A 144,179-nucleotide genomic window follows, 5' to 3' on the forward strand; every position below is an offset into this window, starting at 1 on the left:
CTTAGACTTCAAAGTCGTGGCAACCCTATATTCTGGCACGTTTCCAAACGCCTATTGTTCTTGTTACTATGTACAGGGATTACATAACATGCAGATATTTTTGGCAGCCCTACTGCTGTTGGTAAATTGATTTTTTTGGAATGTTTCTAATGTCTAGATGAGAAAATTTTATTTGGACAAGGTGGTGTGGTTTTCATTTTAAGTTTTTTTAGGGTTCGCAAATTACGCAGGCTTTGCTGTCTGACCGTCTCTTCATGCATCTTTCAACAGTCAGTATCTCATGAACATTTTCACAGATAACGTATTACCATTGCCGCTATTAAAGCAATTGTTGATACGGTCATAAATTTGATTAATTAACAATATTTTTTATTATACACTTAGGTGCATTATATCATTTTGTTGTGAACAAAACTAGCTTTTGCATGCAGGTCACGAGAAATCAAAAATGATTCATTATCATGAGGATGATGTCCATTCAGATATGCACCAATAATCCTTAAAAAAGGGGAGGCGCCTCTCTCTTCCTCTTTTTTTTTAAATTAATGTGATACATCCTGGCAATAGGTAGACATTGAGAAGAACAGCAAAGTCTTAGATATGGGGCCTCTATTTTTAATGAAAGGGATGAAACTGCAAAAAAAAATACCATAATCAATCTTAAAGTTACGACTTTATTCTCCTTTGACACTTTACAATAACAATAACAACATTAAAACCCTTTATATCGTTTTTTGTCATCTTAACAAATTGGTCCCATCTCCAAATATGAGTAACAATATAAGTTGAGGAAATAACGATCATTTACTTTGTAAGTACGAAGTATATTCCGTAGCAAGAACTGCTTTGTAAGCCGCTTCGCCTTATTGGTGTTAAACAAGAGAAGTAATTGTGTCATCGACCCAATTGTCACTCGTTCATATTTAAACAAACTTTGAGTATGAATTCGACAAAGATTTTTGGGGAAAAAATATATAGTGACACAGCCGTGCAATTACTTTTAATTTCTTCGCATTCAATTGTGAAATCTTTTATTTATTTTTTAGGAATGAAAATTTATGTTTTCCAAACGGGTTATTAAAAACTCCCTTCCCTTTCATATCGCTTTTCACACAATCCATCTATCCTTTCTTTAGCCTCCCTCTCCATCCATCTACATGTAAACTCATAACTCTTTCAGCAACCTAGACAAATGAAGATGGCGTTTTTAGGCTATCATAAATAATATAGTTACAGAGTTAATACGTAGCGCTAAGGCACTTTAAATATGCGTGTAAAAAGGTGTGTTTCTAAACGTGGCAAAAAAAGAGCATAGTCGACCCTTCAAAGTACGAATTACATTTTTCTCGGTCTGCGCTAACTCTCAACCAGTTTTCAGGTTCGTTTTTTTCTATACCTTGTCTAATTAATACTCTAGGCCGACTATCACATTGTTTTTCCTACAAAGGCACAAAGAACTTTGTCAAGTCAAAGGCGCGCAAACAGTCGTGTAATGACAGTTACGTAAGGGTGAGTGTACAACGGAGGTAGTTTGGCATGACGCCATTGTTGTATTGCTGTACGAGTTTAGGTGGTTTAGATTATGATATGTTGTGTAACATGATATTAGGTATAGTCAGTTAAAACAAGCTTAATTACAAAGACTAGCATTACTGGGAATTGGTGATTAGTAGGTATATACTGACAGGACTAGGTGTTAAGACTATTTTGTTATCTAATAGCATAGAGATCGATTATGTGCAGTTGTTTTTAAAATCGAATAAAATTGTATTATGAGACCTCTATTGCTAACCATACTGTGGGTGTACAAACGCATGTTAAATTAATCTATACTAATCTATACTAATATATAAAGCTGAAGAGTTTGTTTGTTTGTTTGAACGCACTAATCTCAGGAACTACTGGTCCAATTTGAAAAATTCTTTTTGTGTTGAATAGACCATTAATCGAGGAAGGCTTTAGGGTATAAACCATTACGCTGCGACTAATAGGAGCGAAGATAGAATGGAAAATGTGAAAAAAACAGGGCAGGTATAAATCATAACATATATCTTCTACCCACGGGGACGAAGTCGCGGGCAACAGCTAGTATTACTATGTTTGTGGAAGCGTCACAGCGCAATACAGAGCGTAGAGGTGCATCTCTCTTAAACACCCTCAATAATATTGTATACTGGTATCTTATGTGGAGAAAAAACATTTTTTATAATAACTATCGTGAGACTGATTCATTATTAAATGATGTAACGGTTAACTCACGCGTATTAGCGCAGACGCGGTGGGACTCGCTATCCCGCCGCGTCTGCTCATGATTAAGGACTCCGGTTGGGTCCGAAACTAGTCGGGCTACCCCGATAAATACGCGTGAGTAAACCGTTACATCATTTAATAAAAAACAATTTGATTAAAGAAATCAATTAGCTTCGACTTAAACATGTAACATTTAAAACTGATCCAAATCTTCTTAGTGAGATAAAAAATAAAGAAGAATAGATCAAGCATCTAGAAGATACAATACTCAACATTTTTCCCGAAATTGCCTTATCGTTCTTAAGCAAAAGCAGTAATTAAAACACACAATGAGTCCAACGCCTTACAAAAAGATGTTTCTTAATTAGGGCCGTCATAAAAGGCTCCGTAAATCGAGGGGTAATAAAGGTCCCGTAGGTCGTAATTGGCAAAGCCCTATCACTTTTTGGAAGGAACTTGCAACATATTGTGTACTTTTAATTAAATCGAAGTTTTCCTGTGTTGGTGTATTTTTAGACCGCAAGCGTCTTCCTCAGTCATGGTTCTTTGAGATTTAATGAGGAATATAAATTGCTTGTTTTCTCTCTGCTTGATATTTTCCGGTGGATTTAAAGCTTAACGTCAGTATAAGACCTTTTTTCCGAAATAAATTAAGTATTTTTTCTGAGTATAGAATGTTAGGAGAAATTCCATTTTTTATGGCGATAATAATTTATTTAAAAAAAAAAACTTGTTGTTCTTATTGCAATTAAAACAGTTGAAGAAAAAAATATATCTTTAACATCTTTCCAACCATCTTTATTGGTTTTCAGCCTTAAATGTTGCATTCTCAAACGACGTACAAAATATTGACTTTCAAAACGAGTTTCGAAATACAGGTCAGTTTTTATAACGCCACATGCAAATACTGTAGAGGCATCAAAATGGACTAGAAGCTGTCAGGGTGGGCTCAGCCTGCCAAAAGTCCATTAGAGCAACAAAACTACAGCGCCACTGGTATTACCAGATGTTTCAGACATTGCAAAATATTCCGTATTTTTCATCCTTAGCCATTATCTGATTTAAAAGTGTTTGCTTATTCTCTTTTTGAATATCATTGTATCTGTTGTTTTTCTGTTCTATTTTTGCATGCTCAGTTTAATTTAAGATAACCCTTTTTTAAGAAGTTTGCTTGCTTTCTTTCTTTAGGATCAAGATATTTGCTAATACGAATCAAACGAGCTTAATATCGGAGGAGGGTTAGTGTCGTTTAAGTGTCGCTCTATGTCATTATAATATGGCATTTTAAAATACATTAGAAACTCTTTTCTTAAACTAAGCCGCGGGGTACAAATTGAATATAATAGAAACATAAAATCGGGATAAAAAAATCACAAATTATCTGTGAACCTTTCGTTCAAAACGTTTCAGTGGTTTTTGGGTGAAAGAGTAACAAACATCCATACAAACTTTCGCATTTATAATATTAGTAGAATGCTCACTATTTTCGCTACATTTACCGTCCTGACTTGTGGAGACCCGCTTGCTGCCCGCGTCGACCAGAAATTCAAGCCAAAACGTTGTGCCAAAAACATCGGAAATATTTCGCTGGTGTTCTAAAACTATTACTTGTATGAATAATTTGAAGGCGAACAGATAAATTCGGTTTGGCTTGAAAATATAGAAAGTGCTTCGTATTTCGGAATGTGAATCGCTAGTAGGAGTTTCAGTTTTGCGATATTTCAGAGTTTGTACTAACATTTTGTTTAAAATTTGACTGGAAAATATGACTGTGCAGTTAGATTTTGTTCGGTTAGAAATAACACTATATTGGCTTGAAAAGCTACCTCCCCGTATGGAAAAAACTGAAGAGATAACGATGTCTTTGTAAAATTTTGAGCGGCAATTTGTTGCACTAAACAGAATACCTAAACGCAGAACAAGTCTATCTAGATTAGGTAGGAGAAACGTTCTAGCAATACAATTTTTGATGACGAGAGTGACCATTGACGGCACATTCATGCATTTGTTTGATTTTTGGGTTTGGCCTAAATTAATAAATAAACTCAAGGCCAAACCGAAGAGCAGCTCTGCAAGACATCAAGACACAGTAAGCTCATACTGCGTAGGTCGGACCACAAATAGTTAATTAAAATATGAAGGTAGAACGAGCAACATATACTGTTAAGACGAACGCCATCTCAATCTGCCCGTGACCATGATACCTTCAAAGGTTTCGAAACGTCGGGAACTAAAATCTAAAATTAAACCGCGATAAAATCCGTAAAAGTAGTTTCATTTCAATCACTTTCCCTCAAAACAAAATCGCCTGTAAATACACAAATTCTGCTCTACTTCGAAGGTCCGTCAATCCGTGTTTATTGGATCAGGGGAACAATGGGGGCCAACGACACTTGACGCCCACACGTATCATTGTTAAGGCCTATCTAACCGGTAATAATCTTCGACTGACGTGAATGTTTAATCAGGGATCGCGTGGAATGGACGCGAGAGAACGGTATTGGTACGGACTGGTGTAAATAAGGGATGATTAAAGGAGGAATTTGGATATTGCAAGGCCTTTTGATGAGCCTTCGGGGGTCGATGCGTTTGGTTTATTGCCTTTATTTATTATGTTCAAGTATGGTGGAACGTTATTGTCAAACCTATCCTTTGAAGTAGTGGAAAATAATGTATGTGTGAGTTGGATTGTTTAGCCAAAGTTCGGTCTTTGAATACCAGCACGCATTGTTTCCGAATTCACGTGCGTGTAAAAAAGTAATTATAACATGCTAAAAGCAGGATAAGAAAACATTGATAGGATACCGTTCACACATTTTTTTCAATTTCTTGCAAAGCTGCATCAGAGGCAGAGTAACAAGCCCTAAGTAGAGAGGGACGGTAAAAGTTAAAAGCAAAAATAACTCGAGGATCAGTGTTATCCACCAGACTAAGTATAGAACATAGAAGTTGATATCATTATTCAATACCCTACGTCATAACTAAATCAGTTACTCGATCAAACTAAACTCAGTCTAGAATACGAACCAGTTCCCGATTTATCGATCCCCCTTGTATTAAAACTAAGGACTACCACTAACGGCTCACACATACATATACATTAGGAAGTTTGCCCCTCAAACTGTCTGAGTGAATCGGAAACTGTCGAACTTGCAATCATGTCGAACCAAGTTCCATGATATCGGGTTCTATTAAGATACTTGGGATTCTGATTGTGATGGTGGTTTGTTGGTTTCTTTTAAGAGGTTTTTTGGTCAGATAAGTTTCTGTGTCAAGAAAAATGGTTGTTGATCAAATTTCTTTAATAAAATTTGAAGGAGAGATAGAAATTAAAACAAGTTTAGACGTCACGAGAAACGAGGTGAAGATAATTATTTTTTTTTGAAATTAAACCTTCTTGAAACAACCACTTGTACTTCGTCTTCAAGAAAAAATGTTAAACCTTACTTTGTGTTCATTTTTTGCTGGCTAATACATTAACAATAGTTTATCTAGAAGAAGTCTATTATTATTCAAATTTGTAAATGGAGAGCAAAAGAAAGAAAATCTAGACAACATGTCAAGAAGTGATGTGACAAGGGTTGTAAGTACATGATACGAAATGTCTAATATTTTAACAAGAATATTGTCATAGTACTAACTCCAAACAGATTAAAAGCAATTTAAAAGAACAAAAAACTTAAGGGCTATGCGTGTAATTTCCGCTTAAAAACTACCAGAGCTTTTTCGAAAACTCCTTTCAAGTAAAAAACAACGTAATAACGTTAAGAATAAGTTTTAAATTCGCATGACATCTGTAAAAGATTTCCGTTCGATGTGACAATACAAATTGTGACTAGTGAAATGATTTCACAAAAACACTGTAACGGGTAGTCGAGAACAAGGCAATTTAGACTCTACGCTAACGGTGTAAGGTTTATTATTGTTTGGATGGTGAGGTAATAAAGTTATATCATTTTTCCTTAGAGCAGTGAATTGCATCACTTGATGTAGAAATATGAGAAAATGTTCCAGAACGCTCTAGTTTGTTCAGTAGAGGACTTTGCGCTGGTATTGTCGGACTTATTTGAAATTAACTGTAAATACCATTTGATGAAAGTACAAGCTATTGTTTTGTACTGTTTGTGGGCGAAAGTTATTAAAAGCAAAACGAAACACTTATCTTAAGAGATTTGTCCCAAATACTACATGATTTTAGAATATTTGATTAAATCCCTGAACTGTAACATCATCGGCCTAGCCTTTTCCCAACTATGTTGGGGTCGGCTACCAGTTCAACCGGTTTCAGCTAAGTACCAGTGTTTTCCAAGGAGCGACTGCCTATCTGACCTCCTCAACCCAGTTACCTGGGCAACACAATACCCCTTGGTTAGACTGGCTGTCAGACTTTTTTCAGCTTCTGACTATCTGTCACGACTGTCAAAGATGTAGGAATAACAGCCGGGACCCACAATTTAACGTGCCTTCCGAAACACGGAGGAACTCGTTATGACAAAGATGGTCACCATCCACGGACCAACCGCGTCAAGCATAGCTTAACCGGTGATCGAATCACTTATGCGGTTATAGCTTAGCCACGAGCTCCATCGCTCCTCCTCAGTTAAATGCCTGAACTGTAACATCAGTGCAAAATTATACATACAACGAAAAGTGTAAAAAATCTTCAAGGGGTTTCGAATTCTGTTTAATTCTAATAGAGATCGAGTTTGTATTTTGGACTCCAAAAAGAAACCAGGATTGCTACTCGATCTTGGTTCGTTTCAAAAATACCACTTCATCCATAAAATAAAAACCTAATTTTTATCAATTTTTGTTAGTATTTACCAGTAAATACGTTCAAATATATTTCATTCAAACTAAAAATTACGTGTTTGACGAACGTTTTTATCGTTTCGTAGGCCTTTTAGAAATTTATTTTGTAACATCTTAATTTCTTTAGCGTTGACAATAGTAATCTCCTTAGCTTGAGAGCAGTACTTAGTGCGTTAAAGAAAAGAGTGTTAAGCTTAGTGCACTAAAAGATAGTAGTACAGTCACCAACTAAAGTCATTTATCATAAATAGATTTTCAAAACCACTGTACACAATCATTTTCAATGAGACACTTATTTGCTATTAAATACTATTATTTTGTTAATTTAATGTACTTTTGTGTACAATAAAGTACAAATAAATTAAAAATGGACACCTAGTATAGTTAAAACATACGAAATACAAATTCCGACGGGTCACTAAAAAAAGGCTAGCATTCTAATCGAATTGTGTTAACAGACTTTCGTTGCTGATTGTACAAAGCTGAAATAAAATTAAGTTTCTATAAGCAATTACTCGCAAACTGGTTTTAGAATGACATTTTTGAGTAATTTTATGTTTTAGTTTTATAGAAAACTAGCTGTTGCCCGCGACTTCGTCCCCGTGGGTAGAAGATATAAGTTATGATTTAGGTATACCTGCCCGGTTTTTTTTTCACATTTTCCATTATATCTTAGCTCCTATTAGTCGCAGCGTGATGGTTCATAGCCTAAAGCCTTCCTCTATGAATGGTCTATTCAACACAAAAATAATTTTTCAATTTGGACCAGTAGTTCCTGAGATTAGCGCGTTTAAACAAACAAACAAACTCTTCAGCTTTATATATTAGTATAGATTTATTTTTGGAAATCACATCTTACGCATATATCCAACTATTACAGCTAGATAACTTGTCAAATAGCATAATAAACTATTTAGACAAAGGCCTTAGCAAAAAGCTAGACATTCAGTCTATACAATATCACCAAAATTGAAACTAGGGATGTAATGAATATGCAAATTTCGGATTCCATTTCGGATACGGGCTTGGATATGTAAATATTATTATACCTGTTTCGGTTACGGTAACAGAAGTAAAAGTATTTTGGATTTTCCCTTCCCTTCGGATAATTTTGAAATTTGTATTTTTTTTAATTAAAGAAATTTAATATGCAGTTTAAGGGATGCCTGTAATCTGGCACCTGTCATATCATATTCTAAATTATTCAAAACTTTTGAAGTCGAAAACCTACTTTGTCGTTTCATAGCCAGAGGCATAGAGTTAGAGACACATTTACAACTACGACAGGATTATAACGCATCAGACGACACAACAGCCTGCGTCATTATACCTATTACAGTTTAAAAATTCGGATATTTGGTATTTTCGGTAACATTGAAACATCCCTATTATTTGGAAACCTTACTAACGCATATTAGACACGCTTGAGTAAAATTCAGTGTTTGTGTTTCAGACAGTACAAGAAAGACTAGATCAGTTTGCTATAATATATTATGTTAGGAACCCTCTTTACAAAGGATAATGGGACTATATATAATATTCAGAATGGAGTACTTAGTATTGTTTATGCTAGTACGTGGAGTGTACTAAGTTGAGAATGGTCATGAATGGTCAACGTCAAAGGTTATCGTCGTGGTGGTCTTGCGTTATAAAATGGGTTTGAGTGCAAGAGGTGCAGGTTCGAATACAACGTTTCGATGTTTATCAATAACATTGTACGATACAAAATCTGACTAGTCTTGAATATCTTCACTGGTAGAGAATTCTTCTGGCATTAAGTCCGCATTCTTCTTATTTGTTTACGAACTATTTGATAAATAAATAAAGATCTCTACTTTATATGGTTACATCACGGTTTACAGTCAATTTCACGGCTAAGCGATAAAAAAATCAATAAAAAATCCTCCTTCTCCTTATGTATACTTAAAACCAGCATTTAATGTACCTATGTATAACAAATAAATATTTTTAATTCTTGATTCTTGATTCTCTTTCATATTTCTCCCACCACCATTAATGACGCAACGCGATATGTTTTCCTTAAAAAATAAGTTCAAAACTCACTGCCTTCGGAGACAAGCTCCAGTTTCGCTGACACAGCAAATTGGCCGGCAGTGATTGATTGAAGGCACGCCCTAGCATTGGTAAAAACTGGTGGAAACTGGTAAAGTTGCCGACAATTGAATGAGGTTTTCGATTTATTTGAAGATGTGTTCCAACTTTAGACATTTTAGCAATGATTTGTATGTTTTTAACTATGTTAATGTGTTAAAATGGCGTATTTTTGTGGCTCATGATTTTCAAAGCCAAGGGGAAGCAAAATACATAATATGATAAAACTTGTTTCCTTTCTTGCATTGTTGTCACACTATATTAACACAAAGCGGTTAAAATAAGAAATCATAACACATAGGCAAGTAGGCAGACTGAGTTATTTTCACTGCTGATATTTCAATTTTAGTATCCTAATCGTTTTACAAGAGGATATAAGCCTTCAAGTAAAAAAAGATCTAAACACAAAAAAAGATAAACTTAATACAAAAATCTATATTCTTGCCAAAAAACACAGACACTCTTTTATCTAACCACCCAAACAGTTTCAATATAAACTCAATACTTAACAAAGGACTTAAAACTCTCAGGAAACGAAAACAAAATACGATCGTTTGTATCGCACGATACGTCACACCCCCGCTCAGGTTTACTGCCTACTCAATAGGTATTACATTACCTATACGTACTCCCAACATAGCAAATGACAAACATGCGCTATAAAAGTAAATAGATTCTTAGGAAGAGCTCTCATTTGAGACAAAACACGTTCGTCCCAATAATTGACCTAAATAATTATAATCAAATGTTTGCATATCAAAAACATACGATCGACTTCAAATAAAAATGTATAGAGCCAATCTTGGTTACGTTTATGGGACCAAATCAAAAATAATTTATGTTAAATGAAAGAAGAATTAACAAAATCGGTTCATCCAGACCGAAATTCTGAGGTTTCAACTAACATAAAAGAAAACATTACACACAGATGAATTGAAAACATTCTCCTTTGTGAAGTCGTCATCTACTCTTGTTACATGATTGCATGCATTTAAACCAAGGAGATCTTGGTATACCATAATAATACAACCTCTATGGCATGTACCTACACCGTTATATATTATACGTGCTATGCAGTACAGAACTGGCTTGCAATATCCCAGTTTGTCTCCTCGAATTTCCGCCATTTATCGAGAATATCCCTCAATATTGACCATCACATACAAGGGTTAATAAAAATAAATTATACGAGACAAACGCCTCGTTCAGTGTGACTTTGACGTGGGGTGCAGTTAAATGGAGTAATCATTCAGGAGTTTCTTGCCGGTTCTTCTCCATAGGAACGTCGACGAATATTTTGGAACCATGCTGATGACTGAAAACTGTGCTTATGAAAGGGCCTCACCGCAATAAAAAAAATAGATTTTGATTGCTAATGTTACATGGACAATTTAATGTATAGATGGACTGTTAACTACTGGCCTGGGTTACTAGGCCACTAGTGCAAAGACTATTTATTGATAAGAGTATGAGTGACTTATTAAGATCACAGCAGAGTCTTTGTAATAAACCTCCATTTTTACCCTTTTGTTTACGGAACCCCGGATTTGAGTTTGAACCCCATAGGAATGACATTTTGAATTGCGGGCATAGTCATTACTGACGCGTCCAAGTGACTGGACAACGGTCTTATTGAAATTAAAAAAATGGTTTTGGTTTTGAAAATTACAGTGGTGTATATATTATAGACTGTGACTGTTCCTTCATGTTGGGTTACTAAGCAACTAGTACAAACACTATCTATTGATAACGATGTGAGTGACTTCTTAAGATTGATGAGATAAAGCCTTATGATGACTGACATACAGACAGCGGAGCCTTTGTAATAAACTTCCATTTTTATCGCTTTTTTTACGGAACCATGTATTTAGATTTTGAACCCCAAAAAGCTTATTTTTAAGTCATCGTTAAAACGAAAGAATACTTATGCCGCATTCAAAACAATATTAATTCTGCCACAGTAGTAGTTTTATAAAATCTGTGATTCTGCTAAACATCTCCATACGGTATGCGTTTCCAGATCAATGGCCATGCTTAAATTCTACCGTTTATCTAACAAATTGATCCATTTCCTTTATAAGTAGAGCGTAAAGTTAATATGGAATTCGATATCGAATATGTAATTATGAAGCGAAATTAATCGATGAGATAAGATAGCATAACTGTGTCAAACAAGCAAATGTAGGATGTATTAAAAAAAACATCCTATATTTATAGTGCAATAGAACTTGTATTAGTTACCTCCATACCAAATTTAATCGAAATCGGTTTAACCGTTTGGGCGTGAAGAGGTAACAAACATACACACAAGCACACTTACATAATAACCATTTACTTTTAGTATGAAAGATGCTACGAGTTTATAGACAAGTTCGGTTTTCAGGCTTTTTTACCCTACATATTCACAAATAAATGAATGCGGACAACATCACATACATTGTTCTGAACCCAAAGTAAGTTGCTGAAGCACTTGTGTTATGGAATTCAGATACAACGAAGGTACCACAAACACCCAGACCCGAGACAATGTAGAAATGTGAATTTTTACATTGACCCGACCGGGGATCGAACCCGGGACCTCAGAGCTAGCGACACCTTGAAACCGGTGCGTATGCCACTCGACCACGGAGGTCGTCGACAAAGAAGGTCATGTTTAACAACTAATATTCAACCGCGAAAAAATACAAAAAATAGGTTAAAAAGCGCATAATAATATGTAAAAACCTTATAAATAATACAGATAACATTCTAATTACACACGAAATCCCTAATTCTTGCTAATAATTTAATGAAACTCCTTGATATAATATCTATAGAAGCTCGAAAGCCCTTAACAGAAATATACTCTTGAGCATATTACACATAAATATTATTTTAGGTCGAGTTTTCACTACCCTATTGTTAATATACCTTCCACCGTCCTATTCCCGAAGGAATTAATTTATTTAATTTACCACGCTAGAATTGACAGTTATAGAAGCGTGAACAACTCGCGTTAAGGGGTTATCTGTAAATGTGGAGTTAGGTTTAATTTTTTGGGGAATTTGTTCGTATTATGATGTCTAATGTAATAGGAATTTGGTAGGTGTTGGATTATTATAATATTAGTCTAATAGATGTCGCTTAAGTCCGCCATAGGTCGTGTCACAATGCTATGAACGAAATCAAATTCTTGATTGAAGACCTCAGTGGCTTAGTTGGTAAAATTTAAGCGATTGGAGCGTACGAGTCGCAGGTTTGAGTCTTATTTGAAGTTTTCATTGTTTCACTATATTCTTTGCTAATTGCAGTCATTATAACGAATTCGGAGCGCTTTCTGTGTATTAAATAATAGAAAAAAAAATAGCCATTTTGTATCTATTGCTATGCTTTTAATTGCAATTATACACATATAAGTTTCAAGGACAACAGCTGTTGTAATAATGCCAATAAAACAGTCCTCTGTTCCTCGCTATAAAACAGACGAGAGGCCAATGAAACCATAAAAAAACAGGAGTACTTAATTAAGTATATTACTATTAGCACCATTCGTTTATAATTAGAAGTCCACAGCACTCAGCGAAGGTAAATATTATGGAAAATAACACGAACGACCGACGCATAATTTGATTAATAAATGCGTGTCAAGAGTACAATCGGCGACAAAATTGTTTTGAAATGTTTTCCGGTGACGTGACATGGGATGCAAGAAATACGGAGACGAAAGATAAAATTCTAAATTTTCGAAATTTGTTTTTTTTTGAGATTGAAAAAGTTTTTTTTAAGATAACAATTTACTTCTTTTTCTTGTGAATTCAGGTATATACTTATATGTATAAAATTAAGATTATTTTGGTAGGATTAATCGAATTTATCCCAGTACAGAATATAGTATGCATAATAAGAGAGCCTAAAATGTATGTCATCTGTCGAATTTTGGAACATTTTAAGGAAATACACAAATAATAAAGAAATAAGCTCATATATCGACACTCAAATTTTATTATCGCTTCAAGATTTTTAACATGCTCTAAATATTGTTTAGCGTTTCAAGATTTCTTATTCAATCATGTCAAGTCATCTTATTGGATTATAACTAAATTTGGTACTTGAACGTTGAACGATAATAAACTGCTTACGTGTAAATTTTAAACATCAAAATTGATAATAAGTTTAAGGAAACGAGGTTACGACGTACATAAATCTGGATTATGTGAAGTTTCTTTCTTGTTCTAGGATAATTGACACTGACAAGTTGAAATAAATTTTATTTCGTAATTCGATTACTATACTTTCTTTTGTAGAAATGCCCAAAATAGTAGCATACCTCTATGTCCATGTAGCAAGTAAATTAAAAGTCTTATGTTTTAAAGTTATCTGATTGTTCAATTTAGTGTGAAATATTTTATTAAAAACATAAAAATAATGTTTAAATTTGATCCAAAAACATAAAAGAGATTAATTGGTTTGAATGTACCTACGAGTAACGTAGTCCTTTATATCATCAAGCCAGACCCACTGTCTGCTACGTGCTGTTAGTTCGATCCCCGCGCAAGGCAAGTGTTCCAAAGATGCTTGTTTTGGGCCTAATTATCTTTGTGTTACTTCATTTTTGCGAACAAAACCACGAGGATTCAATGTTCAAGAACAATCCTTAGTACAGGAGTAAAGAAATTCTAAACTTTAAATTAAATTAATTCTGCAGTTAAAATTTCTGTGGGCGCCAGTACCAAACCATTACTAAATTAACCGGAGACTTTTACAAATATTATTCTTATGTCGCACTGCGTGGTGTGATGTCATACCGTATTAGTCAATATCATAGTTATTAGGGTATTAGATCACTTGTAACTGAGCTGTTTAATTAAGTGGGTTAATTAGCTGGAGTTTTGTTTTTGTGTAGAAAAATGACTGACTTAGAATGGTTTCATTTTTCTTCTGGGTTTGATAAAAACCGGTTAAGTCCAATTTCGAAATTTGTTGTTAGTTACAATAGGAAAACATTTTCTGTGCAAATTGCAACGGTCTAGCTTTTACGGTTCTGACAGACGAACTGACAGCGGATCCTTAGTAATAGGTTTCCGTATATACCTTGGGTATACGGAATCCTAATTAAGCATTTGATGTCGTGGTCTTGTTAGTTTCTGAACTTAAAATAAAAAAGGTACGTGAGGTTTTTTAAAGTCAGTGACGTACAGAAGCTGTGGAACCTTTTTTTATATTTACTAGATATTTACCAGAAATTGATTAAGATTCTCATATCAGATAATTTACAACAAGGGTAAATTATTTGAAAACTGAAGATTTTTTCCACATCTGATGAATATTTTCTTTGCATCCAAAATTAAACCATAAATTCTGCATTTTCTTGTCTCCTTCCCCACAAATAGCTTCGATTCCGCAGATGTGTAGCCGAAACGAAGACGGGGAAAGTTTCAGGCGATTGCTTTGCCTTGAAACTGCATTCGTACAAAGCTGAACACCTGGGTACCGTGTTTGCAGATTTTCGGATAAAAGGAATGAAAATATACGAAAAAGAAAATAAAAAAGCATCTTTGTAGCATGGAGGTTTAAGTTTTGACATAAAATTTTTGCAAAAGCAATTTGGTGCCTTTGAATATTGTTCCCGTATTAATTTTTAACGTTTTGTTACATACATGCTTTTCAACCTACTACAAAGAGTAGTTTCTCAATTTGTCTGTACTTCTTTCATTTGTTATCACAGAACGATTTTGTCAATATTTTTTTCTTGTAATTTGGAATAGATCCCGTAAATTTTCATCAAGTCTGGCTGTATGTTTTTCTTCTTAAAAAAATATAGTATATTATATTTATGGCTACCTAAACAATTATTTTCCTTGCACATATACGCCATGACATAATCTTTTAAAATTGCCTTATGATTAATTTATTTTAAATTTCATTTCATACTTTTTCCACATTTCCACATCGTCATATATTATGACATCAATTTTTTTTTTAGTTTCCTTGCCTTCTGAAATTATAATGTCACTAGTCACAACATACATTGTGAACGGTTCTTGCTACCTGTGATTTTAGACCGAGAATCAGTATTGGCTAACTAATTTCAGGTTATTTATCGGTCAACTTGGACGACTCGTTCAAGTTCCTTTATTATACTTCGACGTTTATTCACAAACTTGTGACTTTCCTTGTTGTGTTCTATGACGTCATTTGTCTTCATTCGTGTCATTGGGCTGGCTTTGTTACTATCGTGTAATTCAAGGAGGGTAAAGCTTCGATTTCCTTTTTAGAGTTTCGTACTCAAAAGGGTAGAAACGAAACGGCACAGCTATCTGTCCGTTTGATATTAAGCTGTATCTCATAAACCGCAGCAACATTGTTGGAAATTGAACATAACCATCGAGGCCTAGCAACATTTGCTACGGTCATAAATTGAAAGCGTGACCAATTTTTGTAAGTTCAGTTTTTCTTTAGCTCGTACTTTGTACAGAACCATCAGTGTCAACAGTTAAATTTGAAAAGTTTTTTTCTTCATTAAGATATAAAATACTATCAACCCAAAATAAAATACAAAAGTTATAAATCCACACGTCTCAACCTCGGAGATTGTATAGAAAATAAAAAAGGATATATTTATTATAATACCTCGTTTCTTAACTAAACATTTTTGGGGGAATATGTTATCGGCAACGTAAACTACATTTCCCCGGCAACTATTATCTTCTATCCGAATAGATTTTCTAACAAACATAATATTGCTTATACATAATCCCTTTCTTTAACCTTCAAAGAAAATAAATATGAAATGTCTAGTCGAGGTCCTCATTATTATGTACCTTTTTGAGGTATGAAAAAACTTAAACGAAATGATGCCTCAGAAACTGTAGAAAATATTCTTGCTTAATTTATCTTACCTCTTTTCTTTAAAAAAAATCGACTCCTGCACTAAGGAATTCAATCCATGTATCGCGGGGGGTTTACAAATACACAACTCACATGCACAAAGTCACCCAGACTCAGAACGAGCATTCGTGGATCACACAAATGCTTGTCCTTGTGGGTTTTGGCGTGGTGACCTCAACCTCTCGGCTATCCGTGCAGTCTTTGTAATCGTACTGTTTTTTTTTTCCAATATTAAGACTAGGCGTAAACATACTGACTGTGTAAAATAGCGGTTTTCGAAGATGCCCTGTACATCTCATACATATACAGGGTGTTTATCGACCTATACTGTGCAAAACACGCTATAACTTCGAATAAAATATATCGAAATTTAAAACACCGATAAAACGAAACTTTACTCAAAGGAAACTGGCACATAATAGTCAAAAGAAAAAAAACATAATATTGAGTCTAAAACTTCGTAGCTTCCCATTTTTACACTCAAAGCATTTCTCCTACAAACGCATTACAGTTTAAAATAACTGGAGAGTTACCGCAAGAGTTTCCTTGAAGCTAGTACCTTAACTGAAGCGTTTTATTTTAGTTTGTACTTAAAGTTGAGTACTGAAAGTTTCAAGCATGCCAATACTGTAAACCTTGTTTTTAAACCGGAAAACCGGGCCAAGTGCGATTCGCGTATATGAGGATTTCATCGTATAAATTTTATATAGCAAAAATAATATAGTATATCTTCTACTATTTATTTTTATAGGGAGATAAGATACCTACATTAGATATGTCTATGAAAAATTTCAATCTAAAGCTATTTAAAATCAACACCTAATTGTCAGACAAAGAATAAAATTGATTCTAGTGATTGACACTGGCTAAATAATAAAGCGAACTAAAAAACATTATGATAAAGTGGTAAAATTTAATTAAAATATAAATTTACCTTGAGTACTGAGGATAGTTCTTAATTATTGTAAGTAAAGTACAGTAAAAGTAGAGTCGAGTTAGTCAAGAGACAAGTGATAATAGTGACAGTTTGGTATTTTTTGAAGAAGTGTGTCTTAAGTGTATATTATGTAGTTACTTCTGATAGTAAACAAGCCTGATATCAGAGACTAGCTGTTGCCTGCGACTTCGTTCGCGTGGTTAAAGATATAAGTTAGGAATTTTTGAATGAACACCTCGAAAATGAATACTTTTCCCCGTTTTTGCCACATTTTGCCATTGTATCTCCGTTCTTATTCGTTGCAGCGTGATGAAATATAGCCTGATACCTTCCTCGATGAATGGTCTATTGAACACAAAAGAATTTTTCAATTTGAACCAGTAGTTCCTGAAATTAGCGCGTTCAAAAAAACAAACTCTTCACCTTCATATATTAAAAGCATAGAAATAAAAAACAATATTTTAAATGTTGCTTGTGGGGTAGGTAATAAATATCATTTTCATAGAAAATATATTTACACAATTTTTATAGGGTTCTGTATCCCAAGGGCAAAACCGGAAACCTGTTACCAAGGTTCCATTGTATGTTTATCTGTTTCTAATGTATTTCTTAAATCGTAAAAACAATCAAGTGTGAACTTAGGTAGTTGAAATTTTAGCTGATAATGTATTTCTATTACCGCTATAACAGTTGCAGTTGTAATAGCTAGCTATTACAGGTCATTAGATATAGCCTGATGACAGACAAGCAAACAGACCTGTTGGAAACCCAAAAACCTACTAATCAACCAGTTGCAATAAGGATTTTGGTACAATACTCGCCATCACCCACAACAGTAGGTCAATTTGCTTAACAACAGCACTTTATCCATATAATCTTTTCAAATGAGAAAGGAATTCTCTAATAGCATAGTCCTTCAAACTACAATAAATGTCATGTTTCTTTCCTTGTTTCATTTGTCTGTAAGGTCCGAAATATCAACGAGGAAAACCTTAGCAAATATCTGAGGAGGTGCTAATAATAGAACCTAGATTACTAAATACTTATGAGTCACAATGGGTCTAGTTTCCACGAGTTTGTATAATTAGCGATATTGTATTAAAAGGTAGCTGTTCTTTGTTTAAACCCTATTGTTGTGATAAAAAATCGGTCCTTTTGTTTTTGTTCTAGGTGTAATACGATTAAAGCAGCAAGTATTTAAAAGTAATACTAGGTATTGCCCAGGTGGATATGATATGACGAAGATAAAGAAGGAATTTTTTAAATCAATCACAACCAAAACCAAGCCTTACAAAAAATATGAAAATGATTCCTCAGGAACATAAAATCAAGATAAAAAGTATTCTATGTATTAATCTTGGCTATAAACTATATGTGTACCAAGTTTCGTCTAGATCCGTTCAGTGGCTTTTGCGTTAGAGAGGAACAAACATCCATACATACAAACTTTCGCGTTAATAATATTAAGTAGGATAGAGTATACATTATTGAAGTAGTGAAAGAGAGACAAAGCTCTATTTCGTGTAATTTGCTGTCTTGCTTCTACAAATGCAATAACATTGCTTTAAGACGTGTCAGGATTCCTAGGTCCTGATATGGACTTGCCTGATACCATACTGATAAAATCTCTTCGATTACCTTATTCAGTTGTTGACGCCTTTATTTGATACGCCAAAGTCTGGCCTTGATGTACCAAAGCGGCGTACAATGACGGTTACAGATAGGTTATCATATTACGCGTCGGTTATACAAATACGGAAATTGCATTCGCATAGAATCTTTAGTTGCAATGACATTATTTGGCCAGTTCGTTTAGTGGTTAATGGCTCTGGCTGCTAATCTGACTGGAATACCGGAGGTCGTGGGTTCGATTCCCTCCCACGACATATTTTGTGTGATCGAGGTACACGATCATTTGTTTTGTGTCCGGGTTTAATTTATTTATATTATGTTTGTCTGCGACTGTATTATGAGTCGGTCTCGTACTAATAATACAAGCTTTGCTTAGTTTGAGACTAGATGGCGTTGTGTAAAAAGTTGTGAAATATTATAATGAATAACAAAAAGCAAACGTTGAAAAAAAAACTGTTCATCAATTTTCAATCTCAGTTATTTGTAACTGAATATTTTCACTGTCACTGTCAAAGGTTTATTTATAACAGACGGGACCCAAAATTTAACGTCCCTTCCGAAACACGAAAGAACTCGTTACTTCCACGAGTTCTTTCCATCCACGTTCCATCCACGGACCAACCGCGTCAAGCTTTGCTTAACCTGTGATCGAACAACTTGTGCAGTCATAGCTTAGCCACGAGCGCTTCAAAGGATCGTGGGCGTATAATCAAGTCACCTTGTGGACCCCAGATCACGTCGGCGTGAAAGATCGCCGGTATAATTTCCTCGATATATTGGCAACCCCTTATTACGTGCTTTCGATTGCTCTGAAAGGGTTAAGCTTAATACATATTCAGTTAAATTCTCGACCAGTGCTTATTGAAGTTCTGTTAATAATGGGATGTAATGAAACGATAAAGGTTTTATTGTTTATATACCTTTTTGTTTATGGTTACTTGAAATTTTTTCTTTTATCTGTAAGAGTTTCCAAACCGTGAACCACGTATTTTTTTCTTGGTCTAAGATAGAATAAGGACAATCAATATAGCTTGGTAAATGCTGGACTAAATAAAGAATAAAATGATGGTTACACGCGAATTTGTTGCCTACCTTTAATCTGTATTTAAAGCAGCAACAAATATTTCTATCCTGTCTATATAACGGTTCATGAGATACAACCTGCTGACGGATAAAAAGACAGCGGTGTCTCAGTAATTTCAAATAATTCAAAATTAAAAATTTTACCCTTTGTGTACGATACCCGAAACCGAAACATAATTGAATAAACCACAAAAAATAAATTTATATCAAAAAATCAAATTAAACAAACATCCATTGGACTAAGTACCATCTGTTACCAACCAATTATCAAGTCAGTTGCAGCTGTGTAAGACAGAGTACGCATTATACATCGGTGTCTACACAATATCGGTGTCTCGCTTGTTTATTATATTAAGCCTTTATTAACCAAGATACAAGACAGTTATTTCTTTGAGTTTCCGCGTTAAGCAAAGTGAACGCTTAATTACTTTCATCGCTCCCTAATTCAAACTCGTGTGTTCCGCAAATGCGTTTTCCACCATTTTGGAGAATTTACGACGACCGTAAATCATTTACGGTTTTTAGAGTTTATGTTATGTAAATTAGATATATGATGTATGTTTGGATCCCACGCATTTAGTATCATTCGTCTTCAGTGTCGTGGTAAATGTTTATAAATATATCTGTTATTGCGCGCGGGTTTGTCCACGTTGTTGAAGAAAATGTTGTTTTTTAGATTTCGTCTTTAAAGGGCAAAATCATTACTAACGTTCTGCGGTTTGTCTGTCTGTTACTAGGTTATGTACCGTAAACCGTTACAGTTAGACGGATCGCAGATGATTTGTTTCTGTTGCCTCTAAAATAAGAAATATTTTTTTTTTTAATCGAGGTTAAGCAACCATACGTACTGTCATTAGTTTGACGGATGAGATTTCTTTAGCTTTTTTAGAACCTGTTGTTGAATACTACAATTCTACTGATATAAGTACGGAAAAAAAGTACCAATATTGATAAATTAACATCAAATGAAGGGAAAGTTACCGAAAAAAGCAGCTATTACCGAGTTATTTATCAAAGACTATGTCTTTGTGTATATAAGATCATTATCATAGTTATATATAGTCAATAATTTTGTCTAGAATCTTGATAAAACCAGTAACCATTTGTTGAGAACGAATTCAAGATTAAGTTGTTTTATGTACACGCAAGGAAACAATCTCGGGTGGGGTGCGACTTTAAGTCGACGGTTTAGTTTTGTAGATACGATTGGGGTGTAGACATTGTTAGGTAAAGGTCAAAGACAAGAACTAAACTGGAACTAGAATGAATTTGATTATTCTGAATGTTGGTCAGGAAACCAATTGAATGATTGTGTATTTATTAGGAACTATTGTAGGAGAACGATTTGATGCTATATTGTGTGTTACTAATAAACGAGTTTCGATAATATAATAATATTATTGTTTTAACAAAAAAAAAACAGACGCCGAAATAGAATAAAAAAACTACTTAGACAAACTTGGCGAAATTTTATTGTAAATGAAAAAATATTCAACAAAACCGGTTTATCAAGTAAGAAGCTCTATGAAAACAAGAATATTAAAAAAAAACAAAACACAAACGAATTGAAAACCGCCTCCTCTTTTCAGTTGGTTCAGATCATTGTTAACATGTGAAACAGATTTTAACTTACTTTTCGATATTATCTATACTAATATATAAAGCTGAAGAGTTTGTTTGATTGCTTATTTGTTTGTTTGTTTGAACGCGCTAATCTCAGGAACTACTGACCCAAATTCAAAAATTATTCTGTGTTGAATAGACCATTCATCGAGGAAGGCTTTAGGCTATAAACTATCACGCTGCGACTAATAGGAGCGAAGATACAATGGAAAATGTGAAAAAAAACAGGGCAGGTATAAATCATAACTTATATCTTCTACCCACGGGGTTGAAGTCGCAAGCAACAGCTAGTATCCTAATATGAATATTCATTATAATATTTTATAGTTCATAGCCAAAACTGTTTTGAATAGCTAATTCATAAATTTTAATATACTAAATAACATTCATTACTATCATTAACATTTTCAGCCTCAACCTTAGTTACACGTGCTTATCATGAAACACAAATACAAACTTCCGCATACATACATATGATTATAAATATACATAACATATAAATAGAGTTCGCCCACAACTCTGCTAACAGTGACTCTAACTCAGAGTGGATTAGTTAAGGAAAGATGCTGCATTCACTTAATAAACTGCGACTTACGACATTTTATTAAAAACGCAGTATATGTCAAATATGCGGGCCGACGTGCCCAGAAATCGCAAATGATAGAGAGGTTTGGAAGAAAAAGGGAAAGCCTTTGCCCAGCAGTGGGATATAAAAAAGGCTTTATTAAAAAGTATAGAACTGTTAAATAACAATTGCAATATGAGAAATTTTGCGATACGGCTTGGGCGTTTTGAGATGGGCGTATTGAAATTTGAAACTGAATATTTTTTTTACATCGAAATAGCTTGAATGCGGATTAAGACTATATAAAATAATACATTTAAATTAACTTCGTAATCACAAACTGCAACGAAACTATTTAAAACCACCAATAACTAAAGCGAACGTAATTAAAAAAAGTTCTAATGTACGTATTTACTGGTTTTCATCAAGCTTTTCAGTTTAAATTAAAAAGTTTCATAAAGAACAAATAAAAACACAATAATAAAAAAAAAACAAATAAAGTCCGAAACTAAAATTTTCTCTACGACAAAACGCTAAACAAACCCCGAGTCTCACAGTTTGCACCGAGCCTAAACTTGCGCACATCGCACGTAGGTATTCATAGTCCGTCGTAGCAGCAGTGCCGCGTAGACCTCTCTACCGACTCTACGTCCCCGCGGCTACGAATCCCCCGATCGTGCACTAAATATTATATCATCTGTGTAAATATTCGTGTAGTGTCATATTCCTCAATTCCTATTTTTTTTTAGTGTTGTGTTTATAGGTGACTATAGATATTTTTTAATTTGTGTGGCTTCGTAAATTTGCTGTTAAGGTTCGTACCTAGTTTTAAATTGGATTAATTATTTACTTTCGTTTGTCAGGTTTTCTCAAAGTTACTTTGAGGAGTTTATTTGATATTCAGTTGATTAAATGAATACTTAATTTAAGTTTTTAATTAATGAATCGAGTTTGAATGTGCGAGTATTTGTTTGAAATTTGTAGAATTGGTTGATTAAAAAAAATAAGGATATGGTGATAAATTAGGAATAGTAATATTCGTTTTAATTATTTTTATCAATATGATAGTACAGTACGGCTAATATTACTGTACTTTTAATACACGTGCAGTAAATGTATTGGATAACGATACAGTACCATATATTTTTTGTTAGATTTTATTCAACTTAAAGGAATATTTGCTTGTGAAATATACTTATTGATTTTCATATTCACGTTAACGATAAAATAATTTAAATTACATTTATTTTTTCGGTAAATTTAAATTAGTTGAAACAGAAACGTTATTCCAATGAAATCTTTAACAATACTGACATAACTATATGGAATTTGCTTTGACCTGAATAAAAATCTAAATTTTCACTTGAAACAAAACGGATAATGAAGTGAATAAAATCTTAGTCCATTATTTTCTTTTGTTTCACATTTTCGTATAGATAGATATAAGGAAATAATACAAGATAGTTAAGGATATTACAGTGCAATTAGTAATAAGGAAATTAATGCCATTATTTGGGAAAACTCAAAAAAAAATACCTAAAAATAAGTATTCACAAAAAAATCTGTAATTGTTTAACCATTGTCTCGAAAAAAAATCAAACGCAAAAATCAAAAATCGTACGTCCAAAACGGGTCCCTAAAATTTATCGGGTATTCGTTGAAACACGATGTATAAAGAATATACTTTGTCTCTACATTTTGTATCTACAAATTAAACAACTAAATTGTTATAGTTATGAAGTAATGGCTTGGTGTTCATTAATATAAGGAAATACACAAAGGCAGAGTTCAAGTGTTCAATGTATGATACAATTTAGCCATTGCAGCAGGAAAATGTAATACATTTATTATTAAATAAGAATGTTAAATGTGTTACGCTATAATTATTTAAGTAGTTATATATGAGTAGCTAGCTATTGTTACCATTTGCAACAAAAAAACTTTAATCTGTGTTGAATTTTATCTATCGGAATAAAATGACTGTTTTCTTTGTCTTAGTAGAGAAGTAGTTTCTATTGAGTAGCTTGAGAAGCTACAACTGCACAAATTGATAAGGAGGTTAAGCGATGCTTGCTATGGTTGAGATGATGAAAAAATTACATAACTGGTCACCCATGCACGGACGTGGATGGGTCACCATTTTAAATTCTTGGTTCCGACTATATGTATACATATATGAAAACTGAGTTTAGGGGGTCAAATAGGCGGTCGATCCTTGGTACACACTTGATAAATACTGGCACTTAGTTGCATCCGGTTTAACTATAATCAGACATAGTTAAGAAAAGGCTTTGCTGATGATGAGTAGTTTCTAATCTTTAAATAATAGGAACTCTAAAGAAAAGGAATGAGAAAGAATGGAAAGTACATGATTTTTATGTACAAAAAAAGAGGCATTTATATACCATCTCTAAAAAATTATTATTTGTCTGTTGACTTAAGTGTCATTTAAGTACACTTAAGTCAACAGACATTATTATAGTTCCGTATATACAAAATTCAGCAAAACATGTCGCAAGAAGTGTTCTATTTTAAAGACAAAAGAAAAACACAAACAGTTTTCCTTTTTCGAAATGAGGAAACTATTACATTCAATGCCAACAATTTCAAAAACTTTTTACACGTGGAACATTTTAAGTAGTAAAAACGTGATTTAGAAATTAGTTATTCTGTTTTATGGTAACTAAATAAATATAGAATTTTCTGGGAATATGGGATTTCTATAAAAATATGAAATATGTAGAGGTTCTTTAAGATACGTGTAGTGTTTAAAAGGTGTCTTAATTCCTAGACAGCTCTACTTTTGTCGTCAAAAGAGTAGCTTTCGAAAACCTATTAAATTTGGACACGTTTTTGAATAACATATCTCTAATAATATCCGAAGGCGCCTATTATGTGAACAGCTCGAGGCTCCATCAACACTTTGTCTAACTTTGAAATTGAGACGTACATTCTAATATAACTTAATTAATATAAACTTTCCATACATCCTACTTTGATACATATATCATGTTCCTTATTATTCTCTAATTAAATTATACTCATTATTCTGTACAGTTTAGATACTAAACCAAACACGAATTATTATGCTTCGATGTAATAACAAATAAACATTTTTTTTAGACCTGAACAACAGCCCCTTACCGTACACACATACAATTCCGTTTTTTGTTTTAAATAGAATAAGCTTACCAATTAATTATGTATTGTTTTCTATGACTGCAAGTCAAAGGCCTTTTCTCCTTCTGATTGTTTCGGTCTATGGCTAAGAGTAACTAAATAAATTACCCGCAATTCCAAAAAAGGGATTTATGAAAATTGTTATTTATTTTTAGATCTGATTTAATGACTAGGTGCACTTTAACACATCGATACGTTTTTTTATTATTACAATTAACGCTATGTAACGTATTAATGGAATAGCATAAACAATCAATAGATTTATTTAAAGAATCGAAATCAAGCATCAAAGAAAATCGGTACAAAATAAAAGTGAATATATAATTTTATTGAAGTAGAGAAGCAATAAAATAAGTTGCATTTCGGTTGGTGTGTCAAGTAACGTATACATTAGGTCAAGGCGAAACAGAAGCCATATCTCGTGGTCTTGGCTACACTTCAAGTAACATTTGGTCAACTTCGCGTTTTATTGCCGTTGAAAGACATGAGAATACCACGTAAATGGCGTTTTGTTTTGAAACAAAGAAACTGGATTCTCTATAGAAGAGTTTGTTGATAAAAAATTGGTGCGCTGGGTTGTGTTAAGGGTTCCGTACCAAAGGGGAAAACAGCGAAACTAACGAAAGCCGGACGGAAGATTATGTCTGCTTATCTGTCCGTCCGTCCATCAACAGTCTATATTACAAGAAACGTGATAATTACAAATGCTAAAAATAACAATCGAGCAAGTTAAAATACGTTTTCCTTTTAGCCTGTTCTTATGCTAGTATAGAGTTAGTTTTATTTATGTTCTCGTTAAATATTCTAAGATATAACTATGATCGGACGATTAGTTAGATAAAAGTCAAAATAATATGGGTCATAACTAATTCGTAGTTGAAGAAAATTGTTTTAGTCTGTGCCCAACAACAACGTCAATTCCTAAGTTGGCAGTTAGCGAAGACCCGAATTAAAATAAAAGAAACCTTAAACATGTTTTGGTCAGACTAAATATATTCTTAAAAAAATGTATAAAATTTAATTCTCAAAAATAAATATTTCTAAGAAAACAATAAGTCCCTCAAAGTATTTCACGCGTATTAATATACAAAGATTGGAAATTGAACCCGATACCCGGATTCCGCTCAGTCGGGTCGAAACACGGACGATCAATTTATGGCGAACTTTGTTGCAAATGTAATCGGTTTCAATTAACGCGAGCCACCCTTCTATTTATATAATACTGGTATAATACTATATCGTGGAATAAGTATTTTTCTTTTATCGCTCAACCAACAATTGGAGATGATATAGTAAGTCAAAATGTCGTGTGATGTGACTTCTCATTACACTTCACATTACCAACAAGTGACGTCACTAGCCCCTCTTTCATACATTTCTTCTTCTTTTTCAAGTTCTTAAGCTTTTATTAATTTCATAAAATAAAAATACTAATCCTATTGATTCATTTTATGAGCATTTGATAATTTAATAAAACGCGACGCCAAGAAACAAAAACGGGTATAGAGTCAAATATAGAATTTATCGTTAGTCATAGAATATTTGCCAAACAAAATATTATATTAATTAAATCGATAGTATATTAATGGACGATACATAAATGATAGATATGAGAAATGAAAACACATTAACTAACTTAAATTTTTACGTCAAGTACTTATGGAAAACAGGAAAACACTTTCAAACCTCTTAAGCTAAACTATTTTTATTCAAAATATAAACCTCTCTCCTTTAAAAACAGGATATTTTCCTCCGAAAAATGAAATATTGAACTCGTCTTTTCCTTTAACATTTACGATTTAAAAGTAGTGTCGCTATCCAAATGACTGGAGTTATCACGTAGCGCCGATTGCAACGCCTCGCTGCTGACAGCTGATCCAGCAACCGTCTAAAAGAGTCTAGTTTTCATTTTTCAGGAACAAATTTTGAGTAGAAATCGGAGTTGAATGGGAAATTAATGATGATGAAAAAACGCAATTCTATTTCGGCGGTCGCTGTATGTGATGAAACTCATAGCTAGACAGTTTAAATTTTCACAGATAATGTATTTGTGTTGAAGTAATAACAAAAAAACATAGATTCTATATATATTACGATTATAAATCTGAGGAGCGACATTTTTTTTGGAATTATGTTATTTCCGGTTCGAAATGGAATTTTAGGATATTTTTACACCATCATGAGTTACTACTAAAACTCGAAATTCAGTCAGCCTTTCTTTACAGCAAAGAAAAGGAGATTGAGAGTAAGTGTCTTGCACAACTTATTTGACAATCGATTTGATTTCTTAACTTCTGAACGCGTAAACCAATTTTCATGTATGAGATATCACACAAACCGTTCCCGAAGAACATCACATTTCATACCGATAACTCGCAGTGTCGCGCTAAAACAAAAGAAAGTTTTTATTTTTTTGCGTTGTAACTAGGTCACATACTTCTCAAGATGTATACACTAAAACAATTACCTACCTAGCCTTTTTACATTAATAATGCTCTGTGTAACCTTTACTGTTTTATTAACAGCATATTTCATAAGTACTCACGTGCCTCCAGCTGTGTTCGCTCTCAGAAATGTGTTAATTATTCAACAAAAGATGATGTTTGTGATAATATTTTGTAATTAGGTGTCTTGTACTTGTAGTTTGTGATAAAAAGTATGAAATTTTATGGAATTGCCTGTTTTTACGTAATGCAAATTTAAACTGAGTAAAAATCTTTTGTAAAAAAATATTAAGCGATTTGTAAAATCTAAATAAAATTGTTAAAAATCAAAATTTAAATCCATTTGTTCGAGTTCGGTCACACCGTAGCATTTTTTGAACATCGTCAAAAAACATTTCGATAACAACATTAAAATGAAGGTCTTGACTAATACGTAGAATAGAATGAAAAATTACTACTACGCTACGCAATAGTATGAAAAATTTTCACTTAAAATCTGTCTGGATATTTAAATTGTTAATTCATGCTTAAAAATAGAAAATCAATCATTTCAGCCTACACAACAGATTCTAGCCACAGCAAACTTTAATTAAACCTTTCTAACAAGATTCCCATCTCATGACTCACTCACACACTCATAACATATTCAAATACGTCTATTACATAATAACCTGCGTGAATTAATATCCCAGTGTCGTGGTAGAATATAGTATTTGATACAGGTAACAAAAGGAATTTGTAGTTTAGGAGCGGTACTTAAAGTGCTATTTTATAAGCTTGAGTGTTTCACCTTGAGTGTTGAAGTGGGTAACTAGTGGATGTTACTATGCCTTTGAATAATTGGATTTGAATTGTTTAAGTCTTTTTTACAACTTGTTTTTGAGTATACACTGAAGTTCGAAAATATTCGTTAACTAGCTCTTGCCCGCGACTTCGTCCGCGTGGTTAGAAGATATGAGTTATGATTTATACCTGCTCTGTTTTTTTACACATTTTCCATTGTTGCTTCGCTCCTATTAGTAGCAGTGTGATGGTATATAGCCTAAAACCTTCCTCGATGAATGGTCTATTCAATACAAAAATATTTTTTCAATTTGTACTTTTAGTTCCTGAGATTAGCGCGTTCAAACAAACAAACAAACAAACCCTTCAGCTTTATATATTAGTATAGATTTGAACTACATTCGTGACGTCAAGCGTATGTTCCCCATTCACTGTAAATTGATCAATGTATTTTTGCGGGATAAATTAAAAACAGGTTTCTATTACAATAACCAGTTAACAAGAAGGTTCAAGGTTTCACTTGGTTTTGAGTACACGATGAAATCTGAAATTATGGGAAGGAAAATCCTAATTTTAAACGCTTACAATCGTTATTCACAAACACTTTTTAAGTAGCTAATATTTCCTTAACTAAGTGAAAAACAATAGTCACCTAATTTATACTCTTAAATGACAAAAAAAGAAAAAAAAGACCAGTTAAGCAGAAGAAATGCTAGCAAAAACTCGTGCACAACCTCGATCGTAATTTAAAATGGAAATAAATTTTCCAATTGCCGAGATGTTTATAAAATGTAGCTAAGTTTTTTCAGTAAACTACATAATGTCGAAGCCAATCGTGTCAATATAGCTAACGCTTTCAACCAACTGCAAATTAATTGACTTTCCACGAAACTACTTCAGATAAAGCAATACGGGACTTTTAATTAAGGTGCAGTTGTAGGTTACGATAATAGAGGACTTCATGAAGTCCTTCGGAGGTAGACCAAAGAAAATGTTAAATGATGCAAGTTTTTTTAAAGCGCATTTATCAGGATTGCCCGACTAGTTTCAGATCGACTTTCGGCCCCGCCCGCTTGATTAATGGTTGGTTCTGCAACTAGTCGGACAATTCCGATAAAATAGCGTGAGTAAACCCTTGCATTAGCGAAAAATTAATCATCCTCGCGATACTAACTATAAAAGCAAAGAAAAAATGCCTGCTTTTTTGGGGTACCGTAACTAAATAGTAAAAACGGAACCCGATCACGCTTCATTGTTTGTCTGTCACCTCACCAGGCTGTATCTGGTGAACATTGATATCCTTGGTATTTCTGTTGTTGCTTTAACAAACAAATACCTAAACAAAAAATTTTGAAGCTTCAGCAACGGTTTTAACGTCTTAACGTTTTAACGTTTACTTTGTGGGTCGATGTCAAAGAAATTTCAGTGTATTGTTTTTTTATAGGTATTTCCCAATTACATTAAAATTTGTTCAGTATTTAGGTATCTACAAAAGCATAAAATATTGATCATAAATCCGCCGGTTTTGTCCTTACATCATTCATATCTGAAAATATCAATTATTTATTCTAAAAATAAAATACTATATCATCAAAGTAACAAAACACAAAGTGACACAGAGATTAAGTTTCACTTATTTATGGAGTCCTTGGGTGTGTAAGTGAGTGTAATATGTTAAGGGGTAGCGGCAAAGTGAAACGGCCTTGCTCGGCTGCATGTTCTAGTGCTCAAAGGACGATGTATAAAACTAGGTTTTATACAAGCCTTGTATGTAAATACACGGTCAAGTACGAGATGGGTTTGCGACACTGACGTTCCCGTAAATATAGGCTAAAATAATTATTATTTATTGAAATAACGGCGACAGATAATTATTATCTGTGAAAACCTAAATTCTGGTTATTCGTGAGATACTCCCTAGTGGCAGACCTACGGATAGGTGGACGGATTGTGAGGGTTTTATTATAGGGCTAAGTTTTACCCCTTGGGTATGAAACCTTAAAAAGGATCCTAACGGCATCAGTTCTTTGTCTCTCTGTGTTTTTGAGTCTCAAGAAATTCGTTCGCATTGTGGTATTGTTTCAATTCAGATCAAATAGCCTTTATACCTTATAGCAGAGGCTTTAAACTGCTGCAAAAAATAACAATCCTCTCAACACCCTTTTAAGTAACCCAAAAACGTTTTTACTCAGCTTCAAATAGCTTGACGAACGAAACTATATCATACTACAGTACAGAATCTATAACATTTTAGACAGACCTTCTTGACACAAAGATAGAAACAAACAAATTCACATTTCAAGAGCGATTACTCTTGTAGCAGCGGTGGAATCTTCATCTTTATTGACTCCAAGACCTTGGACCAGTTTGTGACATTAAAACGGCCTCGGGAGAAACTGCATTCTCTGTAAGTGACGTGACGAGAATATTGCCGGGATCGTACAGTCAAGAGCAGAAGTCGAATAATATAACCATAGGTATTTATTGAATACAGGTTTTGCCACGTTTTTATAAATTCACTTTCTTGTTTTTATGTTTGTTCTTTTTGTCGTTCAGCTTGGATGCTTGCTATTAAATTTTGAGGCACTTCCCGACAAGCTGAAATTTTCAGGGTTGCTTCAAACCCGATGACGTTGCAATTTACTACCATAAAACGGCTGGACCGAATTTGATAAAATTTACATATACATTAAAAAACGTGGGTTTTTAGACTATTATTATATTAAATTTAATTACAATACTCATTTAATTAGAAGTAGTTTTAAAAATGTGATTGTTTTGGCGGCTGTACCAACGTGATATATTTGTTAATGGTCCGTTATTTTTTATAGTTGCTACAAGTAAAATAGAGTTGTGTCAGGTATAATTGCGTAATGACCTTTTGGAGCATTCTTGGAATGCTTTTTGTTTGGGAGGGTTTTTGAAACCTTATAATGTGATACGCGATTAGTGTTGTGTATTTGAATGTAATCTTAAAAACAAAGTTACACGGACATGAGTTTAATGTTAAAACAATAAAAATTAGTGTATAAAACGTGGGAATAAAGTTGTATGTAGATTACTTATGATCGCGAAAAATCAAGTGTAAAATAAGAACGTGCTACTTCTGTGTACGTGTGTATGTTTCCATTTTATACCCCCGTCCAAATATTGCATAAACCTTTCAAAGTCTAATAAAAACCAAGCTTTTAAAACAAACTCTACATTAACACATAATTTAAAAACACAAGTGTGGAAAACTGACTCAGTGTACCGTAAATCATCGGATATTTTCGGATATTTCTCGGTATTGTTCGGTTTATGAGAGAAAATGATTTGTTGCTTCTGGAAATAAGACCTTGCTTTGAAGTTAGGTTAATAGTTCATTTGTTTATTTACTTTTTATGATGTAGTACGTAAGTAGTGTTTTGAAAGAGTTGATCTGTTTGTACATACTGTTATTAAGACTTTTTACCCTTTGCATACGAAAGCAAAGGGTAAAAACGGAATTAATCTTTCTTTCTGTCACAAAGCTGTATAACGTAAGTGACTGTATAAAATAAGTCTAACAGACCGTGGAATTCAGACGCCACATAATAAATAGAATAAACGGGGTTAAGTTATCAATTACTAGTACGCTTATTCGGTTATGAATTTATTCGTAAAGAAAAACGACTTCAAGTTTCACGGATATTATTCCTCGTAAAATGTGCGTTATTACATTCGTTCGCTCAAATAAGAATGATGTGACATTATTTGAAATTCTTTAGGTATTAATTCGTCCACATTTCCAACACCTTCATTATTATATATTTTATTATTAATATCAAAACGAAATCCCATCGTAATCATTGCAATAAACTGTTGAACAAGTGAACTAGACACCAATTTAACTTGAGGAATATTATACAATATTGATTTTGGCAGACGAATTGCGACCTACATAGGCTGGATGCAGTGGGCTAAGTTTTCGAGGGTAGACAGTGAGCTATTTTTGGAAATAGGTCGTATGGGCACACAATGTGAACCCACTTGGTTATACTTTCACTGCAAATGTCTGAAAGTTTCATTCTAGGTTAGGGGTGTGAGTGTGTGTAATTGAGTGCTTGTGTGTTATATGTTTCAGTGAGTTTATTAGTAGATTGGGTATGGAACTATATGTCTTTGTTATTTGGTGAAGTTAAATAATTTGCGAAAAAGCTGTTTCTGTTTGTGTGGTTCTGGTTCCAGTTTTTATTAGTTTCTAATATGGTTGTTTTTTTCTATCGAGCGTTCTGGTTCTCATCGGTAGACATGGAACTTATGCTTCTAGAGCGGAAGAGGTAGAGACGTATGCCTATATATAATGTAAAACAATTACATTTTAAGTTACAGGTAATTATTATTTTGAGTAAAAAAAAACATCAACTTACCCAAGTGTAGATATTTAAATGAGCCCAACTTTTGCTAGAAAAAAACTTTAACGGGCATCGGTAACGTCGTCAAACGTCTTCAAATAATCATTCTTCCAGAAGACAAAACACTTCGTCAACCAAAATAGTCAAAATGACATATCAATCACTCGAATCATGTACCCTTTAATTAAATAACAACAAAAACCACAATCAAACGAGCCCAACGCTTAATCAGTGAGGGACAATTTAATCAGTCAATAGTCCGAGAGACCAATCGCAGCCAATAAATATTACCTCATCGCCAATAAAAATATATTAGTGTGACTAAATAGGCCGTCGAATGGCCTCTTAAAATTATAGCGTTATGATACTATTATTGATGAATCAATCGGTTTTATTTGACTGTCGACTATATAGGAGTGACGGGAGAATAGATATTGTTGGTTGTTAGAGTAGAGATGGCGCTGGGCTCTTTGATGCAACGGAGATCTTACATTCAAAATTGTTGTTTGGTTTGGTTTTGATTTTGATTAAGTTTTCGATTAAAAAACCCAGGTAAAAAGATAAATCTTTAATACTCTAATCGTTTACTTCTAAAGATATTATCTAAGAAGTTTATGAAAGCACATTTAAAGTGACACATAATAAAAGTCTAGAAATTTAGGATTTTAGATTTATCATCAGAGGCGTATTATGATATAGGCAAACTAACAAATTCACTCACTTACACATTAGGATTTAGGTATTACACAACACAACTGGCTTATTAAAAACTGTATTATAAATAGATATTAATTAAAAACAAAGGGCTTGCAAAAGGCTCAAGGTCAGGGACATCACAGTTGTGACGTCATCACGCCGCAAGGAGTTTCTATTAAACGATGACGTCACTCACTGCAATGTCGCAATACCGTTAATTAAGTTCAGGGGTTACAATTATGTTTTACGTGACTGGAAATAATTAGAATGTGTTTCAGTTGCTAAACGCTCATAACACAAAATGTGAACGCAAAAGTAACTGTGTCTGTTTGTCTGTCCGTCTGTATGTTATGCGACACGGTTTAACGGCTAGTCTATTTTTTCATAAAACCTACGTTTTTCATAAACTTAGAGGTAAAATAATATCAACCACATCGATTACGTTCACGCGGGCAGAGGCACGATGAAAAACTAGTTTTATATTAAAATGTATTATGATCTTTTTTCTCAATTTAGTGCTAACTAATGCGGTGAATACCATTAACTTTGTGCCCAGAATCTTTACCGAAAAACCACAGATTTCGTTAAAAGGGATACTAAATCAAAAATACAATTTCAATAATCGACCATCGAGCGAAACCGATTATACGCGGGTAAACGAAAAATACCCTCATTTTTGCTAATAGATGGCTGTTATCAAGAAATGAGGTGCCTAGTTATAACACTTTCATTTTCAAATACCCTATTTTATCTTTTCGGACCGACCAATGAAAACAAAATGCGGGATTTTCGTGACCGTTTTTAAAATACGAATAGTTACGAAGTAGTACGAATATATCCGAAGTCTAAAATTAAACTTAGGGAATTCAACGATATTTATTTGTTACGATTGAAACGACAATTCAAATGTCATGCTATTTATTGACGACTGCCAAATACTGTACACGACTGAAAAAAAATGCTGCAAACGTGACTGCGTATTGCAAACCATTTTACAATATATATTATTATTATTTTCACAAGTAAATTAATTAACGAAGAAGTAAACTAATAATACTATTTTTTTTTGTTGTAAGAATTTTTTTATTAATTTTTTATAACCTTTGTGAGGTCCTACTGCGTTTGCTCAACCGTAGAAACTCAGAAGTCTTTACCCTCTTTTCTGCCAGACTTATCTGGCCTTTATTTACTCAATAACAATATTAACAACTATTTTTAGATAACAAGGTTTTGATGTTGTACGTGCTATTTTAGATTTAAGATTTCTGTAGGTCTAAGAATTACGATACTTTCTCTCTTGATTTATATTAGTAGTTTTTTGTGTAAGACTGTTGCCAGACAGAGTCAGCGCTCTACGCTGTGATAGCGCTGTCACGTTTCCATCACCCGCAATACGTGTAATATTAATCCCACCAAAAACATTAAATGTAAAAAAATGCCAAGTCTCTCGATGCAGTCTTTCCATCGTAAAAAGTTTTGAGATCTCATAGAAGCCAAGTCCTATTCAAAATATTTTGTAGTTATAAATCAACATTTAGTAATTGTATCAATAGTTTTCTTTATATTATAATTATAGTGACTTGGCAATGAGCACGAGAAGAAACAAATAAAACGGCATATTTGTAGGAGTTGAAAGTTACACACACCGCATGCGTAAACATTAATATCACAAAATTAATTTTCTTTTGGTTTATCCGTGTCGTCCCAACCGAATTTCGGCAAGGGCAGTCAGTCTTAGTGTACTCTCGATTCATTTACTTTCATAAAGCGATGGCCCGTAAGGTATTCTTAATTATTGTATTGGAGCATGTAGTCGGTAGTGACCATCATGATTCACACATAACAAATAATCTGATCACTGGTCTCGTCAGTAACATTTGCACATAATTCCAGGCATCAAGCAGCTTTTAATTTGTGCTCATTGCCAAGTCACTATAATTATAATATAAAGAAAACTATTGATACAATTACTAAATGTTGATTTATAACTACAAAATATTTTGAATAGGACTTGGCTTCTATGAGATCTCAAAACTTTTTACGATGGAAAGACTGCATCGAGAGACTTGGCATTTTTTTACATTTAATGTTTTTGGTGGGATCTCATTTATTTTTTGTAAGTGTATTTCTTTCTTTTTTTTTAGGTGTCATAATTTCTAGGACTTCAGCTACTGCTTTGCTTAGAACCCATTCTCTATCTCTATCTCTTTTGTTTCTTCTCTGAGACTTCGTTACTTCTAATGTAAACAAGCTTAAACTTATATATATATGCATATATATATCTACTAACTTACAAACTATAGCTAAACTAAACTAAATAACACGTAAAGTTCTCCGAATATCAATTATCACTACAATATTTTTTAGTTTCGAAATGGTTTTTCATAGACAGGTGGCGCTATCAAATGAAAATTATCGAATTATTCTGAAGTACTACTTAGACTGCGCTTTGTAACGAAACCATAGCGCGATTCAGACACGTACAACGCCATCTATCGAGCGCGCATACAATATTTATCGCAATACAATGGAGTTTTAGCTTTATTAATTTAATGAATTATGAATTTTATGTATTAATTTGTATTAATGATAGTCTGTGTATTACATTTATATTATTCTTTTCTATTCTATGTATGTATTCATCCAATTGAATAGGTACTTAAACAACGAACAAAGTTAACAATGCAGTCAAAATCCATACATAATGTTCTTGCCAAACCGCAAATATAAAATTGTTTTCTATGGCATATTATTTTTTAATGTTTTTATAATTTTTCCTTTATATGTGGCTAAGGACCAATCTTGGTGGAAAATTTGAAGTTTCTAAGTCTGCTAGAAGTACCTTAGATTTTTGATGATCTGTCAGTGAGTCAGTGAGTGACAAAATGGTGTAACTTTGATCGACCGTAACTCCTAAACCATTAATTCAATTGGCATGTAATTTCGAACTTAAGCTTGTTCTAATGCCTACTATTATTCCCCGAAAAAGCTAAACTCCTAGCTTTGTCCACGTCGAAGATACAGGGGGGGCGAAACAGCCGCGAATCGCTTCGAGAAAAGATGGTACGGCCGTGCCCGTTTTGCTCGAGACTTGGCAGGGGCACTGCCGTGCCCTCAGATTTAAGGCATGGCGGTAAGCCTTCGAAATTCATATACCTCGTCACCTTGGAAACGGCGAATTCTCTCGAGATTTGTAAGGAAAGTATTGGATACCATATTCAAATTCTTTGGCATACAGCCTGTAATAATGTGTTTTATTTGATTTGTTAAAGTAGCGTCTTGGCATTGTAACTGAATACTTGATTCATAAATTATTTGAAAGTATTGTTACAAAAATGTAATTCCATTGAACTGATTCAAATCGATAAACCATTTCATATCTGATCTCATAGCATTACAAAACAAATGAACGTTTTTAATATTGTTGTATTCTCGAGCAGAGTTCTGATTTTCTTGCATAATTAAAACCAAAAATACTTACAATAATATTTTCGTTGATTTACGTATTATCATTTTTTTGGTAACTTCTCTACCAAAACAACAATATTGATTGAATAAAAAACTTCAATGAAATTCCATTCAAGTATTCTCGTGGATATAAAACCTCCATAGGATTCGGGGCATCAAGAACTAAAATCGAAAAAACAACCGCGATAAAATCCTAACAAAAATAGTTTTATTAATACACAATACGATGTTAAAATATCATATTTATCTTTCCTAAGAAAATCCAAAGAAAAGCGGATTATGAAGTATCAAAGAGGCCAAATAGCAAAGGAAAGTGTATCACTAATACTTTTATCTTTTAATCCGAAAGTCTTTTATGGACGTAATACGGACATCAATGTGAAGAAAAACTACTTTCTAAATCATAAATCTTAACTACAATAAAAGGTCGTTAGGAATATAAAAGAAATACTTCGTACTATAAACTTCTACATACCATATTATAGTATTACATCTAAAGAAAAAACTTAATAGGAAACAAACGAAAAAATAAAAAGTGATCACACACTTTTGAGGTTATATTTTTCTTAAGACTCATGAGCGGTATTGCATATGTTCCAAAAGCAAGTTACCATTTTTGGCGCAATTTTAAATGTCAAATTCATTAATTGCTTGACGGTGCTACGATGTGTAATTTAATATTCTGACTGAACAAACTAGATGTAACTGTAACAAAAGCGTAAAAATACACTTGGCAAGAACTATTGAGTCTTAGCCACAATACAAAGACATAAGGAAGCAATTCATACAACCTATTTTCATTTTGACAGCGATGATTGCGCAAATCTTGCATTGATTTTGCAAGATACGTAATAACCACCATAATAACATATTTATTGAATTTCTTACACGTTAAACACGAAAGCTCAAAGATGCCAATGATAAATATTCCACAACTCGGAAAATCTCATCTTCATATTGGCAAACAATTTATTGATAATGCATTGGGGATACGTGCAGCGGATTTTCGTTTTTACCACTTTGTGTTAAGAGTTATTTTTGACTGGGAACGTTTGCTATAATCATGGCACGATAAATAACGGAATGTTTACTAAAGTCGTAAAGCAAACTGCTGTAACTTTGATCATACAGAACACATAACGGCCTTGTTATGTAGACACGTTTTGGTAGTTATCACTTGTATTCGATTTTGGACTTTGTTTGTCCTCGTTTAAAGTTAAAATTGAGTATTAGGAAGCTAAATGTCTTTGATTTTGAATTTAATTTGTTGAAGTTATACTTCTGCGATGATTAAAGTGAATTCTTGCAATGCGTGCGCCCACCGACACTTGAAATTCTACATCGTGAGTTAGTTCTAGGTGGCATATTATCGATAACTATGTTCAAGTTGTACATATATTCTAGTATTTTTACTGTGTTATCAAAAATTTTTTGATTATTATTTTTTTATTAATCACAACTAAATGTTAGTTATTTTATCTCCACATGGTAAAGAAATAAAACATGTAACGCGTGTACATACGTACACACACTCTAATTTCTTTTTTCTTTTTGTATGATGTACAACCTGGTGTCAGAGTTCAAACCGCCTACGTGCCTGAAGGTCTCATCCGTGGCTTAACACAAAAATAGATGTAAAAATGTGAGATATCCTTCTGATGTTTTCCTTCACGGTAAAAAAGTGTTAATTACTTGTGAATACGCACATGAATTTCAAAACACATGCTTACCTGCGATGGTTATAGATAAAAAAAGATTGTATCAAATATTAGAAGGTCACCACAGTTGTCACTATATCATCTAATATTAAAAATAAGCTCACATATATAAGTAGACGTATATAAAATTGGAATGCTTGTTTGTAATATTGAAAGAATCCTTTTTGAATCGGATAAAAATTAAAATATAACGCGACATATACCTTTTTTCCATCTGTTTGATCCAGCTAATCTCTGAAATGGCGGGACTATTATTGGCATGTAGTTGATATAAAGCTGAGTTACTAGAGTTAGTTACTAGGGCTACTTTTATTTTAGAAAACTTACGTAATTCCACGAGGACAAAGGCAAGTACTGCAATTTATAAAAAAAAACAACACATTTTAAAAACGAAAAAATATTAAAATATCTATCAAAATGCTTATAAATTCTGTCATGCTTAAAGGAAAAGTTGAAAGTTTTCGTACGCTCATACCTCTGGCACTTTCAGCTTATAATCCCCGTATTTTAAAATAGAGCTTTGAAAACCTGGCTTTGTGCACCGTCCGAAATATTTCTGCATTATGAAATTCAGACGATTGTGCTTACTGACCTCAAATGTTTTTGACACTAGGTGTATATTAAGAGTTGAAATATTTCATGTTCATTTCGCAAGTGAATTATTAAACTGCTCGAAAGAAGTTTATGTTATTAGTCGAGGCTTATTTCGTTTTTATATTGTTCTTACTGGTTCATTGTTAGACAGAATGTTAATGTAGATTACCACGATTATTCACTTGCGGATTATTTTAGGTTTTAGTATTTGGTATTTATTCTAACCCCCTAGACTCATTTGGATAGAAGACAAAGAAGGATGCATGCTATTTTGAAGTTTATGGTGCCGTTTCTTCTCTACCCCTTACATTGTCGTCCAAGTCTTACCAAGTAGACTTGTTAGGTAATTAATTCCAGATTCTGATTTCTAGTGTCTTAAAAATATAGAACAGCTCATAAAACTTATCAAAACTTTAACATCCCTACAAGCTTTGGACCTCATATCACAGGAACATGTACAAGAATCGGTTTACCAAATCCAGGTCAAAAAAACGTGTTCCCAATAAAACAGATTAATATTCGCCGATAACAACAGATAGCTCGCTAAGTCCTCAATTTAACATCTAATCTAATAATAAGCCTCGTCTGTTGTGACCCAAAACACTTATCACGGGATCATACCAATTTTGTCACGTCCCGTTTCCTTTAATACCCATCCGTTGTCAAATTACTTTTGAAGGTAATCTGATGTGAAATCGTTTTAGCAATATATTTTTGTTTTATATATCGCTAATATAACTGCATAATAGTGATTCGATAAAAGGTTAGCTATGATTGTCGCGCTAAGTCCATAGATGAGTGACCATCTTTGTCATAAGGAAGTCAGTATCCAGTCGCTCCTTGTTGAACACTGGTTTTTCTAAGTAAAAGACATTGCCTTTTTGAACGCTGAAAAGACGTTACACAATGCTTGTAACTGCCTCTCTCTCCCTTAAAAGAGCTTATCGAAAATAAGTAGTAAAATATTACGACCAAATATATGTGAAAGTTTAATTCACAACACTCCATCATCAAAAGTCGGGTCTAGAAGTTAGGAATTTTAACCATATATAGGTCAGTTTTCGTATTTATTGTTTGACCCAGTTGTCACGTGTTTTTGGACAATATTTTGCTTAAAATAACAACATATTTTCGAAAGCAAATCTAGCCTCGAAACAGTGTTTTGAATGGAACTACTTGAAACTGTGTGTTGTTGGGTTAGACTCAAAATGCAGAGTCGAATGAGAGCATGAGAAAAATATTCATAAAAGAAAATTGACATGATTTTTGTAGAGCAGGGAATTGAAGTTTTTGACTAAATAAATCACGGAGCATAATAAAAATAAGGTTGGATGGAAGTTAAAGTTACGGGTTGCTAGTAGTTCATTTTTTTCTGAGTATAATTAGAAGAATAGATAATACATTGACCATATATATATAATTTTAAAAATTCAGTACTCATACAAAAAACTAAGTAAGTGAATTTTGCGTTCTAAATATTCTTTATACAAATTTTGTCCTACAAATGTAGGTGTACATCCCAAATTCTACGCAATCCTCACCTTATCAACAGCTATTACGACTCTCCTAATATTATCAACCTCCTTTCATAAAAAGACGTCAGTTTTATCAAGGAGAGACGAACAATAATAAATTCTCTCTCGTCTTACAATTTTGATGAAACAGGGTAAATTTAGTCTCGTTTGTTTTCGCAAATGGCGGATAAAGAATTTGACGACAAGACTTAGGAGCGTCGTTTGATGGCTTCCGAGGAACTCATTTAAACGGTTGAGTTATAAACAATATTTGGATGAAAATATATTTGAATTGTATAAGAGGGCTCGGACAATGTAACTTCGTATTAGAAAAGAAGGAAATGTTCCAAAACTTCAAAGGTATTGGGGTGACATTAATTTTTCGTCAAGTGACGTGACTTTGACTTTTCAGTACTGAACATTTGAGCCTATCGTTAGCGTTCGGAGAGATGTAACTTAATTAGGGGCTCAAAGTTACATGATATTTTAATTTTCTTTAAATTAATTAACTTTAAAGAGCAACATCGCAATCGCTAAACAAAAATAAATAAAAGGTAGAAATCGTTTTCTTAGAGTACCTAATAAAACTAGTTTTTTTGCTGGTTTCTTTTACAATTTACCTCCAAGCTTCCAAGAAATTGCTGCTATTAAAGTTAAGGTCCTCTTGTTCCGTATTGCTTTTAAACGCCCTTTGTAAAACACAAATTAGTTTTCCACTAACTGTTTAGTGGAAAAACTTACGAACTATAAACTTGGATAAGAACGTAGTCATGAATTTCAGGACAAAGACTAAAGTTAGGTAGAGTTATTTACTAAAAGTTTTAATGCATTAGTAATAGGTTTTTAATTAATCAAACTCAAATTTGCGTTAAACCAAACCGGAGTCCTTAATCATGAGCTGACGGGGCAAGATCCGAAACTAGTCGGGCAATCCCGACAAATACGCGTGAGTAAATCGTTGCATCTCTTTATCATGATATTTTCCATTTTGAACGAAATGAACGCGAAAGTTTGTAAGTAATTCACGTAAAATACTTATATCTGGTATGGTATAGTTATATCTATACTAATATCCTGGTTAATCGAAGTCGGGGCAGCGGCTAGTAGAGCATCCAAGAGTCATTTAAAACATCATTTAGTTAAACTGTATGTTTGTTATTGGGTACAGATAAATTTGACCAAGTTAAATTCGTTGCATACAAAAAACTGTACTTTCCTAGTCTTCTCGACTCCTTCTCAAAATTGCCTAAGAAAAATACCAAACCTAACCTTACTTCAAATTAGATTTACCCAGACCTAATTTGACGTACAAGATGTATATAGAATGTACTGCCAAGATTGAATGGCCATCGCCCAAGGCCACATATGTTCCGAATTGGACTACACTGGACCCTTAGACGGGGCTCGTAAACGCTGACAATAATGTTTGGCAAAAGTGGCTTGGATCGCAGGAAATTGGCTATCTCGGCCAGATATGGACGAAAGGAAATGAGTAAAATCATTTTTTGTGAAATATCGCATTGTGCTTGCAGCTTCATCGTTTATAACGGTAATTGAATATGGAGTTGATTTAGTGGACTGAATGTTCTTTTATTGATAAAGAATATTGGGTTTCAAATAGAAATAAAAAGCGACATGTTTCGAATCTTTTACCAATTTTATGAGACAGAAATAAAACCGATCAAATTTGAGTCCGACTTGGCATAGTGATGGTTCCAAATAAAATTGATAACTAATTTAAAAATTAATTACCAATTTATTTAACCTCGATTTCCATTATTATTTTTGTTGTAGAGGCAACAGTGAAAAGAAAGTGAATAATTGAAAGTGTCAACTGACTTGTTTCAATTTTTGGTGACGGACAGATAGCGCGGCCTCACCAATAGGAGTTTTTACCCTTCGGATATAGAACCAAAGAATACATCGGTACCGACTATTCCATTATTATGCCACCCAAAATATTTTGCGCAGTTTTCAAATTCGAGTTTCATTTCAAACTTTTGCTACAACCGCAATAATCATTGTTGTACCAACTTTTGGATTATTGCAAATGATTTACACAGAGTCAGACCGCGGAAAATGAACAACATTTATGATAACTAGGTCACTGTTGTACAAATAGTTAATTTGAGGGTGTAAAGCGAGTTTGCGTTTTTCTGTTTTTGGGGAAAAATTGAACCTTATTGAGTACCCTATTAATTACCTAGACCTAATTCTCCATTAATGGTTTTTTAGGATAAAAATTGGAACCCTATTGAATATCCTATTTATTAAAACCTAATGTTCTGATGATGGCCCTTTGTGCGTTTGTCTCATGCATGGTTTTAGCTATTATTTCACATATTATAACAGTAGGTACGATTCTGTTGCAGTTACAAAAACATAAATTTAAAATTCAACAAACGTACGGCGGTTATTGCCTGAGTGACCAATAGTTTCAGCAAGTTTGTTTTTCTTTAGCCTGAAAATCCTTATTGTTCCGAGGCCGACTCAATTTCACGAGATTTTTCTACTTCATTGGATTTTATGATTACTGGCAATTCTAGATTGAAGATATTGTTGTTTTCTTGTTTACAAAGCACTTTTTTGCGTTCCATTTCACAAATACTGTAATAAATTTGTATCAGACTAATTGAATAGTAGTTAAAAGGAAATAGTTGTATTTTTTTAATTTAGTTTCTATTATTTATATTTTTTTACGAAACATAAAATTAAATTAATTTGAGAAAACTAATAATAGTCAAAAGTTTTACAAAAATTGAGGTCTATAATTATTTTCATTTCAAATTGTACAAAAACACAATTCAACTTTAAAACATTATTCATCTAAGAAATTGTAACGTGAAAGTTGGGTCGGGCCATTGTGAGGTTCATGTTCAGATAATCAAACTAAGCCAATTATTATTATAGGGAAAGTTGTAACAAGGTTAGATACTTGCCTTGCCAAGCAATTTATGGTTGATTCGTTTCTGAAGACTCAACTTGAAATATGATATCTTTGGGTAAATGCTTTTTTTTTTATTTAAATAGTTTTTTAGTTTATTTTTATGTCTGAGTGAGTGATATGGGGTGTGGTCTTCTACGTGATAAAGGGATTTTGATTTCATGATGCCCAATATTTCTTGAATGAACTTTCTGTGCCGTTTTTTGCTACACATACATATACAAGAATCATTAGTGAGATTTAGCTTATGCATAATACCTAATGCCTAAACTTTTCATTTCGACAAAAGACGATTCCTGTCTTAAAGGATGCAACAGTTAACTTTCGCATGGTACTTATTGGGCTCGCCCAACTAGTTTTGGGCTCAATCGGAGTCCTTAATATATAGGCTGACGCGACAGCGGCAGTTTTTATATACACCATAACACGAATCAATCGCATAAGATTGATCTTACGGAAAACAATATATTCAAATGATAAAAGAAATATTGTAAGTCAGCTTGCCAACTTTAGTTTTTGCGTATAGTTAATATAGTTATGGGAGAGGAACTAGTGGGTAGATAAGCAGAGTGACTTTTTATTTTTTTATTTAGTTATGAAGGACTTAGAGCTACAAAAAGAATAGCTGAATAACAATAAATTTCAACAAGTCCTCACTTAGAAATTCCCAAGTAATAAAGATAATTCTATCGACTTCGATATGAGCAAACAAATTATGATCAATTTACTAATCAAAACCTTCATTATTTTGTTCTTCAACTAGTTTAAAATCAAGGCATGCTGTTTGAGACAAATCAAGCTAAATATAGCGACAAGGCCTGGGACCAGTGCGAGGCAATTCCCTTTAATGTATGTTGTTTACGATCCAACTCAAATATTTACAAAGATTCCAAGACCATTATGTTATTTGCTTACATAAAAGGTCCGTTGTTTGTTCCAACGCCACAAGTTCGAGTTTATTCAAGAGAACATTTATGAACAGTTTTATTACAATTGAGAAAGTGACCTAATTGCTGTTTTTTTTATTTTGAAATGTTCTGTTGTTTGTTTGTGATTTTATGTTTTGGTAGGTGGTAAACAAGATAGTAAATTAAATTAGTTTTTTTATTGAATATAGGACTAAATAATTTATAGCATTTATAATGGTCGGTTTATTCAATAATATCTCCTTGGTTAGTACAGTTGCGTCTATATAATCTGAGCTAAAAAAATTGCAATGTGTGGTTAAAGTTTTCTTCAAGTTTATTCATGTTTAACAGTAATGATAGTTAATTGTAGAAACTACCATTTTAATAAACAATTTCTTTCCTTTCCAGATATCTTCACCGTGCCAGTGTTCCAAAGTGTTCAAACCTCCTATATCTTTCCAATGACTTGAAACTAGAATTTCCCTCCTCTCCATCATGACATGTCCATTCCGCCGCGCTTCCTCCCAACACCAGTTCGCCAATGGGAGTGGTTCCAGTGGAAAGAAACCAGAATTCCGCTCCCGACAATCCTCGGTCCACCTCCCAGGGCCAGATGAGGACGAAGGAGAGAGAAACACGCTCACTCTGAAGAACTTGAGCGAAGCTCTACAACTCCTCACAGCACCTTCGGTAAGTTTTCAATCAAATCTAAACTTTAAATTAAAGGTATAAGGTCATTTTTAAGTTCTTCGAAGAAGGGTTTGAGATCATCCATGTATCACAGATCGAACGGAAATAGTATCCTTTAACGCGTTGTCGATTTGCTCAAGCGACTAACTACATCTTTGAACCCTGTCGATCTAATCTGCACTTTATGATCATGGACTAAGGTCATATTTTGTTGGATATTCGCGGATCATCGGTGCATATCATAAAGGAAGGCAAGTCGCGACTGCTGACACCGGCTTTGCTTAATCTTTCTGTGCGATTTTGAACTTTACTACTGGGTAGCAAGGATCTTTGTTGAAACTAAGTCCTGAAGTTATCGCTGAGGAGCGTACAGAAACATATTGACGCTTAAGCGCTTAAGCGAAGCATCGCAGCTGCTGACTGCGGCTTACTGAAGCCTTAACGTTTCATTTTAAACCCTATCCCGATGATATAAGACTCCAATTAATACATTTAAGAGCTTAAGACGATTAAGCGAACTTCTGCGATATATCGAGAGAGTTAGTTCAATTCGTTCAGTAAAGTGTTAATATTTAGCAGAAATGAAATTAATAGGAAATATGAGACGTTGATGTTGGAATGTTATTAAATTCAAAATGGCTACCGTAACTTGAAACCTCCTTAATATAAAATAATTCGCTCTCGTTACGACGAAATATTTTAATTAGGAAGTTAATTTGAATTCTTGATGCAATTTGAGATTTATTTTTTACATTACTCAAAAACTTTTAACTACCCGATCTGTAAAATTGTGAAGTTTTAATTCTGATAGTTTAAATATATGTGACCTACTTAAGTTAGACGACGGTCTCCATTAGAACTTTTACTTTTATCTATTTCTACATGGTATGAATAGATAAGTACCTAGTATCCTAGTATCCTCGTGGAATAATATTTGACTCGCCAATGTCGCTGTGCGCGATGAGTCAAGAGTTTGATCCCCTCATACTTGTTCTGAGTCGGGGTGTGTTTGTGTTTGTGCCTGTGTCTGTAACTGTAGATTCTGTCCTACTTTAATTTAAGGAAGGTATATTTAAGGTACTTAAATAAAAGTAGGAAATAATCTTTAAACCAAACCTTAAAATTTTCTGAGTTGGTAGGTAAATTTTGAGAGCTTAAACTTAAACTGACGTACCATATTTTTTTTAAGCAAATGATAATTTCTTTAAAGACGAGAAAAATATATTAATGCGTTCTTGGATTTGAACTTACAACCTTTGACTTAGCATTCGAACGGTCATACCACTAGGCTATCAAGTTTATTCACAGCTTCCAAACGTTTCGATCCTCACATGTCTGTGTGGCACAGTTGACAGACAGGAAAAATGAATGAATCTCTTTCCTGTTCCCATTTGGTTTGTATGCTCCCATTCAATTGTTTTTAATGACGGTAATAAAGATTATATCAAGCGTTTAAAATTCTATAAACGTTTTTCATTCATACAATGAGACGTAAGTTACTTTTGAGTTATGTGTCTCATGAATCAATTAGATTCTTAATAAAATTTTAAATTACAGTGTAGTTCGACGTTTTTCAAATTACTATGAGTTTTTATAAAACGGTACAAAATCTTCATTCTTATATCTATTGATGGCCACTATGAAAAGGAAAGATTAAAAAAAAACTGACTTCAAACAAAGGATTTTAATGCTTGTGTTGAAAATGGTCGAATCACTTGCACAATAATCCAGACTCAGGACAAGCATTCGTGGTTCACGCAAATACAACGCGGGGATCGACATGATACGACACGTCAAGAAAATTGCGATTTCAATGACAGGAACAGTGCTAATTAAGACGTAAATATGTGTAGAAATACAAACTGTATTTCGCTATCTTCATATTTGTGGCTGACTATGTGTTTTTGTTGAACGCGGCCGAAGTCTCCAACAACTGGCTACGAATTCGAGATATCCCCGTTGTGAAGTTTCTTCTTAGACATGAACATACGGTTCTAGCTTTAGCTAAAGTTCGAAGAGGTGAGCATAAGGTGTTATACTTGAGAACTGCGCATTGCTAAGATAATAGGGAAGTAGCTCTCAAAGATAATACTCTACAAAATCTTGGATTTCAACAGTTATATTGAAACATCTATCCGTAAGGAAACGTAACTATGGAATACTATGTTCCCAATATAATGAGAAAAAAAGACCAAGAACTATCAAGAAACGTGATAGAGCAAACTTAAAGACGTTTTCGACGGAGTGACAAATAACATGCAAGTTGCAGTACATTGACTTCAATGGTCAGTCACTTCGGTTGTATGATATTAAATAAGCCTTAAGACTTTAGACTGGCGTTACTCTTCCACAATGCAATATATAACTGAAGGGCCTTATTAATTCAATTTCCATTGGAAGTTCAATTTTGAATACCTAAATTTAAAGAACACGGCCATTGTTTTCTGTATCACAACAAAACAAAAGAGCAACTAATATGTTTAGTAAATAAAAAATCTAAACGAGCAAAAGTCCTTGCAAACTATTTTTATACGCGGTGATTGAAGTATTGATGTACAATTTGCATACAACAGTGTGTGGTCCACGTGTAAAACAATAGAAAACAGTTATGTAGTCAAACTTTGTAATAAAAGTTTTTATAACAGACTTTATGTGAACGTAATAAAGTTCATTTTTAGTTATCATGCATTGCGCAAAATGCAATAACTGTTGCAGTTTCATACATGTGTAGGTATCAATACATGTCATCCAATTAATTATGGGGTCCAATTTTAAAGACTAAGTCATAGTGAAATCTGGAAAATTCAAGTCCAGTCTTTCGTTTGAATTTTTTCATTATTATTTGTATTTAATTGCAACTTAGGCGAAGCCTATGTCCAGCAGAGGACAGTGTTATTCTAAAATGATTAAAAGCAATAAACGCAGCATCTTTCCTAGACCGGCCTTTACATGAATGACATGTTCAATTGTATCTCCGTTACGCGTATTAAAAGTAATTTTCTCGTCAATAACTGTCATTAAATGCTCATTCCTATTGTTAGATATTCTCACTCAGCTGATTGCACTGCAGAGACACGAGAATAGTCAATTGTGTTTTTTTTAGCAACGTCATTTGTATGTTGTTATCATTGATAATTGATAATTATTAGATTTGATTTTAGGATAATTAAATATTTTGTGATTGATTTATGGCCTTACGGTCTAGTGGTTAGTTCGAGGTTGTGGGTTTGATTACCACTTAGCCCGAATATTTGATGAACACGATAATTTTTTCTTTAAGTTGATGTAATTTATCTATCAATATAATTATTTAGATTATGTATGTTTTTTTTATATCTCAACGTATTATTTGATATTTTAGTATGAATAAGCATATAGTTTTATTAGCTTCACTTTATAAATCTTACATGTAAAGGTTTAAAATCTGAATTACAATTCTAATTTGTCAATCAAGATAGGTCAAAAAGTTTACTACCCGAATAAGTCACAAAAATATTTTTCTTACAAAGAATTTTAACTAAGTTATAAAGAATTAGGCTTCATCAATCGTTAGAGTAAAACTAAACTTAGTTTTAAGATAAAAAGTTTATTCGAAGTTTAATTACTGTAACAAAAGGGATTAATTCAATTAATTGAATCAACTTCTAAAACCTTAATGACTGAATAAAAACTCTTTTTAGGTTTTAATTAAGTCTTAGTCTGGTAACTTCAGGTTGAATTTGACCTTTTTTAATAGAAGATATTCAATGAAAATATTTTTTTTCTCTGCTCTGTTTTGTGAAACAGTCTTGATCGTGGCGTTATTTTTTTGCACGAGAATTAGGCAATTAACATTAGATTAATGTAGAGCAGGAAATACTATAGCGCATTCTTAAATTGATGTAATTTGGGTAAAAGAACGAAAACTTACAAGCTTTAAAGTCTTTACCTGCGAAAGATCCTATAATTTGGCAATACCTCCTGTAATTCTGAATATTTACTTTTATTATTAAAACCAAATAATAACTTCAAGATATAATCTTACATACAAGAACACTTACACCAATTTCAAGTCCAATTAAGGCTTTAACGGAGGCTGGCGGACGCCGGCAGAGGCCATAACATTAATAATTGAGATTCATTTGCAGCGGCAGGCCATACATCAAATTGCGCACCTTGTGTGCGATTCTAGGCCCCCAGAGTATCGTTCACTCTCATTGGCAATTTGCGATGCCATGTAAATAAGCCTGGTTTATTATATTATGTAGTTTAAATAAAATTGTAAAGTGTACTTAATTATTACTGTAAATATTTTCTTTCTGAAATTTTCGGGGTGTTTTCAGATTCGATAGGTGGTTTTCTCGACATCGAATCATCATTAACATCATTAACAGTTTTCCTAAGTAAAATTAACACCTTTAACCAAACAGTTGAACAATAAAATTAACAAAAAACACAGCTTTTACACACACAGCTAAAACATTGACAAAGCATTCTGCATGCAATGGAGCAAAAAACAAATGTTTTTGGACCGCCACAGCTGATCAGGTGGCCAAAGGAAACCTACATCTAATCGTGAAAACCAATAACTAGGCGGTCTAAGGGTTATAGGCTATATTGGGACAACTAGGCGGTTTAAGTGAAGGCTAAATTGTGCCCAAGACACAACGACCAGGTGACTATGACTCTATATTGTGGTTGCAAAATAAAGTCACCCTACCTACCTATCCTCGAAAGTCGTCGTAAAACTTTTGACTGTCGCCTCATACGCAACCAGCGAACATTTATAGAGTTTCCCCAACTTTCACATGGACTTTCTTTGAAAATACGAAGAAAATTGTTTAACTAATACGCCATGTGTTTAAACTTTTCCTTTTGTTTTTAGATTGAAGAAATAGGGAGAGTTAAAATATACGATTTGGTTTTTGTATGTGAATAGGTTTTTAGTTCTTCAATATAAAAAGGAATCTGGAAATTCTTAATTTTTAGATCAGCTTTGAATACCAGGCTTGTTGACGGATGGAGTCTCCAGTAAAGAAAAAAGGCAATTATATAAAGTTGCCTGTTCTATGGCCAACAATAACCAAGAATTCTGTGGGTATGAACAATGTTCTATCACTTTAGTATAAAAAAAACATAGTAATGGAAATATTCGAGAGTGAAATTTCTTTTCGACACGTGACACATAAGTTTGATTTGTCATTTCAGTACATTACATACTTACAACTCCATAGAGTACAGTCTTCTGCTTTAAGACCAAAAAAGGATTACCTCAAAGTAAAAACAAATGAAAACACGAGAATAAATGAAATCCGACCACTAAACTCTCATACCAAAATAACCATGTCCTTTCAGAATATATATTTTATTTTTTTGTAACACAAGAATTTATACATTTCAATATGAAAGAGTAGAATCTTTGAATAGGTGTGATCCGACGCCCGTGGCGGGGATGTGGTAAATGTCACCCTTATAAATTTCCCAAGCTTTTCCCTTTGTGTATACGATTGAGTTGCATTTACATGATGTGAGCAATGAATTTGTACAAGTCTTTTCGTTTCTATCCCTTTGGTATGTGTTGGGGGAAATTTGCCGTTTCTTCTGAATTTGCTAAGACGCAATTTGGGATATGATTAAGTTTTTGAATTGGCTGCAATTATGTGTTTTAGTTATTTATCATTTTATTGTTATTAAGCGTCGATTTATTGCTATTTTCATACTTATCTCAAACTAAAAACTCTCAACAAATAATAAATAAATTACAAAAACCGAATATTGTGCCTTTTGCAAGTACCAATAGAGCTTATATTACTGCAAAATTAATTCTACGCAACCTAAACCAAGCACCCTAATATATTAATTCAAGAAAATTAAAACGAAGAAACACGCATCAACCAATTTCTTACACCCTTATAAATAAATTTCCAAAATTAATACGGAGAGTTTCGAAAGGATTGTTAATTAAGCGAGTTCAAAGTCGGCAGACCAACTTAATAAATCACTTTAATACTCATCTTGTTCCTTTAAACTTGTTCATAATTCTTCGAAAATAATTACCAGTGAAGAAAAGTTATCGATTAACCAAATCTTCGGATTCAAAGATATGTACGGACCATTGGGTTTCACTGGAAGATGTAAGAAAATTTCCGTCTATTTTTGTTAATGATTTTGAGGTTTCATTCGCTGTTTGTCAGTGGTGTCTTTGAATGATTAAGATATTTCAGATAACTTTGAAAATCATACATTTATAGTAGTCATCTGCTTAGGATTGAACCTGCACCCCGTACATATAATGTGACCTAAAATATTAGCCCTAAAGAAGACTGGTACTTTGAAAATCAGATTTTATCACGTACAGCATTTTACTATGTCTGTCTAACTTTTACATAGACATAACATCTTGTATTGTATTGACCTCCATGCTGGATGTACATTGTAAACAGAGCTGTAACGCAACGTTGACGTCATATCATTAAATATACGATCTTTCATAACAAATTAAAGATCTTACTAGGAACCAGAGTAGTATTAGTCACTTTAGCATACGTAAGGTGATTTACAGTAGAGTAATCTTCTACTAATAATTATCGTCCCACGATTACACATGACTGAATTCCAATGAGTATTATCAATGATCTTCGTTTATTATGAAGATGTACCATGATGTTCTTATTACTGTGGCATGGGAACTTAAAGATCAGAGTATGGGAAATAGTCATTTAATACGTCTTTATGTGTCTGAATGCTTATTTTACAAGCCATCGTCACCATCCCTACGAATATAAATCCAATAAATTTTTCGTCTTTTATGTTTTCATGTCTAAATAACTCTAAACTTGACTCAAAGTTTTGGCTGAGACCACGATCATAGATGTTAATTTATTACGTAGTGTCCAAAATAAAGATACGCTCATACATAAAAAACAGCTTTTAATTAATGATCTCTTGCTGGGCATAAGACCCCCATATAATTTGACATATCAGAGCAAATATAATATCTCCTTTTATATACCCCTACGCTAAAGGGTACTTTTGGCTACATAACGTCTTAATGTGAAAGGGTCCTACTGGGCTTAAGATTGGTTTAATTTTGTTAAATCTGTGTCAACTGTCAGCTGGATGGACTGGTCGCGTTATCTATCTCTGTCTGTCAGTTATACCGCTAATGAAACGTCCTGGTTTCAAGACGTTCTCGGTTTGAAATGTGGGCTATTTGCGACATTGTACTTGGACACAAATGGTTTTGTGTGGGTCAGTGATTTTGAGGTTACAATTTGTTAACTCTTTTTGTTTGGATATGTAGAGTTCCGAATTAGTTAGTTATATACATAACCTAAATTGAAACTATGTTAGTCATATTTATGTAAGTATACAACATAAATATACACAACTTTTCCATATTTTTTCTAACGTTTAAACCTTCGCTGGCCTATCACGAATATTTCAAGACTAAAATAAGCCAAATTGTTTCAGCCGATCTCGAGTTTAAACAAGCAATTCATTGTTTTATGCGAGCATTCATTATATATAAAAAGTGTGAAGGTGTACTTAACCGAAGCTCACACAAGATGAATGGAAACAAAATGTTATTAATAAATTCTAGTCATAAAACTAACAACAATGCAATTGTAGTTATTTTACACGTGTCTTTAAACAATAACCAATCAGACCATTAACAGCCGCAATTAAATTATCATCATCAATTTATTTTGCAAACAATGAAATAAAACAAACAACTATTAGAGCCATAGCTCACGATCACAAAGTGCCACGCGACCGGAAAATCGTATCGGATCACTAGGGATGATATCACCGGTGATTTTAGAATAGGAACTTAGTTTTTCCTTGATCGAGTTCAGATACTTTCAATGTTCCTGAACCTTGTATTTTTTTCGTCGATAGTAATTTACTTTTTAAAATAAATATATTAATTATAATTAATATTTAATGAAATGATGGAATGATCTGCCAATTTTTTGTTATGGTAGTAAAAGAAATATTTCGAAAAGTTATATTTCGAATTGATAAACAATTTTTCTTCATCCTTTTCTCACCAATTATACGAAGCGGTCCAATATCGATATATCTTTTGATTTGACAATTATTTAAGCCAGAATAATTCTACGTTAAGAAATTTTAACGTTGAACAACACGATTACATGATTACGCTAAACAACAACTTGAACAATGAACTAACACAAATGAACGCACACGAGGTCTGACATTAGATTTGATCGAGTTCATATCCATTCATGAAACCGGTCCCAATGCAGCGATCGCTTCGATGGAAAGCGAACTGGAAATGTGCTAATGCCTTAATTGGGACTTCGTTTAATTGGGACTTTAGGCGATTCGTGCAGTCTGCTGTATCGTGATTTAGTGCTCTATTTGTAGAGCCGTTTTCTGAGCGTTTTATACGGTTTTAGTGCCTGAAGACCGTTTAACTGTTTTCCGGTTTTAGGTTTTTCTCTTTTGGTGAATGTCGTGGTGCACGCATGACTAGCTTTGATTCTCTACATGTTGTTGTGTTATTTGTAATATAATTTATGGATCCAAAAATCTTGAGTTTATGGCCAGATTATAACCTCAAATCTAAACGTCATGTGAAGTCGGGCATATCCAGATTTAAAAAAAAACATGTCATAAATAGAACTGCATTACAACAATATCACAGATTACTAAACGTAAATTGTCAAACCAAAATACTAGAATTAGTAAAACTATACTTCTATAATTCTAGATACACAGGTTAAAACTACGCTTAATCAATCACAAAAATTGATGAATGAGGAATAAATATTCCTACTGCAAAAAGTCGGACAGTAAAAATTTTGAGATGAAAATTACGTTATCTAATTATCGAACTAACAAATTCTTCCTACTTTTGAAATTAAAAAAATGCGAATCAACACGAACCAAACGTATTTACGAAAACAGCATCAAAAGTGTACACGAAACACATTGTTGAAATAAAATGGACGTAGCTTGTGTTCGCAATCTCTTAGAAAAGCAAACATGATTTCACCATGATTAAAAAATAAAGGAAAACACACTACTTGCTGAGCTAAAGCAAATTGTAGCGATGCGTACTGATCCGGTTTAAAATTGAACTCGTTTAGTGGTTAGCGATTATTGCGTCGTGTTGTAACGTCTTTATATCGTAATCAGTAAATTGAGTTTACGGGTGTATGTACTTCCTTGCGGCGGGGTAGAGTAATAACACGGTTTCAATTTTTATATACGACGTTATTTTCGCAAGTGTCTTCAACTAAACTGTTTATTTCCATTAAAACTTTCGGAGTCCTTTATTATGAGCTGACACGGTGCTGGGTGGGTGTGGTGCTTGGAACAGGTTGGGTCCTAAGCTAGTCGGACTATCCCAAAAAATACGCGAATATATACCGGTATTAAACAAATCATTTTGTATCGCCTAAAAAAATATTTCGTCATATCTTCGCATTTCATACACAACACTACAAATCACTTAAACATAAAAATAGAACAGCAAAGAAGCTAGACAAACGTCCACCTACATCCCAAAATAGTGACGTCACTTATCTGTAAGTGCCTGATGTTTCCAATCTAACAAAATGCCGCGTCACGTCTCCTATTCGTGTCAATCATGAAGGATATCTTGTCACGTCTAAATAACTAAAGGAAAGTCTTTTGCCAGAGGAAATAGAAAAATTTATTAGTTTCCTAGAAATCGTCAGATCGAGGATTTCAATCTGACTAATATGACTAGGTTTACTTTATGATTGATAACGAAATGTCGGTGTCTGAAGTATTATCTTTTCCGTATGCAAATGTCATATTTGACTGAGACATCCTATGTTTATTTCCAAAGATATAAATGGCTTTTTCTTATAATTTTAAGACCACTATCAAAAGTTTAATACCATCCGGACTTACCTCGATTCTATAAAAATAGGCAAGGCACGTTTTTTTGTCTGTGGTATCCTTTTGTCCTTGTATGGCAAGGAGTTTCACAAATATTCAAGTCGCATGCACAAAGACACCCGAACTCGGGACAAGCATTCGTGAATTGCACAAAGGCTTATCAAATCTGCGACACGTCACCAATAGTATATTTGCCGTGGTGACCTTAAACATTCACATAACCGTGCAGACATAACCATCAAAACGCTTTCATTCTTTTGAAGAACATGCTCTACCACAGCAGAGTAACATTAACAGAACATTCGCGCAAGGAGGTATAACAAAGGAAACTAAATAATACCTCGTAATAAAACTGCCGGTTGCAATAACAAAAACTTCAACACAAGCAATCTTACTTTGTAAAACATGCATCGACTCTAATACACGCTATAATTGACGGCATTTAACATTACTTCCAAGAATGTCATTACCTTTTTTTCTGCAGAAAAACAATGTTAGAAAAACAACATGATGTATAGTATCATTTGATTAAGGAAAATGTATAGATGGCCATCATAAGACATATATTGCTCAGGGGGATAAAAACCTTTTTCGTTGCAGAAAAAATGTTTGGATAAATGGAAGAGAATTAATTTTATGGTTTGATGGTGTGGAGTTAAGGGAATGGTCTTCACGTAGTCGTTGCTGATGGCTGAAAACGATAGCTGTTAGCTTCAGCCTTATTTAGCACTGACGCCGTTGCAAAGGACACACATAATTAGGGTTCCATATCATAACCTTTAATCATTCAATCTGTATTAAGGTTCATGTGGTACAGTTTGGTCAATCGTAACAGTCATTCTGAAATCAACTGCTATGACGTAAGCACTTGAATGAACTGAACATTTTTCATATACAGTCTTTTTCGAGTTTGAAGAGGCCAGGTTCGAGAGGTCACTAGTATTCGAAAGCCCATTAAACCTGCTACCAGTATTCGGTTAACGACTGCTAAAACTTGACCAAATTTCCAGTTATTTTTACTAACAACCTAGGTTTCCAGTTTAGTGCCTATTCACTACAGTGCTGACAATGAAACTTGAAATTGACAAACAAAATGTTTTCTGTTTTGTTTTACGGACTGTTTATATATACTTTGATCTTGTTTGAACATTATTGTTTATTTTTAACAATAAACTGATAAAAAATGAGTTATTTTGACATTATTTTTTTGAGAACTGACAGGTTAATTAAAATACGTTTTAAAGTAAAATACCATAGCCGACGACGACGACTACATACTGCGACGTTTTTCCTTTTCCCGATCCAATTTTCATTTTAATTCAACACACCAATTTCTGAATCAAAGATGTAAAAACAGTAAAAACGTAAGCTCGCAACGCAAAAGTTCAAATTGATCTCCTATCGAATTTATCACATGTACGAGTATGTGATTTGCAATCGTCAGCGCATAATAATTTAATCAAATAAACATCATTAAGAAGCAAAAAGTTCCATTCCCTTTAATGATATTGGACGAGTGCTAAATTAGATTGAATAGGGTTCCACCCATGACAAACTAATGTATTCCAATCAATCTCGTGATCAATGAGCGGCACATTAATCAATGTACCAGGCGGGTCTAATGATAGCCGGACTACAAATGAATAGGGGAAAGGCACTCTTAAGTAAACATTCAGTATTTTTGTACTGAATGTGTGTACTAAGGAATTTCATCCTTGTGTCCGGAACAAAAAGATGAAATTTGTCGTTCATAAGACAACCAAACTTAGATCGTTCATTTCTAAATCACACAAATGCTTGTCCAACGCCAACACAGAAAACGCGGCACTTCGCGCGTCATAGATTTGGCGTGGTGGTCTAGTCCAATCCGATATAAGTACAGCCTTATGTACCACAATTGAACGTAAAAGTTTAAATAAAGAAATTACATGAAAATAATGGTAGATAAAAATTTATGTACTCTATTTAAAATATAATAGATAAAATTTTAATTTTCACTTGAATGTATTCAACAATAGGTCATGGCTACATTGAAATCAATAACAGAACTACAGCAATTTGTTACAACAACGGCAGCAGTCATCTGGCGCCCGTCACATTGAGTATAAGTTATGATTGTGCCGCTGTCCCGTTAGGAAGCGAATCTGAGTTTGCGGGCCTGAAATAAAATGTATTTATAGAACAGGCAAAGTTCTATGATAAGAATTAAGTAGTATCAATTCTATTCAGGAATCATCTACAAAAAATAATTTAAAATCAACTACTGTTTATTGCAAACATATAGAACTTAAATTTATTTTGCTTGTATTGAAAATGATTTTAATCTATACAAAACTGATTAATGGCGCTGTGAAATGATTAAAAACTTAAAACAAAACATTTAAATTCACTAGAAACACTACTAGAACCAATTTGAGTTATTTGAAATAAGCATAATGTCATTCAGTATTTTCAGCTGTAAATGTCCGAAGAGCACTCCAAAACCATAATACAGGAAACCTATTATTCCGGAAAGTAGTCACCGACAAAGAGAGATAGGTTCACAGCTAATATAAAAAGACCTTGTTATAAAAGTTATAAGTAGTTTTGAATGAAATCTCATTTCTCAAGCGGCGACGTTCAAAAAGCGGGGAAAAATCGTACAGAAGTTTATCTTGGGGCCACAAAAGAGGCGAGTTTTCAACTAAAATGAACGAACGTCGCTAAAATGGAAGCGGAAAATAATTACGTCACTAATTTTCTTGGACAGTTATGGGACTTTTTTCTAGGAAAAATTAAATGGTAGCTGGGTCGGACTATGAGGATGGCAAAGGACCGAGTTTTATGACGTGACTTGAGAAGGCCTTTTTCCAGTTTGGGAACAAATTTGGTTGCAGTGATTTTCGATGTTGTGAAAGATAGAGCCAAGTTCCGATAGATACTTTTTATATTTTATGTATAATATAATATATCGGCTTGGCTTTGAATTTTAATAACGAGATATGCATTAATAATAATAAAATACTTTGTTTTCATTATGTAAGTAAGTTTTCTATATTAACTTTGACTGTCACACTAATTATAGTGTCGCCGCTCGGGAATTTCGTTTCGCTTCTTCGCTAATTTCGAATTGGCAATTTTAAATATACTCGTAGTTATAAACATTAATAACAGAGTGCATTTCTTTATTCTTTTGATAGGACTCTACGTTATGACATTTACTATACTGCTGTAAATAAATAAACGAAAGAGCTTCGTAAAGCTTGTGTGAAGTAAATACGAAGAGAATAATGATGTTCTTTATTTAGGTGAGAACGGCGCTCGTCCGTTCTGTTAGCTTGATCTTGGCTTGACACGCTACCGTTTGTTTGACATAAAGTATACATACTAAACTAGGAAACAGATGTACACAAAAGCACAGAAATAGTCGACAATCTAAACAAGATCATAGTTAAAAGGAACAGAATCTTATTGTCAAAGACTGTGTACTGGACTTCAAGTAATCTTTATTCGAGTTTACATTTGTTTTATCATCATTACTGAAGGGTATCGTGTTGCTCAAAAAAACTGGTACTTAGCTGTATCCGTAGGCAGATGAATAAATGTAAGTGAAAAAATAGAGCTAAAGCTATTTTTTTTTAATGTTCGGTAAAGTTCGGTATGTAGTTTTTATTTTCATTGAACTTTGATTTTGTATAAGAGAGATTTTATTAATCTTTATTGGTAGGTTGCGGCAGCTCACGCTTAGTATGTAGTTAGCTGATACTCTAAATTAAAAACAGACTTTTTCTACCACTAGTGCATAAGAAGTATATTAATGTTTTAGCAACTATAACCAACGGGCAAAGTAAGGCCTATAAAAATCCGAATATTTCATTTGAAAACAAATATCCCCGCTGTTTTTATAGCTCCATACGAAAGCCTTATTTCACAGCAGCGTTTGAATATTAAGAGTGCTTTTATTTTTCAATTCAAGTCTGTTTTCTTTGTGCATTTTAATTTACAACAACTGTTGTACTTACTTCAATATTTGCGCGTTATTGCTTCGTTCAAAATTGCGAACTAATTTCGAAGTTTGTCTTTTTTCTTGAGTTATGATAGCGTAACTTTTAAGGAATGATTTTCTTTTGTTTTTTTTCTTTACAGGAATTTATTTTGTGTAGTGTTTGATATCGTAGGTATTTTTTAGTTACAGGATTTGTTTATGTAGAGTTGATTATCGCGAAAAAAAAATGGTTGAATTTGGATCACTGAGATCATGAATATAGTGAAAGATAGAGAAGTTTTGAAGATGAAAGAGACACTTGTGCCTCACGGTGAGACACGGAACTGAATAATACACAGTGAATTTAACTGAGTATGAGAAAATGGGTATATTTTTATGCTTTTTTATTGTAGACAATGATCTTAATTATTTTGCTAGTATTAATCAACAAATCCAAGCGTGGATAATAAAACCTTCGATTTTTCCATTAAAGCAACAAACATCACACTTTGACACTAAACATCACAAGTATTAAAACTAAAAAAATCAAGAGATATTAAAACATTCCTACCTTTTAATGAATGACTACCTTAAATTTACTTAAACAAATTTAGTGGACAGCGACAAGTGTATAAAGTTAAATCGGCGTGCTCAAGGGAGGCTAATGGTGTTTATAAGCAACAGGTTACAAACTTGGACATCCCTTAACGATACTTGTTTGAAAACCAACGTTACGAACAATTAAGGAGTTATACACAAATGATTTTAAAGCTGGCTAGTCATAGAGCAAGAGCCCGTGAACCCCAGACCTTCGTTATTTTATAAAAGCTGAAAGTTTGTCAGCGCATACTCCCAACCCAGGTAAGAACGATGGACCATTATGAAGTTTGGGTTATAGTGGCTTAGGCAGGTAAACGGTACTAAAGGTCTGAAAATACCGATCTAAATTCGTCAAATAATAAAGTGCGATTTTTTGATATTATCTTCAGAATATTATAAAAAAACCCCCTTTTTCATTGCCAGACACTTCACATCGTGGCAACCCCTTGCCAGACACCCTTAATGTTCATGAAATTATAGTTTAACTTACGTTATAGTATAAAAGCTGATTTTTATATATAATACTTGGGTAATAAGTAGATGATGTTTCGTCATTAGCCAGACATTTTTTATAGTTCCAACCCCTTGCCAGACAAGCATGTAGGGTAGCTGTAGGAGCGAGCGCGAGGCAGTATGTATATGAGTGAGTGCGAGTGAGATGGCGAGTTAAGTCTACCGCGATACCTCACTGCGCAGTTGTTATTTCTACTTTTTTTTTATTTATTTATTCAGTTAACACAGGTACACGTTATACTTATGACATAGTACAGTGTCTCACAAAACAGTACACACTGTTTGTCTGCGAGATCAAAAGTATATAAACTTATAAAAAAAACTTAAATTATACGTATTATTATATAAACTTATAAAAAAACTTACATTATACATATTATTATATAAACTTATACTGCGCATGTATTGTTTAGTACTCAGTACATGTTTACATCAGCTAAAATAATATAATATAGTATGATACGTAGATTATATGTTTACAATTTGTTTATGTGACTTTTTAAATAAAAGTGATTTTGTATTAAAAATAAGTCATGGGTGATACATTAATTTGTGTTATTTGCAACAAAAGTAGTGGCAAAATAACATTATTTTCTGACAAGACATTGAAAAAATGTGAATTAATTTTAAAATTGCGAAAAAAACATAACCTTAAGTACAATGACATCATTTTTCCACGTGAATACACAGAGGGTGGCTATCACAGGGAATGTTACAAATCATTCACAGGGCTAATGAAAAAATATTTTACCTCAGAACCAAAAAATTCTCAAATTTTTAACAATTTAAGGTAATTGTAGCATCGAATGTCTTTCCTTAAGATGTTTTTAAAATTTACATAGATTATTAGTTAAATAAATCTGCGCCAAAAAGTTTATTTGCATGAGTCATTCTAATCACAAATCTCTTCTTAAGACATACAATGTTTGTCTGGCAAGGGGTTAGAACTATAAAAAATGTCTGGCTAATAAGGAAACATCATCTAATTATTACCCAAATATTATATATAGAAATCAGCTATTACACTTTAACGTAAGTAATGATATAATTAATATCATTCTTATCATTTATAACGAATATTTAATTAATAATAATTGAAGATAGCACATATTATTGTTTTAGTTGATGTAAGCATGTATTAAATACTAAACAATACAAACGCATCTCACTCGCACCCACTTATATACATACTGCCTCGCGCTCGCTCCTACAGCTACCCTACATGCTTGTCTGGCAAGGGGTTGGAACTATAAAAAATGTCTGGCGAATGACGAAACATCATCTACTTATTACCCAAGTATTATATATAAAAATCAGCTTTTATACTATAACGTAAGTTAAACTATAATTTCATGAACATTAAGGGTGTCTGGCAAGGGGTTGCCACGATGTGAAGTGTCTGGCAATGAAAAAGGGGGTTTTTTTATAATATTCTGAAGATAATATCAAAAAATCGCACTTTATTATTTGACGAATTTAGATCGGTATTTTACACATCTTTAGTACCGTTTACCTGCCTAAGCCACTATAACCCAAACTTCATAATGGTCCATCGTTCTTACCTGGGTTGGGAGTATGCGCTGACAAACTTTCAGCTTTTATAAAATAACGAAGGTCTGGGGTTCACGGGCTCTTAGACCATCAGATTTATTAGAGAAAAGAATAAGATTTAGAATAGGTGTGTGTATGTAAGTGAATTAGATGACTTGGCTACACGGACAGCCGAGTTGCGGAGGGCACCAACTGATTCGGTACTTTTTTGAGATTATTGATGGGCATAAAAGTATTTCTTGTCTCGACGTTCAAGGTCAAATTAAGAAAAACTCAGAAAATCTATTTCGTTCTTACCTTAGCGTAATACATAACTGTATGTACTCATCTTTGAGATTATTTATCTTTTTAATATTGAAATGGCTTAGCCACTTGATTTTGTAACACATAAAAATCTGCCTGTCTTTCCAATTGATGTTTATGTTAACCTGCATGAAAAATCTTATTTGAATCGCTTACTCTTTTATGATGTTACCATATAAAAATTATAATAAAAGCCTCCTTAGATAACAATTATATTTTATAAGCATAATATCCTTCTTTTGTAGAGCTGTTACATGCTAATTTGAGTCTAATCCCAACCCTACAAAACACATAATCATTTTTCATATACTGTTCTTCAGACAGAAATAGCCAAAATAAGTTTCGATATCAACAATTAATGAAGGGCGAATAAGCTCATTACTTTCTTTCATACAGTTATTAATATCATCTTGTAATAAGAATCCATAATTAATTTCCAATACAAGACGGAGCAAATATCCTAATAATTAATGGACCTTCCCGCTTACCGAGAAATCTTAACGTAAATCCGTAACTTTTGTGGAAATGAGATGGAGCTCTACATTGCGTGTATTACTGTCTCGCTTTTCGAACGACAACAGTCTTGTTTCGTAATTTCTTGGTACAGGCACAGATTTCATACAGATTTATCCTATTTTTTCTCCCATCTACTAATTCTATTGATACGAATCATGAATTATTGCGTGGATATCATAAAAGGAGAGCTTAACTTTGTATCGAATGTATTAAAATATAAAGAAAAGGTTTTTCTGCGAAGTGATTTTTGATGTTGTAGATACAAAAGATTATATTTGCTTGGATATTTTTGATGTACATAAAGATGTATTGTATATTTCAGACTGTTATAAATGTATTTTTAATTCTCAATGAAGTATTTGATATATTGCTTTGGATGTTTTTGGCTGAATATATATCATTTTACGGCAAAGTATCAAAGTTGTCAGGATTTTCAGACAGATGATAATCAGATTAACGCTACAGTAAAACTGATTTACAATTAATTTATTAGTATCGAGGATTGCTCATTTTGTTCACCGGAATGAAGTATTTATAATTGGTTGATTTCCCAATTGAGTCGTAACCGCTCTTTGCGTTGATAAAATGTGGTTTGAACCAATAAATATCCATTACTATATCATATAATTAATTTAGTATTTCGTTTAACAAGTTTTGTACTGAGTTTGATACTAATAATTGGTCATTAACCTTCGAAGTTTTTAGAAGAAGTAGTGTTTTCAGACTTAAGGCAAATAACGCCTGATAGTGTTCTTTTAGTTTAAGAAATAAATCATTTAGAGAGATTTAATATAAAATTCATATTATTGTTTTTATTAAATAAATAGCTGTTTTCGCTCACCTTAATGACGGTCATAACTGCAAAAAGATAACCTTTCTTTAACGCAATCAGATATAAGTATGTGTCGTAATGTGAATTGTAAGCTACATCCATGCCAGATGTCATTGAAATTGGTGACGATTGTACTACCAAACATATAAACACACTCACATATTTTCGCTTTTATCAATATAAGTCTGACATAGTATGAAATAAATTGCTATATAAAATTAACTTCTGTGGAATTTAGATCACGAGAACAATAGATTTTAGATGATATATCGCAAGACCTAAATAGAAATACCTAGACCCGAATACAAATATGGATATGCACATAAATAAAATATGACTTGATTTATACGTGAATGAATAATAAATTCCATTGTATATGACATTTAGATCGTAGAGAAATACTGTGTGCATTTGATTCTCTAGCCAAGTAAATATGGTTTTAAAAGTATGCTAGATACCATGTGGATGATAGATTTTGGATGGTAGTTTTTCTAATATTGATTTTCTGACGATTTTCCTTAATTAATGTAAACAATAGTTAAATTTGGCAATGTAATATAAGTTATAAGAAAGTTGATTTTCGTGAGATAAACATTATTTGTCAAAATGAAGAAAAAAATGACCCAATTAATTAGCAGATTTGGTGTCCTACATTTACAAAACTCGATCCGACAATATTGGATTTCATATTTAAAACACTAAGTAACTTTGAATCGATAACACGGCGTCGATAATCTCTACCAAGTGAATCTGGAAGTTTTAATTAAAAATCTATCCACATGGTCCCGAATTCCGACGATTAATACCATCATTTATAACATCACAGGTGCACGACGTCTTAATTACAATGATTAATGTCAGCAATCCCGTCTCATACGGTACGTTAACTTTCTCCATTCAAACATAACACTGGAGAATGTAATACAATATCAGTTGTGGAAGAGAGACGACGCTCTACAAAGTAGATTGTGCTCTCTCGCTCCCGCAATTGTGATAATTTTCACTTTCAGGGGTGGTGGTAGCCTTTCTGAAGGAATTCGATTGAAATAGTTGGAGTTCCAACTCGATATGATGTCGCCAAACATTTGTACCCGAGCTATTCTATAGAAACTTTCTCGTATATTTGACGGGCCGTGATTTATTTCGGGCTTTGGTGTTTCTGGAAAATGTGAAGGTGGAAATAGTTTTTTTTACATTAGGTCGTGTAGAGGTGTAGTAAGCCGTGTGGAAAGAGGTTTCGTTTTAGTTTTATTTTTGTGTAAGTTACCTGACGTTCGAGAGAGTATGTCGTTATCGTAAATATATTAAGTAAAGAAATACTATCAAATTATTAATTAACGCATTGATGTAAACACAGGAAACTTAGATTCTTAGTAGCAGGAATAATCTTAGCCATGTTTCTACAGGAGCTAAATAGATAATTTACAGAAAACGTTTTCAATGGCCGTCTGTAATTAAACTGTAGGTAGGCAATTTCCAGCATTACAAAACTATGCGAAACACGTCGTCTCTTTACAAAGTGCTCAGTGGTTTAAGTGATAAGTGAAAGCGGCAAAAATATTTAAAAATAATTCTTATAAAGAAGACGAAAATGTATCTTGAGCTTTGACAAGCATTTGTGCAATTCATGAATGGTGATTTTATTTCTGGGTTTCTTGCGAATGTGGCACCCCCGCGATATAATCACGAAATTCCTTTTTATTTATTTTTTATAAATTGTCACCAATTGGTCGCCTAAAGATGGACATCGTCGCCAAAGTAGAGGTGAGACTATCTTTTAAGATGTTACTTTTAAAGAAGCTCTACAACCAAGTTTTGAACACACACGTTGGTTGGTCAAATACAGAGGTAGTCCTGGTAGTAGTATGAACATAAATATAAAGCATTTATTTATTACCAACAAGGTTAACCCAACTATACTCTAACCTCAAATTTAAACAGCAAATAACATCTTCATCATCTCTCTTTGTGAGTCTAGGTGTTTGTGTGTATGAACGTTTGAGAAACCGCTCGAGATAGATATACCATAGCGCGGTAGTCTTATTTTACCACATTAAAGTATTCGCATTATATGAATAAAACAATTATTGAATTTTAAACGTTTGATATTATTTTTATTACCGTCATAAAAATAATTGAATAGTCTAATAATACAATCAAAATAGGAACAGGAAACAGATTCATTCATTTTTCCTGTACAGAAGTAACTGTTCTTGCAGCATGGGTTATAACAGTAATAGTCCAGTGGCAAGACTGTTAGACTGCCACCAAAGGTCGTAAGCTCGATTTCCGTCACGTACCACTGTCATTAAAAACTCATTTAATTACCACTTCCCATAGCGGTGAAGGAAAATGTCTTAAGAAAATCCGTTTACTTCAGCATTTTTCAAGTATGTGTGATTTCAAGTGTTGTAGATACATCAACCATACAATAAAAAGAAGTTTACGACTATCTTTGTTGCTTTTTTTAGAAAAAATAGAAATATCCTCTCCTAGCTTAATAATTGGACCACAATCCTGGTTTGTCTGTAGAAGACCTTTAAATTCCACCAAGTAATTACTACGCAGCGTGCACGCGACTTGGTATAAGTACTTATTAGTATGTACATGATCTTATAAAAGGTCATTACGTTACCTGTAATTATTTTACATTATCTTCAAATGGTTTGTTCTAACATGCCTTAAAAACAAATGAATATTGCTGCGCCATTTTGTTTTTGACGTAGCTAGTAACTATTAGGATTATTTTTGTACCTGCTTGCACATATAACAAATGCTGATAACTTAATATGTTTCTAGGTAACCGTTAGCATCCGCAAACTCGTAACCTAACAGTTTTCATACTTGATTGCACGGATAGCCGAGTGAGGTGACCACGCGAAACCCACAGAGCGACATGAGTCGGAGGGTCGACCTCCGCGTAGAACAAGCATTCTGTACTATGCGTTACCAACCACAAATACAGTGATAAGTTTAGGCATGCCCAAAAAAAATTGTCGTCAAGCATGAACGTTCAGCAGGGAAATAAGAAACACTTCTTCCTCTAAGCAAAATGAGAAAACAGATCGTGTCCCCATGTAATGAATACATAAATTGCTCTAAATGGGTTACACAAGGAATCAAAACACACTTAGCACCCATCCATTAGCTACCCGATACGTCAAGGGTAGATTTTTTCCTCCATTCTACCATTTATCAAACATTCTTAATGTCTCCTTGTGACGTTCACTTAAGGTGTACTGTTACTTGCTAAATGAAGACAACTTCAAGTGGCTTTTTGCTAACGAGCATAGTAATTTATGTTGAATTTGGTCAAGTCGTTTGTAACTTTATTGCTATGTCAATAAGAACTCAATTCGGGTAAGTTAACCTTTTTACCGGCCTCAAGTATCATAACTAGGTGTATTTCATCATAGGTGGAATTGGTAACCTCAATTGGAACTACTTAATATACTTTTTCTTCGTACAGATTCTACGTTTCCAAGTGATTTGTCATTTCGTCCCTAAGGCCCGCGGCCCATATGGAACAAGATAGGGAAAATCAACGTTTCTGAGTCATCAATTGGTTAATGCGAATTACTAAGAAAATATTGAAAAGAATTATTGTAACGAAATGACGTTTAATGCATTCTTTTGGTTCATTAATTCCTTTATCAGCCCTTTGTTTTCCATCTTGCTTCCTCGCACACAAATTAGATCATCCTATCTTTGTTTAATGCTCAATTTAATTACAGAAACAGATACAGCGGTTTACGATTGGATTTTATCGGGAACAAATAACAGCTCAATTAATTCGGGTCGACAACTTATTTTGATTGATTTGTTTGGTAGGACCGTTTGATTGTCTAAAACGGTTTTTAACTCGAACGAATCCGATATTAAATCCTCTTAGGGTGCGCGTTCACTGAGGACGATTTTCGCAAAAAAATATAATGGAAAATCTATCTTCTCTCCATATTACTGGAAATAGTATGAAAATTCCACTATTCAGTTGTGATTCGAATATTCAACATCAGATTCGCTCTACTGTGCATTGTTTCGGGAGCGTCACTAAAAAACATTCGTTTTTCTCTTCTCTTCTTTATTCTCACCTGTCCTTTTGTCATCATCAATTCTTGCGAGATTAATTTGCCGCACTTTTATTTTTCAATAAGGCTGATCTTTTGCGTGCATATTTTTCGACACCGCAATATAACACATCAGCTCAGTTCAAACGGGAGCCCCATCTTGTATGAATGTCTTGACGAGCACTTTGATCCCGAAGAAAAAAGCAAGCTCATCATCATCCTAGCCTTTTCCCAAATCTGTTGAGGTCGGAATGCAGTCTAACCTGATTCAGCTAAGAACCAGTGTTTTACAAGGAGCGACTGCCAATCTTACCTCCGCAACCCAGAACAACACCTTAGACTGGTTTTTCATATTTAACACTATCAACTTTCTCTAAATAACCTTCAATCTTCAAAACATCTTCGAAAAAGTTTATCAATTAGAGAAGAATTTACGTAAAATATTGGAGTAGGCAAGAAGAAGGCTTTTAAGGGACTCGGTAAACTGATATCAGAGGACGAGACGCATTAAATTGGCGGGAAATTTTTACGCAGTAATAAACAACATTTTGTCATCCGATCTCTTTTCCAAAATAACGTAGAATTCTATTTGTACGTAAAATAAGTCGGTATTTATTTTAGTTCTTTATTGAATTGGTGTCTGTATCAAATGTAAAAAAATATTTTTTTTTTCAACGTACCTAGATGTTTGATTATCAGGCATATTATTAAAAATCAAAATCAAAATTCATTTATTCAAATTAGGCTACTAAGTAGCACTTTTTGAAGGTCAGCATCATTTACATTGGACAGCACCCAGTTTCGCCCACCCTTCACCGCTTCCTAAGTGCTTTTGCTGTGAGAGAAGAAACGGCGCAACAAACTCCCCAGCAGCACGCTGTCTTTCCAATTACAAAATTATTAGATATTATTATTATACAAAACAATAACAAATAAGTGTGTAGGTGCCGTGCCAAACAAACAAAAATTTGAGGTCGCTGTATCTAAGCCTATACGAAATTAAACTGTAAGTACAAAGGCCAAGGTCAGCAGACCGACCAGCCACCGCAAGCAGCACCCGTTCACGAGTATGACGCAAGGGTAACAGTATATGTTAGGCATATACTGTTAACTTATATCTTTTTACTTCTTGATACAGTTTAGAAGTACTTATTTAAATTCTGCTTGAATAAATTTAGCTATTTAAGTCACACCCGAAATGATAGATGTTTTTTTTTGGCTATCCTCTATACCTATTCAAACCAATGATCTCACTGAGGTCAAACTTTACCGTGAAATTGTGAAAGAAAACAGCGTGAGGAAACCGGCATGACCAAGAATTATTCAAAGTTGTTTAAAGCCATGTCAGAGTGATTAGATGCAATTTACACTCTTTTTATCCGGATGAGAAAGCATCAAACGACTCCTCTCGCTTTTAGTTTCAACTCTACGGCAGTAGTTCACCAGGAACCAGGTTAAACATCAACCATACGACAAGAAGACTTCATGTTGAGCACTCTATCTCTAGCCATCAATATCTACCCAACTGCTAAGCACACTCAATATTCATTAATATTATAACGTTCACCATCTACTTCAGTTTAAACTTCACCTACATCTAAATATCCGTTCCAGTTAGAATTAGTTCAGGTGTTAAACGGATCAGTAGAGCCGGGTAAGCCGACTATAGTAAGGACAAGAAGCCATATTTGCAGGGTTGCAAGCCCGTCGCAATATCGCTACACGTTATTACGTGAAGGCAGCTATTTTCGTGCTCAGAAATAAAATATTGAGGAAAATGTTATGTACTTGTACGTGTGATAAGAATGAAACGTAAAAGTAGGAAAAAGTGGTAGTTAGAATTAAATGTTCTATGATCATAATGTAGTAAGAACAAATCATACAACCGCCTTCAAATAAAAAAGTACTAGGCCAAACCTGATATGTGTATGAAGGATTGCAACGCATTGCCATACACCGACACAAAAACGCGGATGACGTAGCACGGCGGTTCAGGTTTAGTCAGTAAAAGTCTGACAATACCCATTTCCTCCACCGAGGAAGTGGGTGTCCATGAGGATTCTCCCGCCTTAACCGAAAAAAAAAAGACCAAATCTGATATGACATCATAACCTGATCCACCCCGTCCGTAGATAAAATACAGACGAATCGAATACCTCTCCCTTTTTGAAGTCGATTAAATCATTATATGTGATATATTATTTTGAACCTTTAATCTCCGGCAAGGATGTAAGGATGAGTTTTGACTGTTAAAGAGTATTTATGGAAAAACTTCATTTTTTTTAGTTTTCCCACAAAAAGTCATCGTATGAGATATTAATAGTAACTTCTAAATATTCGCTTTATTAAGGTACGACCCACAACCATAAATTAAAACGATTAATCATCAAATTACGAGTTGTTTCCATCATCAAATCATTGTTAATTATTCCTTTGTGATACTAGTCATTGAGTAACGACTGCGAACTATTGATTTTACATCACATTATGCAATTAGGCCAGAATCATTCATTAATTTTCGTTGCAGCTTCATGTGTATTTGATGTGAAATTTGTTGCACGTCATTACCAACGCGTGTGCTATGGAGCTATTGTCGTTTTAAGGGGTAGGTGACGAAGTCCAGTTTGCCGTCTGGTTTCTCGTTTATATGGGTTATTTTATGTTATGTGGCTTTTTGTAAACGATTGTCCTATGTGAAGATCGAATTTTAATGACTACCGTACTACTAATAGTATAAATGCGAAACTTTAGATGAATGGATGTTTGTCACTTATTCATGCAAAAACTTCTTAGCGAATTTCGTCGAAACACAGACTTTTAGTTTGATCATTTTCGATTTGTAGTTAGTACTGAAATAATACAGGGTTCACTCTGATTTACTCTGATCACCCGACTAGTTTCAGACCCATCAGAAGTCCTTAGTTGAAGCGGTTGGCCCGAAACTAGTCGGCCGATTCCGATATGTACGCTTGAGTAAAAAGTCGTATCATTGAAATATTATTGAAACTGATGTCACTTTTCATTCCCATTAGTTTTCTTTTATTGTTTTCTATGGAATGTCCTTGTACATATTCTAGGCCATATATATTTTTTATTAATATATATTCAAGAAGAAAGCACTGATGCACTAAACTTGTATTGTACTAAACTTGTATTAATAAACCCTTTTGTTTACAGAACGAGTGTCTCCATGCGGCAGTTTCAGCACTAACCAAGAACCAAGCCGAACACTACGATAAATATCATTGTTTGTAAGTAATATTATACTTTTAATATAATAATATTTCGTAGGATTAAATAATAATAAAAAAAACTGGTCATGGTTAACGTTATGAAAGTGCCTGTTTTAGGCTAAATTAAAATTATAACATTTTTATTTATTTTCATTTTGAACATAACGCATAGTCGAATAGTGAATATTTTCGTTTCACAAGGATTAAACTACCATGCAGTTCAATCCTTGCGAAACTGAAGTCGTCATGTTAAAATACTCTTTAAAAACATCAAGTTTTTTTCCAAATATCCACTACTTTTTATTCATATAAAGACTTAAGTAAATGGTTTTCAATACCGATAGCCCTTGTAGAACAACTGTTGAACGAAAGCATATTATTATATTTTGTTGCCAATTACCTATCTTTATTCATTATTGTATACTATTTAAATGAAATGAAAATTAACCCACATAGAAACACAAAAATTCTGACTCACACCAAAACATTTTATAATTACACGTTAATACTTCGCGTTTAGTATTATAACACGAATTTATATTTAAAGATACCCCAAAACGCGTTCTTCGCTAATTACCCCCCTGTGGTAAGATTACGTTTAATTACAAGGTCCCTTAAATTGCCCGTTTAACTCGTATTAGAGTAATGTAACGTTTGTTTGTTATGCCGTATTTGACTTGACAAAATAGGTCATAGTTGGTTTGTACGCATGAATTAATTGGTGTGGGAATTATATGGGATGTTTCTTTGATGTTTTTGTGGTGTAAATTCTTCTTACGAAAACAATTATAGGTTGAAAAAAAAATTTTGTAAGTTCCTTTGTTTTTGTTTGTAAGGTCAGGTAGTGATGCCCCGTTTTTAGAAGTACCTTGGCTCTAGGTGGTAGGAGTATGCCTTGGAACATTTGTCTAGTATTTTCAACTTTCTCTGGTTATGTGCTAGTTTTACCCAAGTTAAACCATTGCGAATTCTGCCGGTTCTATAGCAGTCCTATCCAAGCTCCTATATTCAAAACATGCCTCTCTTTACAAGAAATTTTCTTTGATCCTGACAAAGATTTTTCTGAGTTGTCCTATCATCAAAATATGTTCTTTTTCGGTTAATTTTTCCTGTCTTTGAGTCTTTCCGAAAATAACCTTTATGTGCATTTCCTCTGGCCCTGTGCTAGTTTTACGCAAGTTGTCCCATCTTCAAAACAACTCTCCTTGCACGTACAATTCTCTTCAAGAGCCAGTTCTGTCCGAATTACCCATCCTGCTAATGCAAGAGCTATGTTTCTATCAATGCTCTACTCTACCTAGGTACCCGTCGTCAAATAAAAACAATAACGATCCAAGCAGAATACGTCTCTTGGACATTCCTATTCCTATTTTATAAAACTTCTTACTCTATAAAGAACAGTCATTTTTCTAGTATTCCAAAGAATCACAATTTATTCCAAAGAATTAAAGATGTTAATTTTCAACATGTCTGAAACATAATTACGTTCATAATTCACACACAGTTTCCCGAAAACATAAAACTAAATAGAAACGTGTTCTTTTATTTTATTACGCCTTTGTTAATGAGTCCCAGAATATAGTGTTTCTTTTTTTTCAGACGAAGACTACCGGATGAAGTAAAAACTTGCAGGAATTACGCGTATTTACAAGAAATTTACGATGCGGTTCGGGCTACAGACAGTAAGTGCCATCCATCACCGACTATAATGGGCGAATTAATTTTCTTGTACACATAAACGGCGGAACGAGATTATATTTGTGACAGCCCAGACGTCTAGGTTTATTCTGCTTGTTTTTACAATTTGTTAGGTTTGCTTTGTAGGAATATCTTGGTCTCTATTATTGTGATAATGTTTTTTTATCATGTAGTGCTTATAAAAAAAAAACAAGATAAAAGAGCAAGAAATTTTAGCTTACAGTATTGTAGTAAGATACTACGAAGAGTTAGAATTAAACGAATGATCTGGAATGTTTAAGTATTTATTGTCTTAAATTGCAGCTGTTTAAAAAAAACGCTGTTCTATAATATGATATAGAACAGCGTTTCCACAAATGTAATATTATAAGTTTAAGAGATGATGGATTCAAGAGAATATTCTAAAATGAAATACAAATTGATTTTTTTTCTAATGAATGAGATTGATTTAGTCCCCTCTTCACCAACTTTTGTGTGTGTCATGCAACTGGCGGAAAGTTTGACAAATTGGTTTTCCATTTCATTAAATTTTGGAAGAAAAAAAGAAAGGGATATTAATTTTATAATCTAAGGTAGTCATTATATTTGAATGTTTAGCCTTGATGGAAAATTGATAAAATATATTTTACCGTTTTTATTTATTACTTTGTCAGTTTTCTGGACACAAATTCTCAAAATATATAATTTAAGTAGTAAAAGAAAACTGCTGAGAATAATTAAAATTAAAGACAAAATGCTTGCAAAATTTAAAGCACAAAATAAGTCGCAACACACATTCTATTATACAACACGACAGTTATTTTCCATGTAATTCTTTGTTCTGTACGAAAACTGACAAGCCAGACAGTTTAAAACTACGAGTCCTTAACCCATACATTTATTTCCCTTTGATTCTCATGTTCAGGTCACTCAGCTTTCACACAAGTTTGTTTTGTACCAACACACGTCGCTTTGAAGTTGTGACAACATGAAACCGAGATTCAGTGGCTAGACAACAACTGACGTGTGACAGCTGATGGGTCTAGTACACTGTTTATATTATAGCAATTGTTGGTTATATTTAAGAATTTAATTTAGAATAAAACGTTTGTTTATGAGGATTAAAATAAATGGTTTTTCAAATTTAAATTTCTCGTTTGTGACTGAAAAAGGTTTACTTGAAATGAAAACTTTTTGTTTTGATTACAAGCGTCCGTTATTGGGACAAAAGCGAAAAGCTCTACGTGTTCTTTCAGGGATTGCTACCCAAAGGGTTAAAAATGAGACCTCTATTACTAATGCTCCAATGTCTGTACATATGTCCGACAGTCACAATTCTGTTTTTCACGAACCATGATAGCAAAAGAGTTGAAAATTTCACACATGACGTTCTTTTATTGGCTGCTGATATCCCTGAACCCATTAATTTGAATTATATATATTGAGATTTATGTCAACTTCCTAATGCATGCAGATCTAAACGTGTAATACCAACTTTAGATTCAACAACATCCATACTGAGATCCTTGCAAATGGTGCTAATCTCCTTATATCGTTCAGCACAATGCATTGTAACAACGATTTATTAGACTCTTATACTACTGTCCAGTTGAGAATACTAAATACCCCTGTGCAAGGAATATTCATATTAAACTCCGGCTAAGACTTATCCCCGTGCGTCGAGGATGACATTCTCAGATAATATAAAAATAAGCAAGAGTAAGATAATAGCAAATGGTAGAGTCCAATGTCCTAAAGAATAAGAGGTTCATACCCAGGAGTGGGGTATTCGGGGCTAATGACGATAATGAAGTAAAATGTATTTTAGTTAAGTGCTCAAGATACATATATTCATATATGCATCTGAACTATATTTGAGAAATATACCAATATTTATCATCAGCTCCTTATGCTGTACTATCTGTTCTATATTAGATGCTTACAAATGGTGCTCATCCTTACCTCGTTTAGCACAATAATAATATATTGTAACAACCATCTATTAGACTCTTACTTAACTGAACTCCAGGGAATTCTAAATAGGTACCCTTGTTTATTTTAAACTATGGCCAAGACCTTGTCGGTGAAATCCAGGTTAAAGCTAGCGAGAATGGAATTCGGAACTCAAGAGAAAGAGAATTTTATGAACAAAAGGTGACATATCCCAGCCCAGCTGTGAGATATTCAAGGCTGATGATGAAGTAGATTATATTTTATTTAGTGCTCAAGATTTATATAACAAAAATGCTACAACAAACTAAATTCGAGAAATATACCAAGATTTATTTCCAGCTTCAGATGCTAACGGATCTAAACATGCAATACCATCTGCTCTACCTATATATTAGAACCTTACAAATGGTGCTAATCCCTACCTCGTTTAGCACAATATATTGTAACGACGATCTACTAGACTCTCGTTTAAGTGTACACTGGGGAATACTAAATACCCCTGTTCAAGGAATGTTTAAAACTAAGTTACCTACTTGTAAAAGTATCTAAACTTAACGTTTAATGGGCCCCTTTTCGAATAATCGCTAAGTTAATTTAGTATTTAAATGTGCCTAAAACAATAATTGTTATTAAATAGTTCGCATTGAAAGTATATGATAAGCATATGATGTATAACGGATTATTTCTTACATTTTCTAGTAATGTTGTCATCGATATTAGTGTCATTAAATTTAGGCTAAAAATAAATTAGCATGGGCTTAGGGACAGGTGACAATCAGGGGTTATTGCGAGATTCTTACTAAAAGTGTTTTAAAATAAATAAGACGTCTGGGTAACCAAATAATAATCTTCGATTAACTCAATTGAGTGCTAAATAAAATTTCTACATGCAATTTGTACTAATATACTGATTTTTATTTCAGGTGTTAGCACTAAGGATTTTATGGCAAAATTAGGAGAATATTTAATTTTAACGGCATTTTCACACAACTGTCGACTTGAGAGAGCTTTTAAATGTTTAGGCACTAATTTGACTGAATTTCTCACTACCTTAGACAGTGTTCATGATGTGTTGCATGATCAGGTGAGTTTCGTGTATTCTCGACTTTTATACCTATTTAATAGTATTTTTCACAAATTCTACTTGAATTTATTTCTTTTGGTAGAGACAATACTGCACCGTCATAAACCACGATTTTTATTAACGGTTATATATGAACTTCAATGATTTTTTATACTAATAGGCGTTTTGGGAGCTTTAGACTTGCTTTGGCTCGTATACAAAACGACAAAATTCAAAACAAGTCAATTCATCAAAAAATTTGTGAATGAAAATCTCCATTTATCATTTTATTAAATCTCCTTTCCGGTTTTTGGACATACATTTAACAAAGTGTCAGGACTTTTTGATCTTAAATCAAAGTAAACATCAACAAGACTCGTGTCGATTGCCTCTGAATAGAACACAATAAACTTGCGAGTGGGTGTATTAATAAATTATTTACAACCAATTTTCTGATTTTCATTTAAATGAATGATCAAAGGACATCAAATAAATTTCATTCATTTGATACCTCAGTGAAAACGTTAACAGGAAAATTAACTTGAAAAATAATCCAATTGTATATTCATAGGATGATGTACTCAAAGATGAAACGATGGAATACGAAGCGAATTTCGTTTGTACGACATCGCAAGAAGGAAAAATCCAGCTTCACTTGACGACGGAAAGCGAGCCGGTGGCCTACCTCCTGGTCGGTAGCTTGAAGGCGATAGCAAAACTGTTATACGATACCCAGACGGATATAAGACTGACGAGTTATACTAACGACCCTAGGAGATATAAGTAAGTATTAAATGAGAAATAGTAAGAGAAGAAGATAAAGCGTTGTCACATAGCGATGAGAAACATGATACTGCTAATAGAACTGCCTATCTGATGCCAGTGTAATTAGTTTCAGTCAATGTCAATCAGATTTCGACATTTGTTTTAAAGCTTGAAGCTCATTTCATAAAGAACCTTCCTTTGAATCCAAAAAATATGTTATATGCCATGGGTATCAAAGGATTCCATAAATTATTTTTTATTATCCACTCTTTATATGAACGTCAAGTGCACAAGCGAGATTGATTGATTAATGATTTCACTCCGGAAAAGCCTTTTGACAGTTATGCAATTAAAATCATTGATCATGATAATGCCATTAACATCTGTGATTCAGAATGGGAAATGGAAATTAATATGAGTGCATTATTTAACAAAAATGCTTAACGTTTTGTTATTTTGATTCATTTTGTTGAGAGTATATTAAGTTAGTATGGTTACATATGGAGCTGCACAGGCTGATGTGGAGATTTCAAACGTGGCTTAGATTTGAAGCATCTGTTTTCAAGCGATTAATTTAACGTTGTTTTATTTTAATTCCAAGAACAAATTCCATATTCGATGCATTTGGCATTAAACATGAAACAGAAAGAATTGTTAAAATGAATTTTGTTACGATGTTGTCAAACATGGAGACTTCTTGGTAAAGACTTGATGGCAAAGTGTTCCAGTGATAAATGACACGGCATGACAAAATAGGAGTCCACTAAGTTTTCCTTTGCAATTTTGAAATTAATTAATAATTGAGTCGCTTCTAACAACTTTCATTAAGTAAGTCGATGCCTTGCTTGCTTTTAAAGTTTTCTAACAAATCTGCGAGTTGTGGACACTTTTAATAAATAATGTCGCATAATTAATCTTAAGTTCAGATTACTCTGCCATGCTATGATATTCTTCGCCTGATAAATTAATTGTAACATAAAAAGTGGATGCCCATATTCACCGAATTTCGGACGTTAGATGGCATTTAAAATTTTTAATTAGTTACCTTACACAGACCTGCAAAACCTATATTCGTAAATCGCTATGCCAACTAAGCTACCGAATATTGATCAGAATTTAATTTTTTATCTAGCCCGCTGCTGGGCAAAGGTCGCCTCCAAAACCATCCACGATTCTCTATTCTGGATCACGTGGAACCAACCCACACGGCTGTTATAATATTGTTCTAAATACTTATTTATTTTTTAGGTACGAAATAAATGCATTACCACTTCATCAGAAATCAAAAGACAGTGACTGCGAGCAATCAGAAGCAGCTTGCATTGCTACCTCAACAAAGGTGACAGATTTAAGAATTGGCGTGGCGAGTTTCTGCAAGGCATTTCCTTGGCATTTTGTCACTGATAAGCGATTGGAGCTCGTGCAGTTGGGTAAGTTTTCTTATTTCAAATACAATTTATTTTACTTCTAAAGTTTGTTGAATCAAAAATCGGTTTTGAAGATATTTTTTGTATTGCTTGGCTATTTTTAGTAATTTGAGTGACATTTAATTGATTTCTGAAACTTTCCAAATGATCCTTTTTGAGAAGACAAATATATTATTATTATCATATAAAACAGAGCTGGATTGTTGATCATAACGTAATATAATGTTAGACATGTTATGACTATTGCCAAACAAGTTTTCATCACACATCTGCAAATAGAATTCTAAAACATTCTAATATTTGTGGAAGTATCTAAATCTAACCTACAAGCAAATATTTACATGATAATGATTTATATTCACTGACATTGCTGACGATACACACATACTACCTACAAGTAAAAATAAAGCTGACTATATTGAAAACTTACAATGTTCATCCATTATTTCGTTTGATGCTACTTCGTTTGACCGATTAGCACGCATCTGTTTTGTTTATGCATACGTCAAAATTCAATATTGAGTAGTCTATTTTAAAATCAATTGATGTCATAATCACTTTTCATTTCATCCTAGACCCTCGTGCCTTCCAATGTTCAAATCGTAAGTCGGTAATCGTTTCGGTTCATTGAACTATTCCTTCAACATAAACATTTTTTACAAACAACAATCAAATTTAAAATCAATCAAGGCATCAAAAAACACCATTCTATATTTCCATCAAAGTTAAATTTACTCAGCTTTAAAGACCAAAATAGCATGAATAATGTTTGTATTGACGATGATAATGATTCATATTCCATTAACAAAAGCGGTTTGAGGAAGCATAATCTTAAAAGCGTGCAAAGAGATTTATTGTTTGTAGTACCGGGTAAACTAATACACCATCCATTAATTTTCCACTTCGCTGGCCACATTTTATCATAACTGGTCTCCTGTGGATAGATTCACCTCTGAAGGCATTTAATATTAATTTTCTTGGCAGAAAATCTGTTTCTATAGACCTTGAATAAAGTTGAAGCTTTAAGAATCATTTGGGAATAACGTTGATTATAGAATGTGATTAAGAGTTGAAATTGTTTTAATGTCTTATCCAGAATTAAACATTATTTTAAGGCAGTAGCCAAAAAAAGGGCCAACGTTCTTCAGACAATCGATTTTGTAGTAGTACAAGTAGAAATTCTGAAATCCAATGACCCGGTGACAAAAATAGGTTTTTGATTAACCCAAATGAGCATTGAACATGAAAAGTAGGTCGAGTCGAATTTGGACTTGAGAAAGAACTTAATACTGAAATAAAAGAAGTAAAAATGTTCGTCACCTACTTAAAAATAAGTGTCTCCAATAGTTGTCAAGAAACTAAAAATAGTGTCGTTAAATTTACGGCAACTGAAGTGATTATAGACGAAAAGCCTTTTCAGTAGAACCTTCATTTCCTCGCTTTTGTCGGTGCCCATAACTGTTAACGAGGGTTCTGGTACTTTTTTGAGATGGTTATGTTGTTGTTAGTTCTTAATTATAGCTGTTTTCTCATCGTGTTGTACGTCATGAACAAAATAACTATTCCTTTTTATATTTTTATTTATTGCAGTTTTGTTATCAGCCAAAAGTTCCAAATAAAAAATATATTTCAGGATTACCAATTTCACAACATGTTAAAAATTGTGTTTAATTTATACATCGTATCGTTTAACTTTTGACAGATTGAACCTAGGATGAGTTATTTTTTTTGTTTAAAATAAAATCAAAATGCTATAAAGGGCCATATGACAGATTGTTATACATAAAACATGCTGAACAATCAGTACAACGAATGATGATAGATTTAGGAGATTACATATGACAAGTGAAGTATGATGGTTCAAACAAAAACCTAATAATTCCAAATATTTTTCTATTCTGCTGTATTATGCAAAAGTCTATCTAACTGGAGGTCAAAACATAATTGAATCCATGTATTATCAAGTCAATGAGTCAAAAACTACTTCAAATGTATTGATGCGTCTTGGCTTTCAGCTATTTATCTTGATTATAAGTAAATATGTATTTATTATAAAATAAAAGTACACTCCATAATAGCTACAATCCCCTCATCCCATCAATCGCATTGCCCAAACCGCAAAACTTGAAACAAAACAAAATCATCACCAAAAAGTTTTTTACCAGTTCTTAAACCAAAAATCACGGAGTCTTCCAACGTATACCCTCAAAAATAGACTTTAACACTGCATCCTAAAATCGTTTTTTGTTTACCAGGTGCTGGTTTCATGCGTCTATTTGGCACGTACCTCGCATCCCATGGGTCCTCACTGGGCACGTATTTCAGGCTGCTTCGTCCCAGAGGCGTCACTCTTGACTTTCGTGAAATCCTCAAGAGAGTTAACACGCCATTCATGTTCTGTCTGAAGGTGCCGGGATCGGCATCGCCAGCTGAGGTAAGTGATATTTGTTATTCAAAAATAAGAGTCTAGACTAATAAGTAGCACTTTTTGAAGGCCAAAATACATTGGGCAAATTCAGTTTTGCCCACCCTTAACTTCTTTATAAGGGATTTGGCTGCGAGAAAAAAAAAGACGTAAAAACTTGTCAACTATTAAGACCAAGGTCAGCAGATCGACCAGCCATCGCAAATCGATTTCAGATAGATATATTAATTAATATTTAAATGACTTAAAAACGAGATATATTATATCAAACATGCGAAAATTAAAAAAAAAAATAAGACAACGTGAAATAAAGAACTTTGTAAAATTAATATTTGTTTTTAGAATAAGAAACTGCAATATACGAAGTAACACTATAATCAGGTCACGACTTATTTTCATTTGTTCAGGCAACTAAATTAGACGTATTTTTCATCCTAAGATTAGCGCAGCGTCTTATTAATATTTTAATATTTTTTGCTCGTAAGCAAGATGGAAATGAAAAATTTTGAAATTAATTTACTCTTTTTTTGCAATACTTAGGTATTAGACGGTTAGTCTTAAATAGCCTTTAACATAGTAAACGGCATTATCCACAAATTAAATACAAGAAGATCATGTTTTGATACATTGTTATGGCATCGTTTAAATAACACTTAGTCATCGCTGTTCGCAGTTGATTCACTGAAGAGATTTTTATGTGTTTTGGCGTGGGTGTAGCTTATCTTTAAGATATTAAATACGTTGTGTTTAAATGTTAAAGCATTAATGCACGCAGAGGCACGCGTAAAAGCAAGAAAAGTTCATTTCGCAGAAGTTATATATGTTACAACTATGCAGTATGTAGAATGTAAATAATCATCATCGGCCTAGCCTTTTCCCAACTATGTTGGGGTCGGCTACCAGTCCAACCGGTTTCAGCTAAGTAGCAGTGTTTTACAAGGAGCGACTGCCTATCTGACCTCCTCAACCCAGTTACCTGGGCTACACGATACCCCTTGGTTAGACTGGTTGTCAGACTTTAAATAATATTCCCCAAAAAGCTCAGTTATTTTGTTTTTTTTTGTGTCCACCAATCTCAGGAACTACTATTCCGATTGGAAAAATTCTGTCAGTATTAGATAGCACATTGACAAAGATATGAAATCTATAAAGTGATATTACATCCATCACGCCGTGGTTATTAGGAGCAGAGCAGTAACGAAAAATGTTACAAAACCGCAGTAGTTACTACACAGCAAAACTATAAACCCGACTGAAAAAAAATGTAACATAACCTTACTCTCGCGAGCAATTGCCAGTTTATGTATAATCAAGTAATCTTTGTAGATACAAAATGTAATCTCAAATAATCTTATCGTCTCCATTTTAACAGAATTTAAGGCGAGAAACAAGTCTCCCTCGTGCCAACTTGTGAATTTATTATTCTTGACTTGCCAACAATTATTAAAGAGCTTGAATAAAATTATTGGTCTTTGTAGTTTTTTATTTCTCTTACTAAAACATTTATATTTAAAATCTTTCCATTTTTTTAAATATGTTGTTTGATAGTTTTTTTTTGGCTATACAAATATTTTATATTTTAGCAATATTTTAGGGAAATTGTGCTAATAGGTTTTTTCGTTTTTAATTATAAAAACTTTTACTAAATTCTGAAAAATCTTGGTTAGTACTGATAATTCACAAGAAATATTTTCATGTATTTGTATTTTATTTATTAGAAACAAAATTTTTTATTTGAGTTTAATTTTCCAATTGCAGAACAAAAAGAGATTCCCTTTCAAAAATGAAACTTAAAAGGTTCAACCAGTATAAAAAAAATCATTTCAATAAAAACGACTTGACCATAGCCGTTTCCGTGTATCACTTTTATCAAAATGAACTTGAAACCACGACTACACAAAACTGGTCACCAAATCGCTAACCCACTTCAAAATAACAGGATGGAACCAATTTCTTCAAAGAAACAGATAACCTTTGAGACGAAGCCCTCAGATAAACAGACAATACGAAAACGTGAACTAGCATCAAACCAATCCGTTAACAAATCCTTTCTTTCCCAACAATGTATTCCGAAACATGTAATCTTAGGGCCTTTGTAAACATTGTTATATTTTGCCCTTTGTACACGAGGAAACACGAGTTTCCGATAGTGGACCTGCTTGGAATTCTACCAACAACTATTCTATATTATCATGGAGGTTCAGTACAAGCAACGCACCATGTTTTTTTTTTTTATATAAATGAGGACAACATCACATACATTGTTCTGAACCCAAAGTAAGTTGCTAAAGCACTTGTGTTATGGAATTCAGATACAACGAAGGTACCACAAACACCCAGACCCGAGACAATGTAGAAATGTGATTTTTTACATTGACCCGACCGGGGATCGAATCTCAGAGCTGGCGACACCTTGAAACCGGTGCGTACGCCACTCGACCACGGAGGTCGTCAAAGTTTATAATCGACATCATCATCTCAGCTCGAGAGTCAACGAGACCCAGCCCCGGCTTTCACCAGGTCGTCAGTCCTTCTGGCAGATGGCCGTCCCACGCTGCGCTTGTTTAATATGCTATGCTTATAATATATTTGTCAAATACTCCATACCCATGTCAGTCAGAAATAAAGAATATTCTAAATTATAACTAGCTTTGAAGGAGACATTGACTGCTTTACTGGGCTACAAGTGATGGTTTACGAACGTAATAGTGCCAAGGTTATGGATTATGGTTAGGACACGTTATAATGCTGGCAAGCATTATATTAAATATCTTTTCAAATTCATGTATCATCAATACAAATGTAATTATCACTCGCTTAAACGGTTTAGGAAAACGTCGTGATGGAATCAGTGAAGATACCAGTACCTGAAATTTTGCCAAGATTGGAATTAATCATACCATGTGCCTCTGGTGGTTGAAATATTATATGTAGTTTTGACACCAGACTGAAACTTAACCTTACTATAAGAAAAAGAACAGACACTTGCGCGACCTAGCGTACGAAAGTTCTAATTGAATGTATATCCAGTATTATTTGTCCCTTACATTCAAAACACTTCTATCGAGTGGGCCTTTGTAGGACAGTACTTCAGTTTGCCCACAATATTACATTCCGAATGGACACCGCCGAATTATTTGCTCCCTGACCAAATTTGTTTAGGTGAAGGATAAGATCAACACACACAGAATACGTTCGTGATTAAACTCCAGTTACACGGTTATATTGATGGTTTGTCTAAGTATTAAGACGGTTATAAAGGGTGATTGGGATTATCGAGATAATTAGAGTGTTGTTTGGTTTGTACTTCCAAGTATCAGGTGAAGGGGTTACTTCGAACAAATGAAGGTCGTGTTGCGAAGCTTGACGCGTTAATTAACCATCATAATATTGTTTTTGGGGTACAATTTTTGGGGTTATTAGGTTAGTAGTAATGGTTCCTATGGACAACTTGTAAACACGCTCAAATGTATTAAGTTCTCGGTGTTTTGTCAAAAGAAAATATCACTTCGATACATTGAAGTCTTCTTTATCATTATTTGATAAATCGTTACCACTTTTTTATCCTTAATCGAGTCGAGCGATCCCGCCGCGTCAGCTCATGATTAAGGACTCCGGTTGAGTCCGAAACTAGTCGGGCACCCCCAATAAATACGCGTGAGTAAACCGTTGCATCATTTAATACAATAATGAATCAGTCTTACGATAGTTATTATTAAAATCGTTACCACGGTCGCCATTTTTTTATTCCAACATTGAATAATAGTACACCAAGATCTAAGTTTCTAAACGAAAACTGCAACATACTACACAGGTACCACGACCAACCATAAGAAAACCGTCATTCTAAAAACGCTTTTATACCATTTAACACAAGTTCCAAAATCCCGAATCACAAAAACTTCCTCGTCCCACAAGCTCTGATTACGTATCAACAAAGCGAAACGCTGACTAGACAAAGGCTTGAAACAACAGTTTTTCTAGTGAACCTACCTTGGAAGTGTGTCACACAAGATATTGCGCCGGACGGTACGAACAATGGTCTATTAACACCCTTGCACTGGTCTGGAGTAAATAAAAGAGTATTAGGTAACGTAGTAGATGTTGGTCGTCGAATTAATTAATGAACTTTGAGAAATGAGGGTTTTTATTCAGGAACTTAAAATGTAAAACCTCTTTTCATAAGGATGTTGAAGAAGTAACTGCTCATGTTTCGGGATCCGTATCCAAAGAGTAAAAATGGAGCCCTGCTCTGCTGTTTTTTTTTTCTCTTTGCGTCACCAGGCTGTTTCTCGTGAACCGAGGTAGCTAAACAGTTGAAGTTTTCACAAATAATGTACTTCGTTTTGTCACTAGAAATCAAGACGGAGATTGAAGTTGCTTAATCTCGATCTTGTTACGGTAATGAATTAGTTGGTGACAAAAAAATTAAGGTGTTGCTTATTTTTAGTCCTAATTCGCACATTGCATAATTTGCGTATTAATAGAAAACATCGTTTTGGAGAAAATGAGATCTGCTTTATACAACTTTTAATAAATAGAACGTGGGTGCGTTACCTCTCACTTATTCATACAATAGTTTACAACTCATATCCCATTCTCCAGACCTAGGTTTCCTAGTATGTATATTATTGAATACATAGGTATATTTTAAACAATATCACATCGCACAAAATCGATAACATGCAATCCGATTACAGAAAAAAAAACACGAATCGAGAAGACCTTGTTACTTCAGATTTATTAGGCAATATAAACAGTGGATTCGTCTGTTTGTCCGTTCCTTAACTATGTTTGACTAAGGAATTGAGCTGTCCGCCCAAAAGGTTTGGCCGAAGATTACCTTTAACTAAATGTGACATCGGATTTTGGAATGTTTTTGTAGTTTTTTTGTGTTTTACGATCTTTTTATCAAAGCTTGCCTATTGGTTTGTTAGGGGCCCTGACACTTTTTAATGAGATGAGTACAGAATTTAGATCTTAATAAAGGCTGTCGGTTTCAAGTGCAAATAAAAATAATTTACGCAGTCATATTATTGCTTTATTGGCTATAACATAATTGTAAGTGGAAATATAAAAACAAGGCTGTGACCTATATAAGGTAATCGTAAAAAACCTTCATAAGTTTTTTTAAAATAAATTATTGTTTTTTTTCCAATATCTTTGTTCCGAAAATACACTCAAATACATTAGTAAGAATTGGAAGCAATTTAACAAAAGTAGTATTCATCTAAAATATATTTACTTGTTGCGAAAATAAATAAAGCTAGTAATTTATACTTGGCAGTATATTTCAATGTGCGTGCTGAAACAGCAACGAATGGTTTCATATTGTCACGTTGCCAGTACTTTGTCAACGTCATGTTGACAAGTGTGCAATATTGCCAACCTACTAGCATTAATTTGTGTACACTCGACACATCATCAGTGCTTTCATTTAGAGATTGTCGTTATTGCAGTGGTCGATATCACTGCATGGGTAAGCCGAGCTTTAGACCGATTTGGCCTCAATATGAATGTGAGTAATATTCACACTTCAATACTTCAATTTGTTGGAGGCTTAATTTAGATTTAGTGAGGCAAAGACGAGTTCATTAAAATTAATGCATAATATCATTATGTATAAAGTAGTTACGTGTTATTTTATGTGAAACTGACTTTAAGAAGAGTAAGTGAATAACTTTAATCCCAAGTTAAAAATAACTCAAAACTCTTTTATACAATTAATGATAAGAAACTCAAAGAAAACTCTAACAAGCTCTCTACTTACTAATTTAAGTTACAATCACCCTCCTATAACCACAAAAGTTAAGCCACATTTATTCACGAAACTTGCAACTGCTAAATAGTTTCAAACAATCGTCGGAAGTTGTGGAGTTATTCCGTAAATGGGGCATTGTTTGCAATCAAATGGCTGGAAGCTCGCTAATGTGTTATGAAAATAAATGGACCGTATTTCGTGTTAATGTAGCAGGTATATTTATCGCTGATGAATTGTTCGATGCTTATTGCATATTGATGACTGACGATTTGTGATAAGAACTTTGTTTATTGCCTAGTGTCGGTTTCAAAAGATTGTGTATATTTAAAAGCGGCAGTGTTTGTTGAATTATGGCCCCTGTTAGTTAAACATAAGGTTTTTTGTAGGGCGAACTTCAAATCACGTCAACGGCAGCTTGGAAATATGTCAGACTCTAACTTAACAAATACACCCGGGGTACATTCATCTGTCTAAGACAGAGTCCATGGGATTGCTCACGAAAGCTCTGCGTGACTCTGGTTGGGGAATTTGCTCTACAATGAGACGCTAATGCCTTGCAATAATAAAAATATTATTGACCTATGATATAATAAGACATTTTAATGTAAAAGTTAAATTTAATAAGGCAAAATGTAACCTACGATCTTAATTAAAAATAAAGCTTTTCTTTAACCAAATTTCATCAACATAAGTTCAGTAAATACCAAATATAACTAAAAAAACATTACAAAGAACAAACTAAAATTCGCATTACAAAATTAGGATTTCAAAAATACTTCTCAAATATAATACCATTACCAGAAAATGTAGACGAATATTTAAAGCGTCTAAATTAAAATAACCTATTCTCTGTGTGAATTCCACTTCCACGAAACTCCACAAACATGGAAATCTGAATACCAAATTAAAGTGAACTGAAAAAATATATCAAGAAGCGTAATTTCACTTCTGCAACCTTTCCTAACAAAAGTAGTCTTTAAATTAAATATTTTACTCGGGATTACAGACGCCGAATAAATATTACACCATTCACTATTCAGTGTGAAAACAGAGCTTTCGTTACAGAGGGCTTTTCCTTAAATGTAATTTTGTTCAGTTAAATAATTTGGACAGGTTTGGAGAACATTTTGGATTCTGTTTTAATGTACTTGGTTTTGTTCACAATTTTCTCTGCGCATAATAATTATTTCGAAAGTTTATATTAGCGTGGCGTCGAAAATGTTTAATATTATGACATTTTAAAATCGATAGCAGTATATATTTATATCGAGGAATCAATGTGTAACTATCAAATGTGCAGTTTAAATAAATTATCATTTGCTTGTAAATATGGTTCATATTACCAGGATCTTGTTCAGTGCCTGTACTATGACAATTTAATGTAAAACTTGCTATTATGAAAACAAGATACCGCTCTACACGCCACGAAGTCTCGGAGTTTAACAACGACATTAGTATTGCTTTAGGACACAAAAACCAAATCAAACACAACTGAACTTAGAATTAGGTTTCAAACAACTTTTAATCTCTACAAAATACGGATCTTTAGAAGTCCAAAACCAAATTCAGGATTCGTAGGTCCTTTCCGCCTAACCATGTTAGTTGGCATTAGCTATTAAAGGCTGAAGTTTAAGACTAATTAGATACTCTAGTACTAATTCATTCAATCTAAATTTAATTCTGTTAAGTCCAGTCGAGCAGTCAAAGCCAGCGCTCTAACTGCAATTGCGGAGGTTTCAGACAAGGTTACATTTGCATTAGAAGAGAAATCGAATAGAGAACTTTAAATCTATAGGAATGATGTTCCTATTTGACAAGTTTCGTGAATTTGACGTAAAACAATTCGATAGCATTAGCGCTTGGAAACATGAAACCCATTTACAGTGTTACTGTGGGTGTGGGAGAAAGACGCCACTCTACACCGTGTATTACACTGTCACGGTTACACAACCTTAATAATATTACTATACGACGTGGTAGTAGACCCTCAAGCCCTGATCTCTTCAAAATAAAAGACATCAGATTGTTTGGAAATCGTTCATTTAATCATACAATTTCATAACCAAATAAGCAAATAGTTTTTAGCTAGCCTGTCCAAGATACAACTTCTGGTCTAATGCTTCTCCCGATTTTATAAACCTTATGAAATGATTGAGCCAATAAAGATGTTCTTCTTCTACGTTCAGTTAGAAATCGCTGAAATGTATAAAAGTCACATTTCCCTTAGAGAAGTCACGTGATTTCACGTGTAATTCCATACATCTTTTTATTATTACATCTTAAATAATATGAAGATAGTTCCTTGATATATCCCTTGCTATGACAACAGCCCGTATCTGAACCGAATGCTATTGATTACAATTGTCTATTGTTCGTAAGATAATCGGTATCTGAAGTGATTGGCCCGAGGCAGGACGCTTTGAGTGAAATGCATACCGGCTCTACCCTTATCTAGTTCGATTTCAAACGGTCTCTATGCAGGGAAGAAAAGCTTTGTAATAAAGAATCATTTCTGTCGCTTTGTCGTCAAAGTGAAATAAAAGTAAGAGGATATAAAATTATGACTGAAAAAAATCTAGCTAGTCTGTTGAATGGATTAAATAAAAATGTCGATATTTTTCTTTAATCGAGTAAAAATAATAATATGATACTGCGAGTTTAATACCGTATGACGTCACTGATCAGTATACCTTTTATCGGCAAGTGACGTTACTAGTCCCCACTCACAATCATCTTATTGCCTTTGTGATATATAATGTAACCTTGTACAGTTTTAAGCAACATACAAAATTATCAAAAAGAAAAATAGTTTTTGGTTAAGTACAATTAATTCAATTAAAATATTAATTTCAGGAACATATTCATTTGAAAATATATTTTTATCTTTGGCATTAAAACATAACTGTTTGGCTTTTTGGCAAAATTTCATAACAAAAATAAACGAGACAAATGAATTTATATCATAACAAAAACGGAAAGCTTTTGCTCGGAAAGTGTTTTGTTAATGGATAGCAAAAATACACAATAAAATATTATGACAGACAAATTGACTGAGAGCACCTTTTAACTAGAGTTTTTTTTTTATTTTACAGTTTGTTAAAGCCACGGTTAAAACATTAACAACAACTTCACTTAATCCGTATATCCAGGAATAAAAAAATAAACATTTAATAAAATGCCTGGAATTCTATTTATTTTTTAGTATAAAATAGTTCAATTGTTGTTTCTTTAAAAGAACTAGTTTTTATATAAAATCCAAATTTTATATTTCAAGAAAATCTCTAGTTTCATTGCAGACCGAGTAAATTGTTTGTCCACATGACATTATAAAAAACAAAGTTTATCAATGCTACCTAAAATGCCTTACTAAAATGTGATGGAATTTTGCAAAAATGTCTGGAATTTCTGGCCTCAACTGTTAGACACTAAATATTTTATTCATGGAAGGAAATTCTTGACCCAATAGCATGCCCGGTGGTATTGTTTGCGTTGTAAATAAGTGGGACTATCCGGAAAACTCTCACTACCCTGATATAAGCTCTGCTTGGAGGTTCAGACAGAATGAAAGTGTGGTTTTAGCAGGGATCTCTAAAGAACTTGATACACGTGATATTGAATTAATTGTTTTGCTAGTCATGTATGAAGAGAAATATGTATTATGTATGGTATGGTTTCAGTAACAGCCTAGTGCTAGTATGCTCGTTTGATTGCCAAGGCAAATGACGTGGGATTTTATATGCAAGTAACGAATTAATGTTATCATTTCATCAGTAAAGGAAAACACCACGAGAAATGCTGTAAATTTTTCAAGGGTATGTTTAAAAACTATGTCAGCCTTTTAATAGGTTTTGTCATCAAGAAAAACAATAAGAAAGGAAGACTATAAGACACTGTTCATCAAAAAAATATTCACGTTAAAAGCTAGATTAAATAAATTAAATATCATAAGCTATACAACGAAGAGCATTTCAGTGAAAATACGATTTTCAACCTTACATCTTTGCCATAAAGGCTATGAAAACATATCTCAAGTCCACTCAACAACAAACGCGTTCATAATTAAATTCTGAACTACATTTGAATCAGATGTTATCCTCATTGCAGTTCTAAATTACATTTCCGTCTTCGCTCTGAACAAACTTTAATCTTTTATACAAAAACAGCCATGTTGCTCGAACCACTTTTACACAATGTGCTTCTAAATTGCCTTTTGCAACCGCATCGTTGGAACTTTAGAATGGACTGCCAAAACTTTATAGAACGTGCTTGGAGGTGCAAAGAGGTCCATAATTCTGGGGTTCTCAATAGCAAAGTTTCAAAATACTTGCTACAATTTGGAGGAATTAATTTTAAATTTTGAGTATGACACGTCAATTTATTGGCACTTTTTACTTTGATGATTTTGAGATGCTTGCTGAAGCAGATGAGAATGGGTCGTAGGATCAAATCACTAAGTGTTTTAGTAACTAAGAATAAAATTTAAGAGTTTAATGTAAAACTGGATTGAAGTTTTGGCGAAGCTATGGAAAGATTTTCCTTTTCTGATAGTAATAGAAATGGTTATAAAAAAAACAACATTTTATATCATAGGATAATTGTAAATGATATTACGAAATGTTTTTTCTCTCTCATAGGGTCTGGAGATCAAAGGTCAGATGGTGTTTTGTTCGGAATCCGATTCGCTCCTGTTCGTCGGTTCACCGTTTTTGGACGGACTTGAAGGCTTAACGGGAAGAGGACTCTTCATTTCTGATATTCCACTGCACGATGCTACGAGAGATGTCATCTTGGTCGGAGAACAGGCTAGAGCTCAGGTAAGACTGATCTTCGTACAATTTTGATACAAACGTATTTGAGTAACCAATTAGGGCAGACCCTTTATTTGCCTTGTAGGCCTTATTTTTGCATTTAAATTCATATAAATTTTGGTGTCCTAGTTCCATAGACAAACAGATCAGTTGTAGTGTATGAAACCAAACTACATATTTACGATACAATATTAACTTTTCCTAAGAATACAAAGAATGACAGTGATCGATTGGACTATGACCTTTTGGGATTACCATATTTTTGCCGTAAAATGCTAGGAAGGAACAGATATGACAGTACACTTACTATAGTAAGAAAAATGTAAATAGCTCTTCGGGAAAGTAAAGAATATTTTCCGATAAAATTGTATCAAGCTTCTCCACTTGCACTTCATAAAAGCATCATAAATCGAATTTGAAAACAATCTTCCATGCCGGCATTGTTCTATGAGAGTTATAAAAGTTTGTAATGTCAAGAGCTTTCAACAGCATCAGTTTAGAATTAGTTTTAAAAACACCCGTTTGAAGTTCCACACTTGTTGATCGTCTTCGAGTGTTATGTCTATAGCAAGGCACTTCAAACTTGCTTTGTGAAGACAGGCACGAACTCCAGATATTAAATACGATTTATTTAAAACTTTCAAACATGTTTACGTGCGTAATGGATTTTACATTTCACAAACTGAAATAAGGAAATCTTTGACTTTTGAAACTTAGAGATTCTATAACAGATGTGAATCTATGCAAGTGTATAATTTAGTCAATAACTACGCCTATAATATTTCAATATACGAATTTTATCGATCTCCAAAAGTTTCGTACTAGAATCTATATTCTTGATAACGTTAAATTTCAAAATAAAGATTGTACTCTAAAAAATATGCATTTCTACCAGGATGGACTCCGAAGACGTATGGATAAACTGAAGAACTCGATAGAAGAAGCCAGTAAAGCGGTTGACAAGGAAAGACAGAAGAACGTCAGCCTCCTGCACTTAATATTCCCTCCCCACATCGCAAAGCGGCTGTGGTTAGGTAAGTTTGTAAGTCAATTATCTGTTCGCACACTTTGAAATTGATTTATGTATGGTTTAATTTAAGTACGCACTATGTTTGATTAAAGTTTCCTTCCTGGGAATTCAACTGAGTTAACGGGAATTTCACTGTCAATTTCGTTACGTTGTCTTGACATGTTTCCTAGTTAGTTTGGTTCGTTATAAACCGTTGTTTCGCTGTGATTGAAATCGATAGGTTCAAGTTTACAATATCTATTTAAACTTTCCTTTATGACTTGTATAAATAACATCCATATATTCAATTGTTTTCGTGACGTATATGTCTACAAAACGCGCTTCAATTTTTTCTTGGATGAGTATTTCCTCTTCAAATTTATATCAACGTTAAGAGCGTTATCAGTCAAAATTGGATCTTTTTATTCGACATCGAGTCATAAACCAGGTCTGAAGTTTTTCATTTACCGAAAAAGACGTTGTTTTGGAACACGAATCGCGTGACAGCCTGTTATCACACAATTCGATCTGATTGATGTTGATTTCAAACATTTGCTTTGACTGGAACGTCTTACTTTAAAATCTCTCGTGACATTTACTTTTACGTGGGTGTAAGACCTTCGTAAAGGTTACTGGAAAATGGAATGAGTGAATCATGAAGACTTGCAATTTATTAAACATTGTTTGGTCATTAGAAACATTTGCATAAGCATGCCATTATATGAATAAGGTAGGCAGACATTTATACAAATGTCATCATCATATAACTCAAAAACAATATTAAAAGAACTTGATTTTTCGCAATAAACTTAACGTTAACGATTTTTGGATAAAAATATCACGCCTTTTTCGCTTTTAATGGGTTATAAAAGAAAGGTTCATGAGATAAAGCCTGGTGACAGTAAACATAAAGCCGAGTTTAGTAATAGGGTTCTGTTTTGACCTTTTAGCTACGGAACTCTAAATTGCAGTTGTTACATCGCATTAATTACTAACTATGAAAGCTTGTGACGTCAGCACTTTCACAGGTGCGCCAACTTTTATATTCCATTAACTTTATGATGGCTTTTATAAATTAAAATGAGTGAATAATGTAACAAATCTCTTTGAGTCAACATTTTGTACTGTGGCTTTATACATTATGTAATTTTATATTTGGTAATTTATGTGATATTGTTAAATCTTTATGTTAATATTGTTGAATTGTTATTGGCAAACAAAAAGGTGGCTCGTTATTATTACGTTTTCAACTGACTCAAAAAGACATTGTTTCGAAGAAGTTTTATAACATTCTTCTAGTAATATTTCTCAGCCTGTTGAAAACTTACATTTCTCGTTCAAGCTATTAAATTACTCTAATATACTGACCTCACAAGCCAGGCTGGTCCCTGATCCAAATAGAATATCATTTCTATTACCTTAAATACATTTTTACTATTTCTTTCCTATTCTAATGCGATGTAACATTGTTAGGCCTATTCATGTTATTAATTTTAGGAGAAAATAAATTAATTCTTAAATTGCCGGAGGTTTAAAATTTTCGGTCTTTTATCATTTACTATCCCATCCACAATTTATAATCCCATCTTAAGGTATGAAAAAGGTTGTCAATTCAGATGATAAACGAATTTTCATTCCAAACCATAGGTGAGAAGATCGAAGCGAAGAGCCACGATAACGTGACGATGCTGTTCAGCGACATAGTTGGGTTTACGTCGATATGTGCCACCGCCACACCCATGATGGTGATCGCCATGCTTGAAGACCTTTACAGCGTGTTCGATATCTTCTGCGAGGAACTTGATGTTTATAAGGTATTTATCCTCCAAACTTGGGAAATCGATCATTTTCTTGATATTTTTCTCCTCCTTTTAACCAAGGTCTTAAAGTAATAAAAGTAAACAAAACTTTGAAAAAGATACATTAGATCTTACATGCATTGAGATCGAAACTGCACCTCGTGTGTTGAAATCATGCATGCAACCGCAAAGCCACCACGACAAGATCATCTGTATTTGTCCATTGACAGGATATCTTCATGAGAAGAGACCCGGTCTTTTTTGAGGCATACCCGTAGACACAGGTCCAATTTGGACGCGCAACGTAAAAACGTTGTAAAGAACTTAAATGCGTGAAGGGACTTCTACCAAGGACTATCCATTTTTGCTCTATTGGATAAAATCTCATGAACAAATTGAATTAAAAAACGGTTAGGGATTATCTAACAGCCAAAAACTAAGGAAATTGATTACTATATAAGCAGAGCGAGTATCATTCAGAGAATCAAAAGTATAATAAAAAAAGATCTACCTCACACATTTCCTTCACAATTCATTGAATTTCCTCACAAAAGGTCACTGAACGAACGTATTTCGTTCCCAAAAGCGTTTCATTCTCATTATTAACGTAATTGTATGCTCCTTGTTTCAAATTAACGTGCTGCTAGTTAATTTAATTTGCTTAATTTGCTTAATTAAGCTAAGTTAATTTGAATATCAAAAGAGAGCAATTATCTTGCGGTCTGTAACATGCTAGGCTATGGGGTTTCAGGAACGACTTAATTACGAATAGGTCTAAGTATAGTATTTTCAAGTCCTAATATTAGTCCTATATTATTATGTAAACGTATTAAGTGAGCTATAAGGATATAAGGAAGTCGTTTTCGAGTCGTGCTGACCATCGGCGTTGTCAGCCGAAATGTTTTGATCTCCTATACATATAACTCCTTGGTAATATCAGCGATGACATCGGAAAAAATACTTCTATGAAATTAATTTATTTTAAGTCACCTTGCCACCAGTGTATAAAAAACACAGATCAAATGGACAGTTGGGAAAATAAAACTGATGAACATAGTACCATCTATAAGTGCGTTGCAATGCGGTTTTCAGGTGCCAAAAGGAGAGAGAATCCGAAAATATTTTCTCGTAGGTGTTGTGGCGTAACATAGGGAGGGGGGGGGGGGCTAAGTCTAGCAGTAGACCTCGATTGGCTTAATTGATTGATTTTCTCGATCAGCCAGTAAAAATAGTCTCTATTCTTCTGTAGATTCATACTTAAATATTTGACAAGATATTTTTAATTAAACATCAAAAGACATTACCAGACGTCAAATATCAAATACTACAAACGGCATTGTCAGCACCGTTCGCACTAATCTAATAATAATTAACGCTTATAATTAATATTCTGTATAATTAATATTAAGTCTCGTTTCTGATTAAATAGTACCTGGATTCTCATTATTTGATTTGAGGAAGCGTCTTATAACGGACTTTTCATCTTTCTGTCGTGTTATTTCTGATGGCAGAACAATAAGTATTGATGGTTGGATTAATTAATTTTAACGTAAATATAGCAGCTGAACCCTTTTGTTAAGGGTTATTTATCACTTTTACTGAAGTCTCTTCATGACTATTAACTTTGAAGAAACCATATTGATACTTTCCCTGCGTTTGGGATCGAACCTTCATCCTTCTGCTTTCAAATCCTTACACAGAACAGCCAGGATACCTCGAAATTTTTGTTTCAGAGAATTATGTACCTTTATTAATCTAATTAATACGTCTAGGTGGAGACAATAGGCGATGCTTACTGTGTAGCAAGTGGGCTACACCGCAAGATAGACACGCATGCGCCGCAGATCGCATGGATGGCACTGCGCATGGTCGAGACCTGCGCGCAACATCTGACGCACGAGGGCAACCCTATCAAGGTAAAACAATATATTTTTGAATCTATGTAAGAAATTTAAAAAATCTAGTAAAATGGTTCTTTTTGTATGTGAAAAAAGTATCGACATGTTTTTTATTTAAAAATAAAGAAAACCTGAAAAATTAGGATACTTTTTATATCGATAAAAAGATCGCCTTTATCACATCGAAATCTGTGTTTTAGAATGGGTATACGTGTTTTAACTAAACGATAGCTATATTAGGAAATCACTTGGAGTTCATTTAATAGTAATTGATTGAACGGTACAGTCAGTACCTAAATAAAACTGAACTCAATTATAAATTACCAAATAATTATTCATCGTTTTTATAATATCAAGATTGGAGAAAATTTATTTATTTCCACCTTATCACTAACATTACAGGCTTATATCCTAATGCGTTAGTGAGGCACTTTACTTATAACTATAAATGTTTTTTTTGTAAATTTGAAGTATCCACTATCTCTTAAAGTAAAATTATTGCAATTATGGAAAAGAGATGCCGCTCTTCGCAGTATACTGCGTTGTCACACGACAACGTGACGACAGTGACAGAAATTCCTTTGAAACCAATATTAGTCAAAATAGCAATTTTTCCAAAAATATCTTCTATCCAATTTAAGTTTACGATGTTGTGAAGCAGTAAACTTACTTTGCTGCCCATACAACCCTCGTAACCTATTTTCCTCAAAGAACTAACAGTTTACCAAGAATGTATACAGCTGTGTTTACATTAACACATTAGCGTTGACGCAGAGGTTAATCAAAGTCTTGTACGCCACAAAGAAAACTTAATGACGTCATTTTCATGAGAATAAAATGAAACACTTAAAAGTTGGAAAGGTTTCCAAGCTCGGTTTAAGTGTTTTTTTATTAATTTTGCAAGTGACTATAAGAATATTAAGTTAATGAAGAGTTTGGACTTGCATACCCGTCACCGCATCGGTTTATGATTATAGACGTCTAATGGGTCCGAAACTAGACGGACGATCCCGAGAAAATTAAAATAAATGATTTTTTTATTTTTTATTTAAATATATCTTTATGTTTGTCCTCTCAGTTTTTTCACGTATTTTTCCCAGACATTATGATATTTCTGACCAATTAGAGGTGTTCTGACTCAAACTCTTCGTTCAGTTAGGATGAACTCACGTTTGAAAGTTCCAAATAATCATCCAGTAAATTCAATTTATATTTAAGTACAAAAGTGGATGTAAATTTAGCAAAAATACATTTAAATAAATATGAGATATGTAGGTTAGACTTTTTCTCTTTAGTCACTCATTGTACAATATGCCAGAATTTTTACAGTTTCCTCTTATACATGGCATAAACATGTCATATCATTTTAAACGAGGATACTAAAATAAAACATTAAAATGGTTTTAAGCTCGTTTTATGGATTATTTCATATTTATTGCGACCATATTATTTTTCCCCGCTCTTCCACATTTATGCCCCTGTCGTTGAAAGGTTAGATTAAAAGTTTTATTTTATCAGTAACTTGCCAGGCAATAAAATTTGTAAACTGTTTGCCGTTAAAGGTTTACTTAAAGTAAACCTTTAATATAGCCTGTTTGCCGTTAAAGGTTTACTTAAAGTAAACCTTTAACGGCAAACAGGCTATATTTTGCCAAAGTATGCATGTTTTTCAATTAAAATCAATTTAAGATTATTACAATTTTAAATATTTTGTCTCTAAACCAACCTCGGAACATTTGCCATTCCCTTAATTTGCAATAAAATTAGTACTTTTAGTAACTTTTATGAGAAGATATCTTATGATTTATCAAACGCTATTTAAATTTAGATTAGTCGGAAATAAAAAAGAAGATTATTCTTTAAAACATTCCATTCCTAGTAAACATTTCATTATAGTTACATGGTTTACATTTCCTGAAAAACCTTGTATCATTCCTATATTTTTTACCGTCAAATCAAAGTCACATCTCTTGCCGCAAAGGATTTTCACTCGTTATTATCTAGGCCCTCTGATTATCCTTATCCAGGTTATTATAACAGCCTGTGAATGCCCTATATTTACACGTTTCGTTCAAACCTCAAGGATTAGAACAGCATCACATGCATTAACTACATTTTTAATAGTAAGTTTATTTATTTTCTCCCTAGATGCGTATAGGCCTTCATACCGGGACGGTGTTGGCTGGCGTCGTCGGCAAGACAATGTTGAAGTACTGTTTGTTCGGTCACAACGTCACTCTTGCCAACAAGTTCGAGTCGGGCTCCGAACCCTTGAAGATCAACGTCAGTCCCACCACTTACGAGTAAGTTGTTGACTAATTGTTGCAAATTAAAAGTTACTTTATTCTCATGCAGTACGGTTGATTATAAATTTATATTTTCTCCATCTGAATTTTTTGACATTGCTTGAAATGAGAACACCTTTTTTGAAAAGCGGTAAGGTTACTTAAAATAACATTTGTTCATAACATTGTTTTTAATAATTTGATGTATATATCGTTTCATTATTACGATTGCTTATATTGATTTTTAACTCTCATAATTTTTTATGCAAGCTCAGTAACAGCATTTGTGCTATCGAAAATTAGGGAATAAATAATGAAAACGAATTATATTGTTCCAGCATTATTTAATTTTATTTATTTCAATTATTTTACAAGCGACAGTTTCCATAAAAAATATTGTTTTCGCCATTACTTTCCATCAATTTAAAGCTATAAAATATGCAATTACTGAAACTGAAAATGGAAAGAATATTAATAAAATCAAATAGATTGAAAACATATTTGAATTTAGTGAACCAGACATTTTAATTAGTTCCCCAAAATTATCGCTTGAAGTTCGTCTAAAACACGAAATTCTCGCCCACTTTCCAAATTAATGGAGAGTTCTATTCACGCGTTAAATCTCAGCAATGGATCTCAGGAAGACAGATTGGCATCTTAATGCTCTTGTGTTGTGCAATGTTCGTGGTATTCTGTATTTAATGGAAATTGGCTCACTATCGCCTAAGTAATGCTCCCGTGAATGTACTTTGTGGATTGATGTTAATACTACAGAGTGCTTGTGTATCAATGCGCTAGAATAATTCTCTTCAGATTGTTAGTGAGCTAGACTGATTTCAATGCCTTTGACGATTGAACACAATGCTTCATTGCCTTTAGAGAATTTGGAATGCATCTCAACAGTAACTGTGATAATTATCGTAACGTTATTAACCTAATATCTCTCATTAAACACGGCAGAAGTAATTTATAAGGCAGCGAAGTTGCTTCAAATAAATTTGAACCAAAATTTTCGTCTGTTACAAAGGTGTAACAATTTCACCCACTAACTAAAATTGGTGAAGTTAAATTCAACGTTAAAACTGAATTTAAAGTGCTGTCAAAAGAGGGTACTTAGTGTATGAAAATTCAGAGTGGATTTTGTGTTATGATCCATTAGTTTTCGGCGTGAAAGGGGTTTGTGTTTTATGACTACACCCATTCATTTTTTAGATGTTTTATGTAACCGGATGAAAAATGTGCGATATCGCTTCCATACATTATTTCGGAGGTTTATTTTGTATGCTACTCCGTTTCATTCATTTATAATTCATGTAGAAGCAACGTTTATAATTGAACAAGGTATTTTATACAAACAATGCAAAGCTAAATGATGTCTATTCTATTAAGTACTTTACCTAAGCACACGTAGACTGAAACATCAAACAGAGATTCAAGTAATTTCTCGACAATTTGTTCAAACTACTCAAAATTTACCACAATTTCATTTTAAGTGAATAACGGGTACAAAAACAATGAATCAGTCGGTGACAGAGGCCGAACAGTTGTTAACCCAACTTTTTTGGCAGGTGGCTAATAAAATTCCCGGGTTTCGAGATGGAAGCCCGGGACCGCTCCTGTCTCCCAAATTCGTTCCCCAAGGACATTCCGGGGACGTGTTATTTCCTTCACAAGTACATGCATCCCGGCACAGATCCCTCGGCGACACAGGTGAGTTTTTCAATTTGAATGGACATCATATTTTTTGAGAGTTTTTTTCGGGTACATTATGGAAGTTTTGGACCTTTTTAATAAAATCTGATGGGCATTATACATTACGTTTATGACATGCTTTTGTGTTACTCAAGGGGTGATTGTGGAGATTTCGCTGGTGCAGTTAAATTTGACCCTTGCGGTATATTAGGATGAGCAACTTCAAACAGAAAATTAACTAAATATGTTTCCACTTAAAATAATAACTTGGTTATTCTAAATCTTCCGTTGCATGCGAAACGAAGCAGAAATTAGATAGGTCTACATTAATTTAAGTCTTCGTAAGCAACGTTTTGAATATTCATACTTACCTCTAATTATTGTCCTAGCCTTGGCTCAAATTGTTGTAGGCGTTTCAGAGTTTTTAAGTACAAACACAATCTTGACGTAAATAGAGGTCACGGTAACGAAGGGTTCGGGAGCAAACAAAAATATAAGGAAGACTGAAATTGAAGACGGAACGAAAAAAAGGAATAAAACTGAGGGTTTTATAATTATGACGTTTTCAAAGTCTGGTTGTGTCATTAAAACGACATCATTAGTCACAACGAAGCTGATAACATGTTTCGAAAAAAAAATGAGGCTTCTTTTTTATTTATATCTAGGGAAAAAAATTAAGAAGTATATTACAATCTAAGTTATGATTGAGATAAAGTATTTCTGGAAAAATAAGTTAAATAAATCCGCTTTCTTACTTCGGTATCGGAAAACACAACTTTTGGATTTTATCAAAGTTATATTCTTATGATACAGATCGATTTCAACAATTTTCTTGGGAATTGAGTGCACTGTAGTTTCAGTTGATGTTTATAAATAGAACAGTTTAATTTCACAAAGCAAACATCAGTTAACATTTTTACTTATAAAAACCAATTGTTGTTAAAGTCCTTGTTTTAAACCCATCTCTCTATTTGTATTTTTAATCATATTATTTTGATGCCACGATTCGATTAAAAACTGTGACACACAGCTTTACTGCCGTGAGCCCTGAGCTCATCTTCCAACAAAATATATCGGGTAAACTTTATGATTTCCCATGAATGTTTGATGATAGTGGCGTGGTATCTATATGGAATTTCTACGAAGATCGTAAAAACATTTATGTTCTTCCCGACGTCCAAAATCCAAGTGAAGAAAACTTTTCGTAATGTGATTTTCTTTGACAGGTCACGCATATACAAGATGCTCTCAAGGACTTCGGCATTGGACAAACTAAACCTGGAGATATAGATGAGGATCTTGATCTAAATTAACTAATGGCAGAACCTACAGCAAATGCCCTAAGATGTTTAGGAAAAACTCTTGACACTGTAAATACTAATCTTGTAATTGCTTTGTAAATCGAGGACAAAAACTTTGTTCATCAAAATGTTTTGTGTAAAAATGTCGTTTCGAAGTTATAATACTCTTTATATTTAAGCGTTTTAATTTTTAGGAGCTAAAGATTTTCTGGCTGTCGTGGTTGTTGAAATGAATGCTTTTCTATTAGAGGTAACGTTAATGCTAAAGATGCTGATATTAAACTTATTAATAAAATCAATGTTCTCACTAATTATAGTAACATTATTAATGTTTTTCCGTTCATTTATGCAAGATTTTTTACCTTGCGTCGTTTGATTATCAGTAGCACTGCTAAGCTCTCTAAGTGTTACCTTAAAATTATTATAGTAAGTGGAGCTTAGATACAGATCGATATTCATTCGTTTTGAAGCTAGTTTCTACTCATAATAACGTAGTTCATTGTAATCTCCGATCGGGTTTGTGCACTCAACCGTACGAACATGACATTTAAAGACCTATTACTTCCAGAGTAAGGTTGATTTTAGATAATCGACGATCAACATACGGTTGACTTAATTCACATGGTTTTTAGAGTTAAATAATTTATAATGATCTGTGTGAAGCTTTACTATGTACTACGTAAGAAATATGTATATAAAGTTGAACCTGGGATAATTACGACTTACATAGGTATAAAGCGATGTAGATATATATTAAGGCAAATGTGTTTTGCTTTTAGCGAAGTAATTTTATTCAGATTTATAGAGTAAATTAATGTTATATTCTGAGTCGTAAAATAGTTTGAACGAATATTCGTAGATTCTTTGCAGCTAATTGTAATGTTTGACATTTTTCTGATATTTTTTTTCAGGTATGAAAAAATTATCTTGGCTTTCTGATTTTTTTCTGTTTCATAAACAGTTTTTTTTTTTCAAAACTTTTGCTTAAGTTTAACTTTGTTCTAAAAATATCCCTTTTTTATACATTTTTGATTTATGTATTTATTAATAGTTGTAAGCATTGTACATACTAGGTCTTCTGAACAATATACATACTAAAAAAAGCGTATGTTCTAAAATAGTTAATGTGCTTACAGCGATACCTTGAATACTATAGATATTGTAAAGCTATTTATAAGATTCTGAAAATTAAATACTGAAACGACACTTAACGTTAATTGTCGTTACGTATCATGCTGTCTCTTTCTGTTGGAGGTGAATGGAAGAGTAAGGCATTGGCTGGCTTGGTGGTCTAGTGGTTTGTAGCCCTGACTGCTGTGATGGAGGTCGTGGGTTCGATTCCCATCCAGGAGATAATATGTTTTTGTGATGAGCACGATAATTTATTCGTATTTAGAAATATTTATAAGTAAGTTTATCAATTGACTATTAATACAAGCTTTTTTAGTTTGTCTCGATGGCTTTGTGAGACAGAAGTTGAACATTACTTCTTAAATCTTTATTTAGGAAGGTTTTTAAATTGTTTTTGTTTTATTTTTACACAATAATATGCTACATTCAATATTACGGGTCATTTTACCTCATTTTAAACCTGCAAGGTTTTCTGTCAAAGATATAATTATTGTGTAATTTAATTGTTATTTTTCCCTCCAAAGATAAATTGTGTACTTAATTAATTACAGTGCATAATATGTTTTCAAACTAATTTTAGAAAACAAAGCTTTAAAGCGTAAAACTTTGTTAACAAAGGGGTTTTCATTTCTACGTGTTAATCTAAACTTTCTTCTAGTTAAAAATATAGCTTCATAGAACAAAGTCTCTTAAATATCAAACGCGGAAGATCTATCCTATCTATAAAATTTGATATTTTGTTACTAAATAAATATGTATAAACAACGTTCTATCACTCATTAATTTCTAATCAGTCACTCATGTAATAAAATCTAGATCAAAATGTAAATAACTAATTTTTATTTTTTCTACTAACATTTATAGCTTTAAAAACATTCCACGCATACATCCCTCTTACTTTAAATAAAGAATACGTATCACAACTATGTTCTGTCCCCTTCACTCTTACATTTTCATAAAAAGAAAGAAAAAGACAAAAAACGATCTTGTAATTTTTTTCCGTAAGAGGGTACCTATTTAAATTTTGCAGTGTTGTGATTTAGCGTCTAGATTTAATAATAAACCGAATGTATATTAGAATAGAGTTTAAAATGCTATGCTTTAAAGCGTTTACGTCACATATCGCATAGTTTACTTTTAACATTGTCATCTAGTCACTAACTGTAAGTTATTTAGGTCTTTTACGTGATTCAACTCTGCTATGAAAAAACTTCGATTAAAAACAACAGTGGTAACCAAAAAAGAGGTGTTTTTTATTATCTTCTGCTTTTCAGCAACCAAAGAATAAACAAATGAAAAACCTCCTCGTCACGTAACATTTCGTTTCAAAACGTTAAAAATGCTAGTGTAGAAACGAAAAGAATTAATAGCAGAGTTGTATTAACATAAAAGTTTTTTTGACTAGTCATCTTAACATAGCAAGTAGCCTATAAATAGCATCTATTTACTTATAATTACTTGTATAGACAATAACGTATACACTTAATCTTCAAAGGCAACTAAGGACTGTGAAAAACAATCCTAACTTAGAAAAAAAAACTAAATAGGTATATTTTCCTCCATTTAAAATTAAAAAATGTATTCACTAGCTAAATCGACAGTATAACAACGATAACTTCTTTATTTCTATTGCCTTAAAGCTTAGTATACACAAAACATTATCGTCCTAAAAATGTACACTTTCATAAATGTCATTTACATGTGTAAATGTATGCAATGACCAAACGAATAACATAAAAATCTAGTGTGTATCTAGGCTTAACTATTGTGATTTCAAAAGCTATCCTGTCGTACTAAACTTTATAAAGAGAAATACTTGTAATGTATATAAACTTCGTAATCGTATAATTTTATATAGACATGTATTGTATGAATGTATATGTATGTGATTTTGAAATCTTAAGCTGTCCCTGGTGTTAATCTGTGTAGTAATCTTCTGCGGCTTACCATGAACTTCAATAGCAGGTCTGATGACATTGTAAAAGCGAGACGCCGCTATAAGCTTCCACATTGCATGTAGTGCTGTCTTGCTTCCACAACGGGAACAGATCCGCGACAAGAGTTCATACTACCAGCACTGTGTATGGATACCGCGTAAACTTCGTTGTTTTGTAATAAATTAATATAAACGCCTAAGAACACGGCCTTCTGTAGAAATAAATAATAGTCACGAATCTTTAAGTCTAATAAAATTAGAGAAAATATATATTTCACTATAAGCTATTTGTATTTCACGCTGTTTTTAAAATGTACTGTTTTTTTTGTTTGATTATGTTTTTTTATAATAGTTTCTTGCCGTAAGAAACTTTAACTGTGAATGCACTGTTAGTGAAAAACTATAAAAAAATAAAACGTTTCTTTCATAAAAACAATTGTTTTATTTGCGCACAAAACCTATACATTTTCACACTAATCAGAGTACTCAAATGTACCTCTCACAGCAATTGCTCTTGCCTACGAGAAAGTTTGAAAAAAATAAGAAACCTAATTCTCTTTCTCATCCTATAGAATAACGTAAAACCTAGTATCAACTTTCAGGTCTGTGTCGTAGCTTAAAACAACCTTGATTTTTTTTTAAGGAATGTCGGATTCTTAACATTTTTTTCTCACTGTTTTAACAACTGATAAATACTTAGTAATTTGGACTTGAATCTAAAAAAGAGACAATTGTGTTTATCAGGATTTGAACCTACGACATTTGAATTGGCAGTCCAACGGTCTCACTAGTAGGCTATCAAAAAAGCGATCTGTATTGGTAAGTTTATCACGAGGTAAGTATAAAAACGAACCAAAAGATTACATTAAATGCTCAAAAGAGTTACTAGAACAAATCACCAAATAATAAAAGCAATTCTTCACACAACTCCGTAATAGAAAATGAAACGTTGAAGTTTGAAATTGAAAACTAGTCTAGCCTTAACCTTGTGAAAGCTTATCGACAAGTATCAGAAAATTGTATTTTAAATCCGTGTTATAAGTTTGATGTTTGTGTGCCTCCGTGGGTGCTGGCAGTTAGCTCTAGAACTGATTTTAAAGTTGTATATTTTGTTGTTTCAAAGGTGAATTAGTTGCGTATATTCACAGCTATGTTTGGTGAAAATCGTATCTATATGGCCAAAGCCACATAATGGCAAATTATTAAATGCAAACTTGAATACTTAGCATATAGTTCATTCAATATAAAAATCTTTAAATCCAAACGCATAACATATGTTCGTCTGTTTTTATTCGCAACACACAACATATTTTTGTTTCGAAATGCACAAAACCTCAATTTATCAAAAACCCTGCGAGCGGAACCGAAAAAGAATCGAATACAATAACATTGTACATCAAAACCTTTTTAAGCTCTGATTCGAAACAAAAAAGTCGGAGAGGGTATCTGAAAAATGTTCGGAACAGCCTGCCACACGCATGAATTAATGAAACTTGCAATTCTCCGACGAACGAAAAAGTTTAGGACATCACTCACAGGGCAGAAAAAAATACGTATTTTAACGAGCAAAGTTGTTTCGATTTTATCCCGATGTTGTGCCAGCATTCTAATAAACCATTTATCCTTTTTAGGCATATTAAGACTAAAGGAATTGAAACGTTTGTAAGATATTGTGATATCTATACTTCTATACTAATATATAAAGCTGAAGAGTTTTTTTGTTTGTTTATTTGAACGTGCTAATCTCAGAAACTACTGGTTCAAATTGAAAAATTCTTTTTGTGTTCAATAGACCATTCATCGAAGAAGGTTTTAGGTTATATACCATCACGCTGCGACTAATAGGAGCGAAGATACAATGCAAAATGTGGAAAAAGCAGGGCAGGTATAAAACATAACTTATATCTTCTACCCACGCGGACGAAGTCGCGGGCAACAACTAGTATTATAATAAATCGATTGTGATTTCGACAGTATTATCATGATAGCTTTCTTTGGGCGGATTCCTAATTGTTTACAAAGTGCTTCTTTTTTATCGTCCGCGCGCAAATTACTCATGGTTTTCGTGTATATGGTATACCTTACCATACCTGTTAAGGTACCTTAAGGTACCTTACCATTCCTAGTGTAAGGTAATCCCGTACTGTATCGTCATCGTGCCGTCCTAGTATGCCATGTCCTTTCGCTTTAGGCTGATTGGACAAAGTCTCACCTCTCTAAACTAAACCATGATACATATCGAATACTGTCCTTCGTAATTACGTAACTATATCTTATTAATCACTTACATCGACGCTTTGACACCTGATTGTATTCCGTACATGTGATGTTACGCATTAGCTAATTACAGAATGTTATCCTGTTGCTGTTTAATTTGTCCCATATACCATCATTTAAGAAAATTGTTTCTATTGAGGAAGCGAGATATCGCTCTATAACGTATAGTGCGCTGTCTCGCTTCGATAAATGCAAAGTGGGAGGCTTCTATGGACATATTATACGTAACATTAGTTTGGCCGTTAGTGTAAATAGAAAATTAATTTTATATCGTATTTATTTGACAATCGTAATTTTTCTTAAGGTCGTGTATTCGATGGACCTGGTATCAATAATGAACCGTTATTGAATTTGTATTGTACTACTTCTCCCCCCCCCCTTTAAATAAACTATATATATCTATACTAATATATAAAGCTGAAGAGTTTGTTTGTTTGAACGCGCTAATCTCAGGAACTACTGGTTCGAATTGAAAAATTAATTTTTCAAAAAGACTATAGGCTATATAACATCACGCTGCAACTAATAGGAGCGAAGATACAAGGGGAAATGTGGAAAAAACGGGGAAAATTATTCATCTTTGAGGGCTCCCGTTGCGTGCGCTGTGAAAACGGTTCAAGATCTTCAAACCACGTGGACAAAGTCGCAGGCAACCGCTAGTTTTTTTTATAAATAACGTCACAGTTTTTATTATCTCAGCTACGCAAATATTGTCTGATTTCTGTATGAAGTGGAACCCTATGTAAATTCTGTTTAAGAGTACCCATCTGACATTAGCGAAACAGTCACGTTTACTTCGGACTTCATATTATTATATTCTTAATTGCCTGTATTAATTGTTCGCGCGTGTTCTATCTCACATTAACTTTAGAAGATGAATACCTGGGTCAATGGAATATATAATTCAGAAAGCGAATAGCTAGGCCATCGAACTTTATAATTATTTTAAGTTATTGTGTATTCGAGTCAGTATCTTTGAAGAGCAGGTTAGGTATATTTTGGAAATTAATATTTAGACTACAATATTTCTGTGGGCGATTAACTACGTCCTCATAAAGTAAATTTGTTGAAGCTGTGGAGAAGAAACGCCGATCTACGGCATATGACACGCCGTTTTGCTTACACCTGCAACAAATAAATTAATTACGTTTGTTGCCTATTACTGATATGATTTAACTGAAACTTAATAGGTAATAGGCAAACTGAGGATATTTTTCAAAACTCTGTTATAAAATGAGACCACCTCACAAAATATCATTTAATTGAATTTGAAATTGATCTATCAACAGCCTATATCCTCATAATTGCCTAATTAATACTTTATATACCGAACAAAAACACAACCTTTAATTAAGTTGAAACCTGATATTAACAAAACAATTACAAAAGTTTTAAACAAACAAAATTACGAAGACTGTCTCGCAATTTGGGTTTACGCGATAATGATCCGAGAAGAATTTGGAAAAGTTTGTATAACTCAACGTTAATTAAATGTTAGTTTATCTCCGAAATCTTCGAATCACTGAGAATTTAAGGGAAACGATTTTTGCAATCTTAAAGGTGTTTTAATAGACTTGAACGCTTATATCTATACTCTATACTAATATATAAAGCTGAAGAGCTTGTTTGTTTGAACGCGCGTTTGTTTGAAAAATTCTTTTTGTGTTGAAAAGACCATTTATCACGGAAGGCTATAGGCTATATAACATCACGCTGCGACTAATAGGAGCGAAGATATAATGGCAAATGTGAAAAAAACAGGGCAAGTATAAATCATAACTTATATCTTCTGCCCACGGGGACGTAGTCGCGGGCAACAGCTAGTTACAGCATACAGCAAAGTCTGTAGATTACACTAGTTGAAAGTAAAGTTTTCTAAAATATAAAATAATATAGATAAATTACACCCAGATACAGAATAAATGACAGTCCTTATCAAAGAAACATTTATCCTGGATAAAAATCGAACCCACAACTTCAGTAGGTATAGCAGTCACGGCCACTATCGACTAGCTAATGGAGATGGCGCAGAGTTAGATTGTAATCTGGAACGACATTTAACAACATAAACAAATAAATAATATAACAACTTGGCAAGTTGTCTTTATAAAAGAAATATGCAAAATAACAAAACTCTCACTTCAATTTAGCAACCGTTCTCTTTTATCTAAATTAATTACTAGAGTGCATTAACATATTAAGATAATAGTGTCCCCAATTTCAACTAATGTTGTCCCTTTCCAAGGTAATTGTGTGAAACAAGAACATTGAACTAATTAATACTATTATACTTGCTAATTATCTTTAGGTATACCCGTCTCCCTTATTAATTGTGCTTTATTTACTTGTAAACGCCCTTTACCAATAAACACTTAAATGCAGTTACGACATAATTAAATCTTCGGTCATTACCGCAAAGATGGATAAAGAGGCATTTTGTGGTAAAAGTCGTCTTTGCCTAGTGAATATGATGATCTAGAAAAGTTTATTATATTTTTTTTTGTATAGTATTGCAAATTTAAGATGTTTTTTGTATTAAATTACTAGCCCAGGAAACCGGGCGACGTTCTGGTGTTGTATCATGATATTTTTTACGATTGACCTCCTTTTACTAAATCGAAAAATGGAACGCAGGGACACATTCTTGGAGACATTGGTCCCGCGCCTTCGACACCGGTATCTACGAAACGGTTTCGATCCCATTTCACTGACAGGTGTATTTTATGCTGATTTTCCTTTGATAGCTTCCCAAATGTAAGAGATATGAAATAAAATATGCCCTTGAAGAACAACCTTTAAATATCGATACAGTGCAAGTATTTTTCTTTCGACTAAAAAAACTTTGATGAGATTTCTCCTAATTAAGCCATTATTCTGGAAAATTGAAGGTACAATTTGGACCCCACGTAATGAATTTAAATAGTCTTGTTATAAAACTTTTTGTTGTAAACTGCTTCAAGTGGCGGTGCTATCTCCAAACTTAATTCTTGAGTTCGGTAGTTTGTTCACTGAGAAATTGGTTTTATTTTCACAGAATATTCAACCATAATGGAATGTTATTTTGTTCCCAAGAGGGACATTTACTTGAGTTAGACTAGAAAGTTTTTCTGTTTATAAATGTGTTTTAAGTGCTTCTTTGTGAGGGTGAGAGGTGGTGGCTGTGTCAGCTATCGCATTAGTCAGCACCTTTTCATGTTCACATTTTCATGTTAATGTGTCAAGGGCCCCGTACCTGAAAGGTAAAAACGGAATCCTATTAATGAAGCTCCACTGTATGCCCATCGTGCATCGGTCAGACCTTCTCTATACCTGTCTTTTACCAAACGTATTTCATGATCCGTGATAGCTAAGCAGCAAATAAACTGAAAAAATCGGTTATACATTTTCTGGTGGGAATAAATAGATTTGAAGTTTTGTAATTAATTTGTCACCCAACCAATTTTTTTTGAGTCGAGTTAAGTCTCTCAAATGCAACTCGCACTTGACCATTTTTATGACAGACTTATTTAGTTTTACACGTCCCTTGTCAGTAATCAAATCTTACTACTTAATATTGATCCACTTGCCACTTGCGAGGCAAGGTTATATTATAATTACACGGCATTTACCTACTAGAGTTTGGTTTTAGAAACTTGCAGCTTGTTTGACCACTAAAGCTAAGTATTAAAACACATAATGGCCATAGTATAAATATGAATGCACAATTTCAGCACAATCCAAAATCAGAAAGTAGGTCAAATTTGACTACAGACAAAGCGACGGGCGAAAAAATTTAAAGATTATTGCAAGAAAAGTAGGTTCATAGTCTAGTCCTTTCACGTGGCCAGAATTTTCGGAAAACAAAGAGGTCTAGAAGAAAAAGGGGACACCTTTATAAGAGGAATCTCATATCCAGTCTTCACAAAGAAATAAGCGCATAATACCCACAAAATTCGACGATGCGTCAGAAACATTCTGAAAACGTCGAGACAGGCTGAACATCTAATAACTCTTGGTAACTAGGTATAATATCGTAAACTGAATGCGCACAGCACTTAAATTTACGGTACGCTAGGGACGTTTAAGAGGCATTCTGGTTAATGTGCAAAATGTTATTGGTTTCCAACTGAAATTGAATATAAATGTTGGTACATAACATTCTAATGATTTACGAAATTTGTTCATCGTTATAATATTAATTTATTGTGTAGTTTGTTTGTCGTTTGGTTTGCAGTGAACGGTAAGTGGTATGAAGTAGAAAGATGAGCATGACCCATTTACTATGGTCTTAAACCAGTAGAAATATCAACTTTTAAAAGTGATATTAGTATTCTTCATCATATAGTTATTCTATCACGCCTTCGTAGCTGAAGTATTATTTATTTGAGACGTAGTGTCAGACCGGCAAGACTATTGTGTAAAAGCGAGAGAACGCTTTGTTCTGTGTTTTGTTCTCTTTCGCTTCCACAATGGTTACAGTCCTACTATATGAACCCTCTTAATCCAGTCGCCGATAAAAAAAAAAAACATTATTTTTTATTAATTGTTGAAAAGCTACTTCTATTTTAAATAAAATCAAAGTGTAAATAACCAAAAACAGGGATCCTACACATAATCACATTACTATGACGTAACTGATCTTGGCTTGCCACCATGCTGCTGTAATCTTTTTCAACAAAGGCTTTCCACGTCACGGTTCCGTGCTGCGTCACGTAACGTCGCCATGTTTTTGTATTCACAAGCCCTTATAGTTGCTGGCTTTCCACCGAAACAGTTTACTTTTTGATTTGAAATTGATTCAGTCTCGACATAGTAAGATCTAACTAAAGAAAGATAGAGGCATAGCTCTTACCGTCGTATCAACTCCTTTTTTTTCTGCGTTGTAAAACTAACGTTTACAACCCCCGCCGAGGGTACAGAGCGTGAGTGTATGTCGGACTATCGCCGACTTTTGTCTAAACCAACTCACGGAACCGCTGACGCATGATCTGCACCACTCTACTCGACTCTACTCTATCAACAGTACTCATCTCTCCTGACTGGTTCTACCAGGACTACTGCTTAAAATCGACGCGTTAAATACATTTTTCATAATAAAACCTAGTCATCTTCCCTATCCTTTGTTCTCCCATATCCATATAGTTTAATCTTCAATACGTGACGCTATTCTTCGAAATTTAGTTCTAACATTCCATTAAAACCTAGAGGAGGCACGTTTGACCTACTTACTGTCTTACACTCCACCACATTTAATCTAAAAAATGAATATGTAATACATAACCTACCAATGAATTGTCACGTTCTTCCATTTAATGAGATTATAACTACTTAATTGGGTTCCAGACTGAAGCTTTAGTTAATAACTTCTCATACCAATGTCGATTTGAAAGTGGCTCTAGAGGATTAACGATCAATTTGTATTAGTAAAACTATTGGTACGGCAGCCATTTTGAAAATTTGAGTAGGCTAGAGTTATCACTGGGTAAGAACGGTGAAGTGTGAATCCGACTCGCGTCATTAAAGGATCTATACAAATTATCATCGTACCACCGCTGGGCAAAGCGACTCATCCTTAAATTGTTCTTTGTCGTTACGAATGCTACTAGAAACAGCATATTGTAACAATATTCTTCCTAATGAATAAATATTATATTGTATTCTATTTAAATTAAAAAAGACGCTACTAAAACGCTCCAACGTATTGAACTGTGAAGTCAAAGTCATGTAACTTATCAAAAAGAATGTCATTCCCGTAGGTACATGTAGGTAGTATCTATTCATTTTCTTTTTCATCGATCGCGATGTAACGAAGTCTTGTTCTCTGATTTTTAAGGGCATCTCACAGTCCGTTGTAAGACTACCTTATGAGTCTCAAGGGAAAACATAAGTTTCTTTTAATCCGGCTACCGACTTCTACGATAAATGGCGATAGGAATGGAGTTTCGCTGAATGTTTGAAACTTTCCGAGTTATCCTGATAGTTTTCGTATTTTTCGCGTCTGTTTTTCTCGTTTGATCATAAATATTGGACGGTAAGCTGGTAATTTGATAGATTGCTTGCGTTGTGATTTTTGATTTCATATTTATTAGTTTGCAGTTTTAGTAATGAAAAACGATATTGTTATTTTTCCAAAAAAAAAATCCTATGTACGTGTATGCACTTGATACCTAGATTCAGAACAAGAATTCGTGGATCTGACAATTGCTTACTATAGTATAGTGAGTTTGGCGTGGTGACCTATAAAATACACCACTCAACTATACATGCAGTATTGTTAAGATTATGATTATTTGTAATTATAAATGCATTTGTATTGCATTTAAAACAAGGATGAGGATTTATTTTACTTTAAAGTTGCTTTCTGCTCAATGAAAGCAATTCGATATTCAGTTTATCCAGACTTATTTTAAATTGATTTCATATTCCATTCATAAAATGGTGCTTTCATATTTGTTATAAATAACTTTTTGTATTAAACGAAAATAATCAATTATGAAACAGTGTTTTCAAGATCATAAAAATTCAGAGCAGAAATATTTTTGCAAAAACATTAATTTTTAATTTAAAGCGAGCAGATTTCTTCATTCGTCGTCCGGATATTTATTTACGATTAATAAACAAATAATAAACTCGGTTTATTAAATCTCGGTTCGAGTAATATATTTATCCGGATTCCTCTAAATAAAATAAATAGTTTCCGCTTCGTACTAAAAATACCACAAGTTATGATTTAAACCGCCACAAACTTTGAATATAAAATTCTATTTCCGTTTATGTATTAGGTATGCCAATTTAAACATATGGTTACTGTCCGACTGTATAATATAAATATTTATGTAATTATTGCCGTTGGTCTAAAATTGTAATAGGGAAACTTTAATTTTGGATGCGGTAAACATTATGCTTTAGATTTGCTCATAAAGTTTACAATGTTCATTTGTTTGTCTGTCTGTCAGTCTGTGAGTATGTCACCAGGCTATTAGAGCAGATAGTTGAAAATGACAACAGATGATGTATTTCTGTATACTACAAGATCGAGGTTAAGCAACAGTTATTGCGGCGTACGGGTGACGTGAAACGTATTTATTAAACTATCGCTTGATTTGTTTTCTTTATACCTGTTTGTAAGGAACCCTCAAAGCCACAAGTCCGACATGTCGTCAATAATAAAAATGAATATTAAAAATTCTCGATCAAATTCTCACAGATTCAATTACTTTTAATACCGATAGTAATTCCAAGGTTGGTGACGCCTGACATTGTGTCATTTTGATGTAGAGTCACAAAGGGAGGGATTCTAAGTACGTTATAAACTATGTATGATAGTGACATAACATTATGGGAGGGTATATATCTATATATGTATAATATGTATGTGTATCATAGAACTGTGAGCTTGTAGCCGTATGGAATTGTGATTGTTATGTTACTTCAAAGAAACAAAGAAAATAATTTAAGATCGTTGACGTTTTATAGGTATATTAGGGTCCAGTCCAAGCTTAAGTAAAATTTCATTTGTTTAATACAAATAAGCTAATAAAAACTAATTTGAGACTCATGAAAAGTATAATTGTAATAACCGTTCCTTCAAATCAATATATATTTTCAATATTTGTTGTTATAGCAGCAACAGAAAAAAGAGCATTTAGTATAAAAATCAACTCACTTTAAATCACACCCGATAGCATGGTTCAGACTACGGTATTTCTAGGGAACAATAAAAATCGACTAATTATTGCTGTTTTCAACCATGAAAACACTCGTAAGTTTCGTTTTATTCGTTAAAACAATCTCATGTAAATATTTTCCACCCCTTACTGCTAAAAGTAATGAAGTAAGCAGTAGTCCAGTTCATTAAAACTCCCCCAAACAATGTATTCATATTACAAAGAAAGGACAAAACAGTCTAGCAAACAATCTGATAGTAGAAAGCTACTATTATTAATGGTCAAGTACCGAAAATTAACACGGAATTGGCTTCTTAATGGTCTCTTTAATTACATTTCTAACTAAATGTTACGCTAGTTGTTCCTTTATCGTTAGAAAGCGGTTATTTTACCAGTAATAAAAGAACATTGGTTAGATTTTGTCCCACCTTTTGTTTATGTGGTCAAAAAAATTTATCCGTTAAAGAAGGAAATTATTTAATGCAAAATAGGCAAATAGTAAAATAAATAGTAACGTGTATCGCCCACCACTCACCGCGTCCTAAAATATCGGGGGTTAAGCTAACCTCAAATCAAATTTCATCAAAATTTGTTCAGCGGTTTAGCCACCGGAGACTAACAAACAAACTCAAATTTTCAATTATGTTAGTTTAGGTTATTAAAATAAATGTTCGTTCGAAGTGAATCGTGATAAATAAAAACATAATTTATTTACCGATGAATGAAATATCATTTGTTTTGTGCCATGCCTCTGTTTTGCTAATATTTATCCATTTTATTTACTAAACACGAGGACCGCAGCTTCAAATTCAGTGTCTATCAGCCTACTCCTTGCATTAACCCAACCCTTCAAATTCAAAAGTATACGTTATGCAAATAGTCGGGAAAATTCGCATCTGTATACAGTTTTGTTATACAAACATAAACTCTTATACTATACGTAAATAAATGGACTACCCAACCCGATATTAAAGATAGGCTCTCATTTGAATGTTAAACATTTTGACCCTATGACCTGAGTACTGTAGTTTGTTAATATTTTGTGAATGTTGAATTTACCTTGAGTAAGCTACTAGATACAAAAGGGTATTTGTCTAAATCTTAGACTAGAAATATGTTCAGTCCGTCAGATAGTTTAGAACAAATATTGAATACGAATTTTCATTTTATCACATTACTAGCTGTTGCCCGCGACTTCGTCCCCGTGGGTAGAAGAGATAAGTTATGATTTACATATACCTGCCCTGTTTTTTTTCACATTTTCCATTGTATCTTCGCTCCTATTAGTCGCAGCGTGATGGTTTATAGCCTAAAGCCTTCCTCGTTGAATGGTCTTTTCAAAACACGGGAAGACAAGCGGATTTATGACAGTCAGACAAACGGGCAGACATAGCAAAGGGCAGCCGGTAGAACCCTAGTCAAAGAGTTCCGTTTTTACCCTCTGAGAGAGAACCCTAAAAATCAGTGTATTTATTTTTCATATCAAACAGATTAAGCCAGTATTTTTCCAATCATACCTATCACAATTCAACACGAACAATTGTTTGTGAAAAATTATTCGATGCCATTTCAAAATGTACAATTGTTTTTTCTGTCAATAAAAATATTCTGTTTTGTGTATCGAGAATATCACTTGTGTGTATCAATGTTTTAAGTGTTTGATAATGGAGCAATTGATTTTTATAAGTGATTTCGCGCGATGTTCGGGACTTATGGGATTTCGTGATTTCGTGAGCTTTTTGTTTCTTTTTGTTGTTTGGTGTAATTGTTTGTTTTGTAAATGGAATAGTTTATGGGAATGTTTTTGTTTGATACTTGTTTGCATAGTAAAACAATTCAATTAAATATTTCAGGTCTCTCAATCTTTCAACATTGATTTTGCCATAGACACTTACGGCACAAGCCTCTTTCCACATAAAGAAGATTTGACGCTTTATCAACATGCTAGTTCAATGCAGGTTGGCAATTTCAGATCTCTGTATTTGAAATCTAGGTTTCACCACATAGAATACACACGAAACATAGTATAAATAAATAAATAAATAAATGCGGACAACATCACATACATTGTTCTGAACCCAAAGTAAGTTGCTAAAGCACTTGTGTTATGGAATTCAGATACAACGAAGGTACCACATACACCCAGACCCGAGACAATGTAGAAATGTGAATTTTTACATTGACCCGACCGGGGATTGAACCCTCACCTCAGAGCTAGTGACACCTTGAAACCGGTGCGTACGCCACTCGACCACGGAGGTCGTCAAATGTATGCTTATTGCTTTCTGCGTTGGGAACAAACCTGTACCTTGTGCATACTATTAATAAACGTAAAAACCGCAAGGTCATCAGGACTTTTTTCGCCTGTAGGTATGCTTATAATAAAATTAATAATATTTTTATTCATTTGCCCTAAATACATCGTTTTAACCTCACAGCGATAATTATTTTAATCTGGCGATAGCGTTTGTTCGTGACAATATCCATGATGACGTCACTTGAACCTTGAACTTTTTTGCTGAGTCATGGTAAAGCAAATAAAGGGTTGAAAATAGCTTTTGAACAATTTATTTAAATTTAAGTTTTTTTTTAATGTGACAAAGCAACTGGTCAAGTGGGAGCCAGATTCTTGTAAAAATGGTTCTGTACCATTATCCATGTAAACGGCAAACATCACGTATTCAAGCACTGATAAATATTTATTTTATACTGTTGCCATGTTGCAGTGCATTCATTCTTAAGTTGTGACATAAACGAATTTCACGAATTTACAGTTTGGTAACAGTCAGACAAACAGCGGAGTTCTTAGTAAACGGGTCCCGCTTTACCACTTTTGGTACATAACCTTAGAAAAAAACAATAAAGTAATACATTTTCTATCAATCCGTGTATCGAATTTAAACCGACAAAGTCTATATACTAATATATAAAGCTAAAGAGTTTGTTTGTTTTAACGCGCTAATCTCAGGAACTACTGGCCCAAATTGAAAAAATATTTTTGTGTTGAATAGACCATTCATCGAGGAAGGCTTTAGGCTATAAACCATATGACTAATAGGAGAGATGATACAATGGAAAATGTGAAAAAAACAGGGCAGGTATAAATCGTAACTTATATTTTCTACCCACGGGGACGAAGTCGCGGGCAACAGCTAGTTTGTTATTAAACGCCCGATGCATCGAATGTAAATGTCACTGTACAACAATTACCGCTTAAACGCTATTCTAACATTATCATCACGCACTATTCCTTAAATAGGATGATCAGAATGCTAGGTGGCCTCTTTGATGAACATCTAAGTAGTAATAAAAACTGTTTAGTCAACTTTGATTCCTAAAAAGGAGGTCATTAGAAATCATTTTAGCTTAATAGGTATCGCTGCTATTGATGTACGAATATAGATGGCTTTGTCATTGTTTGATAGCACTTGTGCAGTCCAAGTATAGTCAGGAATAGATTTCAGTTTACACAATCCGCTTTACGAAAATGCCTGTGTTTTTCAAAAGTACGTAAAAAATTATGTTAGGTATGTGCTTGTCTTGTGTGTGTGACTTAATGTTTGGGATACTTAGACTTATAGACTTATTGCGACAGACTCTTTTTATGGAATTAATTTATCGAGGCTTCAAAAACAAATGACAACTTTTGACTATTTTTTACTGCACCGAAGGAATAAATGGATGGGATGGAATGGCTAACTTTAAAAGAAAATTGTATTTGGCTAATAGAAAATATAGAAATAGGTAAATTTTGAAATGTTTGTCAACGTTTTTGAGTTGGTAATATCCTACTGTCAGATCACGAGTAAGGTAATAAAAATGGTAATTAGCCCTCCATGCTAAGGGAATAAATCTCGCTCAACGCAATTTATTTGTTCGAATTTTAATTCTATGTGACTGGTTAGATTATATATGTATGTATTCCTATATTTTACGAAAAGTAAGAATTATTACATTTTTTTATAATTTATTATTTTGAAAGTTTTAGTGCTGTTACTAAGCGTATTATAGTATGATTGTTAAGTTATCTGAAGACTGCTAATAAACATTTGAAATCGCAAGACTCGCTTTTTTAACTATTTTGGCAGTTATCTTGCGCAAAGACTGACTGCATAATATCTGGGCCCCGATTCTGCAATTTAACAATGGCCGATGAATAAATGGCAATTGGATTAAATTTAAAATTATTCCTAGTCTCTTAAGCATTTTGCCAATACAATAATTGGAAGTTAATTGTATTGACCTTGGGTGTACCGTCCCGTACTAAATTTCCGATCATTTTGCAGAAAAAAATACAAAAAAAATGTCATTTTAAGCCAATTTTCATTCTTTCATCGGCCATTGTAAATAGCAGAATTGGGGCCTTGCTCAAAGAGTTAAATTTACTCCAACAAAACAAATAGCAAGTCCTTTTTTTAAAAAAAAACGTTCGCGTTTAACACATTTAGTTATGAGTTCAAAATCCATATTTTCCCAAAAAGTATATATCACTTTAACATAAAACTTGAATGTTTAATTATAAACCTAATGTAGTTGAAAGACCAGGGTCGACTTATCTTTCATGAATCAGAGGACAAGATGTGTCTCACAGATAAGCTGGCTAGATGAAAGCAAGTTTTCAACGGCTTTTAGTGACCAAACATTAATTTGAGGAGATATCTTGGGATGGTATATTTTCCGGAGCTTTCTGTAGATCTACCAGGGGTTGTGGGGCTTGGAGACCGTTACCATGGCGTTATAATTGTTAGACCCACACGAAAACACAATTTGCCAAGGGGTAATGGTCTAAGAGCCCGTGGATGCTAGACCTACGTTATTTTATAGAAGCATTTTTGGCAAATTTGCTACCGTTTATCTATCAAAGCCACCATGACCCAAACTCCATAATCGACCTTTGTTCTTACCTATGTTGGGAGCATCCGCTGACAAACTTTCAGCTTTTATAAAATAATGTAGGGTTTACTCCATAAAGGATAACGCCATGAGGGTCCTTAGATTCTAATTATTAGCAGTGAGTTTTCCTTGTGATCATTGGTAAAACCTTCTCTAATAGGAAAAGCCCAGCCTAGCAGTAGAACATAGTAATTATTATATAGGCTGGTATTATTATTCTCTATACTAACACTTAATGTAAAACACTCGCAAAACTTGCAAGTGTAATGTACTAAAATATCCTGATAACGTCGCCCAAAGACACGCCAGAGGAAGCCATGCATAAATAAATAACTTTAACGTGTCTTTTTAAGTTCTCTGAAAATTCAAATCATTAAAACTAAGTGGGTTGGCAGCATAAGTTTAAGTTAAGTATAAAACGCGGCCTAACTCGTTTCCCGTCGTATCTCAGTTATAAGTTAGAGAGATGTAGGCCGGACGTTCATTAGCGAATGCACGTTTATATTTATCATTCATGTATAGTATGTACGGTTGGTATTAAGGTATATGTAGAGACGGATGATTTAGGAGTTTAGGTGCGTGTATAGAAAATGATATACTTAAGCATTTTAAGTTTTTTTTCTGCTTTGTCGAGGAGAGCTCCTTGAGGTTTCGCAAAAAATGCAAGATGTATTATAATCTATTGTTAACCTAATTCGCATTGGTTTTAGAAATAGTGGCAGTGTGCTGTACTGTGGAGTTTGTTACGTTGTTTCTTCTCCACAACAAAAGCACTTAGAAAGCGTCTTCTCGTTTGACATTCGAAATTACTACACCGCAGCCTATCTCGAATAAATCGATTTTGATGTCACTAAACAACAAACCTACTTACATTGTTATTTTATCTTGGTTTTGGAAACGAAAGACATGATTTCTGCTTATACCAAATACAAGGTTCGAAATTCACCAAAAAAAAGTAAATTTAAATACGAGTATCAATAGATACCGTAAGATTTTTACAGAAATAATTTATTATTAAAAAATCCTGATCATTTTTTTGTCAAATTTTGCTACTAAATTTAAAAAAATAGATTTTTCATTCAACGATCTCAGGAATTTAAATCACGTTTCCAACAATACGTCAAAAGTCTCACAAAATGCGATAAGATGAAGCAATAGATTTCACAAATTATAGCTTTTCGCAAAATGATTCGTTCTTTCGGGAAATTTGGCAAATTTTCTAAACCAGAACCAGTCTGTCGGAAATCAATAAAGTATTTTTGGAAGCGGTGACGTTGCATCCGTTTCGAATGAACGCGTTTCGTTCGGAAACCTAGTTTGCTTCGAGATCCCCATATTTGATGACGTATTTCAACAAAGTTTGTGAAGGGATCTGTAACCCATCACTTTAAATCCCGGGGTAAATTGGTTCTGATATAAAAAGTTGGCATAGCGCTCTAGTTTATTTTTTCAATTATAAAGATTTTTTTTCTGAGATTATTGTTTTGAATTTTTTTTTTATCGTATGGTGCAAGTACGGATTTCATTATGCTCGTTACTTAAACTTTTACGGTATATATGTTAGTCCTGAGATTACTTTTTTAATATCATGTTACAGAGCTTAAAAAAAACTAAAAGTTGTGCATTATAATTTAAAAAACTCAGAGATTTTAACTTTAATACTTTTAACTTTAAAATATTTGGTAAAAGTTAAAAGTAAAATATATATTTTATGACAGAACCAAATACGGTCAACAAAATGTACGCGAATCTTCAATCAAATCCTTTTCTCGTCAAAGGACATCTAAAGAAAAAGAGATCGTCTTGACAACTAATCACGATCTAAACTGAGATATAAAAAGCTTCTTATTTTGCTGTTTAAATTGGCCACGGTTTTCACAACCTTTTTGATTTCCCTTGAGACACAAGTCCCCGATGCTAAAGGTCCTTGTAAACGTATAATGGCTGAGATACTACATAATATAAATATGCTAATAGGATATTTTGGCAATAGAAACTATGAAGTACGACAAACGTTTAAGAGTATCTAGTCTTCATACTTCATTTTTGTTATTTTTAGGGTTCCGTACCCAAAAAGGTGAAACGTAATGATGCTGTCCATATTACTGAGGATTTTGGATTTTTGTATGGAATCGCTTTACATCGCAAATCCGACTTTATAGTTTAATGTTCGTCATTGGACTCGAAAATAAAAAGGGCGCCCAACGTGGGGCAGCTGATTTTAAAATTTTACGTGAAAATCTAAAAAGTATATACCACCGTTAATTAAAAAATAATTTACTGACATCAATTAAAAACAAATTTAGAAATAAAAGTGTAATTATAAAGTTCGTTCACCAGCAGTGTCAATCCTTAATGACAAAATAATTTGTCCCTACAGCCAAATTTCAAGCCGTATGTGTACTATAGCCCCATTTTATTTAAATATAGTACAAACAGAACGGAATCTCTTTTGTTTAACTAGTGTTAACGTAGTGTTTACTGGTCTCGCCATAAAGCGTGAAAGAATTTCAGTACTTTCAGAAATATTTTAACTGGCTATAAAGTTGCGTGCGGTTTTCCATGCGGGTGAAATTGTAGAGGGTTTTTTAATTATTTTGAGTGTAGGTAAAATTTGCATCAATGTGCATAGAATAAACTGTTTCAAAGATAGTGTTTTCCCAATTTAAGAACTAACTTTCAAAAGGTGTTTGAGGCTAAATTGCATAGATTAATGGGAGAAAAGTCGGAATAGCTAACTAATATTTTTTTGGTTCAGAGCTAACTAGAAAGGTACAGTTTGTTTGGCATTTTGTTAAGGTGCAATGAAAAGTACTGCCTCATACTAAATCGACGGAAAATGGAGAATAGAAGAAAGAGTGTTAATCTGGGCCGAATCCGCCATTCTCTTATTCGTTTTCTGTTTGGGATAAATTATCTAGAATTTTACAAGTTTAAAACTTCTATAATGGTTATAATAGACCCACGAATACAACCTGACGACGATAGTTCAACTTGCGACTCATGGTTCGACTAGTTTGGGACTCTAGTTGAGTCCCAAACTAGTCTGGCAATCCTTATAAACACGTGGGTAAACCGTTGCATCATTTAATAATAAATGATCCTACGATAGTTACTTTAAAATATTTAAAATTAAAAAACTTAAAAACTCATAGCTGTATTTTACCAAGTACCAATCATTCATTTTACATAACGAAAAAACAAAGGACGGAACTTTAAGTAATTATACAAAATCAATTATTGCCTGATACTCAAAAAGCTACTTCAATTAAGCTCAAGCTTTATTAAACACTCGATTCGCAAGCCTGTTGGGAATTTAATATCGTCTCTCAATAGCATATTAAATAAACATAGTTTCAGTATACAGATATTGGGAAAATTGGAGTCAAGTTTTAACCAATATTTCGTGTTTTTTTTTAAAAAGGTTACCTATCATAATTTTTTTCGAAACAAACATTAGTAGGGTCATAACTGTGATTGTTTTAAACCGTACGTTTACGTTTTTATAGAGTTTCTTACCAAAAGGGGAAAATGGAAGTCTATGACTAAGGGCCTCCTGTTGATAGACACTGTCTTTCACTAGACTGTCTCTCATGAATCGATATAGTTAGACAGTTGAAATTTTCATGTATCTAAAAACAATAGAAACGTTTGGTTAAGCAATGGTTATCACAGTCTTAAATTTGCCTTGATACTATTTTTCTTGGGTAAATTTTGTCTTTCTTTAAATTATTCGTACGAAGTCCTCATTGCCGCGAAATTGCCTTGCAATTGAACGGTGTATTTAAAAAAACAAACTATGACGTCACAGTTAAAAAGAAAATAAATCGAATTGTCAAAATGTAAGGCAATACGTGAGTAGTGATCTATTCACGTAACTTAAGGCCATTAAAAAAAACCATTTCAATAAAATTGTTTTATAATAAACCACCAGCAACTTTATACCATCACTCAAATTAATTCCAATTAATTGCATCGAAATGAAAATCATCATGAATCTGTCTCCGATATTGTTTCAATATTTTTCCTGCTTTTGATGTTAATTTGGAAGGGTATATTCATCGTGTATTTAAGAAAACTCATATTTTATTATGATGATAAAAGTATGGTATTATACCTGTATTGCACTGATTGTAACAATAAAATCTCTTATTAAGATTTTGGTTAAAGCTTGTGGCGTTTTAGAGGTTGAGAAGTTGCCTCAAGGGAGAAACAAGGGCAGATGTGGCAGCAATTCTGCACGCGGCCACCGAACCTGGCACCATCGCATCATGAAGCCTTTAGAGCAGTGCTTGGGCTCCTTGTACTTACGAGTACAAGGAGCCGAATTACTGCGTTACTGTTCTGGTGTAAACCCAGAATATCCTACTAAATTCTAAACGCGAAAGTTTGTATGTATCGATGTATGGATTTTTGTTCCTCGTTCACGCAAAAAACAACTTAACGGATTTAGATGGAAATTAGACAAATAGTTTATAATCCTGTCGGATCACTTTTGATTGCAACGGGCGGGCCCGCGGGCAAAAGCTAGTAAGTTAATAATTATGACCACACATTCTAATATAATTTACGTCGTGCGCTATAAAAATGCCAAGCTGTTATAATTAAACACGCAAAGTGCAGTTTCTAACAATAACGCCGTACTTCCGATCAATGGGTCGCGAGTTCGAATCCGGTTAGCAAACTATTGTTGGGAACAAGCTTAACGGGAGCACGGTTAACAAAGTTTTGTTGCGATGGCGGGAAACGGCAATACGGGTACATTTTATCATGTTTAACTAGGTACCATGGAGTATGTATAATGAGATTGATATTACCATAGTATGATGAAATTTGAAGTTGACTACAAAAAATGAGTTTTGTTTTTTCAAGGAAATTTCCCAAAACTCAGGGTATTTTTCCTTAGGAAAAAATAGTTTTTTTTTAATGAAAATCCAGATAGCTTTCCGCTGATAGCCCGCCGGCAAATTCTTTTATATTTTCTTCAAGGATCTCGGACAGAGTTTTTAATAAATACTGTGTAGACCGTTTGTGTGTCTTGGTCACCTTTCACGCTTACAATACTAGACCACTTTTATCAAAATTTAGTACCAAGGTCGTTACAATAAGGTTTTCAATGTAAATAATTTTAAAACGGAAAACTTTACCAAAGCAATTGAAGACTCCCTCTAAAGGCATCTAAAATACCTCAACCCGTAAGAAAAACCAAAGAAGTGTCAAAACCTCAATAAAAATCTCATACACATCAGGCCAAAAAAAGGTACCCCACTCAGACATTAATAAGTTCGCGAACCGAGGCACGCCCGTCATTACGAGAAGTGACCTCGCTCATAAAGTACTACAAAACAATGGGCGACGCATTAAGGTATCTACACTTTAGTTGGCACTCAGTGTAATTAGGAGTACGTCCTTTCATTTTCGGTATTGTCCTCTAAGTAATAGTTAACGTCATTCGAGGGCCAAAATTAATGGTTTTTGATAATTTCGGGACAATGCTGATGGGTTTACTGATGTTTTGCTTTAGATATTTTGGTATTGTTTTGAGTAATAGTAAAATGTGACGTGTCTATCTTTAGACGAAGAATTTCTCAGTATACTTAAAAAGAAAATATTTTTGATATTGTTTGATGTTTGGTTTTTCTTCACCCGAAAACAAGTGAACCAATAATCACACAATTTCTTTTATTGGTACCGGTCAACCGGGATTAACAAAAGGTTATTTTTTGGCTATAATCGGCATTCACGTGCGCGAAGCAGCAGATACAAGCTTGTAGAAAGTGTTGAAATTCATACGAAAATAAACATAATCTAAAATTATGGTCAGTAAAATCTTCAATAAAAAATTCAAAAAGTAATTGAGAAAAAACAGAAAAATCGCTGCTACTTTTCTTTGTCAACAACTGCACACAAACAGCTGTATTAAAATTAATTAAACACCGCAAACAGCATACAAGCGATAATTCCTTTAATACATTCCTTTACACTCAGTGATTGTGGTTCCCTTTATTGAAACTGAAAAGTAAATATTTTTAATCGCCCGAGGTGTGGCTCAAAGCAGGATTAAATGAAGCGAGTGTTTAATTAATATTTACCTATCTAAGCTGTTATCCCTGGTTTAGATTTCAAAGGATAGTTTTTAGGTCGATTTTCTTGATGCACTGCAATCTGTTTCGCAAAGCCCAGTTAAGTTAAAATTAAGATAGATAAGATACATATCATAAGAGCAATATTTTTGCCAACGAACCTATTTACAGTTTGGTGATTTTAATTTTTCCTAATATTTTATGTAATAAAAACGTTTTTGGATTATGTCAAGTTAACTGTTAAGTATCGTATTTGAGATATATTTCACGAAAACAGTTATTCCAAGACATTTTTGTCTGTTTTGTGATAGCCTAGTGGTAATACCGCAAAACTTGACAATTAAAGGTCTCAGGTTTTACCCTGAAGCACAATTCGACTTTTTAAATGCTATGATCGTTTAAGCGTAAATATAACAGCTTCCATATATCAGTAGGCAAGGTAAAATAAAGAGCACTTAATAGTATTCGCGCACGCTTGTGTACTATAATAAGTCTCACGTGTTGATACACTAGCCGCTGCCACCATAATCCGTCAAGACTTTTCCCATAGGTGTTGAGTCAAATGAATTGTTAGAGGAGGTTAGCTGTAAGGTGAGGAGGTAAGGTGGTTTCATGAAAATTAAGGTCATCAATGGACGACACAGCTTGGGAACAAGATTTCGTCGAATAAATCCAAATATTGCTTTTATGAGAAAGTGAGTGCTTTTTGACCTGTTTGCTTTAGCAAACTCGAAACTAGGTTTCAGTACTTAAATCTTTCTCGGAATTATAGATTGTAATAAATTTTATAGCGATATTTGTTCAGACTAGACAGACATCACATTCATAACTTTTTGATTGAAGGATTTAATGGCAAAAGGTATCGGACAGTCGTAATCTTTCTTTGGTTTGTTGTTGTTTATTGGTTAGCATAAAATGGCGGTAAACTACTACTGTAAAAGATGCCATAAATAATAGTAGTCAACAAAAAGAGAATTAATATAATATAATTGTTAAAAAATAATTATAAACTAAACAAGCTCAACAATTTTATTCGGGTGACTCTTAGAAAAATATTACATTTTTTTTTTCAGTAGTCTTATAATAATAGTCGAGTTTTATCCCTAGATAATGTGCCTTATTATTTATTAGTCTAAACATAATAATATTGTAATGATGGAGATATAATCGAACTAATATTATAAATCTGAATGTATGTGAGTTTGTTTGTTAGAACTCTATGCCTAAACGGCAAGACCGATTTCGAAGAAATAAAACATGTGTGAGCTGATACCGCCCGCGTTTAAGTAATGTAACGTTAAAGCCGCGAGCAATATCTAGTATATCGTAAGAAACCGCCTTCAAACAAAAGAAAACAAAGAGGAGGTACAATCACAGGAGGCTTTCGAAATAACTTTGTTATGCTGAAGTAACGACATCGTCCCCGGAGACAGATAGCTCTTTATTGCGTAGAACAATAAATGCGGTACGATGCGAATGTATGGAAATCATTTAACAAGATTGTGAGATATGTATTATTGTGAGACTAGTGTCTTCTATGTAAGAGTAAGCGTACATGTACGTTAAGTTATTTTGAAAAGGAATTTAGATACATACTTATTTGGGTGAGATTGAAACTAATTACATTTTTTTACAGGAGAAATAATTGGTATACAATTCAGAATGACGCTTTTGATTGATAATTGTACTATAAATAAGAAAAACATGTACAAAAAATTTCTAGTCTAACTTTAATGAGCATTCTTAATAAGCACATCTCCCAAATAGCATACTGCTAAAAAAGAAAACTTTAAGTTCGATTGTCATAGAATAACAAATTTATTTTGTGTAATATAACATATTAACTTTATATTGTATAATATATTAACTTACACGTGACTCTAAATAAAGTCAAGGAAAATGTAAACACCATGTCATGTTTACTTTTTTTGGCAGCAATCTGTAAAATATCCAAATAAAAAACGCCATATAATTTAATTGAATTTGGAACCCTACACTCGAGATACACCGTCGCGGCCATTAAACCAGTGCCATCAGGTCTCTTGGCAATAAGCCAATGAATCTGCCAAGCCTACATCGGTTGGCATACTCAGTCCGAGGTAAATGCCATTTTACTGGCAAAATGAGTCTGTAAACTGCTATTACTGCGAGTTTCGACTGTTTTTTGTTTAATTAACTCTTGGTACTGGTACAAGGTATGTTGTTGAAATTTACTAAAGAAAAAAATTGAGGTCTTGAAACTATGTAAACACAATATGCAATGGCACGAATCCGTTATATTCGCATAATGTTGTGGTTAATTGTCGTTCGTCGAAACTGAAACACTGATTTAATTTATATCATTTCTCACGTGTTTTTGTGATTCCGTACCCAAAAAGCAAAAATAAAACAATTAAATAAATGAGCATGGAATAATTATTTCGAAATAAATCGTATTGTAGTTTCGTTGAACAGAAATTAAACGTTTGTAACCAGGCTGTGTCTTAAGAACCTTGATACTTAGACAGTTAAAATTTTCACAGATTACGTATTTCTGCTGCCACTATAACAAAAATTAAAAGGTAAGCAAAATAGAGATGATAGTAATGAGATGGCGCGACGAACTGGATGCGTACCACAAACAGTGGATGGCAAAAGCAATAGACCGGACAAAGTGGAAGAATCTAAGGGAGGCCTTTGCCCTGCAATGGGAAAGTAATGGCTGAAAAAAAAAAGAAAGAAAAATAGGAAAAAATATTTAACATGATTTTGTTATTAATTTTTTAACCCATATGTAAGGAAAACTTATTTTTAGGAGTCAAAGCTTTGCCGTTTTTTTTTCATAAAGTCCTATGTATTCAAAGCCAAGTTTCGGTCAAACTTTACCTTAATAATATTTAATTTACCATTCAACCTTGCCGTAGCCTATTCAACTCAACGACCGCTATATAAAAGGAAACTTATGACTTGCTTCGCGTTTTACAAACTATCCGATTTCACCACGTAGGTGAAACGGTAAGAACAGTTATGATAAAGGCTAAGTACGAGTAAAACCCGCACACCAAGGGTTTCGTGCCACAATCCATAAAAACTGATATTTAAGGAGGCTTCTATCAAGTATTTATATTTTTTAGTATTTTATTTTTTTATAGTGCCAAAGGACATACATAGTCGATAAACATTTCGACAATCTAACGTTTAGGTCCTTTGCGTGACATACAGTCTGATAACAGACAGACTGACAGTAGAGTCTAAGGTATTTGGCTTCTTTTTAGTATATTTTTTTTGCCAATGGCTAAAAGCACATCGAAAAAAAATTCAACCCTTACCTTACCTTAAAATTACCTTTCACTTTACGTGACATAACGTGGTAACGATTTACATTTTGGGTCTCTCAAAACGATGTAACAATATAATATTCTACAAAAACTCCATTCTGGATTTTTGGCATCTTAGTCGTCTAAAAAATATTACAGTGCAGGAGTTGTGCATGAACACAATTCTACTACCTATTCCTTCTTAATAATAATATAATGATGATTTCCCGAAAAAAAAATCGAAACTCATTTTTGAGGCTAAGAAAAGAATATCACTGGCAAGCAGACTTTAAGTTCTAAGTTCCCATTCCTAAACGTTTTACTTTTATGTTTTTCATCAAATAATAAAATATATTTTGGAAAATCTGCACAGAAATGCATACATTTTTCAACTAGTTTCAAATTATGCAATTCAAAAGATAAAGCTAGAACGAATGAAATGGGTTTCCCAAAACACTTTTAAGTTACTTACACGTTTTATTTGGCGAACTCCAAACGTAGAGTAGTTCACGGATCCGTAAAGCCAGTATAACATTTTCTCACTTGCAATGGAAGAAATATAATGACATTGTAAATAAACAAACGAATATCAAATTCACGAAAACTATAGAAGGTCGAATACCCAAAAGATAATAAATTTAGATTAATCAGTTGTAAATTCAAGCATTAATCTTCCTCTAAGCCAGAGTATCCCAGCCAATATAAATGGCATTGTATTGAATTCCCAGCGGAGTCACATTGTGGCAACTGGCAATGTTCGAGTTTAAGGGTAAACTTCTAGTAGAGATGAGCGAGGAATGAACGGTGCGAGAGCGAGTAGCGGTCTCTTCTACTTTTAATCATTCTTCAAATGGGTGACCATCTTTGTCATAACGAGTTCCTTCGTGTTTCGGAAGGCACATTAAATTGTGGGTCGTGGTTGTTATTCCTCCATCTTTGACAGTCGTTACAGGTAGTCAGACGCTTGAAAAGTCTGATAACCAGTCTAAGCAAGGAGTATCGTACTACGCAGGTAACTGGGTTGAGGAGGTCAGATAGGCAGTCGTTCCTTGTAAACACTGGTACTTAGCTGAACCCGGTTAGACTGGAAGCCGACCCCAACATTGTTGGGGCAAAGACTAGGCCGATGATGACATTGACATTTACACAGGTTACGTCCACCGTATCCATAACAGTAATGGTCTTATTTTAAGGTGCAATAATAGACCTCTCCTTTCTTTCTGTTCTTTTGACGGGCTGGCTGTTCTAGCAGTTGGTGACCCTGACTGATTTATCGGAGGTCGTGGGTTCGATTCCCACCCGGGACAAACGCCTACATCTGCTGCAGCTGACTAAGATCTTTTCTTCTCTATATATTATTATGTGTAATTTATTTTAAATAATATGTTTGTATTTCGAAATGAATAAATATGTTTATCAGTTGCCTAGTAGTCATAACACAAGCTTCTGTTACTTTTAGCCTAGACGGCGCTTTCTGAAATTTGTGGAATATTTTTTTCGATTGGTATTAAAGTTTAATATTGTGATTATCTTATGATTAGATATTTTGTTCGCTCTCCGCTTTTCGCACATTTCTCCTGTATACGAAGCCTTCAACGACTGGCAATAATCAGTTTATAGCGGCCATTAGAATAGCGGACTCTACTCCGCGATATTGAAGCTTATTGTACTATAAAAGCTTTCTAAAGCTATGCGCTGAGCTTTTGGATGTGTTGATTGTTTTGTTTCTTCTCCTATTTTCGGTAATACCGGCCTATGTACGTCTCAAAATAACTATACTGTATTTTTATAGTAACTATTGTGAGACTAATTAATTATTTACGATGCAATAGTTTACTCACACGTTTTTATTGGGATTGCCTGACTAGTTTCGGACCCGATGTCCCGATAAATACGTGTGAGTAAACCGTTGCGTCATATAAAAATGCAGAATAGTTTGAAAGTATTTGTTATTTTAATTACTCCTATACTAAGGAATTAATCCTTGTATGCCAGGGTTTCACAAACATTCAAGTGACCTGCACAAAATTATTATGTAACGTAAAAATTCAATAACGTCTTTTCTCCAAACCGTTTGGAACCAGCCCATCAGCAGAACCATTAAAAACATATCCAACAGATTTTTAAGTGAAAATAATAATTTGAATTGCTTTTATATCAATTTGGGGCCACTATCGCAGACTATCGCGACGTTAACGGTCAATAACCTAGATTTATAGGAACTTAACAGTTTTATACGTCAAGGCGGTATTCATGCTGAACTATTTTATAAAAATTTCGTTTGATGTTATCGCTCAATGGCTCTGACAACACTGTTATTATCAATAGATCTATTTCACTGTTTATTTTTAAATGTAATTTCTGTCAAGAATATTAGCGTAGCAACATTGCTGTTTAAATTGTACATTTGCCTTTGTAAAGGCTAATAAGTAGAAATCGCTGCGAAGCTCATAATTTTTCATTTAAATATAAATGATGTAATAGAAAAAAATATCCCTAGAAATTACTGGAACTTGACTGGCAGCGGTCAAAGTCACTGAAAAAGATCTTAATATTTTTTCGGCAAAATTTTAAATCTTGGTCGGTCCTAACTGTAGCTTAGTAAAATGACTGGTGCGTTAAGACGGAAGTTCGTCTCGAGATTTTTAATTTTTTTAATGATAAATCAATAAACCAAAGTCTTCAAAACCTTTTTAAAATCCAGCTAAACAAGATGCTTCACACTTAGGTGTTTATATTGATAGACTCCAAACTGACTACGCGAACAAACCTTAAAATAAAAAAATTACTAATTAAATATTAATTAATTCACAAACAAGAACAAAGGCCTAAACTAAATTATAATTAACATTAGGCCGGACCTGTATTCTCTAATCTTGTGATGCATATTCTCCGAGTAACACTAATTGTTTCGTTAATAATTTATTGCATTGTGCATCTGTGGCTTAACTGACACCGACGTCCTACCTTTTTTTTTTTTTTTTTTTTTTTTTTTTTTTTTTTTTTTTTCCGGGGAAATCCTCATGGACTTTCTCCGCCCTGGGGAAGGCGGAGAGGTGTGCCGGACTCCTACCGGCTAAAACCACCGGAGTGCTTCACCCTTCCCTTGTAACTGAGACCACGGGGACGCAATGCAAACTACCGCGATCCCAGGCAGGGACACTCCTTGCAGGAGCTGCCACTTTAAATAAAAAAGTTGATTTTACTTCCACCAATTAGGAAGCACGCGGAAGCACCGCGCGCGCCGCCTTTAGCTTTAATTTAGGGCGATAGACTTCCCCGCGTCTACCGCCGAAAGCTATTTATGGTGGCTGAAAGAGAGCATTATCAGCCCTCCTCTTAGCCCTTGTGCGTCGGGCACGAATCGGGAGAGTGGTCGACAGCTCCCGCTCCCTTTCCGCACTTTCTTTGAGTGCCATGACCTCGTCACTGAATTCGGCGACAGCTCTCCAAGATTCCTCACTTCCAACCATTGAGGCTACTACAGAAGGAAGCGAGAGATCCCCGCCCACCACCGCAACGACTGTCTGTCGTTGTATTGCCCATGCTGGACAAACCTCCAGGGTATGCTGCGCATTATCCTCGCTGTCGTTGCAGTGGTGGCAACAAGGTGTGGCTTCCCTTCGGGCGATCCGGAACAAGTAATTGCCGAAGCAACCGTGTCCCGACAATATCTGCGTCATGCGAAAGGTTAGTTCGCCATGACGCCTGCTCACCCATTCCTGAAGGACCGGACGGACAGCACCTACAGTCCTTGATCCTGCTCCTGGACTTGTTAGCCGTTCGGCCCATACTTCCAAGAAAGCATTACGGAGCTCCTTTAACATGGCCCCTACTACTCGAGGCGGAGGCCTTTCATCGTGCTCGAGAAGATCTTTTCGCCATTCATAGGCGGCCGCGAGAGTTTTGGCGTCTAGGTCCCAGGGAAGCGATCCTGCCAAGATACACGCGGCTACACAAGATATAGTACGATAGCCGCGTATGACCCGAACTGCCATAGATCTCTGGGGCCGGCTCAGATGACCCAGACCACGCCGCGTTAAGTGGTCCGCCCACACTGGTGCTCCGTATAACGCCATGGAGCGTATTACTCCCGTAAAGAGTCGGCGACAGCTGGCACCCGGCCCTCCCAAATTAGGCAACAGCCGACTGAGCGCAACCGCTGCTTTGAGCAACCTAGGCCCAAGTTGCTCAAAGTGAGGGTCAAATGTCCACTTGCTATCCAGTACTAGCCCGAGATAGCGCATAGTAGACCTGACTTCTATCCGTACCCCACCAATCACAATATGAGATCCTGCTGGCGGTGCTTTTCGAGGCCCATGAAAAGCCAGAGCCTCGGATTTTTCCAGTGCTACCTCTAGGCCCAGCATTTTAATACGCCCAACAACCTGTGCCACGCTTGCTGTAGCTAAATGAGCAGCCTCGCGAAACGAACCCCCCCGAGCTAGCACAAGTGTGTCGTCAGCGTAACACACTATACTGACGCCCGGGAGAGCAGAGTCTCGAAGGACCCAGTCGTAGCCGATGTTCCACAGGAGCGGCCCCAGTACCGATCCCTGTGGAACTCCGCAGGACATTTGCCTTGACACTAAGCCACTGCGACTCTCATAGAGCACTGTTCTTTCTCCTAAGTAGGCTCCAATAATTCGACGAAGGTATCGAGGAGCATTGTGGTATCGGAGGGCCTCAGTAATAACACTCCACGGCAGAGTATTAAAAGCATTAGCTATATCCAACGATACTGCCAATAACACTCCGCCCCCCGACACTGCTTGATCAGAGAGGCTTTTGACGCACTGAATAGCATCGATTGTCGAGCGACCTTGTCGGAATCCATACTGGTTGTCAGACAAATCGGGCCCTACCCTAGACAGATGTTCAACGAGGCGATCAGCGATTATGCGTTCGAAAAATTTTCCGACTTCATCCAACAATACAATGGGCCTGTACGCGGATGGTGTATCGATGGCACGCCCCTCCTTCCGAAGAAGCACAAGCCTGCCCTCTTTCCACTGTTGTGGAAATACACTTTCTTGTAGACACGTATCGAAAATGGACTTCAGTCGGGGCCCTAGAACACCGAGTGTTAAAGCTAGCACTCGACCGGGCACTCCGTCAGGGCCAGGAGCGGTACATTTTTTTTTGAGTGGTAGTTCTGCAGACTTCATTTCGCTACTTGTGACTTCTGGTACCTCCATCGTCAGGTCAAATGTCTCGGTGCTAGGGTGCATTAAAGGAGGAGTGAGTATCGGCCTAGATGGAAAGAGTGTGGCAATAACGCGCTCCAAGAAATACGGTTCCAGTGTTTGAGTTATTGGTGGAGCCCATGGCCGAAGCTTGCCTCTTACCATTCGGTATGGGCGTCCCCATGGGTCCCTATCCACGGATGCCAACAATTCTTCTCTAGCAGCGTCCTTAGCACGACCAATGGCTACATTTAGGCTAGATTTTGCCTCTTTGTACGCTTCGTATAACTGAGTCTCAAGAGAGTGGTTTATGGTTCGTCTTCTTCTTTGCCGTGTATACTTCCGCCTTGCAGCTATACACGCATCTCGCAACTGACCCAAATCTTGAGACCACCAATAAACCTGTCGTCTTGGAGGCGGCGGCCTGGAGCGCGGCATAGCCGTATCACAAATTTGCGACATTGCGCGCCGGAACCAAGCCGCCTCTGCATGGGTCGACGTGGATATATTCGATGGCGCAATCCAGGCCTGGACGATGGCTGCCTCTTTGAGAAGCTCCAAGTCTAATTTTCCGAGCACCCATCGTGGAAATGGTGAGGACTTCGTCCTTGTTGAGGTAGGTGCTGATGTAGGAGACAGTTCAAATCGAATATAGCGGTGGTCTGACAATGTTTCCACTTCTTCGAGTACTCTCCAATTATGAACCATTTGTGCGACAGTCGAGCTAGCCAGAGAAAGGTCTACGATAGAGCCTCCCTGTTGCCGCACGCAAGTTAATACTGTGCCCCTGTTCAGGAGGCATAAGCCCGTTTCTAGGAGCCATTCCTCAACGAGAGCTCCGCGCGCATCCGTGCCGCGGGAGCCCCAAGCCACAGACTTAGCATTGAAATCACCTAGGATAAGCACTGGGTAGCGGCGATGTTGTCCTATCAAAGCCCCAACATCGATTAGAAAGGCTTCAAATTCGGCCAAAACCCTATTAGGAGAAAAATAAATAGCCACAACCAGAACTCCTTCCACCAGTGCTGCAGCACAGCATGAACGCCGTGCCATGACACTCAAAGGTATTCGTGCCGTTATGGCTACCAGGCCATTTAGGTCACCCACCCAGTACTCGCTGGGAGGAATGAAATAAGGCTCGGAAATCGCCGCAACATCTATAGACCACTGCGCCATGCTCTGGACAAGGAGATCTTGAGCTCTGGCGCAGTGATTTAAATTTGCTTGCATGAAACGTTTAGCCATATTTATATCGTCATGGCTTGCACCCTATCCGTATCTGCAACTGCTTGCGGCACGGCATTAGTCTTCTTCACTTGAGCTTTCTTGCTATTTTTCAAATTTGGGGCACTTTCTATGCATACTTTAGCACCCAATTTATGTGCAGGAGATTTTCCGCTAGCAGCGCAGATCGGACAGTGCGGTGACTCGCTGCAATTTCGTGATTGATGACCTGCTTGTCCACACCGAAAACACAAACCCGAGCGATCTACTTCGTCAGTACAGATGGCAGCAATGTGTCCGTTCCTTAGACAGCGGAAACAGCGGTGCGGACGAGGTTCAAGTAGCCGCACCCTAACCGCTACTAAACCAACCTGCAGATCAGTTCCAACTAACTTACTGGCTGCAGTAATGGGGCACTTCACCACCACTGAACCACCACTCATACCGTGCTCTCGTATGTTTCCGACTTTGACGCTCGCAACCGGGCATGCACCGGTGTGTGCCACCACTGCAGCCACTTCTTCCGACGTCACAGAGTCGTCGAAACCCGAAATACTCAATTCAGCTGTTTTTACTGGCCTTGAAACCTTTAGAACACCGGGGCCAATCGCGTTACGGATCTGTTCTGCAAGGACATCAGCCCTCTCTCCACTCTCAGCACCCGGCACTTGCAGAATACGCGCTCCAGTAGCTGCTTTCCTAAACCTAATCCCGAGACCTGCACCCCCTATCTTCTCTTTGACTTCGGACAAAACAGATGCATAGGTTACACCTTGTAACTCCGCACCCGGTTGCAGTTGTAAAACCACAGCCGTCGAGTTAGGTGTACGCATTTTCCTAGCTATCGGTATTTTAGGCGCGCCCTGAACCTTTTGCAACTGTTGCTCCCTTGACAACTTTTCCTTATTTGTAGGTTTCTTTCTCCTGCTAACCACGATCCATTCGCCATCAGCAGCACTGGCGGCCGCTGCTGGATCGTGGAAGCATTTATTGGAAAGGAGTCATCTTTTTTTGCTTTGATCTTGCCTTTATCGGTCTTTTTTGCACGAGGCTGGCCAAGATCATGAGATCGAAGTGAAGGTGGCAATGGTGGGTTCGCCTTTACTGTTGCTGGTGTTCTCTTTGTGTCTGCAGCCAGTGCAGGCCGCAGACGCATCTCGGGCAACAACCGTTCTTCTAAACCCTCAATTCGTGCATTCACCATGGTCCCCACCTCAATCATAATAGCACGAATCAGTTCCTCCTGGGGTACTACAGCATTGGCTGTAGCTGCAGAGGCGTTAACAGGGGAACCGATTTTCTCTGATGACACCTGACTTCGGATTTCAGCAAGTTCTTTGCGCATGTCCGCCAGCTCTTCTTGCAGACGAGCGTTATCAACTTCTAGTTTAGTTGTCTTGCTTTGCAAAGCAGCGGTCTCCTCTGTGACCGTCCGTGTGCCGAGTGTTTCCACCGCGTCACTTATTGTAGAAACTGCGTCTCTTAAAGCTCTCTGGAACGTACCTTTTAAATTGCCAGACTTTGAAGCAACTTTCAGGACAACATCCAGACTAGTCGAGACGGCTTTTAGAATGGACGAAGTAGATATTTCGGTGTCACATTTTCCATCTTCATGTAAGACCTCAGTCATTCGCACCATTGCAGCACGGGCGCTTTCAACTGACTCAGCTATTTCGTCTTCCGCTTTAAGGAATGACTCCTTTCCTTTTTTCAAAGCAAGAAGTGCTTTAGCCTTGGCTAGACCGACATACTCCCCAGTAGATGGGGGTCGGCCTCTTCCTCTTTTAACGATCGCTCCAACTTTCGGCAAAGGCATGTCTTCTTCGGACGAGAGAGGTTCAGAACCTAAATTCTTAACCGCTCGCGGCCGTTTCCTCAGTACTTTGCTTCTTAATGGTTCTACGCTCATTATACTCGATGCAGTATCAGAACCAGACACTGTACCCACCATTTCATCGTTTTTATTTTTAATTTGGTTAATTTTTATCATATTTGATCCCACGAGTATAAAGGATGTAAAAAGTCCGGCCGAGCAGAGCCTTCTGTACTCGACTAAGCGTACTACTCCATCAGGGTCCGCCGGTCCTGTGGAGGTGCTCGCTAGCAACTGAAATTCCCGTCAGCCATTCATCTCCTCGTCACGAGCAAACTTGAGATTCGGGGATTTTTTATAGTGGTTTTCCTCCACGCGGTCCGGCCAGTTAAGGCAAGACCCCCGCTCCCCGTAAGGTCCCAGACCCTCGCTGGGGGCTACGGTATGCCTGCGGTGACCTTATCAAAGGCTGTGCCTAGAGGTAGTGCAAGTAACTCTAGACCAATATCTGCGCTTCATAAAACACCATCCTACGTCAGAAAAGCTGGCTAAACCCGCCAACCATCTCACCTTTACCCTTTCTTATCACGTCGAAAAAGTAAAAGCAAGCCTAACGCCCGCTGTCGCTGCCCGGAATAAGTCCAGGACGCCAGGGGTTCGTTACCACGTCTTATACCACACACGTGAGGATCTCTCCTCTCCATCGCTTAACTGGCGTCGTTCGCGCCGGGTAAGCCCGGTACCACACATATCTGTGCGGCATTCCCCTATCCACGACCTGGGGACGCGCCCGGTAGGGGCCCAGTAACCCCTTCCCGCAGGACACTCCTTTCCTGCGGTTCACGGGTCCCGAGGTCGGTATTTTTCAGCAAGCCTTTTTTTTAAAGAATACTCGAATAGTTTCAAGTAAACCTACTAGGTACTCTCATGATGAGAAACTTTGCATTAAATTAGATACAAATTCCGGTCACCATGGAATGTAGAAGGAATGTAGATAAAGGCAATGTTCTTAGTCAGTAACTTAATGAGTACAACAAACTACTACCAGCAGTAAAATTTCTTTATTTGTAAAACAAACAAACACAATTTATGCCTTAATCCCACTTATATTAAGAACGTGAAAGTTCATGTGGAAGTATAGATGTTTGTTACTCTTTGACGGCATGATTTTAATGGAATTTGGCACAGAGATGGGTTATAGCTTGCAATAATACATAGTTTATTTTTTTTCATAAAAAAAGGACACAACACTATACTTTATAATCGATGTCCACGCGGACGAAGCCACCGGTGACAGTAATGTAATAAAGTTGTCTAATCATAGCTGTGCTCCGTAGACAAGCTAGCTAATTGTCGTGTAAATAATTTAGCTGTGAATCTAGCGGTTGCCTTCGCTAAGCAGATTACAAACAACGCTGAAAGCAAAATATTTTACGTGTAAAGTTGGACTTGTGTCGCATGAATTTTGGGTTGTTTTTTAAATACGAAAATATGGAACTAAATTAAGGCTCTTCATTTATAAAACAAAGTCTGTTTTTTAAAGTTTGATGAAGTTTAAAGTTACACTCAGGAGTTGGTTAACCCGTTCTCATGATCTTACTAGTTACAGTCGATATAAAATGTTGAAATACGGTCGCCTAGGCTTGTGACTTGATTTTATAGAAGATTAAAAGATTTTCAGTTGTGCAGTATTTCTTACGATGTTTTCTTTGACCGTTGTTAACAAGTGATTACACTTTGTAATATGCTGATGATTTTCAAAAGATAGTATTACCTACCTTTAGTTCTGCAGCCTAACAATCGTACGTATCAGCGATATCACGGCTTTTATTCTATTTTTAATTTGCTGAATTTGAATTCGTCACAAAAAAATTAAAAATAAGGGATATTTTTTTAATACAATGCATATAAGAACATTAACTACAGTCGGTTCCTTGCTTAATGCGAAAATCATTATTCTCTACAGAAAAAGATTAAACCTAACGAAGTCATATTGTTAAATGCTAAAATATTTCCTTATTGCCTTCCTGTACATCATTAGGCTTTGCTTATCACTAAAAACACACATTGATTCAGCTTTCAAACTACGTGCAAATACTTGTGCACAACACTAGACCCCTAGTAATGATGTCAATAGGCCATTGAAGATAAATACACAACCGTGTTGGAGGAAATGAAGCATGCACTGAATAAACGTGTACCTATGTATCAGTCCACAATCTGCACATCTATCAAATAGGGTGAGTGACGTCACTGCTTACGTAATGCATGGATACGTATTACAGACTGTATTACTAACGTAAAGGAAGATGGTGGAAAAGGTTTTATTGTTCCGTACTCAAAGGATAAAATGAGACCTCTAGAATATAAATAGACGATTAAATTAAATACTTTGTTAGTAGTCACGGTAGTTCCCAATCGTCTAGTATTTTATTATATTTATTGTATCGTTCACAGCTCATTATGGACCCTGTCAAACGTAATAATTGATCATCTGTGTTACATTTTGGCATGCAATAAAGATTTGAATTGAATTGAATAGATAAATACTTAGACCTAGGTACTGATATACATTCTACGCACTTAAATAATTAAAATGCATAACTACAAAAAGTTTAATATTTTATGTATTAATTCTTATGTTTAGAGTTCCTAAATTGTAATTATTACTTAAAATAACTAGTGACGTTAATTACTTAACCTCTCTTAGTATTAAAACTCATCAAGATCTCTGATAAGATACTTTAAAATAAAGCCTTCAAAATCAAGAATGAAAGTCAAAATAATATAAACAAGGAAAATGTTACTTTGATCTCACTTAAAATGAAAAGATTTAAAAAGATAAACCGGTCCGGAGTGATAATAATTAACTTTTGGGCTGAGCCTTTGTTGTCAGCCGACAGAGGTTACTTAACTGCTGAAAGAGGCAAGTCAACGGGAAAATAATTATAACCAACTAACTCTTCATTTTTGACACTTATAATAAACACTCAGTGATCCTCAATCTTTTCTTTTATCTTACTTGGTATCTACCTATTTCTCATAGTGAGTACCTTCCGCGGTAAAGTCCGTAAAAAAAGTTTTATTTCAAAAACATTTTTTATTCGAAACGGCACACAAAACTTTGCGACATTCCGAACGAAGTAATAAAATATTTATGTACTATATACATTGACTCAAGTTCAAATTTCAAAAAATGTTAGTGTCGGTTCGTTCAAAAACTTAAAAAAAAGACATTAATTTCATAATGATACGATACACTAGATCATTTACTTGTAACATAATAACAAACCACTCAATTTAATGTTCTTTTTCATCACGTTTTTCACGAGCCGAAGCTTTCGTCGAACGTTTGCACGAGCGTCGGTTTGGCGCTGTGTTATGCGTGAGATCAATTTTTCAAAACAACTAAATGATACCTGTATATTTTGAAGAACAGATTGCGCCCAGCATTCCCACAAACGTTACACTACAATTATGGTGCATAAGGTGCACTTAATGTCAAAAGGCTTTATCTACCAGTCAACCTTTCTAGCAGTCAACGAGATGCTGGTGATACAAAAGATAATGACTACATACTAAATAAGATTACAAACAAAGTGAGATATAAAACGAAAAGAAGGTTTTCAACTTGGATTTAAAACACTCGAAAAGTCGCAAGAATTTCAATCAATATTATGTCACTTTTCTATATAACGCGTTAATTTAATAAATATCTACTTTAAAAGAATATGCATAAGGTTCACTTTCGTCGTCCTCCCTTATTCGAGTTATCACCGTGTGTCGTTATGTCGATGTATTTTTATTTGTACTTAAACCTCTTTATATGGTATCTGTAAAAAAACAATTGCATGATCGTAATATTATAGTAAGAAATTTATTGATATATAGCGCTACGCTAAAAAAATGTAGGTCAGTAATACTTTAAATGGTAATACCGAATGTTTGTGAATAAAAGGAGTTATTTAAGGCATCATGACATCATTTTTTCAAAGTAACTTTGATTAGGCTGGTTCATACTCAAATTATACAAGGGTTGACTCACGCGTATTTGTCGAGATCGTCCGACTAGTTTCGAACCTACCTGGTGTCCGTAATTATGATCGCGACGTAGGCGAGGGATTCAAACTCAATTTGCAAACCTTGCGCTAAATGATTTTGTTGCTAATGGTTATCGATTCCAAATGTCTACTGAACAAGTTCATTCAAGATGAAATATTAAAGAATTAGAAAATGAGGTCAAAAAGACCCCAAGACAGATATTATAGATAAACTTTCGATAACTGTTTTAGCACAAAACCATTTTTAAATACCCCGTAGGAGATTTATCACAAAGCACAATTTAACTTGCAATTCACTCCACACATGCTCCCAAAGGCTCAATTTACGAGAAAAACTATTTAACCTAAAAATAGAAGCGACCTTTATGACCCTTTAAATACGGACGCTACTGGTTATTACAAATATAAACATATTTTATTAACATTTCGGTCGTTAGGAGCACGTAATGCACAAAGGGTTGGGTCGGATTCCACAACTCCCGGGTCGTCTACATATGTATACCCTTAACTTTATTAAGGCGTTTTTAATGTTAACTTAATGTCACGTTTTTGTTTCACGCGATTTATAAATCTACAGAAAATGTTGTTTTTTTTTAAATGTCAGTAATTTTATTTCATTTAATGTTTAATCTATTTTTTAAGATTATTTTGTTGTCTTTTATTTTCTTTTGTGTTACGTCATTACTATAATGGGGAAAAAACGATGGGACTAGATTAGAGATTCTGTTAGAACCTTTAAAGGGTGTACTGCACTGCGTCGCTTAGAAAATAAAAACAGAATTTTATTACGCCATGTGGCTTCCATATCAATAAACTTATCTTATCTATATTCAGACGGACTCCTTGATACTTCAAGTGGCCCCTGCAAACGTAAAAACTAGATCGGGGTACTTTAGATTCGGTGCGAGGCCAGAGTGTCCCCACACCGTGCCTTTGACGTAAGCTAAATTTATAAACTTTTTACCCCAGTAAAACAAAAGAGTACTTCCATAAATGTGGTTTGAGTACACACAAACATGATTAAATACAAAAAAAGCCTGCAAAATTCTGCACCATAGTATAAAACCTTTTTGATGATAATACACTACAGCATTTTCTTGTAATGTAGTGTGGGTGAGTATGGTCGGCGCTCTGTTTGTCAAAATTCACACGGCGAGAATATATCTAAAAAAATGTATTTTGCACAGCAATATCACCTCTTCAATATACAAAAGTTCGACGAAATTATCGGAATGGATACATTTGAGAAATTCACCAGGCATTATCTTGGTCAATTCGAAGGAAATGCACAAGTATGTCATCACCATTACAAAAATAATATACTTACTGCAACGTTCTCAGTAATATAAATGACGTCCTAAACAACAGCTACCAAATTTGGTCAACGCATACAAATATTCAGTCCCTAAAACTTGGTTGAGAAAGTTTAATTTGTTTCAAATCTCTTGGGTAATAAATCATGAGTTTTTAATTAAAATTGTCGATACAGAGTTATGGATTTTATTTGAACACTGCTTTGCAATTATGGACAATAAATTACACTCCTTTTCCACTCATTTTTAGTGTGAAAAATTAAATATAAACGTCATATAAGAATAAGTTACGGAAAAGCGTGATTGCGGTGCAAGATGTTTTTTTTTTGAAATATCGTTTTTAATTTGCGATGATTTAATGTTTGCGTTTCACGTTTGCGGTTGAATATTGAGTTAAGAGATTAAACACTTCTGTGTTATGATTAACAAGGCTGTTTTAATTGTGGAAAATAAATAGTGGATTGTCAAATTTACGAGAAAAAACAAAAATCAAAACAAACACACGATTCAAATTTTATTACTGAAGGTATTGGCTTACAAAAACATATACAATTCAATTGCGAATCTCCTTTTAAAGATCGTAACAAACAATGTCCCTATATTTTGTAAACATCTTTGAACAGCAACTGGGAAATAATCTCATTTTAAATGTAATTTCCTCCCACAGAAGCTGTTTTAGCATTCGTCCAAAAGAAAATCGTGTGAATAACATATTTATCAAGAACACCTAATAACAGAAAAAGCTATTTCATGGCATCGAAAGAAAAAACCCATTATATCAAAAATCCAATAAAAATAAAACACATTCGCGAGACGCGTTCCCCTTTTTCATTTCGCAAAAAGTCTTTCAGCGAATTTTTAGTTTTTATGCTACAAGAAAAAGGAGTTCTTATGCGGAAAATGCTAAGTTCACACTCGGTTTCAGGAAGGCTAGTTCCACTAAATGTGTTCTAGTATCATATTATCAAGACTTAACCGATGTCTACAAGACCTTTACTAAACTTACGGCTCTCATGGTTTTTGACATTTTAATTAGAGATTAGATTAGATCTGATCAATTGTGCTTTCTTATTAGAGAAAATCAGCAAATCTTACTATTTAACCTACTATATATGTACGAGTTTTCAAAACATGTATTTTCTTTAATTAAATCTTTCAGAAAAGCTGAAATCTTAAAGTCTTAACCTGACTCTACCTTGCTCTATATGATACAAAATCTAAGATTTTTTTCTATCAGTAATCGCATCCGACAACTATCTTTCTCATCAAATAGAAGCCCTTCGTTCCACAGCATCAAAAACAGCTTTAGATTAATACTTCAGTATTCAAGATTTTTTAAACCTAGAAACACTGTAGTCAGCTCTTGATGGATTGTCTGTATTGTGAAAGCGAGACACCGTTACGCAAAATGTAAACTGTTGTCTCGCTTCCACACCGGCAATAATCTTGCTTTATGAGCTACTTGGCACATTGGCTCCAAAATACTCCCAGCACGTAAGTAATATCTTTCCAAATGAAATGTCTAGAAGATAACTCGTTTCAGTGATATATTACAAATTTGCGCCCTCCAGGGTGATTTAAGAATGGAGGAAATTAAACTGTATCGTGAATATTATAAATCTTATTTTATTTCTATTAGAATTTGGCTTGAGTTTATACCTACGGCAATTTTTACATGAAAGGATTTTATGTGCACTGAGAAAAGTACTTTTTTTCTGCCACATTAAGCAAAAATTAAACATGTGGTAACTATGTCAATACCAAATGAAATATTATATTCGTTTTTACACAAAGCTAGTGTTAAATATCCACCAAAATAGTACTTAGACTTAGGTTTGGAGTGATGGAATTACTCGTTCATGGCAAATAACATCAGGACTGCTCAATAACTTTATTTTTGTTGTTGTGAGAAGTCCGAACACGATCTTGGCGCAAGTTTGAGCTTATTATTAAAAAAACTCATTCAAGTTTAAAATTACAATTTATTCTAAAAATACTTTCTATTCACACACGTAAGAGTTTAATAATTTTACCCACACTTTCATTCAACACCAAGCCTTTAAATAAAGCATACCATTCACTGAACCAAAGTACACATTTTATACGAAAAAGTAAACGTTCCATTCTCCCTAAGTTATAATTGTGAAGTTGATTCGAATTAAATTCAAAACTCGACAAGCGAATCAGAAACAAGAGCGAAACGAATCTCATTGTAAATTTAAAAGTTCCTTACATGTAACGCTTACGTGTAATGATGGAATAACTTTTGTAATTTATTTGTATTTAGAATTTTGGAGAGACTGTTTTTGACTCTACATTGTTTGCAACAACATGTTCACTCTAAATGTTATTATTTTCTTCTAAAAAATAATTAAACAATTAGACTTGGTATTTTATTTTAATAGTGTTTTAAATCTCTGTTTCAACGTTCACCTATTTTATTGATTTGCATTTAAATAATAAGTGAAGTAAATCATAATATCAAGCTTGCTTCCATTATAAAAGTATGACGTCATTTTGCAAATTGTAGATCGCTATTTCACTTCAACAGTTCAAGAGCTCATAGTAACGACAATAAACTAATTCTTTAATAGACATAGAATGTCAAATAAATATATTTACTCCCACATAGCATTATTTACGACCTTGTCAATGCGACTTGTTCTATTTTATCACCGATTTGACATCAAAATCGCGTGACAAACAAAATATCACCGCCTGAAATGCTGTAAAAACTAACGCTTGTTTGCTAACAAAAACTTTTATTACTATTTTATTGTATTGTTCCGTATTTTTTATTGCT

The 144,179-nt window shown here is 34.2% G+C and overlaps 2 protein-coding genes across 2 annotated transcripts; one reads left to right on the plus strand and one right to left on the minus strand.

Annotated features, from left to right (window-relative positions):
- Positions 1-22,369: 22,369 nt before the first annotated feature.
- On the plus strand, positions 22,370-101,406 carry LOC113500001 (head-specific guanylate cyclase). The gene is made up of 15 exons (XM_026880644.1): positions 22,370-22,695; positions 44,915-45,196; positions 70,599-70,672; positions 72,254-72,336; positions 75,208-75,368; positions 75,919-76,130; positions 77,361-77,542; positions 79,795-79,973; positions 90,360-90,539; positions 91,429-91,567; positions 93,190-93,356; positions 95,114-95,257; positions 97,388-97,542; positions 99,093-99,234; positions 100,443-101,406. Exons 2-15 carry the CDS (start codon positions 45,002-45,004, stop codon positions 100,527-100,529), a joined length of 2,100 nt encoding a protein of 699 aa, XP_026736445.1. The 5' UTR covers positions 22,370-22,695; positions 44,915-45,001; the 3' UTR covers positions 100,530-101,406.
- Positions 101,407-134,212: 32,806 nt separating this feature from the next.
- On the minus strand, positions 134,213-136,140 carry LOC113500206. Its single transcript, XM_026880914.1, has 2 exons — positions 135,216-136,140; positions 134,213-135,159 (listed from the first exon to the last, which is right to left on the minus strand). Exons 1-2 carry the CDS (start codon positions 136,138-136,140, stop codon positions 134,213-134,215), a joined length of 1,872 nt encoding a protein of 623 aa, XP_026736715.1.
- Positions 136,141-144,179: the final 8,039 nt, after the last annotated feature.

Source organism: Trichoplusia ni, chromosome 13 (assembly GCF_003590095.1).
Source record: "Trichoplusia ni isolate ovarian cell line Hi5 chromosome 13, tn1, whole genome shotgun sequence".
Lineage (NCBI taxonomy): Eukaryota > Metazoa > Arthropoda > Insecta > Lepidoptera > Noctuidae > Trichoplusia > Trichoplusia ni.

What these genes read in the sequence shown, in the direction of transcription:
- LOC113500206 (XM_026880914.1), bottom strand. Translation starts at nt 136,140, where the DNA reads ATGGTGGGTACAGTGTCTGGTTCTGATACTGCATCGAGTATAATGAGC. An exon ending in TGCAAAAAAGACCGATAAAG is followed by an intron (nt 135,160 to 135,215) that starts GCAAGATCAAAG and finishes TCCACGATCCAG; the next exon opens with CAGCGGCCGCCAGTGCTGCT.
- LOC113500001 (XM_026880644.1), top strand. Translation starts at nt 45,002, where the DNA reads ATGACATGTCCATTCCGCCGCGCTTCCTCCCAACACCAGTTCGCCAAT. An exon ending in GATCGGCATCGCCAGCTGAG is followed by an intron (nt 79,974 to 90,359) that starts GTAAGTGATATT and finishes TCTCTCTCATAG; the next exon opens with GGTCTGGAGATCAAAGGTCA. An exon ending in GAGAACAGGCTAGAGCTCAG is followed by an intron (nt 90,540 to 91,428) that starts GTAAGACTGATC and finishes CATTTCTACCAG; the next exon opens with GATGGACTCCGAAGACGTAT.